Source organism: Notolepis coatsorum, assembly GCF_963971535.1.
Source record: "Notolepis coatsorum genome assembly, chromosome: 15".
NCBI lineage: Eukaryota > Metazoa > Chordata > Actinopteri > Aulopiformes > Paralepididae > Notolepis > Notolepis coatsorum.
The window spans coordinates 2,738,157-2,864,317 of record NC_140179.1 but is presented as its reverse complement, the minus strand read 5'-3'; the positions used below and the strand labels follow the sequence as shown (position 1 = coordinate 2,864,317).

The window sequence follows — 126,161 nt, the reverse complement described above, 5'->3', positions numbered from 1 at the left end:
CTTAGCACTGACTGCACTTAGCACTGACTGAGAAAGTACACATTACAGTTCTACTTTTGTTTTGATGTGAAAAGTGATGCTGCACTTAGCACTGACTGAGAAAGTACACATTACAGTTCTACTTTATAAAATGCTAATTGTAAATATGTTTGTCAATGTTAATAATATGAGAAAGTCCACATTACAGTTCTACTTTTGTTCTGATGTGAAAAGTGATGCTGCACTTAGCACTGACTGCACTTAGCACTGACTGAGAAAGTACACATTACAGTTCTACTTTATAAAATGCTAATTGTAAATATGTTTGTCAATGTTAATAATATGAGAAAGTCCACATTACAGTTCTACTTTTGTTTTGATCTGAAAAGTGATGCTGCATAAGATGACTGCACTTAGCACTGACTGAGAAAGTACATAATAGTTCTACTTTGACGTTTTAATGTTGGACCAAAGCATTGCATGTAATTAGAATACAGGCAAATAAAAGTAATTTAGTTTAAAGTACAATCTTGGCTGTCTTTTTCTCTCAACGCTTCAATACAGTAGGTAGATCTTGCCTTCACCAAAAAAAAAAAAAAAAAAAATGATCTTGGGCTTAAAAAGGTTGGTGACCACTGCCTAACAGTTGATACTTCAACATTTTGGTTGTAAAGGCTTCTAGACTGTAGTCAAACATACAGCCAACTTCTAGGATTCTTCACACACACACACACACACACACACACTCACACACACACACACACACACACACACACACACACACACACACACACACACACACACACACACACACACACACACACACACACACACACACACACACACACACACACACACACACACACACACACACAGGGGTGTAGCTCCAGATTCTGGGCCCCATGAAAGAAATTGTTTTGGCCATTTTTTTATTGATGAAAACGCATAATATGGTTTTTACGTATACATTCGGATCAGCAGTTCAGCACCTGCACTGTTGGTGGGTGAGCCTAGTAAAGGATGTCGCATTGCGTTCATCTTCAATGAATGGACCAATGCAATAGTCTACCAAAGCCCCCCCTCTCTCTCTATATATCTCACACACACACACACACTTCAGAAACAAACATAGTATCAATGAGAGCATCAATAATACACCTGAGTGATGTCTAGTAAAACATTTTTTTTTTTTTTTTTTGGGCCCCCCCCCCCCCAGTGCTGGGCCCTTGGAATCATCCTAAGCTACCCCCCCCCCCCCCCCAGCTACGCCCCTGCCCACGGGACAATGCATTGGTAACTTGTTTCAAATGACAATATATACCCCTGTGATTAGGGATGGGAATTGATACAATTTTGTGAATATTATTGCACGGATCGGAATACGGGCGCGCGCGTGGGAGCGTCCGCAATGATATTTTGCAGCAGGTTGACAGTGATATAAGAGTGCTCCCGACTGCGTGCGTTTCCCCGTGCGTGCGGTCGGGAGTGTGTGTGGGGTGCTCCGTGTCCCTCTCTCTCTCCCTCTCTGTCTCTCTCTCCCTCTCTCTCGCTCGCTCGTTCTCTGCTCTCTCTGTCGGCACCCGTGCCACGTCAACCTGTTTGAGGAAGTGTCAGTATTTCCACTCGCTCAATTGTTGATTGTGGGCGGTGACTGACTACAACCAGTGCCTTATTCATGTCAGCAAAACAGTCAAATCAGAATGGCTTAGTTCAGTGAGGGAGGATCTCGTGAACTCGAGACTGGACTGATGAGCCAAAATGAGAATTAGAGACACAGACCCCATTGATACAACCCCACATTGCTAGAAAACAATGCTAAACACTGGAAAAGGCTATTTATAAGACATGGGACCTTTAAATGATGTGCTTATTCCACGTAATTGAACATGGAATGTGTGGTTATAGAGCGGAGCGTCCCTGCGTGACCAACACCCAACAGCAGTTTTGGAGATGTGAGGCCTAGAGCCAAGTAGTGTAGAACATTCTGCTGGACTGTGAAGATGTGTACGTGGGTGATTCTCATGAAATCTTGATTTCAAAATTTCAAACACACTTTTTTTTTAACAAACTTGCATCAACACATTTCCTTTCCAAGCACTATAAGCCTGGGCCCTATTCCCCGTACCTGGTTCAACTAAGTCGATCGAGAGTCCCATTATCCAGATTCAGTTAACGAGATGATTGAAGCCAGGCTATTCATGTTCCTCGAAGGCCGATTGACTCTCGTTAACTCAAACCAGACTTGACTACTCTGGATAATTGCGCGCTGCCGCGTCACCTTAAAAGGCATCAGAGGTCGAGTGCAGAAATGCAGATGTCAGAGCGAAAATGGCGAAATCAAGAGCAAATTTCTTCCACCCCGCTGAGCAAGAATTGCTCATGAGAACATTTGAAGACTATAAGAGCATAATAATGTTAAAGTCAAACACCGCCACCGCTGCGAGGGCAAGGCAGAGTGCGTGGCAACACATCGCTGACAAGTTAAATGCGTAAGTGTTGGGCAAATGTATATTATTCATTATCACAACTTTCAGAATAAGTAGATACAAAAGCCCAAAGCGTATTCATATAATTGATATGGATTAATAGATACGTATATGAGGATATGTATTAGGTCAGACATTCAATACATTGAAGCAGTGAAATGAAATTGCGTGTGATCCTCTCTATTCTTACATTATTCATGAGTCCACCTTAATCATTTCCTACAATAATGATATGCTATGGTGTACTACCAACACTGTCATATAATTATGAGTGCTTTCAACCCCCATGTATAGAAACAACCCAGAGTCCAAAAGGACATGGGAGCAAGTTAAAACCAAGCACAAAAATATCATTCAGAATGGTGAGTGAGTGAATTAATACAATTTGTGCCATGGTATTGTATTGAACAGCTTGTCAATGTCGTATGATCCTTCATATTCCAGCAAACAAAAAGAGGGCCGACATGGCCAAGACGGGGGGGGGCCGAAGACCCCTGACTTCACTCCTGCGGAGGAGCTGGCCCTCCAGCACAACAGGGGAAGACCCATAATGGAGGGTGTAGCTGGGGGCAGCTCCTCCGGAGAGGAGAGTAATCCTTGGAGCCCTCATCCCAAAGGTATAGGTGCACTTCATTCTATGAGTCTCTTTCATGATTATTCATTTAGTTAACCATCGTCACATTTTGCAGTGTCTGGACCTGCTGCTGGAGAGGAGACCACTGATGTAAGTTGATATTGCTGCATCATTGTGTAATGGTTCTATTTTAGCAATAAAGAAATCAATAATCAGAAGATCATTGAAAAATATCCCAAACCATTGCAATATCATCTACTGAATTATGTCGGTGTTTTTGGTAAATAATGTAATGTAAAAAGGGTATATAGCAATTATAAGCCTCTGCTTCAGCCTACACGTTGTCGGTCATTTTCTCTCTTTCATAAAAGGTTCTACTACTTTGCTTTGTAGAATACCGAAATAAAACCATCAATACATGTTCATTGTGTGTGTCCTTTAAAAAACCAAAGACAATTCTCCAAAGTTCCTAATAATTCCTAATTCACTAACTGACGGACAGTCCAGACGATGGCGAGGACACCTTAACTGCCTGTTCCGGCGATGTGGTAAAAACAAGTTGTGGAAACTAATACCCCTATCCAACTCACCCGCTGTGAGTGGTATTTGGACTAAATCAATGCATTCCTTTAGCCAGGTACTGAACCACGGCCGGAGCCTGCAGGCCCCTCTCACTCAGCCGGGGATGGGGAGGTGAGTTATCATTTAATACACTCACATTGTGAGGGGAGGTCTGAGTTCAGTTGCCATCTGACCACCACACATTAATTTCCCTTTCTTTTAATTTAGAGTGTCCAGTCACTGTATAAGAGAAAGTTGAGGCTGGATATCCAGTATGTGGAGTCTGGCCTTGAGCTCCGCAGGCTCAAGATCACCAGACTCCGGCAGCTGATTGTAAGTTGTGAAGCTTTGCCTAAAGTATTTGTGAGCTTTGGCATGAAATGCAACTTAACTGAAATTCTTTTTTGTGTGCACTTTCATTTACAGGCGGACAGTCAAAATCAATAAAGGCTTTATTGTACAACATATGGATCTCTTCTTCTTCTTGTACATGTTCCTCTATGAATGGGTATAACTTGAAAGCAAAGAGGGTGGCAAAGCCTATAACCATATAAATTGAACATGCAAACATGAAAAGAGGAATACGTAAAATGAGTCCAACATTAACCTAAATTAACTCAACACCTAACCAAAATGATGGTGGGCAATTCTGTTCCTTGCAGCCCGTCCGGTCTGCTCGTCCAAGTGGACTGGCTGTAGGTCATCCTCAGGATGGTCCAGGATGACTGGGACCCTCTCCTTCCTCAGTGTTGCCACATTGTGGAGCACTGCACAGGCCACAGTGATGTCACATGCCCTGTCTGGTGCCACCCGCAGCCCGCGCAGACACGTGAATCTGGCCTTCAGTTGGCCGAAGGTCATTTCTATCCGGGTTCTCGTCCGAGCATGAGCCCCGTTGAAACGGGCTTCAGGCCCTGGTGCTGGCTCTGGATAGGGGGTCATGAAGTAGGGCTTGCATGCATAACCCCTGTCTCCAATTAGGAGTCCATCGTAATGACCTATAGTAGATAATATACAATGTTAGATCACCTCTACATGAAATAAGCATTTATAGATGACATGATATTTGCTATACCTTGCTCGAAGCTGTTGCACAGTGCAGACTCTCTGAATACTCTGGAGTCGTGGACGGAGCCCGGCCACTTGGCCTCAACATTGGTGATGAGGCAGGTGGAGTCACAGATCATCTAAGATGAATTGCGGTCAAGTCATGGTTATTGTACAGTACATGGGTAGCCATACAGCAGGCAATTGCAAGGTCCATGATGACCCCTATGTTAAAACAAATATGATTGTTTTTATAGCAATGTAATTTGAGGGGAATTGTCATAAGTAGGCCTACCTGCACATTAATGCTGTGAAAGCCTTTTCGATTCACAAAATCACCCTCGTTTGGGCCAGAGGGTGCTTTGAGTTTGATGTGCGTGCAGTCCACTGCGCCAATGACATTTGGAAACTCTGCATAATAATAATGAGCTCCGTAAGGAATAGTGATATATAAATGCACTTTAATTAAATGGTGGAATATTGAATAACTCAATTACCCGCAATTCCATAGAAGCCCTCTTTGATACATTCACTTGGACACGGCCAGGGAATGTAATGTAGTCATCCATGAACGTCTTCAAGGCCAAATATACTTTGCGAACAGCACGGCATGCAGCGGCTTTGCTGATGTTCTCCGCATCGCCTACGGTGTACAGAAAGGTACCACTGGCAAAGAAACGCAAGGCAATGCAGAGGGTCTGGGTGACACTCAACGCTCTGCTGCGGCGTGTTTGATTAACAAGGTGTGGCCCGAGAAGGTCTTGGAGGAAAATGATTCCTTGTCTGCTAAATCTATAGCGCTCGTACAGGAACTCATTAGTATGAGCTAACGGATCTTGGCGATCCCTAAGCACTCTCTCTCTATGAAATGCTAATCGGACTATGATTGCTTCTTCGTCAATTGGATCTCTGAGGAAGGGACATGCCATTATTTGCGAGGGTGTGGCCACAATCCACGCATAACGTTTCAATTTATGCTTGAATGAAACAGAATCCAGGCGCTCCTCTCCTTCCTCGCTCCTCATCCACAGCGGAGAATATGAAGGGAATCCGAGCCGAATGAGCGATAGGTTTCAATCATTAAGGATATCCCAGCGGGATTCACATTTGCAATGCTGCGCGTTGTTAAAATAACCACATAATGTGTACATCGCACCGAGCGAGCGCCACGGTATATATAACGTGCATTATTTAGGACAAAGTGAATTTAGTATCAGCATTTTGGGTCTATTTTACATTTCAAAAGCCCCCTCTGGAAGAATGGAGCACAAAAGCGTAATTCAGAATGGTATAATGCAGATCGTAGACTGTGGGAATAATTTCAGGAAACAAGCTGTCACTTCTTTGCGGGGGCGTGGCTATGGTTCATCCGGCTAACTTGAACTTAACCCTGCTCTCGACCAGGCTCAAACTTTTTGATCTGTTGTCATGGTGATTTAGACAATCCAGCTTCGGGGAATGGGAAAGTCCGGCTTAAGTCAGACTTGACCGAAAGTTATCCGGCTAACTCAGTTATCCAGGTACGGGGAACGGGGCCCTGGAGGTCTGGAGTATATGTGAATAATAATTAGAAAATATTTATTTACAATTTAACACCTTTTTGAACACATTTTCCAAAATAAGTCCTTCAAATTCTCCTTACACTGTAAATAATGTGACTAGTGTTTACTTAAAAAAAATTAAGGCAACAAAGGGACACGTCATATAATTGAATAGATTTTAATCACATAAATTTGATTAAAATGTATTGAATTGAAGTGAACTAAATTTAAACCAAAAACTTAATACAAAATGATTAAACTTTCTTTTAACAAATATAAACAACCCTTGGCTAAGGGACCTATAGGTCTTAGTACGGCTGTGTCTCGCTTCCAAGCCGGTCATTACTTCTCCCCGAGAGGAGCCTCCATCCCTGGCTTTATGCTGGAAGCTCCTCCTACAGGGACAAACCAAAAACAAACAATCAATTAATCAATACAGACATCAATTTACACATCCAATAACTCTGGACAACATGGATACATTACTCCATGTTCTATCATCACCAAACACTAAACAGTGTTTAGGGCGCTTCATAAACCTATTCCCCTCTCGTTATGAAACCCCCCCCCCCCCTGTACTCTACCACACTTGGTTCCTTCCAAATCTCCCCTCCAGAAAAGGCCCTGGCCTCTCCCAGTTCTGGTTGGGCAGCCAGAGATCCTACAAGGAACCAAGTGGGAGCACAGACAAACGGTATTTATCAACAAATGCATGTACTTTAATTCTACATAACATGTTATGCTTTAAACCAATGTGTCTGTATTACAAAACAACATAACAAAACAAACTAGGCCGAAGGCCTAAACTAAATGTTTGGCCGCATGACCACATGTGGGAACAGGTCAAACCACTTAAGGCCCATGTGCATCCCTATACTTACAGGCAGTGGCGAATCCTTATGGAAGCCAACGGAAGCCATGCCTCCCTATTAAAATATGAATTAATATCAAATATGAAATATGAAAAAAATATATATATATATATAATTTTTTTTTAATATAGTTTACATTCTTTTTCATCGGTGCATCTGTGTTATATATATATATATTTTTTTTTAAATGTCTCCCTCTTCTCCTTCTCACTCCCTCTAACACACTGTCAGACTCACTGTGCTCACTGCAGCTATAGAGGAGAGGAGGCAGGGGGTAGGTCTCTTTCTCCAGCCTCAACCATGTGATTCATGTATCTAGAGTCCAAATCAGATCCTAGCCAATCAGATTCGAGCTGACTGCCACACCATAAAAGTTTAAAACGGGGCTGTGAGAAGAATCCTGAGTGTGGCCTCCCCTCTGCACACCTCCCCTCTGCACTCTGAACATTGTATTAAACCGTGACTGCTCCCACGGGCCGAATATTGCCCCGATCCTCGCGAGATTAAATCCACGGGTACCTCTCGGCGTGCCGAAGCTTTTCCTAAATCACTTCCATCATCGAAAACGAGGGGAAAAGGTCGGCTCGCGACCCTGAAAATGTCGCGTGATTTTAAAAACGCTGTATTAAGTGAGCCTATTATGGGATCCACGCGAGCTTTCTATCGTGGAAACATCTGGGCGTCCCGCAACTTTTACTCATTCACATGTAGCCCCGAAAATGCTTAGAAAAGGAAAACCGAAAGCGTGGAATAAACGCGCCGAAACGGAAAAGTGTCCCATGGGCGCGCCGTGATTCCGATCCGCGTGAAAATATTCACGGCCATAGAGGAGACCGTGGGACACCTTTTTGCAACCGAATATGTGTCTCGAATTTGCTCCCACGCGGCGCGCAAAATCGTGCAAGGAAAGATCTGACAAAATGAACCAATGCTCCAGCAGTATTAATGACCCTGATGGAAACGAGACAAACGTCTGAATGAATGAATGAATGAAAACTTTATTTAACAGATTGCAGAATGGGTACAATACAGTACGGCTCAATACATACAATTGTTAAGGGGATGCAGACCTGAGAAAGACGTTTGTCTTGTTTCCATCAGGGTCCCCCATTTTCAATTCATAATAGACATTTATGACATACACAACATACATGACATTTATGGCATAGGGACATGTAGGTATTTAGTACTGATACATTTGTGACATAAGCGGTATTCAAATATACAGTACTGTTACCCCTAGATCCTGACAGAGTATATACATATGATGGGGAGGGGACTGTACATTAGGAGGGGGTGGGTGGGTGGGAGGGAAATATACATACGGCGGGGAGGGAATATATACATGCTGTGGGGAGGAGACTGTCTATTAGGAGGTGGTGGGGGTTTTGAATGTGGGCAGAGATTCACATTCCTTTACAGCTTTGGGTAGGGCGTTCCACATTGTTGTGGCATAATTGCGAAACGTGTTTAGTCCCTTGTTTGAGCCGAATCTGGGTTTAACATGATTTGTTGAGCTTCCTCTGGTGTAGTGGTTGTGGTATTCACTGACCTTTGGGAAGTATTTTGACATGTACATGGGCACCCCGGTCGTATAGTGTATCTTGTAGACCAGGCCCATTGCAAGTTGCTGTACTCTGTCGTCTACTCTAAGCCATCCTAGGTTGGCAAAGTGGGCAGGGGTGAGGTGGGTTCTGGGGTTCAGGTCAAGTAGTAGTCTGACCAGTTTGTTTTGTGATGTTTGTAATTTTGTTTTAAGCGCCTTTGAGGTGCTTTGGTACCATGAGGTGCACGCATAGTCTTTCTCTGGTCTGCATCCCCAATACAATTGTGTGTATTGAGCCGTACTGTATTGTACCCATTCTGCAATCTGTTAAATAAATAAAAAGAAAGTTTGACTGGCCGCCGAGCCATACTGTAGTGTACATGGTGACTGCTTGACTTAAAAAAAAAGAAAAAAAAAATATTAATAAAAATATTTAATAATCTTTTTTTTAATAATTTTTTTTGGCTTCCCCTGTTATTTTACCCACGCGACGCCACTGCTTACAGGGCATGGGATAGCCCCATGACAAGCATGTTGCATGAATAAAAACATAGTGGTACTGCATTAACTTGAGAACAGGCAACAGATTAAATGTACTCACCTGAGGTCCGTGTGCATACCACCTGGCCCCTGCACCACATCGCTCTCTTTGGATATATAATGGCATGATCCTTGCATGTGATTGGCCGCATCATCCACGTGGTGTCAAAATAAAGTTGCGAAAGTGCCAGGTGATTAAAACCAAAGACCTCCTAATGAGTAAAATCTATCAATTTTCTGCATCTCTGACATTGCTGATAAAATATAATAAAATTCGACTCAATGTATCACAGCTAATTTTATTCAACTAAAATTGTGTAAAATGCAATTAATAAATTGTTCAAATTCGTTGAATTCAGCCCAATTTTATTGCATACAGCACATAGTCTTTTTTATTATGTATAAGTTACTAATAATTATTTAATAAATATTAATTAACCCCAATCCCAGTTTTTTGAGTGTATCTATATAGCACCCTTCACACATGGACTGCAGCCCAAAGTGCCTCACAGCAAGTAGCACAAAATGAAGATAGCATAAAATCAGCATACAGTCAACAGAATAAAAACAATGTATAAAATGCAGACATACGAATATGTATAAAACAAGTACAATAAGTACAGTGTTGCCCGAAGGCATGTGAACCCCCCCCCCCGGAACAGCCAGTCCCTCAAACACCCAACACATCAATCTCCACCACATCCCCATCCGAGACACACCCCCTGATAAAGCATGTCATGACTGAAGAAGAACACAAACAACCCATGTGCCACTCTCACCGCCATGCATGGTGACGAGGATGCCACCCCCACACACCCCCACACACACACACACACACACACACACACACACACACACACACACCCAGGGGCGGACCTTCCTACAGGCGATATAGGCGGTCGCCTAGAGGTGGCGCCAAAAAAAAAATTATTTTAATTTTTTTTATTTTTAATTTTTAATATTTTTTTCTCTGTGCAGTTTTGGCGCCCACCTCTATATCGGCAACCATTATTTTTACATTAAAAAAATTCTAACATAAGGGAAAATGAGCCAAAAATCTAAAACGGTCGGTCGGTCTGAGCCTCAGCTTTAGGTGTTCACAGTCAGAACATGCTAGAGCGCTGTGCATTGATGGGTATCGGTCAAGTGTTTATAGAATTGAACGTTGAGGAAAGAAAGACTAACGTTAGAGAACTATGAAGAAAAAAGCCAGTGGTGAATCTCGCCTAGGGCGCCAAATGGGCTAGGTCCGCCCCCACACACGCCCCCACACACACACACACGCACACGCACACGCACACGCACACGCACACACACACCTAATCTCAGTGGGTGTGGAGGAGTTTCATTCTGGCTGAGAACTGCAGTGAGGATCCCATTCTGCCTGAAATGCTCTGAGAGACCGAGACGCACAAGATGATGAGACCAGGTAAAACAAATTTTTATTTGTGTGGTTGGGTGTGTTAGTCTAGTGGTGAGAGCAGTTTGTCTATTCTACGAGACACTTTGCCAGATAAACAACCAAACCTTTCTCCATTCAGTTTGGAAGGTAAAATAATGTGTCTGGTAAAGTGAAGAAAAAAACACACACACACATAAACACACACACACACACACACACATGACTGTGTAGAGTTACCTTGTAATATTGAAGTGCCTGCTAGCCAGTAGTTTGAGTTGTGATAGCTCCAGACACTTTCTGTTGTCAATCTTCAACAGCTGGAAGTGTATAATGTGTATAGGCCTATAGTATTAATTCATGGTGAATATCATCACACGTTTGACTTTTAGCACTCTAGGTTTTTGGATTTCGGAGAGAGTTGCTAATTTTCACTAATATGTTTATAGTGTCTTAGACCAGAGGAATAACACGTATGAATTCTGAAATTGGGTGTAGTTCGCTTTTAAATTCTAATTCATAGCCTTAGACATATAGTAGTGATACATTTGATTGAATAAGCTCTAATTAGTTGAAACTATATATTATCACAAGTTGGTCTGTACTGTTCAGTAACTTGCTAAATCTATAGAGGAGCAAAGTGACAAATATATATATATATATTTTTTTTATTGATATTTTTTGCACAAATCTCTCCAATATTCAAAACATCTCTTTCCACATCATCATATGCAATTTCCAGGATTTGCCTTTTTCTTTTTTGTAAGAACATACAAAACATGTAAAGGACTCATACAAATACATTAACAACTGACATGGAAAATAAAAAAAGACTTACGAAAAAAGAAACATACTATACTATACATTATGCGTATACATCCCTGATATATATATTTTGCATGTAGACCGAACTACCTTCGAGCAGGTATGTGCTGCATCCTCTTATCGGGATGCCACCCTTCTCCATATTGCATGTGAGAGAAAGCGCCCCAGACACATGCAGTTGTGCATGATAACATGCATGCACGCATGTCTCCAACACATGTATGTGGGTACGTGTATCACGTAAGCATGTGTACATGCCTCATATGTGTGTGTGTGCATCTTCCTGGTATGTGACTGTACTCCTATCTCTTGTGTGTGTCTCGTATCCATGTGTGCCTCTGCCCCCTATGTGAGTGTATATCTCAGACGTGTATATATATGTGCGTCTCAGCTACGTATGTGTGTGTCTCCTATATACATGTGTATCCCCCATATGTGTCAGTGAAAGCCTATACTTCAACTATGTGTATATGTAGGTGTGTGTATGCCTATTTCCTATAAGTGAGTATGTGCATGTATGTGTGCCCCTGACGTGTATAACTTATCCTTGTGTATATGAGTGTGTGTAAACCTATTATGTACACATATGAATATGTGTATCCTAGATACTTGTATGCGGCTATACCTGCGCACATGTGAGTGTAGTGACAAATATTGTGATGCATCGTGAAAATGTGTAGACACTTTGGTCATATTGCCCACATCTACAGACACAAGCACACATATTTTGTGCATAGCTCCTGGTTTTGCTGTCAATTCGCTCCAGACACTTTCCGTTTTCAATCTTCAACAGCTGTAAGTGTATAATGTGTGTATAGTATTGACTCGTGATGAAGACGCCACACAGTATTGCCGCACCTTTTTAGATTACTTTCTGACGAGTGTTTCTCTTCATGAGATTAGATGCGAGGCGGCTCAGTGGTTTGAATGATGATGATGATGATGATGATGATGATGATGAATGATTTTATTTCAGTCTTCTTTTACAAAGCATAGTAGTAGAATATTAAAATAAAAATAAAAAATGACCGAAAAGGTGTAGGCTGAAGCCGAGCTTATAATTGCCTATCCTTTTTTACATTACATTATTTACACACAAAAAATAATACAAAAAAGAAACATAATTCAGTAAATCATTTTGCAAAAACAAAAGGTTACAAAAGTTTCATAGTTTTATGTACAAAACATATACACACTTTATTTATATATATATATGTATTATATATCTCTTTTTTTCTTTTTCTCCTATTGTGCATACTGCTTAGTATACATACATACATGATATTCCTATTGTAGATATAGCTAACTGTTTTGGAACCTGTTCCTTCTTCTTTTCATGTCTATTGTCAGCTTAAACTGAACAGTGGTTTCTCTCCTGTATGAGTTCTCATGTGTGTCTTCAGATTTACACACACACAACACACCGATAGACATATTGTGTAAAACCAAACAGAATATACCCATTTTGCAAAAAAAATATATAATATGAGGAACGCTAACGTGCCTTTTTTTTTACCTAAGTAGAAAGTCAAACGCAAAATATTTCCCCATATATATAAGTGACAAATGAGGGGAGTCCGTGCTTTCAGACGTGATGACAGTGTTTTCTCTTATCTGACCGTGGCTCTCTTCCAGTGGCGGTTGGAATGCCCCACGGGCCCCGAGGCGAGATTGACAGCTCGGGCCCCCCCCCCCCCCCGATATTTATTGTATTATTAAAAAAAAAAAAAAAAAATCCAACATGAAACAAAACATATCACAATACAATAATAATACGTCAAATGTATATACTCTCTTTTCTGGACTCTTTTCGTATCACAAACAGTACTGTATTTGCAAATCTGGTATGTCATGTATAGATGTAGCACTACTGTCTATCTGTATGTCATTATGTTATAATGAATTGAAAATGGGGGACCCTGATGTAAACAAGACGAAAGTGTTTCTCTGGTCTGCATCCCCTTAACAATTGTATGTATTGAGCTGTACTGTATTGTACCCATTCTGCAATCTGTTAAATAAAGTTTTCATTCATTCACCATGACATGTTTAGGTATTTGGCCAGATCCAGCTTGTCTGTGATGAGAGTGTTTTCTGTCTTTATGATTGACTATCATCATTAGATATTTCAGTTTCGTTATTACAGTAGCTGGCTAACAGTACGTTAGTTGACTAATACCAGAGTCAGAATTGGGTAATATGCCGACTACTGGCAGTGATGCGACCTATGTTACCACATAACTTTTGTCATCTCTGGTACTATGCAGTGCACTATGCAAAACGGCAAAGAGATAGGTAACGTTCGTTAAGTGCCAAATTACCATCATCATGATACACCCTCACATAATTCACAAAGTGTTCACATGCGCCACCCATGTGGTAACCTAGAAATACCATAGATTGTGGCTAGGTGGTAACGTATATGTTTTCTATGATCACTATGAATTGAAAATGGGGGACCCTGATGTAAACAAGACAAACGTCTTTCTCTGGTCTGCATCCCCTTAACGAGCCGTACTGTATTGTACCCATTCTGCAATCTGTTAAATAAAGTTTTCATTCATTCATTCACATTACGTTAGTTAGCATCCAAGCTAGCGTGATAACGTTAGTAGTACTAGGTAGCTTACCTGCAATAATGTTGTCATCGTCCTGGACAGATAAGACTTGTTAAATCATAATATATCCACACTTTGTGCTGGTAAATGTCCCCTTTAGCTGCTCGGCGTCGTCGGATTTTAATACACCACGGTGGTGATGTGGGGGACCCTGATGTAAACAAGACGAAAGTCTTTCTCTGGTCTGCATCCCCTTAACAATTGTATGTATTGAGCTGTACTGTACTGTACCCATTCTGCAATCTGTTAATAAAGTTTTCATTCATTCATGTTTCAGGTGACTTATTATGTTGTGTTTCTCTGATGTCGCGTTCACGTTACGTGGGAAGAAGCGGAAGAACCAGAGGACATCTCGTTGCTACAACTAGGAAGCCTTCACGCATTGACTCGATCAAAACGCCCACATCCATACTTCCGCAATTCGTGACGCGAAGTGGGAGATATCGGGGTCTATAAAAAATCCCATATGTCCTAGTAGGAATTACAACTAGGAGGCTGACGTGAATGGTTTTTCCCAGTCGGAAGCTGATTCTTCCGATTCTTCCCACGTAACGTGAACGCGACATCAGAGAAAAATATCACCTCCGCTTTACGTGGCTACGTCACAGCCAAGGAAAGGGAGCGCTGGATTTGTGCAAAACGCCCTGTTCCTAAACCACACGCTATCAGTCGTACTCGTACCACAGTACTGGCAAAACGGGAGGAGCCTAGAATCAAAACAAATGCACCAGTCCCAGTTGCCGTTACCACCAGTTGTGTTCGATCCAGTCCCACACGCGAACGGCAACTCCAAACCGGGCCCCCCCTCCCGCCAGACGGTGGGCGGGCCCTAAGGCCGCTGCCTCCCCTGCCGCGCCTATAGCTCCGCCCCTGCTCTCTTCTTGTTCTCAAAAGTAGCGGAGGATCCGGTCAACTCCCACTGAGGTGGGGGGGGGGGGGGGGGGTCTTTCAGCATCTCCATCTCTCTTTGCGCCACGTAACACTTCTGCTCCAGGGTCAACTGCTTCTCTCTCGCACGCACGCACGCACGCACGCACGCACGCACGCACGCACGCACGCACGCACGCACGCACGCACGCACGCACACAGGGGCGGGTGATATGGTGGTCTTATATCGTCTTCACTCCAGTCTCAATGATATTGTGGGGATTGTGATATATTCTTGCACAATCCATGCTTAAAGGGGAACATCACTCAAATAAAACACTTCAATATGTTATTTTCATGGCCTAAGACAGTTCAATCAATATTTGGGAACATGAGCTACTCTCTCCCAAACCCAGAGAAGTAAGACTCAAACTTGTGATGTCATCAAGTATCAAATCTGGAGCTGCTCCACTGACAATGGGAGACTGATTTTATGGATCCACAGAATGTTTGTTTTCTTTTTATATAAAGATGAGCTTCATTCTATAGTTTCGGATGTTAATGTCGCTCAGTTTTGGAGATATGGGGTTTTAAAAACTGCAGTAACTACAAAATCACACTCAAAACCCAGGCAGACCGCAGTAACTTCCAAACAGTGAAACTGAGAAGAATGGCTTAAAGTTTTTTGACTTGCCATCCAAAATGTGTTATAGGTAGATAGATGATAGTACCCAAATTTAACATGTATTAATGAAGTAATCTTTAGGCATACAAAAATATGACGTAATTATTTTAATTAACCCCAAAAAATCCGATACTGCACGATTTCCTTAAATAATTATACAGGTAAAGTACAGGCAAAGTGCAGTAACTTCAAATACAATGTTGTTTTCCCTCCAGCTTTCATAACTTAACCTATCCATTTTATTTGGATCATCATCATTCCAATATATTCAGGTGTTAAATTTCATTTTCAAAATGGCTAGGTTAAGTTAGCTAGGTTATCCTTACCTAAATTGCAACTAAGGCATTTGCATATCCTCTCAATCAAATTAAGAAAAAAATGCATTTGTTCAGCTCAACTCACAACTTTATTCTGTTTAACAACATTTAAACAACATGTTTAAAAATACAATAAGATGCAATCAATATACAGAATAATAACAAAAACAAATAAAACCTTTTCCATAGAACAATCATTGGTTCAGGTCATATACTTCAAAAAATTACTCAAACAATCACACACATCATTATAGGCCTGATAACGCAAAATGTGCAACTCTGAACCTTGCTTAAATAATACAATCCATATAGGCCTAAGATAAATGTGTATATTCTGGTTAAAAACAAGCAGGCCTGTACAAAATGAAATAAAAAACAAGGACACAATCATGACAAAATGGTTGTCATGTATAAAACATGCTTAGACCTGTAGAACCCCCCCACCCCACAACACGCATTTACACACACCAGTGTTTTAGACACACTTCTTTGTGTATTTAGCCCAGGTCTCAGCTGAAACACTAAAATTACGTGCAGATCTGTTAAGTCAATCTATTGTGTTCAATCAATCAATTAATCAATCAAACTTGTTCAACCTCATGTCACATTGACTTACCTGTTGAATCTTCATAGTCCCGGGCACTGTATTCAGGGATGGAGGAATCAAATCCTGGGCCGAAATGATCTCATCCTCTGTTACCATGTATAGCCTTACAGATGAGTGTGTTGCCAGTTGCTCATGCAGTGTGTTGGTGTCTGGGATGCTAGTTCCATAAGCAACAAGCCGGTCTGCTAGGTTCTTGAGTGCACCCCCTACCCCATCAGGGGCACCCCCTACCCCATCAGGGGCACCCTTGCCATGAGATGCCTCTGAGAAGTTCCAGGTGACATATTCAAACCCTCTCATGAAAGGCCCTGTCGAGGCCAGATAGAACGCTGTCTTGTTGCGGTACTGGGAGGTGGGTCCATCTGAAATAAAATGGATGTGCTTCACTTCTGGATGTTCCTCCCGGATGGACTTGAGCACTGGATTAAGATGAGCCCACGTTGCAACAGCATCATGCTTTAGGGACGCTGACAGAGAGGCAAAAGACTCCACACGTCCCCCACTCAGGTATTTGACCCCAGTATGAAGCGTCACTTGCTGGTTCCTGCCACCAAAGTGGGTGTCTTTCACTTCCCTGGTGTACTTACAGCTATAGTTAGTGTGGGTGACTATTGTAATCTATACTATTTATTTATTATTTATTCCGCCGATTTTTGTCCAGTAACTCCTGCCAGAGCCTTTTTTGGTCCAACTCGAGTTGCTATTACTTTTTGGAAAGTTTCACCGCAGCCTTTATCAACTATGCCCCAAAACTATGGAACAAACTACCCCAAAACATCAGGGAAGCCAACTCGCTAGACATCTTTAAAAGACAGCTTAAAACCTATCTCTTTGCTCAGGCATTTCACTGATAGGTATCTGCTACCACCTAGTGGCAAGAGGAAACATCAGGGATATCCTGACACAACTTGTATTTACCTGCACTATTCTTACCCTGCCTACTCTTATACACTGCCTATCAAATTCATGTGTCGGTTATTGCACTTTTTACTTCTTACTGATGACTATTTTTAAACTGACTCATTTTAAACTATTTTTATTATTTGCTAGATCCTAATGTGAAACACTGTGATTTGCCATATCTTGCTATGCTCGCTCATGCCTGTATTTTTTATGTCCGTTCTATTTTATAATTTTTTTACTATTTTTAAACTGAATCATTTTAAACTATTTTTACTATTTGTGTTACTGAAAACTGTAAGCGGAGAGCCTATTGGGATGCTAGATCCTAATGTGAAACACTGTGATTCTACCTGTCTATCTTTTTATGCTCGCTTATGCCTGTATTTTTTACTGTTGTGAACTTTGAACTGCAAACTCTGTATGAAAAGTGCTATACAAATAAAGTTATTATTATTATTATTATTATTTAAAAAATACTGTAGTCTTAACAGGAAGGTGAAAACTGTTGCGGAGAATGAGGACTGCATCCATGGACATTATGTTTTCCACAAAAAAATCATTAATTTGTACATTTAATTGTATAATCCATCAGAATTTCCTTGATGACACAAATAAATAAACAATATTAATAAAGTTTTAGAGAAACATTTTGAGTTTTGAATGCCACCATCCACTCCAATGTTAACTTAATATCGCCTAATCTATGTTTTAAATTATGGCTATGTGTCTAATCTGCCTGTCGCTTATCAAAGACTCATTTTCCAGTCAACATTGTCAAGGCAGATTGTTTTTTTATCGCTTCATTTCCGTTTGTTAGCATTTTGAAAATCACTAGTTTTCGCGGAAAAAACAACCCATTCTATGATAATCGTCTTTTACTGGAATATTCCAGAACGTTGTCATTTGTCGGCCTATTTATTAATCGTTTTCAAATAAACGCTAGATGATCGATAGCGCGTGCTGATAATCGCTGATATATCCGTGAAAACGAGTCTGATTATCCTAAGACTGATACCATAGATTCCTTACCTGAGGTCAGATGGTATCCAAATGGTTTATTCCAATTTCCGATCGTCATTCGAAAAAATCGCTCATTTGATTGATCCATCGTGTATACAGTAAAACACATATTCGCCGCGGCACCAAGGCTCCAGAATGAACTCTGGTAGACCCCGGTTACATCAGTGAGAAGTAAAATGTGGAGTCAGAAATCCTTTCTCCCATTCACTTTCATTGAGTCCAATCCAAAAGGGTGATTTACCATCTGGGAGACGATAGGGGGCGCTTTTTTCACATCTGAGCGCCGGCGGTGCCTGGATCTCCAACGGTAGACTCGCTTGATGCAATATGATTTCAGATCGCAAAAAAAAAAAAAAAAAAAAAAACGCGTATTCTCGTGACGTGGCATTCAACGGTCGGGGGGTAAACCTGAGAAAAACCGTGAGTGGCATTCAAAGTGTTAAATATAAAATTAAGTCAATGGTCCATAGAAATCAATGCGCTAATGAGAATTTAAGCACAAAATGTACTAAAATATTAAAATAATTAAGGCGAGACACTGCAGGTGAATAGGCAAATATACTTTTTTTGTTGTTTTTGAGATTATGTTATATTTTGCTTCCTAAACATGTCTTCTATGAAACTAGTGACAATAAAACGTCAATAACACACATTTAGTTGTTTATTTTACTTCATTTTGCCTTATTGCATCCATAAATGTGGACATATTTAATGGGGAAGTGCCTCATTTGCATATATAAACATAAATTTCAGAAAACTTGCAATATATTTTTTCTTAGTTTATATGTACATACCAAACTGGCAAAGTTTCATAGTGATATCTATTCAAATATTTTTTGCCTATTAGGGGGTACTACACTGTACTACACTGTTTGTAGCCTGTGTGTAGTTCTGTTCAGTTCAATAACATCATTATTATTATTATTCAGTTATCAGGCATGTGTTTAGGTTGTCTATTACTAATGGTTTGATTAGGTTTTGTGTTTGTAAATATCTGTTTAAAAAAAAAAGTATGGCATTTTACAATACAGAACTTTGAAGGCGTTTTCCCAAAAATGAGTTTTAAGAGTTTTTCCTCATACTCTGAGCCAGAAATCTCCACTGCAGTAGCACTCACATACACCAAACCTTCCAGTTCTATTCATATCTATGTTCTGAAGGTATTTACAGAAGGGTTTGTTGATATCTGTTAGGGTTTGAAACCGACCTCAACAGCACGGCACAGACAGGTAGTTCAGAGTTAGCCAAACACTAGGGCGTATTTATTACAGAATCAAAAAGAGCCAAATAACAAATCAGAATAAACAAAAAGGAGAATGCCTTCGGCAGAGTTGTCTGCGGCTCTGCAGATCCTCCCGGTGTTAGAGGTGGGGAATCAGCGTAGGCGCCGCTGCGGCTCTGCAGATACTCCCAGATCCAACTCGGAGTGGAAACGGAGAGAGAGAGATCAACAACAGTCCAACAGTACACAGAGGCAGTGCAGTTCAGTCCTCCTTTAGCTGAGTCCAGTATGAAATACAAGTGACTTGATCTTCGGTGTAAACTACACACAAGTTAGCTGAGTCCAGTACAAAACAAAACGGTACTACTTCAGTGTTATCCAAACACACAACTTAGCAGAGTCCAGTACAAAACAAAACGGTACTTCTTCAGTGTTATCCAAACACACAATTTAGCTGAGTCCAGTACAAAACAAAAACGGTATTTCTTCAGTGTTATCCAAACACACAAAAACAGATAATCCAAAAAGGTACGTTTCCAAAAACTCACCAAAGCGCAAACGCGTAAAGCGGGCAACGAGGCACAGCTCCAAACGGATGATCAAGATATTCACCAGCGGCGATCCAAAGATGTCCTGGAGGGAAAGTAGACGAGGCACAACAACGGGGGGAGACAGGCAGTAGCAGTAGTAATCAAAACGACCCGACAACGATTGAAAGAAGGTCCGAGTATATGAAGCCTCTGGAGCGCTAATCACAAACTACGACAGGTGCATGATGGAATTGGTAATCGCTCCTGAAGCGTGTGGCGGGGAATGCACCAATCAACACAGTACCTTGAAGAAGCGTGTGGCGGGGAACGAGCCAATCCTCACAATATCGCATTCATACCCTGATTTATATCACATTTCATTCCTAAAAACATGGCGAAATATGGAATTTTACCATAAAAATTGACTGAATGGAGTATTTTCTGATTTATGGAGTGATAAAAAGAGATATCCAAAATCCCCCCTGTAATAACTAGGGATGCCCATCGGCCGATAATCAGTATAAATATGCGATCGGGGAATTCCGATAATTAGTCATATTCGCCGATCGCGGAAACTGATCAAGTGGATATCTCACTCGCTTGTCTCAGACGCACAGGACCTGCAAACTGCTCCTCCTCCCTAGCCCCGCCCGTACCCGTGTAGAGTTTGTAAACACAGAGGAGGCGGACCTCCTCTGCTGAGTCTAGATAGTGCATTCGACCTGAGCTAACGTTAGCTACCTAGCTATCGTTACTGTTTAAACAAAATTACCCAGTCAACTATTCACTTTTAGTAGGCATTGTCTAACGGTATTTAGCCGGCTAGCTACTGATAGCTCCGGATATCAACAAATGCCCCAGAAGTCTAGTGGTCCATGTTGATATCTCCGTTAGCTTGCGTTAGCTGACGTTAGGCCACCGTTCAAAACTAAATGTCCGATTGAACTAAATAGTTGTCTTAACGTCATCTAGCCGGCTAGCAGTAGCTACAGATAGCTCCTGATATCAATGTCTTATATCAATGTCTTATCAATGTCTTATAACATCTAGTCGGCCAGCTACCGATAGCTCCTGACATCAACAAACGCTCCACAAAGTCTAGTAGAGATGTGTATGCTACCTGTTAGCTCACGTTAGCGCAAGTTAGTTCACCGTTCAAAACGAAATGTCCCATTGAACTAAATAATTCACTGAGGCGTTGTATTAACGTTATATATCCGGCTAGCAGTAGCTACAGATAGCTCCTGATATCAATGTCTTATAACACTGATTCGATGCGTATTCGAGCTGAGGGCTTGCTGAGCACAGTTAAGTAACGTTATGCCAATAGGGTCCAGGTGCAGCGCTGGAGAATCCTGGCCGTAGCTCTGCTCGAGGCTACTCGAGTATAGGTCCAGGTGCAGCTCCGGAGAATCCTGGCCGTAGCTGGAGGCTACTAGAGTACACACAGACAGTGGAGCTTGTTGCGTGGTGGCGATGTCTCGCAGATAATACAAGTACAAGTCTAATTATATAATATATATATTTTATAAAAAAAAAAAAAAAAAAACTTTTTATATAAAATAAGTTTTAATTTCTTTTTAATCAAAAACGATCGGTATCGGATCGGTATCGGCCGATATGGCTCACGACGATCGGTGATCGGTATCGGTGGCAAAAAACGTGATCGGGGCATCCCTAGTAATAACCTTTGGCTCTAATATGTCAACAAAATGAAACTATAATTTTGAAAATGGCTTTATCCAATGTTCAGATTTCTGTCCTGGAATTATATGCAAATTAGTGCATATTTAAGTAGATAATGCCTCATTTGCATATTTAAACATACAATTTCAGAAAACTTGTAATACAAAACAGTCTTGTCTTAATATAAGTAATCAACTGGGGAAGTTTCATTGTGATATCTATTAGTTAATTATTTTACCCTATTCACCTGTAGTGTCTCCCCTTAATTGTTATGAGTAAACAACTCATTGTAAGAGAGAGAGCACATTTTTATCTTTAATATTATGTTTTGTTTACTTGAATAAATGCTAACCTTTATTTAGAAAAGATCACGGCCATGGTAAATCATTGATTTCATGAGAATGACCCACGGTATGTCTCCATTTAGATTCCAAAGACCATCCCGCTGATTGCCAGACTCCTGGATTGATACCACATAGAGGTTTCAACTTGATCAAGGGGTTCCACAATCCTGATGAAGTGGATCTGATCCAGAGCTGTGAGATCCGAGACTCTGACATATTTGCCGTCACGTATCCCAAGTCAGGTGAGGTGAAAGATAGTGGTTTTCGTCACGTCTGTTGTGTCATATTTAACCTTTTAGCTTCTGTGTGTGACTTAATGTACAGTAGGTGTAATTATCCAACACAGTCTCATCAGAAAGCGTAATGAGTACTAATCGACCACAGGAAAAGAGGTACATAATGTATGTTATGTTATAGCCATAAGTAATATCTTTACGTATTTCGGGCGAGTTTTAACGGTTATGGTTAAGATATAAAGTTATGGTTATGGTTAGGTTTTCTGAAAAGATAATTGAATATGTAATATAGTATTATTTTTAATACGTACACAGGTTACATTTTCGATACAATACGTAAATATATTACTTATGGCTATAACATAGCGTACATTATGTACCTTTTTTCCTGTGGTAGATTACTACATATTCCAAGCAATATCGGACTGAAATATCAGATGCGGTGAGGAAATCCAACAGTGTTTGTGTTGGGAACCTGAGATGTTCTCAGACTGAGGAGCCTATTTTAGGCTAAGGGGGGGGGGGGGGGGGGGCTGAGCCCCAGCACCAGTTATAGGAGTGTAAAGGGGCAGTGTTTCCAGCAAGTCTCAAGTAGCCAATATACTAGGCAGCTACACACAACCAATATGCACGTGCCACACTCTTGCAATATATATAAATAATATACATATAAAAATACAGCAGAATAAACACATTCACAGCCAATAAGAGTGTGTGCATTATAATAAAAATCAGGCCGCGTGAACACTTTAGGCAACCAACATGCGCTTCTGCGTTTCTCTGATTGGCCGAGCGCCAGCGCGGTCCCCCTTAAGCTCCAGGAGAGAGGAGAGAGGAGAGAGGCTGAAAACCCGCAGTTCTTGCCCGACTGATGGGAGCCGAATCCCGGATCCGATTTTTCTGATGAATACCCCCAAAACATGGAGGTCCCGAACGCATGGAAGTATTGATTGCGCCGTAACGAATCATTAAAAAAATATACTGCTAACTGGAATATGTTGTGCCTTTACACATATGTTGGATTATGTAATTGGTTTGTCATGACAAACTACCACCGAAACTACCACCAACCAACTACCACCGAAACTACCACCGAAACTGCACAATGTGAGAACACAATATAGGCCAACACTTCAGACAGCCGCTGTCTGTCCCTCTCCTCATCCGAAGAGAGAAGAGGAAAAGAAGTCAACACAGTCTTCAGAACGGTGATTATCAGACACAGCGGTGCCGGCACAAATCCCTCATGGGCTGCAGCCGACTTGAGCGTGGAGATATTCTTATAACGAAACACCAAACCCACCTCCCTCACGCCGGGTAACTTTCATCTTGAAAGGCGGGGCCCGCACGGTGACAGAGAGTATCCGTTTGTCCAGAGATCCGGGGGATTGAACCGCAGATTCGGATACGGTCCCAGGCAACAAAGCTCCCGATGAGGAGCTCATGTAACGCGGGCGTCAAACCAGAACCCTCTCCACGCCGCTAAGAGGCAGCAAAAAAGGGTACCAGCCTGGAGCCGGCTTTCGTAAGTCGTGCAGCCATTCCCCCCATAGCAACACAACTGGTGCTTGCATCTCAAAACCATCACCCGCCCGGAGAGGCAGCTGGCCCTCACACAGCCGAGCGCCTCTCAAGCAAAGTCCAACTGCAGAGCGGAGGTAATACCTGTCCAACTGCAGAGCTGGAGGAATGCCGGTGGGGATTAGGCCAGCGACGCGAGCCCCTAATACGAAAATGCCGGTGGAGGTCAGAATGATCATCATCTTCTAGACACCCCGGTGGCGAAGACATTATCGCTGTATTTCCTCGAAAATAGTGAGAGAGAAAATAAAGATATAATGTCAACGCAGCTCCTTCATCGCAGCTCCTCTTCAACATTTCACTAATCTCAAAGTGGTGTATACAGACACTCGCCGTGGTGAAAACAAGGAAGGAGCTGTTAGTATGGCCACACCCCTGCTTATGTAGAGGAGCGGATGGGGGTGTGGCCAGGCGGATGGGTGTGTAAAGGTGCATGTGAACTGATATGGAAGTGTATTCCAGTAGACGCAGAGCGGAGCTACACGACTTATAACCATGTATTCTCAATTATAGCACTAACTGAAACATGGCTTACAGAGGAAATTACTTCGCTATTTGAAATCACCGACTATACAGCCACACATAGGTGTAGAGAAGGCAGAGGTGGTGGAGTTTCTCTCTATGTTCAAAAGGGTCTGGAATTTAAACAGAGATCTGACCTTGAAGTGAAGTTTCATGACTGCAACTGTGAATCTGTTTTTCTAGAGGTTCAATCTATTGCTCTGAATGAGAATAAAAGAATGATTGTAGGTTGTATATATCGTCCTAATACAGACATCAACAAGTTCAAAGTAGGTGTGAGGATTGGTTCGTTCCCCGCCACACGCTCCTTTAAGGTACTGTGTTGATTGGTGCATTCCCCGCCACACGCTTCTGGAGCAAGTATCAATTCCAGCACGCACCTGTCATAGTTTGTGATTAGCGCCCCAGAGGCTTCTTATACTGGGACCTTCTTTCAATCGATGTCGAGTCGTTTTGAACATTACGACCCGACCATGTCGACCTCAGCCGACACAGACAGAGTCAGAACCGCGTTGGCGGTCCAGATTGAATTAACCAACGACCACAGCATACAGTTAGGTGCGGCTGCGGCTGCTGTACAGGAGCTCCGAGCCCAGGTCCTGCCTATTCAGGAGTCCCTTGGCTCTCTGGCTACCCTGCAGACAGCCCAGGGTAATCAGCAGGCTGATATTCTTCACCAATTGCGAACTCTGAGTGACTCATTTAACGCCCTGCTTGTAACCCCACCTGCTTCAGGAGTCTCGGCCAGAGCACCACCCGCAGCCGTGGCAGGCCCCGCGCCTCCCGATCCCGCACCTCGGGAGCCCCGTCTCTCCGAACCACGGTTGTTCAATGGTAACTTCGAGGATTGTGCCACATTCATCATGCAATGCGAGTTGGTTTTTCGTCATCAACCCAGCCGATTCACTTCAGAGGGAGCCCGAGTGGCTTACATGACTAACCTGCTCTCAGGCCGGGCAGCACAGTGGGTTACTGCCTCCTGGGCAATGGGGGCTGATTTCTGTTTTTCCTACCCAGACTTCGTGGCAGAGCTCCGCAGGGTTTTCCACCACCCAGCCCGTGGCCAGGACCCAGGAGCTCGGTTGGGCACCTTCCGGCAGGGCAGTGGCGGGGTCACTGACTACGTGCTGGAGTTCAGACTGGCGGCAACGGAGAGCGGTTGGAACGACCAATCGCTTCGTCTCACCTTCATGAGGGGGCTCAACGACGCTGTAAGGGACCAGCTCGCGACCCGTGAGGAACCGGAGTCCCTCGAGGACCTATTCAGCCTCGCCATTCGCATCGACGGACGCCTCCGGGAGAGAAGGCGTGAGAGAGCCCGACTGGGACCTCCAGAGGTTCCCCAGACCCCCCGCACTCGTGACGGTACTGCGGCCCGTCCTGCTTCCACCACAACTGGTGGTCCCTTCCCCTCCCGTTCGGTGCCCGAGGAGGAACCCATGCAGCTGGGACGCTCTCACCTTAGCCCGGCTGAATTAGAGGCCAGGTTCAGGTCCGGCCTTTGCCTCTACTGCGGCCGGGATGGGCACCGTATCTCCAACTGCCCCACCCGGCCAAAAGACCAGGCTCGCCGGGACCCCGGGAGATCCTGGTGAGCCGTTTTTCTCGTTCCCAGAACCGTGCACCACCTAGTCGTCTGATGAGCGTCACCTTGGCCTGGGCGGACCAACGGGCGACGGTGGAGGCACTCATCAACTCGGGTGCTGACGAGAGTTTCCTGGATTTCGAGTTTGCTACCCAGGCCAACATTCCGCTAGAGGACCTCGTGAGACCCTTGGAGGTGTTCGCGTTGGACCAACACCGCCTGGCTGACATCACTCAACGCACCTGTCCAGTCCTTCTCACCATTGCTGGTAACCACGTTGAGAGACTCCAGTTTTTCATCACCAGCTCTCCTCTTGTCCCAGTAGTCCTGGGCAGGCCCTGGCTCGCGCTGCATGAGCCCCACATCGCCTGGTCCTCCGGTACCATCAGGGGGTGGAGCTCCGCCTGTCATGCCCAGTGTCTTCAGGCGGCGTCCTGTCCCTCGCCTCGGAGCCCCCTTTGTGAGCCGCCTCCGGACCTCTCGACGATACCCCCCGAGTACCACGACCTCGAGGAGGTTTTCAGTAAGTCCCGGGCTCAGGCCCTTCCGCCTCACCGGCCTTACGACTGTGCCATCGACCTTCGCTCAGGGGCTCCCCTTCCCGGCCTCTACAGTCTGACCATCCCTGAGAAGGCAGCGATGGATCGATATATCTCTGAGTCCTTGGAAGCAGGTCTCATTCGGCCTTCCTTTCTTCTTTGTTGGGAAGAAGGACGGACACCTTCGACCCTGCATCGACTATCGCCAGCTCAACGAGATCACCATTAAGAACAAGTACCCTCTTCCTCTCATGAACTCCACCTTCGAGCCCCTCACCCAGGCTACCGTCTTTACCAAGCTGGACCTCCGGAGTGCCTACCATCTGGTCCGTATCCGAGAGGGCGATGAGTGGAAGACCGCCTTCAAGACTCCCAGGGGCCACTACGAGTACCTGGTAATGCCGTTCGGCCTCACCAACGCTCCGGCGGTATTCCAGGCGCTCATGAACGACGTCCTTCGTGACATGCTGGAGGAGTTTGTGGTGGTATACCTAGATGACATCCTCATCTTCTCTAAGACCCTCGAGGAACACATCCAGCATGTCCGACGTGTGCTGGAGCGCCTCCTCCACAATCGGCTCTTCGTCAAGGCAGAGAAGTGCCGATTTCACTCCGACTCCGTCGATTACCTGGGCTTCATCGTGGAGAGAGGCTTGACCCGGGCTGACCCTCGCAAGATCCGGGCCGTGGAGGAGTGGCCGGAACCCACCTCTCGGAAGGAGTTACAGAGCTTCCTCGGGTTCGCCAACTTCTACCGAAGATTCATCCCGAACTACAGCCAGGTGGCGGAACCACTTACCAGGCTAACCTCTCCCGCCCTGCCGTTCGACTGGTCCCCAGCGGCGGGTGCTGCGTTCCGCTCCCTCAAGAGCCTATCCATTATAGGTTTAAGAGCCGAGGTCGCTTATAAGCCCTTGGGTTTTTTGACCTTTCCTGCAAATTTTTAACTGTTCTGCTTTTACTTATTTTATTCCAGAATGTATGTTTGTAAGTGCAAATAACAATAAACAAAACAAAACCTGGCAACCTGGTCCCCAAGTGGGAATCGAACCCTGAATTCTGTTGTAAAGATGCAATGTGATAATCTGATGTAAACATACCATGTGTCTCAAGAGCTTGTCCGTACCGGCCCTACATGCCCCGCCCCACCCCCTTCAGCTATAATGGTTCCAACACCCATGGCCCTATATGTTCATCTTCTTCTTATTGGCAGGTACTATCTGGATGCAGCAGATTCTCAGGCTTGTAGAGACCAAGGGTGACGTCGCGGCCACAGCACATGAGGCGAACTTTAGCAGTGTTCCTTGGATCGAGCAGATCGGCGGTGGGCAGGGGTTTGCCTCGGCAGAGTCGCCCAGGCTACGGGTCTCCCACCTACCGTACAAGTTCATGCCCCTCGCTCTGAGTCAGAAGAAGGGCAAGGTTAGTTCACCGACTGTTTTTTGCTCATATGGTGAGGAGTAGAAGCGTGCACAGCTTCAAACCTGGAACACTGCATCTGGTGCACTGGTTGTAGTGAGGATCAAAACAAACAGAATACCGGCACTGAAAGCCATCATCAGTGTTAACCCTTTCACTACCACACTACAGAAGGTTAACCTTTCACTACCACACTACAGACTGTTAACCGTCTGTAGTGTGGTAGTGAAAGGGTTAACCCTTTGTCGTGTGGCAGTGAAAGGGTTAACCTTCTGTATTGTCGCAGTGAAAGTGTTAACAAAACCTACAGAAATGACAATTGATAGAAAACAGGTGAGGACCAAACGCCAGTCGGATAAGTCTGTGAATGAACCGCTCACATGTGGTGTTTCATAATTATTAGGGATGAGAGGAATACAGTACGAGCGGTTTATCTATTTCCTTCTACATTTTCCTTCCTTTCATTCACCTTTTGTGTGGGCTGGTTTTCAAAAGAAATAATGGGTGTTAAGCTGTTGATAACTGTGGATAATAACGCATGTGTACACTGGGAGCCGGAACTAATCACCAGTAAAGGTCAGCTGGTGTTTCCAGAGGACGGTGAAGTGTGGCACACACAGTGGCAACGCAAGGGGCGTGATTGCGAAACCTAGCCGCATTTCTCGGAGACGCTCTCTGATTGGCACTGACTGACGCTCTCTGATTGGCCACTGACGCGTTTGCCCAATCGTGTGACGAGCTGTGTCTTTGCCCATTTCCACGTCAAACAGCTTGCAAACTACCTGGCATTCTATCGCCATGCTCTAAGACAAACTCTAACCTTAACCAACTTCGAACGAGTGCCTAAGCTTAACCAGTGTAGAAACAGGCGTCGGCCAATCAGAGAGCGTCTCCGGGAAATGCGGCTAGGTTTCGAAATCACGCACGCAAGGGGCGTGCTTTTTTTCCTTAGCCTCTGTGAGCGAAGACGCTCTTTGATTTCAGCGAAGAAGAAAAAGATGCTCTCCGATTGGCTAACCCTAACCCTAACTCTAAGCATAACCACGTTTTTGCACTATATAGTATTGTATATTAGTACACTGCATAGTATTGTATATTATATGCAGGGGTGTAAAAAGTACCCAGAAATTATACTTAAGTGAAAGTATGGGTACTGTCTCAAAATCTGACTCAAGTAAAAGTCAGAGTATCTGGCTAAAAACACACTTGAGTAAAAGTCAAAAAGTCCTACCTTTAAATGTACTTAAGTACTAAAAAGTAAAAGTAATTTTTTTTTTTTTTTTTAAAGGATTCCATCATCGGCCAAGTTTTCATTTTAACTATACATTGCACCAGGTGAGTTAGTTGAAGAGGTGAGCCAATTAGTGAAATCATCAGCTGGTGTTTAGGCAAGGCTGGAATGAAACCAAGCATACACTCTGCCCACAATGGAATGTGTTCTGCTGAAATGAAAGAACAGAGGACATTTAATTTAATAATGTCATTTATCAGCTATCTGTGAGAAGAATCACATATTAGTTGTTTCTCATGAGTGGGATTCATCCAAAAACTGAGATAAGAGTGTTCTTCATTACTGGAAAAGATTCACTCTGAGGCGCTTTAACAATGGATCACTAGAAGGCTTGCCAGGGGCAAGGTCATCTCTTTAGACTGAGGAATTTAACAGTCAGTTTTCCAAACACCCCACCCCACACATCAATCCCCACCACATCCCCATCCAAGACACACACCCTGTCTTGTCAGTCACTGACTCTATTCTTCTGATAGCAGGTGTTTAATCAAAGATCCCCACTTTCTAGTCTTGCACAAGGACCAATCAGCATGGGTATGGGCAGGTTCATTTTCCATTGATGGGGATTTGATTGGCTGTTTACCTGCGGTCGCAGGATTAATAACGTTAGTTTGACCAGATAAACAATTCAAAAATACTCATTAAAATGGTTGGACCTGCAAGATTTGTACTTTGTTCTTTGTAGGTCTGCATTTTAAATGTAAGGAGTAAAAAGTATGTTTTTTTTTCTCTGAAATGTAATGGAGTAAAAGTACAAAGTATACAAACCTAATAATACTTGAGTAAAGTACAAATCCCCCAAAACAGTACTTAAGTATTGTAACGAAGTACAATTACTCAAGTACTTTACACCCCTGATTATATGGTAACTCAGTTACGTCTATTCTGCATCGAACATTGTACATATGTCTATACTGAACACTGTGACCTCATTTTCTACTTCTAATTTACATGCTATACTATGTTATTTGATACTTATCTTGTCTAGCACAGTCTCTGGAGCGTAACAGTAAGAAGCATTTTGTATGAAAGTATTCTGTACTTCTGTATGACAACTATTAAAGAAACTTGAAACTTGAAACTTGAAAGAGGGCCTAAGCATAACCAGTTCGAAAGAATGCCTAAGCATAACCAGTTCGAAAGAATGCCCAAGCAAAACCACTTCGTAAGAATGCCTAAGCATAGCCACTTCGAAGTAGAGAATATATGTACAAGGCGGAAGAGACCCTTCGGAGCTAAACCAGTCAGAGAGGGTCTTTTCTTCTTCGCTGTACGCGGCCTAGCCAATCAGAGAGCGTCTTCGCAAACAGAGGCTACGGAAATAATTCACGCACGCAAGCGAGTTAGATGAGATCTCGGCCATCTTGGTCACAAGACTGAACCCTACTCACCGTGAAGTGCCTGTGGACTTTTTTTTATTTAGAAAAGCAGTATTTGTTTTGTCATTAGACCGCTAACTAAAGAAATCAGCAGCCGCTCAGGAAGGGGCATCAGACGGAACTGACCCCAGGCCTGTGATCTTGTGTACAGATTTGGTAAGCTAACCCCTACCATTATTCATCTGTCTTCTTTGAAAACCAGACCAATTGGAATATTTTTTTTGGATTACTCCCGACCACAGGTAAGGGCGATTTGACGTACATTTTTGCTTGGTCCTGCAATGCTTTCATACTGATCGGGCTGATAACCGTTTTTTGTGTTCAATGCGAATGACAATCAAATAATCAGAAACGACCCCCCCCCCCCTTTCATGCATTCATGATGGAACATAATACCTATAATGTGGATTTGATTCCAAAAACAATAGCAGGTTCAGGAAGGAAACGGCAATGTCTACAATGTAATCAAGCATTTCATGAATTACCGCTCTAAAACCATACTTATATTCACCACGGTATAATATATTTTATGGATGGAAAAATTATCTCTTTTTTGCATCTTGACCGGAAGAAACTCAATGTCAAATGACTATAGTATTGCATCCATGGCTATATATAGAGAATATAGATTTAGCTCTACAAACAAGGTGACTAACTCCCATCGTTTACAGCTTGGCAGTAGCTACCACAGGATAAGGATAATAGCTGGCAGCCAATGAGTTAAGATTCAAGAGGTTTATTTGTCACATACATACCAGGGCATACAGTGAAATGTTGGTGGCCATGCCCGCTTTGATTGTGAAATAATACTAAATAATAAAATAGACATAATAAACAGATCATAAAATAGACATAAAATAGACATGATAAAATAGACATGTTAAAGTCCTGAGATAATGCAATACAATGTTAGCTACGAATTAAGGCACTGGGTCCTATACACTACTATACAATATACAGTTTTTACTCTATATCCTTATGCTATACTTGCTATTTCTAAACTATACTATACAAGATTATGTATTTAGATTGTGTGGATGTAAAGAATTCAATGACATTTTACTATGCTCTCTGAAAAAATTCTAACTATTTAACAGGGTCATATAGCTCTTAATAAATTGTAACTATTTAACAGGGTCATATAGCTTATAACTCTTAATTAATTTCCTTTTATATGCTATTTGTCCCCATTATAGACTAATAAAAGAGATGTATCTTTATATTAACAGAGTTGTCTGAGCTCTCATTTACATATAGCATTTATTAGTGCATTTGTCAGTTTTGAGCATAGACACATTTGATTATGAAATAAAAAAAAATCCTCAATCAAGGTCAATGTATGTATAGTATGTATTATGTCTTTATAATGGTGTTTTGCATCTTCATTTATTTAACTGGACCGTATGGCTCTTAATAATATATCTTTTCGATTCTTCTGCTACGTTTCCGGTCTTTGCTGATTACAGTTTGGACCTCACTTGTTTTCTATTAATTGCCATTTCTGTTGGTTCCAATTACGCTGATGATGGCCTTTAGCTGAAATGCGTTCCTTGTTACCCACAATAAATAGGAAGACTATTGATCTGCAAGTACTGGTATTCTATTTATTTTGTATTTTTCTCGACCTTCGAACAACTTTGCTATGCAACGGTATATCCAGTGATGAATCTTAAAGGTGCTTAGATAACATTCAGCCACTAGATGTCAGACTAGAGCACCAACATATCATTTATCCAATCAGGTATATTCCACGTGGGGAAATGGAAAGTAGGGAGGGGATACATGCACGCAACATGTAAACAACAACATTCATTTTATTAAATGTTTGATTAATTAATTATAATTCATGAATCAAGTTATTTCGGGGAGGGGAAGCTTTTTAATTATTACTCTACATAAAAATGTTATCCATAGCACCTTTAAATTACAATTGGCAATCAACATCAAAATACAAATCAATAAAAATATAAATTCTAAAATGTTGTCTATTGTTTATTCAAGGTAATATACGTGAGCAGAAACCCCAAGGATGTTCTTGTGTCCTATTTCCACTTCCACAAGTTTGCAGCCATGCTGGAGACGCCAACGGATTTCAATGACTTCCTTGAAAGGTTCATGAAAGGGAACGGTGAGACCAGTGTTGAGCACAACATGGAGAGCTGACTCTAGTCAACTCTGGTTCATAATCATTAATGCTGACAGTCTGCCTCTGCACATGTGATCATGACATTGGTTCATAATAATGAATGCTGATAGTGACAGTCTGCCTCTGCACATGGGATCATGACATTCTTGCTTTTTGTCATTGCAGTGTTTGCGAGCTGCTGGTTTGAGCACATTAAGACTTGGTACTCTCACAAGGACGACATAAACATCATCTTCATCACTTACGAAGAGATGATTCAAGTACGAACTCATGTGATTTAGTCATTTTAGTGGATCCGTGTCGCCCCCATAGGCTGGGTCATATTCTGTTCAGTATGTGGGTAACTATCGATAATTATACAAAGTGTTTGTGAAAAGCAGTCTGGTTTATCTCTGTCTGTTTGCTGTGCGTGTGCGTGTGTGTGTGTGTGTGTGTGTGTGTGTGCGTGCAGGACCTGAGGTCAGTGGTGGAGAGGCTCGCTGTGTTCCTGGGTAAGGAGCTGTCTGATGATCAGCTGGCCAGCGTGGTGAAACACAGTACCTTCGCAAACATGAAGCACATCCCACAGGCCAACTACGAGAGTGTGCCTGACGATATGGTGAACCACAACCATGGGAAACACATGAGGAAAGGTGAAGTATGCTGTTATATACTTTTACAAATATATATATGTGGCAATCATTTCAGATAAAGCAATTCCCCTGTTGTCCTGAGTTTCATAACCACGTTTTGGCCTCACTTTCCATGGTCTTGTTCTTCTGCAATGCTGGGGTGTCTAGCACTGTCCTGTGGCGTCTACTAAATCAAATCAAATCACATTTATTTGTAAGGCCCGACAACACACGTTAATGTCCCCGTGGGCCGTACACGTCTTCTTTAAACAAGTCAAGAAGAAACATCACAATAAGTCAAGAACAAAACAAGAACACCATAAGGTAATTTTTTTTTTAAATAAATGCAAAATAAATTCAACACTTTTTTACGGGACACTATAGGTTTTGAGGCGAGCAGATCTGCTAGCGATTGCTTTGGAAGAGCTCCTCCCCCTCAGAGCAAGTCTCGATAGTCCGGTTCATTCATTGACCCATTTCTTTCAGAGTTCAAAAGGTAGGCGATACTGCCACCTGGTGATATTCAATCGGCATTGCAATTCCAACGTAGGTAGATGAATCATAGACACAGAGGGCTCCGGGTGACCGTATATAGAACGTGGATCAAAGGAAAAGATCAAAACCCGAGTATACTCGGGTTTCTGGCGCTCAACGCATGGCGAGATAACCTGACTATGGCCGTGAAAGAGTTAAAGAAGACTTGTCCAGCCCATGAGGACATTACCTTGTGATTTCGGGGTTTACAAATACATTTGATTTGATCTGTAAAACTACCCGATACATGCTGTGTTGTTTATGTTTAAGATTAAAAGATCTCTCTCTCTCCCTCCATTACCAGGCACCATTGGTGACTGGAAGAACCACTTCACCGTTGCTCAGAGTGAGAGGTTTGACCAGGTCTTCCAGAGGGAGATGAAGGACTTCCCCCTCAACTTTACATGGGACATCAATGACATCGTACCTGTGTGATGTCATCAGTGTAATGCCATCAGCAGTCACACACTGAGGCTGGAATTACAAGAGGGTGGGTGGGTCAGTGTTGTCATAGAAACGTTCTGCGAGAACGCTAGGGGGCGCAACCTCATCCTCTTCTTATTATTCTACTACCAAGGAAGGAAATAGATGTTGTCTTTATGGCAGCGGTAATACGCATACGTCTGTCTCAAAGAGTCCTGCATGTATAACAAATGCGCATGTTGGTGAATTTATGACTGTGTGCCATTATTACTATCAATGTAATAATTGTGGAATATTTTTCTTTTATATTTTTTATTATTATTGCAAAACAAAAATTATTAAAAGTCAGTACTCAACACATAATGCATAATGAAATTAACAGTCAAGGTGGTTAAAGTTACATGCAAGTACAGAAACGAGACAAAAAAAAGGTCTATAATAACATTTTAGCCGTATACAGTGTATATCCAGCGAAATTAACAATTATATAAATGTTATATACTGTAGGACATACCCCTAATACCTATTTTCTAAAACCCTACACACATATGCTCTAGCTCGAACCCCCCCCTCCCGGACCCCTCCTTGGATAGTACCTCCATTATCCCTCACTCCTAACCAGACACTACCATTATAAGCTAGCTTTTATTCTCTCCACCACTTCTACCCACATTGACATTTTGGATTCGTTGAGACCCAGAATTCTTGCTGTAGATATTTCTTGATATATCACATCGAGATATGTAAGAGACCAAACTTTCCGGCAAATTTTTTCCGGTTGAAACCAGCGTGATGCGATCAGTTTTTTAGCTACTGTGATACCCGATAAGACCAATCTCTTTAGCTGTGGATTTACTGCAAACTCAAAAACATCATTTAAAAGCAATACAGAGGGGTGTACTGGTATATTCCAAAATACGAGTTTTGATAATTGATGGGTCACATCTTTCCAGAATGCCTTAACTGGTGGGCAGTCCCAATACATGTGCATAAATGTCCCTTCGTCTCCATTTGTACATTGGGAGCATTTTGAGTCCTGTTTCAGGCCCATTCTGTTCAGTCTTATAGGAGTCAAGTATGTCCTGTGAATATAGTTAAGATTGATTTGTTGATGGTCCGGGTTCCTTGATGTAAGACGGACATTTGCCCATACTTCTTGCCAATCAAAGTCACTTTCCAGGTCTGGAATATCCCTCCTCCAGACAGTGTCTAGTTGAAGGGTTTCATACGAGGACGTTAGTAATTGATAATAAAAACCTGATACAAAACCTCCCAATGTTTCTCTTTCATAGAAAAATTTGTGGTATCTGTGGTGTTCAACTGGTATGTGTAATGGAACACTGTGAGACCTCAAACATAGGCGTAACTGTATGTAAAAAAGCCATGTGGACTCGGTGAGGTTAAACTTTGTGCATATTTCTCCATAACTACAGAAGCCCTGGTTATAAAAAATATCCCCCCATAATTGTGGAATATTACTATAATGAGCTGTATGTGTATGAACCAAGCATCCTTTGTGAAGCACTTTGTTTGACAAGTGTCATGTTTAAATGTGCTATATAAATAAATTTGATTGATTGATTGATTTATGGTTACCGATTTCATGGTATTGTATAATTTTCTTATGAACTCATTCTCAAATGAAGTTGCGGCAAATTATGCATCAATGAAAACAAGTGTGCACCTCACTGCTGGACTGGAATTAAAACATGAAAAAGAATTGATCAGTATGAACAAAAAAAGATTACAATGTATTTCACTAGTCGCCTGCGATGCATCGACTGCACTAACATTGCGCAATGTTTAATGCAAGAATGAATTGCTAATGTTGTACTTTTATAAATGCGTGTATACATTTATAGTACTGGCTATTGGCTGCGATTAAATCTACCAAAATCTGAGAGTGCTGGTCCAAGCGTATTGCTTTCTTTCTATTACATTTATAGTACTACAATTGTTTGTTTATATTAATTCATCTGAATCAAGGGTCTTAACACGGAGGGTAATTCATTTAACGTTGAATATCAAGCTTGTATTGCCACATTTAGATGATGAATAAAACGTTGAAGCTTGTAAAGGCCTGCACTGGGCTGTTTCTCCCCTCATCCCCTCACTACAGGGGTCCCTGAAACAAAACCATGAATGAATGATGTTTGTCATTACAATAGGCTGAAAATGTTCATCGTTTTCTTGTTCGCCTAATAATGTTAACCAATGGAAAGACACACACACCAACGTTCTTCCGCGATAATTTCCCCCCACAGCTGTCAAGAAAGAAAGAAAATAAAAAACGCTAACGTACTTTTGCTGATCTGGATTGGTCCTCTGAGCTCCTCTCCAGTCGAGCTGGGTGTTTAAATCCAAAATATTGATAAATCCTCTGCCATTGTTGTGTAACATGGCATCTCTTCTCTATAGTCTTCTTTCTCTGCTTCACGTCAAGTTAAATCTACGACTAGAAGTGAAACTGAAATGAATATATTAATTATGAATAATTATTTTTCTGTTGTACCGAACTCGTACCGTACCGTGACCCCAAAACCGAGGTACGTACCGAACCGTGGCTTCTGTGTACCGTTACACCCCTACTCTACATACAAATTGTATCTATAGCACCTTTAAGTGAATGAAACTGATCCCAGTCTACGCGCTGGTGGTTGTTCATTTCCGCATCGGTGACCAAATCCCTGTTGTGTAGAAACCCTGATCTGAATGTGTTCTGCTTTTACATCTCCATGGAAACAGAACTGATTGTTACAACGGGATAAGAAGGATCTTTATTATTGTACGGGAAGTGAAACTTGTCAAGGATGCGTCTACAAAAACTAGGCACATAGCGTGTCTTGTAGTGAGCCGGTTTAAGGATATTTAACTGCCATGAAGAGGAAGGGAAGCATCTAGGGTTATCAGATTAGACATGAAATTAGAAGGAAAAAAATTATTCCAGGTTACAAAATACTGTCAATACCAGTCGGAACAGAAAACTAACATTTACACACACTGACAGTGGCCGAACTTTAGAATAGAAGAGAATCTGGTCGTGTACCTGTCAACATGTCTGGTGGAATAGCCAAACTAACCTGCCACAGACTAAATCTGGTAGTTTACCTGTCAATGTGTCTGGTGGAGTAGCCAAACTAACCTGCCACAGACTAAATCTGGTAGTTTACCTGTCAATGTGTCTGGTGGAGTAGCCAAACTAACCTGCCACAGACTAAATCTGGTAGTTTACCTGTCAATGTGTCTGGTGGAGTAGCCAAACTAACCTGCCACAGACTAAATCTGGTAGTTTACCTGTCAATGTGTCTGGTGGAGTAGCCAAACTAACCTGCCAGATTAAATGGATCAGTATTTGGACTGGTGGTAGTTTCCCACCCTGACTGCAGTAGAAGACAGCGGTTCTCAACTTGGGGAGTTGGGAGCCCTCAGGGGGTCATCATGTTTATCATCTTTGGCACAGATGCTTTCTTCTTGAGAAAATAAGGAATATTTAAAGTCTAAAGTCCTCCTCAAGGTATTAATCAAGTTAAATAGCCTGAAAGGGAAAATAAAAGAATTTTTTTTGATGCCAAGTTCACCATTCTGTCTATGCTTGAGTATGTAGGGGGGGTCACTAATAGGAATCCTTCTATTCTTAGGAGTCGTGAACCAAAAAGGTTGAGAACCACTGGTAGGATAGTGTTAACTCACTGCTGCCCTCGGGTGGACAGCCATGGTTTTTCTCCAACTGTAATCTTAAGGCCAGGGAGTTGTTTCAAGTCATGCATTACATCAATTCAGCAACAGACGCAAGTTTAACATACATCTGTTGATTTAATCGCTCCCAAGGTATAAATGAATAATCAAGGCTGTGTAAATGCCCCTTTCGACTCACAACCCAACCATCACTTAAGAGTCTTTATCCCTAGAAAATAAACATGGGGGTTGGTTGGTCTTGGTCAGATGGCAATATATTCCATCTGGTGACGAGGGGGTTAGTCTTGTCTTAATGACGAGAGTCCTCGCTCTTATTCCTGCCTCAGTCCTTATCTCTGCCCATCGCTAAAGGGTCAAAGTCCAGGTCGTCCTCATCCAGGTCCAAGTCGTCGATGTCCTGGAACAGAGACTCGTCCACCTCAACGCTGTTCCCGCCTGGAGCAGAGGCAATGAGACACGAATTTTATGAATCACTTAAAACGGAACATTTTCCTCATCTCTAAGGCCTCCCATATATGAAGTGGATTCTTGTATACATTTTTTTTACTGCAAACATTTTTACATTTTTAAAATGAAAATTTGATACACCCCAAAACTAAACAAAGAGCTCAAATAAAGCCTGGCCATATGGGAGTTGAGGCATATGAACTCACTTAAATTAATAACACAAGCTTGGGATATACCTCTACATTGATTGATTGATTGATTGATTGATTGATTGATTGATTGATTGATTGATTGAAAACAGATTGCAGAATGGGTACAATACAGTACGGCTCAATACACACAATTGTTAACCCTTTCACTGCCACACGACAGAAGATTAACCCTTTACTATCACACAACCGACGGTCGCCGTGAAAGGGTTAACCGGTTAGGTAGTGCAGCAGCGAAAGGGTTAAGGGGATGCAGACCAGAGAAAGACTTTCGTCTTGTTTACATCAGGGTCCCCCATTTTCAATTCACAAGGACATTTATGACATACACAACATACAGATATACAGATATATATCATGACATTTATGACATACAGGTATACAGTACTGTTACATTTGTGACATACAAGATATGTAAATATACAGTACTGTTAAACAGAGATCCTAACAGAAAATATATACATACGCGGGGGAGGAAACTGTACATTTACGGGGGCCAGTTTCGAGTTGCAGCCTCCCGTAGCTGTTTTTAGAGAGCGGTTTTGAAGGTGGGTAGTTTTTTTTACGGCTGTGGGTAGGGCGTTCCACATTGATGTGGCATAATTGCGAAACGTGTTTAGGCCCTTGTTTGTACCGAATCTGGGTTTAACATGATTTGTGGAGCTCCCTCTGGTGTTGTGGTCGTGGTATTCACTGACCTTTGGGAAGTATTTCGACATGTACATGGGTAGCTTAGTGGTGTAGTGTATCTTGTAGACCAGGCCCATTGCAAGTTGCTGTACTCTGTCGTCTACTCTAAGCCATCCTAGGTTGTTAATGGTCAGGGGTGAGGTGGGTTCTAGGAGTAAGGTCAAGCAGTAGTCTGACCAGTTTGTTTTGTGATGTTTGTAATCTTGTTTTTAGTGCCTTTGAGGAGCATAGTCGTAGTACGTATTGAGCCGTACTGTATTGTACCCATTCTGCAATCTGTTAAATAAAGTTTTCAAGTCAAGTCAAGTCAAGTCAAGAGTTTTAATTGTCACGGCATACAGGTATACAATGAAATGCGGCTGGTCTTGCCCGCGACGATGTGCAATACAGTGGTACAACATATAATAGAATCCAATAAAAATACAGTGGTACAACATATAATAGAATCCAATAAAAACAACAGTGCAATAAACAGGTACATGGTGTGCCATCTCGGTATCTGTACATGATGCAAGAGCCCATGTATTGTATTTATTATTTTTATGTCTTTTAATCTACTTTCATCCTGATTTAATTACTGGACTGACATTATTGTTATTATTATTTCTGTTATTGTCCTGTGATTTATCGTTGATTATTACTGTTACTGTATAGTTTGTCCTGTTTCATGTTCAAAAAAGGGAAAATAAAAAACATTTGTTCAAAAAAATAAAGAAATAGGGCGTGACCAACAGTGAGTGCAGATACCAACCACCAGGTGAAATAACTCGAATGACAGTGGGGTTCCTAAGACAAGAACCCCGAACGTTACATACTCCAGTATTCTGCCTTTAATATTGTGATATTATTCAGGGTACTCCAGTATTCGGTCTTTAATATTGTGATATTATTCAGGGTACTCCAGTATTCTGCCTTTGATATTGTGATATTATTCAGGATAATCCAGTATGCTGTGGTTAATATTGTGATATTATTCATGATACACCATTCTGTTTTTAATATTGTCATATTATTCAGGATACTACAGTATTCGGTCTTTAATATTGTGATGTTATTCATGCTGTGATGTGAATGCCGTCCATGTTAGTTTACCTTCAATGGAGAAGTGCATTAAATAACTTTAATGCAAAATAAAAATGGATTGTCTATCGCAGAACACATTCCATTGTGGGCAGAGTGTATGCTTGGTTTCATTCCAGCCTTGCCTAAACACCAGCTGATGATTTCACTAATTGGCTCACCTCTTCAACTAACTCACCTGGTGCAATGTATAGTTAAAATGAAAACTTGGCCGATGATGGAATCCTTTAAAAAAAAATTACTTTTACTTTTTAGTACTTAAGTACATTTAAAAGTAGGACTTTTTGACTTTTACTCAAGTGTGTTTTTAGCCAGATACTCTGACTTTTACTTGAGTCAGATTTTGAGACAGTACCCATACTTTCACTTAAGTATCATTTCTGGGTACTTTTTACACCCCTATATGTTATGATGAATTGAAAATGGGGGACCCTGATGTAAACAAGACAAAAGTCTTTCTCTGGTCTGCAGCACTTTAACAATTGTATGTAGTGAACTGTACTGTACCCATTCTGCAATCTGTTAATAATGTTTTCAATCAATCAATCAATCAATCAATGAGACCACTGCTGTAACAATTGGTAGCCTAATTATCATGCCAATACCACATTTCCTATAAGCCCCTTTGCTTCTTGTTGCAAAGGAGACACTGCCAAGGAGAGCTTGAACAGCCCTTGCTTACTGTAAATGTGAAGTTGTTTTTTGTTGATAAAGCAAGTTTTGTATTGAAAAGTCTTCCTTTGCACCTTAACGCAGTTCAGCAGAAATCCCGTGGATCCAACCCGGTCACACACTATTAGATGAAGACAATACTGAGGCTACCAATGGATGGTCACGGTGTTGTACGTGGATGTGTCTATGTGGGCCTCGTTACAATAAATCATACAGAAACGTACATATATCAGCTCTAACATATATCAGCGTGTTGTCTTTCAACACACTAGTATCTGTTTTGCCCATCTTCTTACAGGGGTGGACCGGCTGTTCCTGGAGAGACAGGCGATAGTTGTCTCTGGGGGGGGGGTTAGGCCTGGGGATGCTTAATGGTTGGGGAAAGTCGACTTCCCTGGGAACTTCAAAGGCATCAATACATCTTTGAATGTTCAAAGCTTATTCAAATGTTCAAAGCTTAAAGAGCTTTCTTTTCTTAAGATAAGAGATAAGGCTATATATCCAACGTCCATTGTTTACAAAAACTCATCGATAGGACTGCAGCCCTTTGTGGGAACGCCCCAAGCGCCATCTCAATACATTGTGAATTTGAAACACTTAAAGGAGCACTTCACTGATTTCCCACCTTAATCCTATAGTTCTGTTGCGAGGAGGTCGTTGGTCGGAACACGTAACTCACCAAAGTGTTCTGTGTCTCGACGAGCTCAGCATCGGTGCCCCGAGAAATTCCTCCGGGTGACGTCACCGAGAGGAGAGAGCAGACCTCTAGCGAACCGCAGACACTATTTTCTCATCTACTGTATTTTCAACTGTAGGCCCTGCTCAAGTAAAGTTGAAGAAACGGTTGAGGAAATAGTGTCTGCAGTTCTCTAGAGGTCTGCTCTCCTCTCGGTGACATCACTCAGAGGAATGCCGATGGGTAAATGTAAATGTTATTCATTTGTTTTCTTTTCATTTATGAGCTCCGTTCGAGAACAAGAAAAACAACGAGTGTGTTGAATCCCGAGGACGAGCAGCGAGGAACAGTTGGCGGATCGAGTGCTGACTCATCCCTTGCCGAGGACGTCTTCCCTGGGCTGGACCGGCACCATCTGTCCCAACAGCCTTCAGTCTTCAACGCCAGAGGCCTTGGCACGTTCACTTCACGCCACACACAATACAACGGCAACCGCAGCAAAACTTCGCCCGCTGTACTTTTAAACGCGTACATCGTGAATCGTGTATCCGTCTCAGATTTTCATCTTACTCGTGGCTCGTGCCTTTTCAGCATATGTCACCCCCCCCCCCCCCCCCTGCGCTGAGTCTGGGTAGTTCTTTCCCTTCCAACATGGCCGTCTGTAACCATATAGGTGACCACTTTCAGGAGATAATGCCTATTTTCTGTGCAGTGATATTACTGTTTGACTGTAACATGTTTATAAGATACATAAGACACCACTTTCTAACATTGGTGTTGGTATAGTAGTATATTATAGTAGATAGATATTACTGTTCCACTGCAACTTTAATAAAATCCAGTAATAAGACACAAATTTCTAATATTTTAGTTGGTATATTTCTTATACAGTATATCAACACATAGCAACTGTTGCTCTTCACATACCAAACTTCTAAACATTTTGTGCAAGGCCTCTATTAAGATTTTATGAGAGTTTTCCCTTACATCTTTAATGAGGGTCATTGTCGTGATGTAATGTAATGTAGGGCCTCTGAAGCCCTTCGAGACATGTAGCCAGGGGTGTAGCTGGAGATTCTGGGCCCCATGAAATAATCTTATTTGTGGGCCCCCCCAATCCATGCGAGACAGTGCGCGTTTTGGGGCATTTATTTATTGCTGAAAACGCATAATATTCGTTTTTACCTATTTTTTTTTATTTTTATAATACAGGCAATTATACTTTTGAGTCATCTACATTAACATACTTTAGGATAATAATAAAACCATATTAATAAAAATATAATAATAGTGTTCTCTATATATATAAGTGACAAATGAGGGGAGTCCATGCTTTCAGACGCGCTAAATGCTATGTGATGACAGTGTTTTCTCTTATCTGACCTTGGCTCTCTTCTTGTTCTCAAAAGTAGCGGAGGATCCGGTCAACTCCCACTGCTCCTTTCTTCTCGCGCAGAGGTGGGGGGGGGGGGGGGGGGGGCACAAATGACGCACACAGGCATGGATGGAGTTAGTGGATTTGCTTGTCGCATGCTGTTGGTGTGTGTGCATGTCGTGTGTGTATGTGTGTGTGTGTGTGTGTCTGTATTTGTGTTTTGCTACCTTGTTGTTCTCCTGTGTTCTCTTAATCTTTTCCAGGTCTTTCAGCGTCTCCTCCATCTCTCTTTGCGCCACGTAACACTTCTGCTCCAGGGTCAACTGCTTCTCTCTCACACACACGCACGCACGCACGCACACACACACACACACACACACGCGCACGCACACACGCACGGTCCCCCATGTTCAATGAATCATAACATGACATACAGATAGACAATACTGCTACATCTATACATTTATGACATACCAGATCTACAAATATACAGCACTGTTTGTGATACAAAAATAGTCTAAAAAGAGAGTATATAAATTTGAGGGGGAAGAAACTGTACATTGGAAGAGGTTGGGTAGGTGGGGTGGGGGGTGGGGTTGGGTAGGTGGGGAAAACTGTACATTGGAGGGGGTTGGGTTTGGTCATTTAAGTTTGTGACATACAAGATATGCAAATATGGTTAGAGTTACATTGATGGAGAGACACATGTTAATTAACTGGTTAGAGTTACATCAGAATCAGTAAATAAGAGGTTGAATAAAATTATATGGGATATAAACTCAATTAAATATAGCACATATATAAAAATAAAATAGGAATAGGCCAGGGCTGTACAACTGGGCAGATGTGGTCAATTATATACACTAATTAGAATGAGTAACAATGCAGTGGGCAAGTATATAGTCCAGTAGGGTGTGTTAATGTAACACAGTGGGGGGTGTCAGTGAGGGTCCCGAGCCTTGTTGATGAGGCTCACTGCAGAGGGGAAGAAACTGTTCTTGTGGGGTGAGGTTTTGGCCCTGATGGACCACAGCCTCCTGCCAGAGGGGAGTGACTCAAACAGGTTGTGACCGGGGTGGTAGGGGTCAGAGGGGAGTGACTCAAACAGGTTGTGACCGGGGTGGTAGGGGTCAGAGGGGAGTGACTCAAACAGGTTGTGACCGGGGTGGTAGGGGTCAGAGGGGAGTGACTCAAACAGGTTGTGACCGGGGTGGTAGGGGTCAGAGGGGAGTGACTCAAACAGGTTGTGACCGGGGTGGTAGGGGTCAGAGGGGAGTGACTCAAACAGGTTGTGACCGGGGTGGTAGGGGTCGGCCACAATCTTACCTGCACGCTTCAGAGTTCTGGAGGCGTACAGGTCCTGGAGAGATGGCAGATTGCAGCCGATCACCTTCACTTGCCCACTGCATTGTTACTCATTCTAATTAGTCTATATAATTGACCACATCTGCCCAGTTGTACAGCCCTTGCCTATTTTATTTTTTATATATGTGCTATATTTAATTTAGTTTATATCCCATATAATTATATTCAACCTCTTATTTACTGATTCTGATACATCAATGTAACTCTAACCATATTTGCATATCTTGTATGTCACAAACTTAAATGTCCAAACCCAACCCCCTCCAATGCACAGTCCCCCCCACCCAACCCCCTCCAATGCACAGTCCCCCCCACCCAACCCCCTCCAATGTACAGTCCCCCCCACCCAACCCCCTCCAATGCACAGTCCCCCCCACCCAACCCCCTCCAATGTACAGTTTTCCCCACCTACCCAACCCCACCCCACCTACCCAACCTCTTCCAATGTACAGTTTCTTTCCCCTCAAATGTATATACTATACACACACACACACACACACACACACACACACACACACACACACACACACACACACACACACACACACACACACACACACACACACACACACACACACACACACACACACACACACATACACATACACATACACATACACATACACATACACATACACATACACACACACATTTAGAATCTTTATTTATGTCCACATAAAGACAATGTTTAAAGGACACAAATCAGTGCACTTGTACATTGTGGGTTATTCTGATACATTCGTGCCCAAATTGAAAATGGCAACCAAAGTTACACACACACATGGATGATGAACCTGACAGCTCATGGATACAGATAGCAGCGTCTTCTCCAAATTGCGCGGCTGCCAATAATAGCTGACACTGAGCAATATCTTGCTAACTGTTTGGCTCTTCTCTTCGGAAGACCGGCCATCTGAAGGCCTCTAACACCCAACTTATGAACATGACCCAGGCTTCCAAATATGAAGACCAAAAGTTTACAGTTGTAGCCCAGTTGTGATATGGTATGCTCTAACACAGTGGTCACCAACCTGTCGATCTTGATCGACTGGTCGATCTTTGAGACTGTCCCTGTAGATCTTTCCATGAAAATTAAAAATATATATATATATATATATTTTTAGATCTTACCCTGAGAGTCCACATTACAGTTCTACCTTTGTTTTGATGTGAAAAGTGATGCTTCACTTAGCACTGACTGAGAAAGTACACATACAGTTCTACTTTTGTTTTGATGTGAAAATGATGCTGCACTTAGCACTGACTGCACTTAGCACTGACTGAGAAAGTACACATTACAGTTCTACTTTTGTTTTGATGTGAAAAGTGATGCTGCACTTAGCACTGACTGAGAAAGTACACATTACAGTTCTACTTTATAAAATGCTAATTGTAAATATGTTTGTCAATGTTAATAATATGAGAAAGTCCACATTACAGTTCTACTTTTGTTCTGATGTGAAAAGTGATGCTGCACTTAGCACTGACTGCACTTAGCACTGACTGAGAAAGTACACATTACAGTTCTACTTTATAAAATGCTAATTGTAAATATGTTTGTCAATGTTAATAATATGAGAAAGTCCACATTACAGTTCTACTTTTGTTTTGATCTGAAAAGTGATGCTGCATAAGATGACTGCACTTAGCACTGACTGAGAAAGTACATAATAGTTCTACTTTGACGTTTTAATGTTGGACCAAAGCATTGCATGTAATTAGAATACAGGCAAATAAAAGTAATTTAGTTTAAAGTACAATCTTGGCTGTCTTTTTCTCTCAACGCTTCAATACAGTAGGTAGATCTTGCCTTCACCAAAAAAAAAAAAAAAAAGGGTGATCTTGGGCTTAAAAAGGTTGGTGACCACTGCTCTAACAGTTGATACTTCAACATTTTGGTTGTAAAGGCTTCTAGACTGTAGTCAAACGTACAGCCAACTTATAGGATTCTTCACACACACACACACACACACACACACACACACACACACACACACACACACACTCACACACACACACACACACACACACACACACACACACACACACACACACACACACACACACACACACACACACACACACACACACACACACACACACACACACACACACACACACACACACACACACACACACACACACACACACACACACACACACACACAGGGGTGTAGCTCCAGATTCTGGGCCCCATGAAAGAAATAGTTTTGGCCATTTTTTTATTGATGAAAACGCATAATATGGTTTTTACCTATACATTCGGATCAGCAGTTCAGCACCTGCACTGTTGGTGGGTGAGCCTAGTAAAGGATGTCGCATTGCGTTCATCTTCAATGAATGGACCAATGCAATAGTCTACCAAAGCCCCCCCTCTCTCTCTATATATCTCACACACACACTTCAGAAACAAACATAGTATCAATGAGAGCATCAATAATACACCTGAGTGATGTTTAGTAAAAAAAAAATTTTTTTTTTTGAGCCCCCCCCCCAGTGCTGGGCCCTTGGAATCATCCTAAGCTACCCCCCCCCCCAGCTACGCCCCTGCCCACGGGACAATGCATTGGTAACTTGTTTCAAATGACAATATATACCCCTGTGATTAGGGATGGGAATTGATACAATTTTGTGAATATTATTGCACGGATCGGAATACGGGCGCGCGCGTGGGAGCGTCCGCAATGATATTTTGCAGCAGGTTGACAGTGATATAAGATAATATAATATATAATAGTATAGTATTATAGTATAGTATTATATAGTGATATAATATAATATATATAAGAGTGCTCCCGACTGCGTGCGTTTCCCCGTGCGTGCGGTCGGGAGTGTGTGTGGGGTGCTCCGTGTCCCTCTCTCTCTCCCTCTCTGTCTCTCTCTCCCTCTCTCTCGCTCGCTCGTTCTCTGCTCTCTCTGTCGGCACCCGTGCCACGTCAACCTGTTTGAGGAAGTGTCAGTATTTCCACTCGCTCTGTTGTTGAGCGAATTGTTGATTGTGGGCGGTGACTACAACCAGTGCCTTATTCATGTCAGCAAAACAGTCAAATCAGAATGGCTTAGTTCAGTGAGGGAGGATCTCGTGAACTCGAGACTGGACTGATGAGCCAAAATGAGAATTAGAGACACAGACCCCATTGATACAACCCCACATTGCTAGAAAACAATGCTAAACACTGGAAAAGGCTATTTATAAGACATGGGACCTTTAAATGATGTGCTTATTCCACGTAATTGAACATGGAATGTGTGGTTATAGAGCGGAGCGTCCCTGCGTGACCAACACCCAACAGCAGTTTTGGAGATGTGAGGCCATAGAGCCAAGTAGTGTAGAACATTCTGCTGGACTGTGAAGATGTGTACGTGGGTGATTCTCATGAAATCTTGATTTAAAAATTTCAAACACACTTTTTTTTTTAACAAACTTGCATCAACACATTTCCTTTCCAAGCACTATAAGCCTGGGCCCTATTCCCCGTACCTGGTTCAACTAAGTCGATCGAGAGTCCCATTATCCAGATTCAGTTAACGAGATGATTGAAGCCAGGCTATTCATGTTCCTCGAAGGCCGATTGACTCTCGTTAACTCAAACCAGACTTGACTACTCTGGATAATTGCGCGCGGCCGCGTCACCTTAAAAGGCATCAGAGGTCGAGTGCAGAAATGCAGATGTCAGAGCGAAAATGGCGAAATCAAGAGCAAATTTCTTCCACCCCGCTGAGCAAGAATTGCTCATGAGAACATTTGAAGACTATAAGAGCATAATAATGTTAAAGTCAAACACCGCCACCGCTGCGAGGGCAAGGCAGAGTGCGTGGCAACACATCGCTGACAAGTTAAATGCGTAAGTGTTGGGCAAATGTATATTATTCATTATCACAACTTTCAGAATAAGTAGATACAAAAGCCCAAAGCGTATTCATATAATTGATATGGATTAATAGATACGTATATGAGGATATGTATTAGGTCAGACATTCAATACATTGAAGCAGTGAAATGAAATTGCGTGTGATCCTCTCTATTCTTACATTATTCATGAGTCCACCTTAATCATTTCCTACAATAATGATATGCTATGGTGTACTACCAACACTGTCATATAATTATGAGTGCTTTCAACCCCCATGTATAGAAACAACCCAGAGTCCAAAAGGACATGGGAGCAAGTTAAAACCAAGCACAAAAATATCATTCAGAATGGTGAGTGAGTGAATTAATACAATTTGTGCCATGGTATTGTATTGAACAGCTTGTCAATGTCGTATGATCCTTCATATTCCAGCAAACAAAAAGAGGGCCGACATGGCCAAGACGGGGGGGGGGCCGAAGACCCCTGACTTCACTCCTGCGGAGGAGCTGGCCCTCCAGCACAACAGGGGAAGACCCATAATGGAGGGTGTAGCTGGGGGCAGCTCCTCCGGAGAGGGGAGTAATCCTTGGAGCCCTCATCCCAAAGGTATAGGTGCACTTCATTCTATGAGTCTCTTTCATGATTATTCATTTAGTTAACCATCGTCACATTTTGCAGTGTCTGGACCTGCTGCTGGAGAGGAGACCACTGATGTAAGTTGATATTGCTGCATCATTGTGTAATGGTTCTATTTTAGCAATAAAGAAATCAATAATCAGAAGATCATTGAAAAATATCCCAAACCATTGCAATATCATCTACTGAATTATGTTGGTGTTTTTGGTAAATAATCTAATGTAAAAAGGGTATATAGCAATTATAAGCCTCTGCTTCAGCCTACACGTTGTCGGTCATTTTCTCTCTTTCATAAAAGGTTCTACTACTTTGCTTTGTAGAATACCAAAATAAAACCATCAATACATGTTCATTGTGTGTGTCCTTTAAAAAACCAAAGACAATTCTCCAAAGTTCCTAATAATTCCTAATTCACTAACAGACGGACAGTCCAGACGATGGCGAGGACACCTTAACTGCCTGTTCCGGCGATGTGGTAAAAACAATTTGTGGAAACTAATACCCCTATCCAACTCACCCGCTGTGAGTGGTATTTGGACTAAATCAATGCATTCCTTTAGCCAGGTACTGAACCACGGCCGGAGCCTGCAGGCCCCTCTCACTCAGCCGGGGATGGGGAGGTGAGTTATCATTTAATACCCTCACATTGTGAGGGGAGGTCTGAGTTCAGTTGCCATCTGACCACCACACATTAATTTCCCTTTCTTTTAATTTAGAGTGTCCAGTCACTGTATAAGAGAAAGTTGAGGCTGGATATCCAGTATGTGGAGTATGGCCTTGAGCTCCGCAGGCTCAAGATCACCAGACTCCGGCAGCTGATTGTAAGTTGTGAAGCTTTGCCTAAAGTATTTGTGAGCTTTGGCATGAAATGCAACTTAACTGAAATTCTTTTTTGTGTGCACTTTCATTTACAGGCGGACAGTCAAAATCAATAAAGGCTTTATTGTACAACATATGGATCTCTTCTTCTTCTTGTACATGTTCCTCTATGAATGGGTATAACTTGAAAGCAAAGAGGGTGGCAAAGCCTATAACCATATAAATTGAACATGCAAACATGAAAAGAGGAATACGTAAAATGAGTCCAACATTAACCTAAATTAACTCAACACCTAACCAAAATGATGGTGGGCAATTCTGTTCCTTGCAGCCTGTCCGGTCTGCTCGTCCAAGTGGACTGGCTGTAGGTCATCCTCAGGATGGTCCAGGATGACTGGGACCCTCTCCTTCCTCAGTGTTGCCACATTGTGGAGCACTGCACAGGCCACAGTGATGTCACATGCCCTGTCTGGTGCCACCCGCAGCCCGCGCAGACACGTGAATCTGGCCTTCAGTTGGCCGAAGGTCATTTCTATCCGGGCTCTCGTCCGAGCATGAGCCCCGTTGAAACGGGCTTCAGGCCCTGGTGCTGGCTCTGGATAGGGGGTCATGAAGTAGGGCTTGCATGCATAACCCCTGTCTCCAATTAGGAGTCCATCGTAATGACCTATAGTATATAATATACAATGTTAGATCACCTCTACATGAAATAAGCATTTATAGATGACATGATATTTGCTATACCTTGCTCGAAGCTGTTGCACAGTGCAGACTCTCTGAATACTCTGGAGTCGTGGACGGAGCCCGGCCACTTGGCCTCAACATTGGTGATGAGGCAGGTGGAGTCACAGATCATCTAAGATGAATTGCGGTCAAGTCATGGTTATTGTACAGTACATGGGTAGCCATACAGCAGGCAATTGCAAGGTCCATGATGACCCCTATGTTAAAACAAATATGATTGTTTTTATAGCAATGTAATTTGAGGGGAATTGTCATAAGTTGGCCTACCTGCACATTAATGCTGTGAAAGCCTTTTCGATTCACAAAATCACCCTCGTTTGGGCCAGAGGGTGCTTTGAGTTTGATGTGCGTGCAGTCCACTGCGCCAATGACATTTGGAAACTCTGCATAATAATAATGAGCTCCGTAAGGAATAGTGATAAATAAATGCACTTTAATTAAATGGTGGAATATTGAATAACTCAATTACCCGCAATTCCATAGAAGCCCTCTTTGATTACATTCACTTGGACACGGCCAGGGAATGTAATGTAGTCATCCATGAACGTCTTCAAGGCCAAATATACTTTGCGAACAGCACGGCATGCAGCGGCTTTGCTGATGTTCTCCGCATCGCCTACGGTGTACAGAAAGGTACCACTGGCAAAGAAACGCAAGGCAATGCAGAGGGTCTGGGTGACACTCAACGCTCTGCTGCGGCGTGTTTGATTAACAAGGTGTGGCCCGAGAAGGTCTTGGAGGAAAATGATTCCTTGTCTGCTAAATCTATAGCGCTCGTACAGGAACTCATTAGTATGAGCTAACGGATCTTGGCGATCCCTAAGCACTCTCTCTCTATGAAATGCTAATCGGACTATGATTGCTTCTTCGTCAATCGGATCTCTGAGGAAGGGACATGCCATTATTTGCGAGGGTGTGGCCACAATCCACGCATAACGTTTCAATTTATGCTTGAATGAAACAGAATCCAGGCGCTCCTCTCCTTCCTCGCTCCTCATCCACAGCGGAGAATATGAAGGGAATCCGAGCCGAACGAGCGATAGGTTTCAATCATTAAGGATATCCCAGCGGGATTCACATTTGCAATGCTGCGCGTTGTTAAAATAACCACATAATGTGTACATCGCACCGAGCGAGCGCCACGGTATATATAACGTGCATTATTTAGGACAAAGTGAATTTAGTATCAGCATTTTGGGTCTATTTTACATTTCAAAAGCCCCCTCTGGAAGAATGGAGCACAAAAACGTAATTCAGAATGGTATAATGCAGATCGTAGACTGTGGGAATAATTTCAGGAAACAAGCTGTCACTTCTTTGCGGGGGCGTGGCTATGGTTCATCCGGCTAACTTGAACTTAACCCTGCTCTCGACCAGGCTCAAATTTTTGATCTGTTGTCATGGTGATTTAGACAATCCAGCTTCAGGGAATGGGAAAGTCCGGCTTAAGTCAGACTTGACCGAAAGTTATCCGGCTAACTCAGTTATCCAGGTACGGGGAACGGGGCCCTGGAGGTCTGGAGTATATGTGAATAATAATTAGAAAATATTTATTTACAATTTAACACCTTTTTGAACACATTTTCCAAAATAAGTCCTTCAAATTCTCCTTACACTGTAAATAATGTGACTAGTGTTTACTTAAAAAAAATTAAGGCAACAAAGGGACACGTCATATAATTGAATAGATTTTAATCACATAAATTTGATTAAAATGTATTGAATTGAAGTGAACTAAATTTAAACCAAAAACTTAAGTGCATGTTAATAATAATAACAGTTAAAATGTGTTGGATTTAGTAATAACATGCCAAATCATGAGTTAGTATAGCCCAACATTTTAAAGTAAATTTAAATCAATTTCCCTTGTGAAATTGAGTTGTACTTGCAAAATTAAATTGGGCTATATTAACTCATGATCCCACTTCTGACACCAATTGTGAGGAGGCGGCCATGCGAAGGAAAAATGCAGTCCGAGTCAGGTTGCCATCACCCAGTGGTTGGTTTTTTATTCTATTTGTTCTTTTGCTCCCCAGTGGGAAAAAACGGGAAAAAACATATTTAACATAAATACAAAAATAATACAAAATGATTAAACTTTCTTCTAACAAATATAAACAACCCTTGGCTAAGGGACCTATAGGTCTTAGTACGGCTGTGTCTCGCTTCCAAGCCGGTCATTACTTCTCCCCGAGAGGAGCCTCCATCCCTGGCTTTATGCTGGAAGCTCCTCCTACAGGGACAAACCAAAAACAAACAATCAATTAATCAATACAGACATCAATTTACACATCCAATAACTCTGGACAACATGGATACATTACTCCATGTTCTATCATCACCAAACACTAAACAGTGTTTAGGGCGCTTCATAAACCTATTCCCCTCTCGTTATGAAACCCCCCCCCCTGTACTCTACCACACTTGGTTCCTTCCAAATCTCCCCTCCAGAAAAGGCCCTGGCCTCTCCCAGTTCTGGTTGGGCAGCCAGAGATCCTACAAGGAACCAAGTGGGAGCACAGACAAACGGTATTTATCAACAAATGCATGTACTTTAATTCTACATAACATGTTATGCTTTAAACCAATGTGTCTGTATTACAAAACAACATAACAAAACAAACTAGGCCGAAGGCCTAAACTAAATGTTTGGCCGCATGACCACATGTGGGAACAGGTCAAACCACTTAAGGCCCATGTGCATCCCTACTTACAGGCAGTGGCGAATCCTTATGGAAGCCAACGGAAGCCATGCCTCCCTATTAAAATATGAATTAATATCAAATATGAAATATGAAAAAAATAATATATATATATATAATTTTTTTTTAATATAGTTTACATTCTTTTTCATCTGTGCATCTGTGTTATATATATATATATATATATATATATATATATATATATTTTTTTTAAATGTCTCCCTCTTCTCCTTCTCACTCCCTCTAACACACTGTCAGACTCACTATGCTCACTGCAGCTATAGAGGAGAGGAGGCAGGGGGTAGGTCTCTTTCTCCAGCCTCAACCATGTGATTCATGTATCTAGAGTCCAAATCCGATCCTAGCCAATCAGATTCGAGCTGACTGCAACACCCTAAACGTTTAAAACGGGGCTGTGAGAAGAATCCTGAGTGTGGCCTCCCCTCTGCACACCTCCCCTCTGCACTCTGAACATTGTATTAACCCGTGACTGCTCCCACGGGCCGAATATTGCCCCGATCCTCGCGAGATTAAATCCACGGGTACCTCTCGGCGTGCCGAAGCTTTTCCTAAATCACTTCCATCATCGAAAACGAGGGGAAAAGGTCGGCTCGCGACCCTGAAAATGTCGCGTGATTTTAAAAACGCTGTATTAAGTGAGCCTATTATGGGATCCACGCGAGCTTTCTATCGTGGAAACATCTGGGCGTCCCGCAACCTTTACTCATTCACATGTAGCCCCGAAAATGCTTAGAAAAGGAAAACCGAAAGCGTGGAATAAACGCGCCGAAACGGAAAAGTGTCCCATGGGCGCGCCGTGATTCCGATCCGCGTGAAAATATTCACGGCCATAGAGGGGACCGTGGGACACCTTTTTGCAACCGAATATGTGTCTCGAATTTGCTCCCACGCGGCGCGCAAAATCGTGCAAGGAAAGATCTGACAAAATGAACCAATGCTCCAGCAGTATTAATGACCCTGATGGAAACGAGACAAACGTCTGAATGAATGAATGAATGAAAACTTTATTTAACAGATTGCAGAATGGGTACAATACAGTACGGCTCAATACATACAATTGTTAAGGGGATGCAGACCTGAGAAAGACGTTTGTCTTGTTTCCATCAGGGTCCCCCATTTTCAATTCATATAGACATTTATGACATACACAACATACATGACATTTATGGCATAGGGACATGTAGGTATTTAGTACTGATACATTTGTGACATAAGCGGTATTCAAATATACAGTACTGTTACCCCTAGATCCTGACAGAGTATATACATATGATGGGGAGGGGACTGTACATTAGGAGGGGGTGGGTGGGTGGGAGGGAAATATACATACGGCGGGGAGGGAATATATACATGCTGTGGGGAGGAGACTGTCTATTAGGAGGTGGTGGGGGTTTTGGGCATTTACGGTGGCCAGTTTCGAATTGCAGCCTCCCGTAGGTGCTCTTTAAGAGCGGTTTTGAATGTGGGCAGGGATTCACATTCCTTTACAGCTTTGGGTAGGGCGTTCCACATTGTTGTGGCATAATTGCGAAACGTGTTTAGTCCCTTGTTTGAGCCGAATCTGGGTTTAACATGATTTGTTGAGCTTCCTCTGGTGTAGTGGTTGTGGTATTCACTGACCTTTGGGAAGTATTTTGACATGTACATGGGCACCCCGGTCGTATAGTGTATCTTGTAGACCAGGCCCATTGCAAGTTGCTGTACTCTGTCGTCTACTCTAAGCCATCCTAGGTTGGCAAAGTGGGCAGGGGTGAGGTGGGTTCTGGGGTTCAGGTCAAGTAGTAGTCTGACCAGTTTGTTTTGTGATGTTTGTAATTTTGTTTTAAGCGCCTTTGAGGTGCTTTGGTACCATGAGGTGCACGCATAGTCTTTCTCTGGTCTGCATCCCCAATACAATTGTGTGTATTGAGCCGTACTGTATTGTACCCATTCTGCAATCTGTTAAATAAATAAAAAGAAAGTTTGACTGGCCGCCGAGCCATACTGTAGTGTACATGGTGACTGCTTGACTTAAAAAAAAAGAAAAAAAAAATATTAATAAAAATATTTAATAATCTTTTTTTTAATAATTTTTTTTGGCTTCCCCTGTTATTTTACCCACGCGACGCCACTGCTTACAGGGCATGGGATAGCCCCATGACAAGCATGTTGCATGAATAAAAACATAGTGGTACTGCATTAACTTGAGAACAGGCAACAGATTAAATGTACTCACCTGAGGTCCGTGTGCATACCACCTGGCCCCTGCACCACATCGCTCTCTTTGGATATATAATGGCATGATCCTTGCATGTGATTGGCCGCATCATCCACGTGGTGTCAAAATAAAGTTGCGAAAGTGCCAGGTGATTAAAACCAAAGACCTCCTAATGAGTAAAATCTATCAATTTTCTGCATCTCTGACATTGCTGATAAAATATAATAAAATTCGACTCAATGTATCACAGCTAATTTTATTCAACTAAAATTGTGTAAAATGCAATTAATAAATTGTTCAAATTCGTTGAATTCAGCCCAATTTTATTGCATACAGCACATAGTCTTTTTTATTATGTATAAGTTACTAATAATTATTTAATAAATATTAATTAACCCCAATCCCAGTTTTTTGAGTGTATCTATATAGCACCCTTCACACATGGACTGCAGCCCAAAGTGCCTCACAGCAAGTAGCACAAAATGAAGATAGCATAAAATCAGCATACAGTCAACAGAATAAAAACAAGTCAACAGAATAAAAACAATGTATAAAATGCAGACATACGAATATGTATAAAACAAGTACAATAAGTACAGTGTTGCCCGAAGGCATGTGAACCCCCCCCCCCCCCCCCCCCCGAACAGCCAGTCCCCAAACAACCCACACCTCAATCTCCACCACATCCCCATCCAAGACACACCCCCTGATAAAGCACGCCATGACCAGGGGCGGACCTTCCTACAGGCGATATAGGCGGTCGCCTAGAGCGCCACCCAGAGGGGGGCGCCAAAAAAAGTTTTTTTTTTTTTTATTTCTTTTTTTTTTTAATTTTTTTTTAATTTTTTTTTTGCAGTTTTGGCGCCCCCCTCTATATCTGCAACCATTATTTTTACATTAAAAAAATTCTAACATAAGGGAAAATGAGCCAAAAATCTAAAACGGTCGGTCGGTCTGAGCCTCAGCTTTAGGTGTTCACAGTCAGAACATGCTAGAGCGCTGTGCATTGATGGGTATCGGTCAAGTGTTTATAGAATTGAACGTTGAGGAAAGAAAGACTAACGTTAGAGAACTATGAAGAAAAAAGCAAAAAAAAATAATAATAATTACAAAAAAAAGAAGAAATCTCGGGCAGTGGTGAATCTCGCCTAGGGCGCCAAATGGGCTAAGTCCGCCCCTGGCCATGACCATGGTGATGCCATGAGGAGAACACGAACAACTGCATGTGCCACTCTCACCGCCATTGCATGGTGACGAGGATGCCACCCCCACACACACACGCCCCCCACACACACACACACACACACACACACACACACACACACACACACACACACACACACACACACACACACACACACACACACACACACACCTCTAATCTCAGTGGGTGTGGAGGAGTTTCATTCTGGCTATAACAGAACTGCAGTGAGGAATCCCATTCTGCCTGAACTCATGCTCTGAGAGACCGGAGACGCACCAATATGATGAGACCAGGTAGGCCTATATTCCAACTAAGGAAAAACTAATTTTTATTTGTGTGGTTGGGTGTGTTAGTCTAGTGGTGAGAGCAGTTTGTCTATTCTACGAGACACTTTGCCAGATAAACAACCAAACCTTTCTCCATTCAGTTTGGAAGGTAAAAGAATGTGTCTGGTAAAGTGAAGAAAAAAACACACACACACATAAACACACACACACACACACACACACACACACACACACACACACACACACACACACACACACACACACACATGACTGTGTAGAGTTACCTTGTAATATTGAAGTGCCTGCTAGCCAGTAGTTTGAGTTGTGATAGCTCCAGACACTTTCTGTTTTCAATCTTCAACAGCTGGAAGTGTATAATGTGTATAGGCCTATAGTATTAATTCATGGTGAATATCATCACACGTTTAACTTTTAGCACTCTAGGTTTTTGGATTTGGGAGAGAGTTGCTAATTTTCACTAATATGTTTATAGTGTCTTAGACCAGAGGAATAACACGTATGCATTCTGAAATTGGGTGTAGTTCGCTTTTAAATTCTAATTCATAGCCTTAGACATATAGTAGTGATACATTTGATTGAATAAGCTCTAATTAGTTGAAACTATATATTATCACAAGTTGGTCTGTACTGTTCAGTAACTTGCTAAATCTATAGAGGAGCAAAGTGACAAAATATTGTGATGCATCGTGAAAATGTGTAGACACTTTGGTCATATTGCCCACATCTAGGTCATGCTGGACCTACAAAAGGCCTTTGACACGGTCAATCACTCCATTCTGATTGACAAGCTAAAAGCAATTGGTTTTGATAGTCTATCAGTGAGCTGGATGCAATCCTACCTTGAGGGGAGGGAACAGATGGTGGAGGTAAACGGTACCCTATCCCCCCCCCCTCACAGTGAGCTGTGGTGTTCCACAAGGAAGCATACTAGGACCGCTACTGTTCCTAATTTATGCAAATGACATGTCGTCAGCTTGTGACTGCAACTTGTTCCTGTTTGCGGACGACTCAGCCCTGCTGGTCTCTGACAAGAACAAGTTACAGGTTGAAAAAACCCTCAGCTCGGAACTAGGCAGAATCTGCATATGGCTCGCTGATAACAAACTATCATTACACATGGGCAAAACAGAGTCCATTCTCTTCGGTTCAAATAACAAACTCAGCAAGACCGACGGCTTCTCAGTTACAGTGGGTGACAATATTGTCACAAGGAAAGATGAAATTACCTACCTGGGGTCCATCCTAGAGGCTAATCTCTCCTGTGACAAAATGGCATCCAATGTAATAAAAAAAGTCAACCAACGAACTCGATTCTTGTACCGGATCTCCTCTCTGGTAAACAAGAACACCCTGAAGACTCTGGCAGGAGCACTCATTCAGGGGTACTACGACTATGCTTGCACCTCATGGTACCAAAGCACCTCAAAGGCGCTAAAAACAAAATTACAAACATCTCAAAACAAACTGGTCAGACTACTGCTTGACCTTACTCCTAGAACCCACCTCACCCCTGCCCACTTCGACAACCTAGGATGGCTTAGAGTAGACGACAGAGTACAACAACTTGCAATGGGCCTGGTCTACAAGATACACTACACGACCAAGGTACCCATGTACATGTCAAAATACTTCCCAAAGGTCAGTGAATACCACGATCACAACACCAGAGGGAGCTCCACAAATCATGTCAAACCCAGATTCGGCTCAAATAAGGGACTAAACACGTTTCGCAATTATGCCACATCAATGTGGAACGCCCTACCCAAAGCTGTAAAGGAATGTGGATCACTACCCACTTTCAAAACCTCTCTCAAGGGACACCTACGGGAGACTGCAATTCACCACTGGCCCCTGTAAATATCCTAACCCAATCATTCCAACCCCCTCCAATGTACAGTCATTTACCTAGTATGGTTTTGTCAATAGTTCAATGTACAATTGTGTTTGTTTGTACAGTGTCTCCTCCCCCCCCCCCCTCAATGTACAGTGTTACTTGTTTATACAGTGTGCCCCCCGCCCCCCCCCCCCCCCAACCACCTCCAATGTAAATTACCCAGTATGGTTGTCAATATCCCAATGTACCCAACCCCCCCCACCCAACCTCCAATGTACAGTTTCTACGTCAAATGTATATACTCCCTTTTCTTGACTCCTTCTGTATCACAAACAGTACTGTATTTGCAAATCTGGTATGTCATAAATGTATAGATGTAGCAGTACTGACTATCTGTATGTCATGTATGTCATATATGTCTATATGAATTGAAAATGGGGGACCCTGATGGAAACAAGACAAACGTCTTTCTCAGGTCTGCATCCCCTTAACAATTGTATGTATTGAGCCGTACTGTATTGTACCCATTCTGCAATCTGTTAAATAAAGTTTTCATTCATTCATTCATTCATCTACAGACACAAGCACACATATTTTGTGCATAGCTCCTGGTTTTGCTGTCAATTCGCTCCAGACACTTTCCGTTTTCAATCTTCAACAGCTGTAAGTGTATAATGTGTGTATAGTATTGACTCGTGATGAAGACGCCACCCAGTATTGCCTCATGATACATCGAACCTCCGAGATGGAATGTAGAATTTGTTCTCTCCAGCACAATTCATCGTGTCAACCTCATATTGATCATCCACAATCTGTAAAGGACATATAGGTAAAAGAAAAAGTACAAAACAGGACTCAGGATTTACCATTAACAAGTAACCTAGTGTCCACATCTAAAACTATTCTACATATACCTGTGTGATGGTGCCAGGGAACAACTCTGCATCATACTCCACAAGGACCCACTTTCCCACTTCCAAAACGGGTCCTGGCTCTGCATTCTCCGTATCTGACTCCACATTCGCTCCTATGAAGGAGCACTCTTTTGGGAGAAAGCATCCGCATGCACTGCCACAAAAGCAGGATACGTCCCGGGTCTGGATTACCCCTGGTTTTGTAGATGTCAGCTATAAGCAGAAATTAAATAATAAATGTATTAAAAACTGCATATGAATCAATCAAGTTAAGCCAACTTATGACAATTCATTCATTAATTAAAACACTCTTAACAGGAGCACTCATTCAAGGGTACTACGATTATGCTTGCATCTCATGGTACCAAAGCACCTCAAAGGCACTAAAAACAAGACTACAAACATCACAAAACAAACTGGTCAGACTACTGCTTGATCTGACTCCTAGAACCCACCTCACCCCTGCCCACTTTGACAACCTAGGATGGCTTAGAGTAGACGACAGAGTACAGCAACTTGCAATGGGCCTGGTCTACAAGATACACTACACCACTAAGGTACCCATGTACATGTCAAAATACTTCCGAAAGGTCAGTGAATACCACGACCACAACACCAGAGGGAGCTCCACAAATCATGTAAAACCCAGATTCGGCTCAAACAAGGGACTAAACACGTTTCGCAATTATGCCACATCAATGTGGAACGCCCTACCCACAGCCGTAAAAAAAATTGAATCCCTACCCACCTTCAAAACCGTTCTCAAAGAGCACCTACAGGAGGCTGCAATTTGAAACTGGCCCCCGTAAATGTCCAAACCCTCCCATCCCATCCCCTCCCCCCCACCCACCACCTCCCAATGTACAGTCTCCTCCCCCTCGTATGTATATATTTTCTGTTAGGATCTTTGTTTAACAGTACTGTATATTTGCATATCGTGTATGTCACAATTGTAACAGTACTGTATATCTGTATGTCATGTATGTTATAAATGCCATGATATATCTGTATATCTGTATGTTGTGTATGTCATAAATGTCATTATGAATTGAAAATGGGGGACCCTGATGTAAACAAGACGAAAGTCTTTCTCTGGTCTGCATCCCCTTAACAATTGTGTGTATTGAGCTGTACTGTATTGTACCCATTCTGCAATCTGTTAAGTCAATCTATTGTGTTCAATCAATCAATTAATCAATCAAACTTGTTCAACCTCATGTCACATTGACTTACCTGGTGAATCTTCATAGTCCCGGGCACTGTATTCAGGGATGGAGGAATCAAATCCTGGGCCGAAATGATCTCATCCTCTGTTACCATGTATAGCCTTACAGATGAGTGTGTTGCCAGTTGCTGATGCAGTGTGTTGGTGTCTGGGATGCTAGTTCCATAAGCAACAAGCCGGTCTGCTAGGTTCTTGAGTGCACCCCCTACCCCATCAGGGGCACCCTTGCCATGAGATGCCTCTGAGAAGTCCCAGGTGACATATTCAAACCCTCTCATGAAAGGCCCTGTCGAGGCCAGATAGAACGCTGTCTTGTTGCGGTACTGGGAGGTGGGTCCATCCAAGGCCAGATTAAGACTTCAGAGGCCCCTGGGCCAGATTCTTGTGGAGGCCCCCCCACACACACGTGCACGCACGCACAGTGGCGTTTTTATATGTCACTTTAAAAAATATATAGAATACCGTAATTCCTCTAATAGTAACCCCGGCTTGTATTTGTTTCAACTGTATTGGATACCAGGCTTGTATAAGGAGGAGGCATGTATAAGAGAGAGGCCTATATTTCAAATTTTCAAGCAGATCATAATGAATAAATCAACATTTTGTGTCAGTTTGAACCTCTTCTCTGTCGCTAGCGTCAATAATAATAACAACGTTAGCATTCTTGTCCTCTCTGCCCGCGGCGCCTGGCTCAGCCTCTTTAACGTTGCTGCTACTAGTGCTAGCCAGGCTAGCCTTACCTGACGGGGTGAAAAAAGTAGCGATAGTTGGTATGCTTTGCCGAAGTAACGCGCTCTTTCTGTCCCTTTCCTGTTTAGACTTTAACTTAGCAGCTCCGCTTTCCCACCGTTTAACTTTTTTATCCATGTTTTTTGAGTGTCACTCACAGTCTCAATTGATCATACAGTACTACTCGAGACGAGTCTTAGCCTACTTGATCAACTTGCAAGTGCAATTCTCGCGATCAGTGGTCACCTGACCTGACCTGACAGTGACCCCTGGACCTGGACGTCAGTGTCACATAGACTCAACGTCTCTCACCCCTCATTATCAAACAATCAATCATATTTTTATTTGCAATACAAAAAATGTAATAAAAATATATAGAGAAGAGATAAGATGATACTAGTAGTCACTATAGATGCTGTGAAAGTAAACGCTGGATGAGGATCTGATTATATATATATTTTTTTTCGTATCTCTTTTATTTTTTTTACTGAATGAATGAATGAATGAATGAATGAATGAATGAATGAATGAATGAATGAATGAATGAATGAAAACTGTATTTAACAGATTGCAGAATGGGTACAATACAGTACGGTTCAATACACACAATTGTTAAGGGGATGCAGAGAAAGATGTTTGTCTTGTTTACATCAGGGTCCCCCATTTTCAATTCATATAGACATTTATGACATACACAACATACATGATATTTATGGCATAGGGACATATAGGTATTTAGTACTAGTACTAGTGTGTAGTGTGGAGGCCCCTAGTCGCGTTATTTCTAAACCTAGCCGCATTTCTGGCAAGACGCTCTCTGATTGGCCGATGCCTGTTTCTACACTGGTTAAGCTTAGGCACTCTTTCGAAGTTGGTTAAGGTTAGAGTTTGTCTTAGAGCGTGACGGGCTGATGGCAAGTTCTTTCGACGGTTAAGCTTAGGCACTCTTTCGAAGTTGGTTAAGGTTAGAGTTTGTCTTAGAGCATGGTGATAGAACGCCAGGTAGTTTGCAGGCTGTTTGACGAGGAAATGGGCAAAGACACAGCTCGTCACGCGATTGGGCAAACATGTCAGTGGCCAATCAGAGAGCGTCAGTCAGTGCCAATCATTCAGTGTCACAGTATGACATCGATCTCCAAAATAATAAGAAAAAAAAATTTGGGGCCTCTAGTGACGAGGGGCCTCCAAAAATGTTTAAAATAAAAGTTAAACAAAAAAAAATAATAATTGGGGCCTCTAGTGACGAGGGGCCTCCAAAAGAAAAGAAAATAAAAGTAAAAAAAAAAATAATAATAATTTGGGGCCTCTAGTGACGAGGGGCCTCCAAAAGGCCTCGAGTGACGAGGGGCATCAAAAATAAAATAAAAAAATAATTAAATTAAAATTTTTTTTTTTTTTTGGAGGCCCCTCATCACTCGAGGCCCACGGGCCGCGGCCCGGTCGGCCCGGTCGTTAATCCGGCCCTGGGTCCATCTGAAATAAAATGGATGTGCTTCACTTCTGGATGTTCCTCCCGGATGGACTTGAGCACTGGATTAAGATGAGCCCACGTTGCAACAGCATCATGCTTTAGGGACGCTGACAGAGAGGCTAAAGACTCCACACGTCCCCCACTCAGGTATTTGACCCCAGTATGAAACGTCACTTGCTGGTTCCTGCCACCAAAGTGGGTGTCTTTCATTTCCCTGGTGACCACCCACACTATTGTAATCTATACTATTTATTTATTATTTATTCCGCCGATTTTTGTCCAGTAACTCCTGCCAGAGCCTTTTTTGGTCCAACTCGAGTTGCTATTACTTTTTGGAAAGTTTCACCGCAGCCTTTATCAACTATGCCCCAAAACTATGGAACAAACTACCCCAAAACATCAGGGAAGCCAACTCGCTAGACATCTTTAAAAGACAGCTTAAAACCTATCTCTTTGCTCAGGCATTTCACTGATAGATATCTGCTACCACCTAGTGGCAAGAGGAAACATCAGGGATATCCTGACACAACTTGTATTTACCTGCACTATTCTTACCCTGCCTACTCTTATACACTGCCTATCAAATTCATGTGTCGGTTATTGCACTTTTTACTTCTTACTGATGACTATTTTTAAACTGACTCATTTTAAACTATTTTTATTATTTGCTAGATCCTAATGTGAAACACTGTGATTTGCCATATCTTGCTATGCTCGCTCATGCCTGTATTTTTTATGTCCGTTCTATTTTATAATTTTTTTACTATTTTTAAACTGAATCATTTTAAACTATTTTTACTATTTGTGTTACTGAAAACTGTAAGCGGAGAGCCTATTGGGATGCTAGATCCTAATGTGAAACACTGTGATTCTACCTGTCTATCTTTTTATGCTCGCTTATGCCTGTATTTTTTACTGTTGTGAACTTTGAACTGCAAACTCTGTATGAAAAGTGCTATACAAATAAAGTTATTATTATTATTATTATTATTTAAAAAATACTGTAGTCTTAACAGGAAGGTGAAAACTGTTGCGGAGAATGAGGACTGCATCCATGGACATTATGTTTTCCACAAAAAAATCATTAATTTGTACATTTAATTGTATAATCCATCAGAATTTCCTTGATGACACAAATAAATAAACAATATTAATAAAGTTTTAGAGAAACATTTTGAGTTTTGAATGCCACCATCCACTCCAATGTTAACTTAATATCGCCTAATCTATGTTTTAAATTATGGCTATGTGTCTAATCTGCCTGTCGCTTATCAAAGACTCATTTTCCAGTCAACATTGTCAAGGCAGATTGTTTTTTTATCGCTTCATTTCCGTTTGTTAGCATTTTGAAAATCACTAGTTTTCGCGGAAAAAACAACCCATTCTATGATAATCGTCTTTTACTGGAATATTCCAGAACGTTGTCATTTGTCGGCCTATTTATTAATCGTTTTCAAATAAACGCTAGATGATCGATAGCGCGTGCTGATAATCGCTGATATATCCGTGAAAACGAGTCTGATTATCCTAAGACTGATACCATAGATTCCTTACCTGAGGTCAGATGTTATCCAAATGGTTTATTCCAATTTCCGATCGTCATTCGAAAAAATCGCTCATTTGATTGATCCATCGTGTATACAGTAAAACACATTCGCCGCGGCACCAAGGCTCCAGAATGAACTCTGGTAGACCCCGGTTACATCAGTGAGAAGTAAAATGTGGAGTCAGAAATCCTTTCTCCCATTCACTTTCATTGAGTCCAATCCAAAAGGGTGATTTACCATCTGGGAGACGATAGGGGGCGCTTTTTTCACATCTGAGCGCCGGCGGTGCCTGGATCTCCAACGGTAGGCTCGCTTGATGCAATATGATTTCAGATTGCGAATAAAAAAAAAAAAAAAAAAAAAAACGAGTATTCTCGTGACGTGGCATTCAACGGTCGGGGGGTAAACCTGAGAAAAACCGTGAGTGGCATTCAAAGTGTTAAATATAAAATTAAGTCAATGGTCCATAGAAATCAATGCGCTAATGAGAATTTAAGCACAAAATGTACTAAAATATTAAAATAATTAAGGCGAGACACTGCAGGTGAATAGGCAAATATACTTTTTTTGTTGTTTTTGAGATTATGTTATATTTTGCTTCCTAAACATGTCTTCTATGAAACTAGTGACAATAAAACGTCAATAACACACATTTAGTTGTTTATTTTACTTCATTTTGCCTTATTGCATCCATAAATGTGGACATATTTAATGGGGAAGTGCCTCATTTGCATATATAAACATAAATTTCAGAAAACTTGCAATATATTTTTTCTTAGTTTATATGTACATACCAAACTGGCAAAGTTTCATAGTGATATCTATTCAAATATTTTTTGCCTATTAGGGGGTACTACACTGTACTACACTGTTTGTAGCCTGTGTGTAGTTCTGTTCAGTTCAATAACATCATTATTATTATTATTCAGTTATCAGGCATGTGTTTAGGTTGTCTATTACTAATGGTTTGATTAGGTTTTGTGTTTGTAAATATCTGTTTAAAAAAATGGCATTTTACAATACAGAACTTTGAAGGCGTTTTCCCAAAAATGAGTTTTAAGAGTTTTTCCTCATACTCTGAGCCAGAAATCTCCACTGCAGTAGCACTCACATACACCAAACCTTCCAGTTCTATTCATATCTATGTTCTGAAGGTATTTACAGAAGGGTTTGTTGATATCTGTTAGGGTTTGAAACCGACCTCAACAGCACGGCACAGACAGGTAGTTCAGAGTTAGCCAAACACTAGGGCGTATTTATTACAGAATCAAAAAGAGCCAAATAACAAATCAGAATAAACAAAAAGGAGAATGCCTTCGGCAGAGTTGTCTGCGGCTCTGCAGATCCTCCCGGTGTTAGAGGTGGGGAATCAGCGTAGGCGCCGCTGCGGCTCTGCAGATACTCCCAGATCCAACTCGGAGTGGAAACGGAGAGAGAGAGAGAGATCAACAACAGTCCAACAGTACACAGAGGCAGTGCAGTTCAGTCCTCCTTTAGCTGAGTCCAGTATGAAATACAAGTGACTTGATCTTCGGTGTAAACTACACACAAGTTAGCTGAGTCCAGTACAAAACAAAACGGTACTACTTCAGTGTTATCCAAACACACAACTTAGCAGAGTCCAGTACAAAACAAAACGGTACTTCTTCAGTGTTATCCAAACACACAATTTAGCTGAGTCCAGTACAAAACAAAAACGGTATTTCTTCAGTGTTATCCAAACACACAAAAACAGATAATCCAAAAAGGTATGTTTCCAAAAACTCACCAAAGCGCAAACGCGTAAAGCGGGCAACGAGGCACAGCTCCAAACGGATGATCAAGATATTCACCAGCGGCGATCCAAAGATGTCCTGGAGGGAAAGTAGACGAGGCACAACAACGGGGGGAGACAGGCAGTAGCAGTAGTAATCAAAACGACCCGACAACGATTGAAAGAAGGTCCGAGTATATGAAGCCTCTGGAGCGCTAATCACAAACTACGACAGGTGCATGATGGAATTGGTAATCGCTCCTGAAGCGTGTGGCGGGGAATGCACCAATCAACACAGTACCTTGAAGAAGCGTGTGGCGGGGAACGAGCCAATCCCCACAATATCGCATTCATACCCTGATTTATATCACATTTCATTCCTAAAAACATGGCGAAATATGGAATTTTACCATAAAAATTGACTGAATGGAGTATTTTCTGATTTATGGAGTGATAAAAAGAGATATCCAAAATACCCTCTGTAATAACTAGGGATGCCCATCGGCCGATAATCAGTATAAATATGCGATCGGGGAATTCCGATAATTAGTCATATTCGCCGATCGCGGAAACTGATCAAGTGGATATCTCACTCGCTTGTCTCAGACGCACAGGACCTGCAAACTGCTCCTCCTCCCTAGCCCCGCCCGTACCCGTGTAGAGTTTGTAAACACAGAGGAGGCGGACCTCCTCTGCTGAGTCTAGATAGTGCATTCGACCTGAGCTAACGTTAGCTACCTAGCTATCGTTACTGTTTAAACAAAATTACCCAGTCAACTATTCACTTTTAGTAGGCATTGTCTAACGGTATTTAGCCGGCTAGCTACTGATAGCTCCGGATATCAACAAATGCCCCAGAAGTCTAGTGGTCCATGTTGATATCTCCGTTAGCTTGCGTTAGCTGACGTTAGGCCACCGTTCAAAACTAAATGTCCGATTGAACTAAATAGTTGTCTTAACGTCATCTAGCCGGCTAGCAGTAGCTACAGATAGCTCCTGATATCAATGTCTTATATCAATGTCTTATCAATGTCTTATAACATCTAGTCGGCCAGCTACCGATAGCTCCTGACATCAACAAAACGCTCCACAAAGTCTAGTAGAGATGTGTATGCTACCTGTTAGCTCACGTTAGCGCAAGTTAGTTCACCGTTCAAAACGAAATGTCCCATTGAACTAAATAATTCACTGAGGCGTTGTATTAACGTTATATATCCGGCTAGCAGTAGCTACAGATAGCTCCTGATATCAATGTCTTATAACACTGATTCGATGCGTATTCGAGCTGAGGGCTTGCTGAGCACAGTTAAGTAACGTTATGCCAATAGGGTCCAGGTGCAGCGCTGGAGAATCCTGGCCGTAGCTCTGCTCGAGGCTACTCGAGTATAGGTCCAGGTGCAGCTCCGGAGAATCCTGGCCGTAGCTGGAGGCTACTAGAGTACACACAGACAGTGGAGCTTGTTGCGTGGTGGCGATGTCTCGCAGATAATACAAGTACAAGTCTAATTATATAATATATATATTTTATAAAAAAAAAAAAAAAAAAAACGTTTTATATAAAATAATTTTTAATTTCTTTTTAATCAAAAACGATCGGTATCGGATCGGTATCGGCCGATATGGCTCACGACGATCGGTGATCAGTATCGGTGGCAAAAAACGTGATCGGGGCATCCCTAGTAATAACCTTTGGCTCTAATATGTCAACAAAATGAAACTATAATTTTGAAAATGGCTTTATCCAATGTTCAGATTTCTGTCCTGGAATTATATGCAAATTAGTGCATATTTAAGTAGATAATGCCTCATTTGCATATTTAAACATACAATTTCAGAAAACTTGTAATACAAAACAGTCTTGTCTTAATATAAGTAATCAACTGGGGAAGTTTCATTGTGATATCTATTAGTTAATTATTTTACCCTATTCACCTGTAGTGTCTCCCCTTAATTGTTATGAGTAAACAACTCATTGTAAGAGAGAGAGCACATTTTTATCTTTAATATTATGTTTTGTTTACTTGAATAAATGCTAACCTTTATTTAGAAAAGATCACGGCCATGGTAAATCATTGATTTCATGAGAATGACCCACGGTATGTCTCCATTTAGATTCCAAAGACCATCCCGCTGATTGCCAGACTCCTGGATTGATACCACATAGAGGTTTCAACTTGATCAAGGGGTTCCACAATCCTGATGAAGTGGATCAGATCCAGAGCTGTGAGATCCGAGACTCTGACATATTTGCCGTCACGTATCCCAAGTCAGGTGAGGTGAAAGATAGTGGTTTTCGTCACGTCTGTTGTGTCATATTTAACCTTTTAGCTTCTGTGTGTGACTTAATGTACAGTAGGTGTAATTATCCAACACAGTCTCATCAGAAAGCGTAATGAGTACTAATCGACCACAGGAAAAGAGGTACATAATGTATGTTATGTTATAGCCATAAGTAATATCTTTACATATTTCGAGTTTTAACGGTTATGGTTAAGATATAAAGTTATGGTTATGGTTAGGTTTTCTGAAAAGATAATTGAATATGTAATATAGTATTATTTTTAATACGTACACAGGTTACATTTTCGATACAATACGTAAATATATTACTTATGGCTATAACATAGCGTACATTATGTACCTTTTTTCCTGTGGTAGATTACTACATATTCCAAGCAATATCGGACTGAAATATCAGATGCGGTGAGGAAATCCAACAGTGTTTGTGTTGGGAACCTGAGATGTTCTCAGACTGAGGAGCCTATTTTAGGCTAAGGGGGGGGGGGGGGGGGGGGCTGAGCCCCAGCACCAGTTATAGGAGCGTAAAGGGGCAGTGTTTCCAGCAAGTCTCAAGTAGCCAATATACTAGGCAGCTACACACAACCAATATGCACGTGCCACACTCTTGCAATATATATAAATAATATACATATAAAAATACAGCAGAATAAACACATTCACAGCCAATAAGAGTGTGTGCATTATAATAAAAATCAGGCCGCGTGAACACTTTAGGCAACCAACATGCGCTTCTGCGTTTCTCTGATTGGCCGAGCGCCAGCGCGGTCCCCCTTAAGCTCCAGGAGAGAGGAGAGAGGAGAGAGGCTGAAAACCCGCAGTTCTTGCCCGACTGATGGGAGCCGAATCCCGGATCCGATTTTTCTGATGAATACCCCCAAAACATGGAGGTCCCGAACGCATGGAAGTATTGATTGCGCCGTAACGAATCATTAAAAAAATATACTACTAACTGGAATATGTTGTGCCTTTACACATATGTTGGATTATGTAATTGGTTTGTCATGACAAACTACCACCGAAACTACCACCAACCAACTACCACCGAAACTACCACCGAAACTGCACAATGTGAGAACACAATATAGGCCAACACTTCAGACAGCCGCTGTCTGTCCCTCTCCTCATCCGAAGAGAGAAGAGGAAAAGAAGTCAACACAGTCTTCAGAACGGTGATTATCAGACACAGCGGTGCCGGCACAAATCCCTCATGGGCTGCAGCCGACTTGAGCGTGGAGATATTCCTATAACGAAACACCAAACCCACCTCCCTCACGCCGGGTAACTTTCATCTTGAAAGGCGGGGCCAGCACGGTGACAGAGAGTATCCGTTTGTCCAGAGATCCGGGGGATTGAACCGCAGATTCGGATACGGTCCCAGGCAACAAAGCTCCCGATGAGGAGCTCATGTAACGCGGGCGTCAAACCAGAACCCTCTCCACGCCGCTAAGAGGCAGCAAAAAAGGGTACCAGCCTGGAGCCGGCTTTCGTAAGTCGTGCAGCCATTCCCCCCATAGCAACACAACTGGTGCTTGCATCTCAAAACCATCACCCGCCCGGAGAGGCAGCTGGCCCTCACACAGCCGAGCGCCTCTCAAGCAAAGTCCAACTGCAGAGCGGAGGTAATACCTGTCCAACTGCAGAGCTGGAGGAATGCCGGTGGGGATTAGGCCAGCGACGCAAGCCCCTAATACGAAAATGCCGGTGGAGGTCAGAATGATCATCATCTTCTAGACACCCCGGTGGCGAAGACATTATCGCTGTATTTCCTCGAAAATAGTGAGAGAGAAAATAAAGATATAATGTCAACGCAGCTCCTTCATCGCAGCTCCTCTTCAACATTTCACTAATCTCAAAGTGGTGTATACAGACACTCGCCGTGGTGAAAACAAGGAAGGAGCTGTTAGTATGGCCACACCCCTGCTTATGTAGAGGAGCGGATGGGGGTGTGGCCAGGCGGATGGGTGTGTAAAGGTGCATGTGAACTGATATGGAAGTGTATTCCAGTAGACGCAGAGCGGAGCTACACGACTTATAACCATGTATTCTCAATTAACGGAACGTAAACCAATCCCGGTCACCCTCTTTATCTGGGAACGCCCAAACCCAACTTCGGTCACGCCCCATCTTGCGCGGCATTCTGGATCTTTCCTCACAGCCCCACCAGATTTTCACGTCGAAAGGTAGGTGATATGAAATCATACTTATTTTAGAGTATATATATCAAATTTCATGAGTATTCATCTATATTTAGTCATCTAAAGACTACTAGATGTGAACGTTTGTACCACTGCAACGTTATAATTGTTCGAATGTGTTCGGGGCGACGCTGATTTCCAAGTAAAAGTAGCTTCCTGTTCCTTAAACACGAACTCCCACTCGCCCCAAGATGAAGTCAGATTGTTTGGTTATGTTGCTAGCATATATAGCCAGTGTTTTGTCCGACGAAATGTGTTGTACATTTGTAATCTTAATAAGAGATCTAAGTTTGTCTGAACGAGTGATGAACTGAGGTTGCGCGAAAATAATCGAAGGGAGAACAATAATTTTCGCGGGGAAAATAATGAACTGGTTTTCTCTCTCTCTCTCTCTCAATCTCTGTATAAAAAAACATCTGAAGCAGTGACAAAGTCAGACAGCAGACACGGTAGGTTTGTGTGTGCTTGTTTGTTTCTCTACAGGTGAATGGAGGTGTGTGTGTGTGTGTGTGAGGCTGCCATGCTGAACTGGGTGAAGGTAAGGTTGTGTGTGTGTTTGCATGTCTGGTAATATTTCAGCATAATCATTTTGGTTTCATGCTCATTCATATTCAAGTTCATTAACAAAAGGCAAGATGTTCTTGATACCTTCCATTGTTCTGCATCTTTTCATCAGAATTTCACTCATATCCAACAAACCATAGCAATAAACTAAATTCATCATTGAGGTCAACAACCTCCTTATCCATATTCAAAAAAACAATTCAAATCTAATTTAATTTCATCATAAATCACTCACATAAGTTCCCTCCTAGCACTGTTTTTTTTAAATAATGTGCTAAATAAATCAAATAAAATAAACTCGTCAGTCGTACAATAATAATAAAGTTCATATTATTTTACTTTCTTGTTTAAAATATTTGTGTGTGTTTGCAGAGCATGCCTAATATCCGGCAAATGCGGAAGAGGGAGAGGAAGGTGCGTCTGTGGACCCAGGAGGCCATGGATCAGGCCATTGCAGAGGTCAGAGCAGGCAGGTGGAGTGCGAGGCGGGCAGCCACGTTGTTCGAGGTCCCTAAGTCCAGCCTGATCGACCGACTCAGCGGAAAGGTGTCTCTGGCCTGCAACATCGGCCGGGGCACCTATCTGACCCCTGAAGATGAGAGTTCCCTGGTGGAGTACTGCTTGTACTCTGCCAGTTATGGGTTTCCGCTGACGAGGTCGCAGGTCCTGGCCCACGCCCTGGCCATCTATAACCTCCGTCACCCAGGGAACCTAAAAACATCCCTTGGCCAGGGGTGGTGGATCAATTTTAGGGAGAGGCAACACCATCGCCTCACGATCCGGATCCCGGACACCATTGACCGTGGGAGGGCAGCCTGCGCTAAGAGGGGGGCCATAGAAGAATACTTCAAGCTCCTCACCAGCACCATGGAGGAGCACGGGCTGAGGGAGAAACCCCGTCATATTTACAACTGTGACGAGACGGGGTTTCAGATGGACTCCAACCGGAGGAAGGTCGTTGTGCCCCGTGGGACGAAGCACGCCTACAGGCAGGCCCAGGGAACCAGGGAACACATCACGGTCCTGGCCTGCCTCAACGCGGCTGGGGAGGACGTCCCCCCTTTTATTATTTATAAGGGGGGCTACCCAGGAGGGCCCTACAATAGGGAGGGAGTCCCCAATGCCCTCTACGGGAAGTCGCCAGCGGGGTACATTGACTCAGAGCTTTTTAGGAAGTGGTTCACCGACCACTTCCTGAAGTATGCCACGGAGGAGCGCCCGCTGCTGCTTGTGATGGACGGTCACCAGTCCCACCTGGATCCAGAGCTGGTCCGGACGGCACAGAGGGAGAGGGTCATTCTCCTGTGCCTACCGCCACACACCTCTCACATCCTTCAGCCTCTGGATGTGAGTTTCTTTGCACCCTTGAAGGCAGATTTCTCCGGGCTTGTGGGAGATCTGTCGGCAGTTAGCCACTCCTTCATGATTTCTAAAAAGGAGTTTTCAAGGGTGTTCAGAGACACCTACCAGAGGCAGAAAGATCGGAGGGTGGTGGTGGCTGGCTTCAGGAGGTGTGGCCTCTACCCTCTGGACCCTGCGGCTATTGATTGGTCGAGGGTCATGCCGTCTGCCCCTCCCCCTGCATCTCCTGGTGCCAACCCTGCTGTTACCCCCCAGCCCAGCCCCCCACCCAGCCCCCGTGCTCCTAGCCCCCCACCCAGCCCCCGTGCTCCTAGCCCCCCTCCCAGCCCCCCACCCAGCCCCCGTGCTCTAGTCCAGGACTCACCCCCCAACCCCTACCTCAACCACCCCCTTGTAACAGCAGGGAGGATCACAGCGGACCTGGGACAACTCCTGGCCCAGATAGAGTTCACAAGAAGATCTGGAAAGGTCAGGAGGAACACCACCAAGGCCCGCCTGCTCACCGCCCAGGAGATGACGGATGCCATCGATGAGACAGAGGACCGCGCCGCCCGCGCCGAGGCAGGAGCTCTGGCCAGGGCAGACCGACAGCGGCAGCGGGCTGAAACTTTAAGGACTCCCACAACCTCCTCCCGTACCCCGCGTGGTGGCTCTCTCCCCAGCCGCAGAAGAGGAGTGTCCCCCGGGGCCGCTCCCACCACCAGCTCCGGTCTTTCCATCGCCGGTCCCTCAGCCTCAGCCTCCATGCCCCCCTCTTCTGCCTCCCACAGTCTGCTGCCCGCCTCTAGCCTCCACACCAGCACTCGCCTGCCTGCTTTGAGAGGGGAAGATCACCACCCCTCCACCTCTTCCTCCCCAACAGCCATAATGGATGGTATTTATTTATTTGTTTTCTTTTAACAGTTATTTGGGAGACAACATTCTCAGTTAGCAAAAAAGTATAAATTTTTTTATGAATAAATAATCATGTTTTATTGTTTCTTAACCATTTTCTCAGAGCCGGCAGTCCCACCGCAGTCCCACCGGGTGTCCCAGCCAACTTCCTCTCCCTCCCACCGTAAGCTTTTTCAAACAACTGTGAAAAAAACACGATCTACAAATGTCCATGGCCAAAAGGAACAGGAAGAAAAACTCTTATTGTACCTGCCCCTACGGCCTACACACACACACAGTACACTGATAGACTGTTCATAGCGCAATATTTACCAAACCAAACAAAATAATTTTTTTGAGTGGTGCTCCCTTTTTGTGTCTGCAGCCTCCTGTATTCCTGGACCAACAGGAGCATCGACATCCTCCTCCTCCTCCCACGCCAGACCCACGACACCCATCGGCATGTTACTTATGTTTTTTGAGTTTGTCAGGGCAAACTTATGAATTGTTATTTATTTTGTAAAAAATTTGCTGATTTTATACAAATTGCTGTGGGGCACTTTGAACTGTGGTCCATGTGTGAAAAGTACTATATAGATAGTTATTCATATTTATTACATGGCGTTTTCACATTCGCCGAAATGCTTGCTTGTGATTGGTCAATAGCCCGTGTCAGAGGTCCGTTATCACACAATAATGACCGCTGTGGGACAATAATGACCGCTGTGCGCAGCTGTTCGCAATCAAGCCCACTACAACACTGTATCAGTGCTGCTCAGCATATGCACAGCTGCACTCAGTCATGCAATCAGACCAGAGACCTGCCGGCTGCCGATAATAATAATCACTTTATTTGGGCTGACAGAGCCACAGAACAACTGCGTCTTCATTTGATCTAGTCTTGTCGATGAATTAGGTATATTGTTAGTAAGTTAGCCATGTAATAAGCGGGATAATGTATAGCTTTACTCGATCATTGTCGCAAAATAATTGACCTTCACTGACGTTTAAAACACCTCAGCGCTGCGCCTCGGTATTTTAAACTCCGTGTCGGTCAGTTATTTTGCGACAATGACCTCGTAGCTATACATTATCCCTTACTTATTATTGGACCTTGGTATATTGTAATCAAGCAGCGTCATAATAATAAATTTCTTTTTAACTGCAGGTCACACCACCAAGAGGCAGAAGCTGGGGATCTGGCGGTGTGGCCGGTGTAAAAAGGCGAACCCCCCTGTGGACTCTGAGGGTTTGGTGTCGTGGGTCCAGTGTGACAACTGTCACAAATGGTTCCACACCATGTGTGTCCAGTGGGAGGAGGAGGAGGACGAAGATGCTAGTTTCTGGTGTTACTGGTGTTTGGATGAATGAGTGTATGAATGAGTGAGCGAATGAAAAAATTTATAAATATGTATGGTGTGCTGTAAATAGTTATTGTTCTAAGTTATGTTTATTGTATTTTTTATATAATGTTTATAAAATTTTATGAAGTGCTGGCTGTTGTGTTAAATTTGTCATATTTTTGTTGAAAACACATGTACTCACAAATGTTAATGTGACAAGTGATTGTGATTAATATTTTGTTTGTTAGACAAATAAAATGGGGATGTTGTTTGCTCCTGAGATGAGATGGTAGACAAACGACACTACCTTCCAGCTGACAGTAGATGGCAGCATTGATTTTAAAGGATGAAAACAGGTTCAAACAAAAGAACTCCATTTTCCAAGACCTTTTTTCACAGTTCACAGGTCAGCAGGTCGGTAAAAGTTGATGAAAATGCGATCTGAACACAGGAGCGTTAAACTATGAATGCGCCCTCACGTCACCTCAGTACAGTGACCGTGAATGGCCACCTAATTATCATAATTAAAGTGCATCATTAGCATTATGTTTGTTGTCTAAAGGGAACTAAAATGGTAAAATTTAAGTTTTTAAATGATATCCGCATATATAGGACAAATAAAACAGCGTTGTTTTGTAAAAAACTCCAATGAAAACGGCGCAAGGTACGTAATATTCGCTATTGTTATGCAAATGTGATAGAATCCTATAAAAAGGTGGACGCACTTGGGCACTGTGACGTTATAGCACTAACTGAAACATGGCTTACAGAGGAAATTACTTCGCTATTTGAAATCACCGACTATACAGCCACACATAGGTGTAGAGAAGGCAGAGGTGGTGGAGTTTCTCTCTATGTTCAAAAGGGTCTGGAATTTAAACAGAGATCTGACCTTGAAGTGAAGTTTCATGACTGCAACTGTGAATCTGTTTTTCTAGAGGTTCAATCTATTGCTCTGAATGAGAATAAAAGAATGATTGTAGGTTGTATATATCGTCCTAATACAGACATCAACAAGTTCAAAGTAGGTGTGAGGATTGGTTCGTTCCCCGCCACACGCTCCTTTAAGGTACTGTGTTGATTGGTGCATTCCCCGCCACACGCTTCTGGAGCAAGTATCAATTCCAGCACGCACCTGTCATAGTTTGTGATTAGCGCCCCAGAGGCTTCTTATACTGGGACCTTCTTTCAATCGATGTCGAGTCGTTTTGAACATTACGACCCGACCATGTCGACCTCAGCCGACACAGACAGAGTCAGAACCGCGTTGGCGGTCCAGATTGAATTAACCAACGACCACAGCATACAGTTAGGTGCGGCTGCGGCTGCTGTACAGGAGCTCCGAGCCCAGGTCCTGCCTATTCAGGAGTCCCTTGGCTCTCTGGCTACCCTGCAGACAGCCCAGGGTAATCAGCAGGCTGATATTCTTCACCAATTGCGAACTCTGAGTGACTCATTTAACGCCCTGCTTGTAACCCCACCTGCTTCAGGAGTCTCGGCCAGAGCACCACCCGCAGCCGTGGCAGGCCCCGCGCCTCCCGATCCCGCACCTCGGGAGCCCCGTCTCTCCGAACCACGGTTGTTCAATGGTAACTTCGAGGATTGTGCCACATTCATCATGCAATGCGAGTTGGTTTTTCGTCATCAACCCAGCCGATTCACTTCAGAGGGAGCCCGAGTGGCTTACATGACTAACCTGCTCTCAGGCCGGGCAGCACAGTGGGTTACTGCCTCCTGGGCAATGGGGGCTGATTTCTGTTTTTCCTACCCAGACTTCGTGGCAGAGCTCCGCAGGGTTTTCCACCACCCAGCCCGTGGCCAGGACCCAGGAGCTCGGTTGGGCACCTTCCGGCAGGGCAGTGGCGGGGTCACTGACTACGTGCTGGAGTTCAGACTGGCGGCAACGGAGAGCGGTTGGAACGACCAAGCGCTTCGTCTCACCTTCATGAGGGGGCTCAACGACGCTGTAAGGGACCAGCTCGCGACCCGTGAGGAACCGGAGTCCCTCGAGGACCTATTCAGCCTCGCCATTCGCATCGACGGACGCCTCCGGGAGAGAAGGCGTGAGAGAGCCCGACTGGGACCTCCAGAGGTTCCCCAGACCCCCCGCACTCGTGACGGTACTGCGGCCCGTCCTGCTTCCACCACAACTGGTGGTCCCTTCCCCTCCCGTTCGGTGCCCGAGGAGGAACCCATGCAGCTGGGACGCTCTCACCTTAGCCCGGCTGAACGAGAGGCCAGGTTCAGGTCCGGCCTTTGCCTCTACTGCGGCCGGGATGGGCACCGTATCTCCAACTGCCCCACCCGGCCAAAAGACCAGGCTCGCCGGGACCCCGGGAGATCCTGGTGAGCCGTTTTTCTCGTTCCCAGAACCGTGCACCACCTAGTCGTCTGATGAGCGTCACCTTGGCCTGGGCGGACCAACGGGCGACGGTGGAGGCACTCATCAACTCGGGTGCTGACGAGAGTTTCCTGGATTTCGAGTTTGCTACCCAGGCCAACATTCCGCTAGAGGACCTCGTGAGACCCTTGGAGGTGTTCGCGTTGGACCAACACCGCCTGGCTGACATCACTCAACGCACCTGTCCAGTCCTTCTCACCATTGCTGGTAACCACGTTGAGAGACTCCAGTTTTTCATCACCAGCTCTCCTCTTGTCCCAGTAGTCCTGGGCAGGCCCTGGCTCGCGCTGCATGAGCCCCACATCGCCTGGTCCTCCGGTACCATCAGGGGGTGGAGCTCCGCCTGTCATGCCCAGTGTCTTCAGGCGGCGTCCTGTCCCTCGCCTCGGAGCCCCCTTTGTGAGCCGCCTCCGGACCTCTCGACGATACCCCCCGAGTACCACGACCTCGAGGAGGTTTTCAGTAAGTCCCGGGCTCAGGCCCTTCCGCCTCACCGGCCTTACGACTGTGCCATCGACCTTCGCTCAGGGGCTCCCCTTCCCGGCCTCTACAGTCTGACCATCCCTGAGAAGGCAGCGATGGATCGATATATCTCTGAGTCCTTGGAAGCAGGTCTCATTCGGCCTTCCTTTCTTCTTTGTTGGGAAGAAGGACGGACACCTTCGACCCTGCATCGACTATCGCCAGCTCAACGAGATCACCATTAAGAACAAGTACCCTCTTCCTCTCATGAACTCCACCTTCGAGCCCCTCACCCAGGCTACCGTCTTTACCAAGCTGGACCTCCGGAGTGCCTACCATCTGGTCCGTATCCGAGAGGGCGATGAGTGGAAGACCGCCTTCAAGACTCCCAGGGGCCACTACGAGTACCTGGTAATGCCGTTCGGCCTCACCAACGCTCCGGCGGTATTCCAGGCGCTCATGAACGACGTCCTTCGTGACATGCTGGAGGAGTTTGTGGTGGTATACCTAGATGACATCCTCATCTTCTCTAAGACCCTCGAGGAACACATCCAGCATGTCCGACGTGTGCTGGAGCGCCTCCTCCACAATCGGCTCTTCGTCAAGGCAGAGAAGTGCCGATTTCACTCCGACTCCGTCGATTACCTGGGCTTCATCGTGGAGAGAGGCTTGACCCGGGCTGACCCTCGCAAGATCCGGGCCGTGGAGGAGTGGCCGGAACCCACCTCTCGGAAGGAGTTACAGAGCTTCCTCGGGTTCGCCAACTTCTACCGAAGATTCATCCCGAACTACAGCCAGGTGGCGGAACCACTTACCAGGCTAACCTCTCCCGCCCTGCCGTTCGACTGGTCCCCAGCGGCGGGTGCTGCGTTCCGCTCCCTCAAGAGCCTATCCATTATAGGTTTAAGAGCCGAGGTCGCTTATAAGCCCTTGGGTTTTTTGACCTTTCCTGCAAATTTTTAACTGTTCTGCTTTTACTTATTTTATTCCAGAATGTATGTTTGTAAGTGCAAATAACAATAAACAAAACAAAACCTGGCAACCTGGTCCCCAAGTGGGAATCGAACCCTGAATTCTGTTGTAAAGATGCAATGTGATAATCTGATGTAAACATACCATGTGTCTCAAGAGCTTGTCCGTACCGGCCCTACATGCCCCGCCCCACCCCCTTCAGCTATAATGGTTCCAACACCCATGGCCCTATATGTTCATCTTCTTCTTATTGGCAGGTACTATCTGGATGCAGCAGATTCTCAGGCTTGTAGAGACCAAGGGTGACGTCGCGGCCACAGCACATGAGGCGAACTTTAGCAGTGTTCCTTGGATCGAGCAGATCGGCGGTGGGCAGGGGTTTGCCTCGGCAGAGTCGCCCAGGCTACGGGTCTCCCACCTACCGTACAAGTTCATGCCCCTCGCTCTGAGTCAGAAGAAGGGCAAGGTTAGTTCACCGACTGTTTTTTGCTCATATGGTGAGGAGTAGAAGCGTGCACAGCTTCAAACCTGGAACACTGCATCTGGTGCACTGGTTGTAGTGAGGATCAAAACAAACAGAATACCGGCACTGAAAGCCATCATCAGTGTTAACCCTTTCACTACCACACTACAGAAGGTTAACCTTTCACTACCACACTACAGACTGTTAACCGTCTGTAGTGTGGTAGTGAAAGGGTTAACCCTTTGTCGTGTGGCAGTGAAAGGGTTAACCTTCTGTATTGTCGCAGTGAAAGTGTTAACAAAACCTACAGAAATGACAATTGATAGAAAACAGGTGAGGACCAAACGCCAGTCGGATAAGTCTGTGAATGAACCGCTCACATGTGGTGTTTCATAATTATTAGGGATGAGAGGAATACAGTACGAGCGGTTTATCTATTTCCTTCTACATTTTCCTTCCTTTCATTCACCTTTTGTGTGGGCTGGTTTTCAAAAGAAATAATGGGTGTTAAGCTGTTGATAACTGTGGATAATAACGCATGTGTACACTGGGAGCCGGAACTAATCACCAGTAAAGGTCAGCTGGTGTTTCCAGAGGACGGTGAAGTGTGGCACACACAGTGGCAACGCAAGGGGCGTGATTGCGAAACCTAGCCGCATTTCTCGGAGACGCTCTCTGATTGGCACTGACTGACGCTCTCTGATTGGCCACTGACGCGTTTGCCCAATCGTGTGACGAGCTGTGTCTTTGCCCATTTCCACGTCAAACAGCTTGCAAACTACCTGGCATTCTATCGCCATGCTCTAAGACAAACTCTAACCTTAACCAACTTCGAACGAGTGCCTAAGCTTAACCAGTGTAGAAACAGGCGTCGGCCAATCAGAGAGCGTCTCCGGGAAATGCGGCTAGGTTTCGAAATCACGCACGCAAGGGGCGTGCTTTTTTTCCTTAGCCTCTGTGAGCGAAGACGCTCTTTGATTTCAGCGAAGAAGAAAAAGATGCTCTCCGATTGGCTAACCCTAACCCTAACTCTAAGCATAACCACGTTTTTGCACTATATAGTATTGTATATTAGTACACTGCATAGTATTGTATATTATATGCAGGGGTGTAAAAAGTACCCAGAAATTATACTTAAGTGAAAGTATGGGTACTGTCTCAAAATCTGACTCAAGTAAAAGTCAGAGTATCTGGCTAAAAACACACTTGAGTAAAAGTCAAAAAGTCCTACCTTTAAATGTACTTAAGTACTAAAAAGTAAAAGTAATTTTTTTTTTTTTTTTAAAGGATTCCATCATCGGCCAAGTTTTCATTTTAACTATACATTGCACCAGGTGAGTTAGTTGAAGAGGTGAGCCAATTAGTGAAATCATCAGCTGGTGTTTAGGCAAGGCTGGAATGAAACCAAGCATACACTCTGCCCACAATGGAATGTGTTCTGCTGAAATGAAAGAACAGAGGACATTTAATTTAATAATGTCATTTATCAGCTATCTGTGAGAAGAATCACATATTAGTTGTTTCTCATGAGTGGGATTCATCCAAAAACTGAGATAAGAGTGTTCTTCATTACTGGAAAAGATTCACTCTGAGGCGCTTTAACAATGGATCACTAGAAGGCTTGCCAGGGGCAAGGTCATCTCTTTAGACTGAGGAATTTAACAGTCAGTTTTCCAAACACCCCACCCCACACATCAATCCCCACCACATCCCCATCCAAGACACACACCCTGTCTTGTCAGTCACTGACTCTATTCTTCTGATAGCAGGTGTTTAATCAAAGATCCCCACTTTCTAGTCTTGCACAAGGACCAATCAGCATGGGTATGGGCGGGTTCATTTTCCATTGATGGGGATTTGATTGGCTGTTTACCTGCGGTCGCAGGATTAATAACGTTAGTTTGACCAGATAAACAATTCAAAAATACTCATTAAAATGGTTGGACCTGCAAGATTTGTACTTTGTTCTTTGTAGGTCTGCATTTTAAATGTAAGGAGTAAAAAGTATGTTTTTTTTTCTCTGAAATGTAATGGAGTAAAAGTACAAAGTATACAAACCTAATAATACTTGAGTAAAGTACAAATCCCCCAAAACAGTACTTAAGTATTGTAACGAAGTACAATTACTCAAGTACTTTACACCCCTGATTATATGGTAACTCAGTTACGTCTATTCTGCATCGAACATTGTACATATGTCTATACTGAACACTGTGACCTCATTTTCTACTTCTAATTTACATGCTATACTATGTTATTTGATACTTATCTTGTCTAGCACAGTCTCTGGAGCGTAACAGTAAGAAGCATTTTGTATGAAAGTATTCTGTACTTCTGTATGACAACTATTAAAGAAACTTGAAACTTGAAACTTGAAAGAGGGCCTAAGCATAACCAGTTCGAAAGAATGCCTAAGCATAACCAGTTCGAAAGAATGCCCAAGCAAAACCACTTCGTAAGAATGCCTAAGCATAGCCACTTCGAAGTAGAGAATATATGTACAAGGCGGAAGAGACCCTTCGGAGCTAAACCAGTCAGAGAGGGTCTTTTCTTCTTCGCTGTACGCGGCCTAGCCAATCAGAGAGCGTCTTCGCAAACAGAGGCTACGGAAATAATTCACGCACGCAAGCGAGTTAGATGAGATCTCGGCCATCTTGGTCACAAGACTGAACCCTACTCACCGTGAAGTGCCTGTGGACTTTTTTTTATTTAGAAAAGCAGTATTTGTTTTGTCATTAGACCGCTAACTAAAGAAATCAGCAGCCGCTCAGGAAGGGGCATCAGACGGAACTGACCCCAGGCCTGTGATCTTGTGTACAGATTTGGTAAGCTAACCCCTACCATTATTCATCTGTCTTCTTTGAAAACCAGACCAATTGGAATATTTTTTTTGGATTACTCCCGACCACAGGTAAGGGCGATTTGACGTACATTTTTGCTTGGTCCTGCAATGCTTTCATACTGATCGGGCTGATAACCGTTTTTTGTGTTCAATGCGAATGACAATCAAATAATCAGAAACGACCCCCCCCCCCCTTTCATGCATTCATGATGGAACATAATACCTATAATGTGGATTTGATTCCAAAAACAATAGCAGGTTCAGGAAGGAAACGGCAATGTCTACAATGTAATCAAGCATTTCATGAATTACCGCTCTAAAACCATACTTATATTCACCACGGTATAATATATTTTATGGATGGAAAAATTATCTCTTTTTTGCATCTTGACCGGAAGAAACTCAATGTCAAATGACTATAGTATTGCATCCATGGCTATATATAGAGAATATAGATTTAGCTCTACAAACAAGGTGACTAACTCCCATCGTTTACAGCTTGGCAGTAGCTACCACAGGATAAGGATAATAGCTGGCAGCCAATGAGTTAAGATTCAAGAGGTTTATTTGTCACATACATACCAGGGCATACAGTGAAATGTGGGTGGCCATGCCCGCTTTGATTGTGAAATAATACTAAATAATAAAATAGACATAATAAACAGATCATAAAATAGACATAAAATAGACATGATAAAATAGACATGTTAAAGTCCTGAGATAATGCAATACAATGTTAGCTACGAATTAAGGCACTGGGTCCTATACACTACTATACAATATACAGTTTTTACTCTATATCCTTATGCTATACTTGCTATTTCTAAACTATACTATACAAGATTATGTATTTAGATTGTGTGGATGTAAAGAATTCAATGACATTTTACTATGCTCTCTGAAAAAATTCTAACTATTTAACAGGGTCATATAGCTCTTAATAAATTGTAACTATTTAACAGGGTCATATAGCTTATAACTCTTAATTAATTTCCTTTTATATGCTATTTGTCCCCATTATAGACTAATAAAAGAGATGTATCTTTATATTAACAGAGTTGTCTGAGCTCTCATTTACATATAGCATTTATTAGTGCATTTGTCAGTTTTGAGCATAGACACATTTGATTATGAAATAAAAAAAAATCCTCAATCAAGGTCAATGTATGTATAGTATGTATTATGTCTTTATAATGGTGTTTTGCATCTTCATTTATTTAACTGGACCGTATGGCTCTTAATAATATATCTTTTCGATTCTTCTGCTACGTTTCCGGTCTTTGCTGATTACAGTTTGGACCTCACTTGTTTTCTATTAATTGCCATTTCTGTTGGTTCCAATTACGCTGATGATGGCCTTTAGCTGAAATGCGTTCCTTGTTACCCACAATAAATAGGAAGACTATTGATCTGCAAGTACTGGTATTCTATTTATTTTGTATTTTTCTCGACCTTCCAACAACTTTGCTATGCAACGGTATATCCAGTGATGAATCTTAAAGGTGCTTAGATAACATTCAGCCACTAGATGTCAGACTAGAGCACCAACATATCATTTATCCAATCAGGTATATTCCACGTGGGGAAATGGAAAGTAGGGAGGGGATACATGCACGCAACATGTAAACAACAACATTCATTTTATTAAATGTTTGATTAATTAATTATAATTCATGAATCAAGTTATTTCGGGGAGGGGAAGCTTTTTAATTATTACTCTACATAAAAATGTTATCCATAGCACCTTTAAATTACAATTGGCAATCAACATCAAAATACAAATCAATAAAAATATAAATTCTAAAATGATGTCTATTGTTTATTCAAGGTAATATACGTGAGCAGAAACCCCAAGGATGTTCTTGTGTCCTATTTCCACTTCCACAAGTTTGCAGCCATGCTGGAGACGCCAACGGATTTCAATGACTTCCTTGAAAGGTTCATGAAAGGGAACGGTGAGACCAGTGTTGAGCACAACATGGAGAGCTGACTCTAGTCAACTCTGGTTCATAATCATTAATGCTGACAGTCTGCCTCTGCACATGTGATCATGACATTGGTTCATAATAATGAATGCTGATAGTGACAGTCTGCCTCTGCACATGGGATCATGACATTCTTGCTTTTTGTCATTGCAGTGTTTGCGAGCTGCTGGTTTGAGCACATTAAGACTTGGTACTCTCACAAGGACGACATAAACATCATCTTCATCACTTACGAAGAGATGATTCAAGTACGAACTCATGTGATTTAGTCATTTTAGTGGATCCGTGTCGCCCCCATAGGCTGGGTCATATTCTGTTCAGTATGTGGGTAACTATCGATAATTATACAAAGTGTTTGTGAAAAGCAGTCTGGTTTATCTCTGTCTGTTTGCTGTGCGTGTGCGTGTGTGTGTGTGTGTGTGTGTGTGTGTGCGTGCAGGACCTGAGGTCAGTGGTGGAGAGGCTCGCTGTGTTCCTGGGTAAGGAGCTGTCTGATGATCAGCTGGCCAGCGTGGTGAAACACAGTACCTTCGCAAACATGAAGCACATCCCACAGGCCAACTACGAGAGTGTGCCTGACGATATGGTGAACCACAACCATGGGAAACACATGAGGAAAGGTGAAGTATGCTGTTATATACTTTTACAAATATATATATGTGGCAATCATTTCAGATAAAGCAATTCCCCTGTTGTCCTGAGTTTCATAACCACGTTTTGGCCTCACTTTCCATGGTCTTGTTCTTCTGCAATGCTGGGGTGTCTAGCACTGTCCTGTGGCGTCTACTAAATCAAATCAAATCACATTTATTTGTAAGGCCCGACAACACACGTTAATGTCCCCGTGGGCCGTACACGTCTTCTTTAAACAAGTCAAGAAGAAACATCACAATAAGTCAAGAACAAAACAAGAACACCATAAGGTAATTTTTTTTTTAAATAAATGCAAAATAAATTCAACACTTTTTTACGGGACACTATAGGTTTTGAGGCGAGCAGATCTGCTAGCGATTGCTTTGGAAGAGCTCCTCCCCCTCAGAGCAAGTCTCGATAGTCCGGTTCATTCATTGACCCATTTCTTTCAGAGTTCAAAAGGTAGGCGATACTGCCACCTGGTGATATTCAATCGGCATTGCAATTCCAACGTAGGTAGATGAATCATAGACACAGAGGGCTCCGGGTGACCGTATATAGAACGTGGATCAAAGGAAAAGATCAAAACCCGAGTATACTCGGGTTTCTGGCGCTCAACGCATGGCGAGATAACCTGACTATGGCCGTGAAAGAGTTAAAGAAGACTTGTCCAGCCCATGAGGACATTACCTTGTGATTTCGGGGTTTACAAATACATTTGATTTGATCTGTAAAACTACCCGATACATGCTGTGTTGTTTATGTTTAAGATTAAAAGATCTCTCTCTCTCCCTCCATTACCAGGCACCATTGGTGACTGGAAGAACCACTTCACCGTTGCTCAGAGTGAGAGGTTTGACCAGGTCTTCCAGAGGGAGATGAAGGACTTCCCCCTCAACTTTACATGGGACATCAATGACATCGTACCTGTGTGATGTCATCAGTGTAATGCCATCAGCAGTCACACACTGAGGCTGGAATTACAAGAGGGTGGGTGGGTCAGTGTTGTCATAGAAACGTTCTGCGAGAACGCTAGGGGGCGCAACCTCATCCTCTTCTTATTATTCTACTACCAAGGAAGGAAATAGATGTTGTCTTTATGGCAGCGGTAATACGCATACGTCTGTCTCAAAGAGTCCTGCATGTATAACAAATGCGCATGTTGGTGAATTTATGACTGTGTGCCATTATTACTATCAATGTAATAATTGTGGAATATTTTTCTTTTATATTTTTTATTATTATTGCAAAACAAAAATTATTAAAAGTCAGTACTCAACACATAATGCATAATGAAATTAACAGTCAAGGTGGTTAAAGTTACATGCAAGTACAGAAACGAGACAAAAAAAAAGTCTATAATAACATTTTAGCCGTATACAGTGTATATCCAGCGAAATTAACAATTATATAAATGTTATATACTGTAGGACATACCCCTAATACCTATTTTCTAAAACCCTACACACATATGCTCTAGCTCGAACCCCCCCCTCCCGGACCCCTCCTTGGATAGTACCTCCATTATCCCTCACTCCTAACCAGACACTACCATTATAAGCTAGCTTTTATTCTCTCCACCACTTCTACCCACATTGACATTTTGGATTCGTTGAGACCCAGAATTCTTGCTGTAGATATTTCTTGATATATCACATCGAGATATGTAAGAGACCAAACTTTCCGGCAAATTTTTTCCGGTTGAAACCAGCGTGATGCGATCAGTTTTTTAGCTACTGTGATACCCGATAAGACCAATCTCTTTAGCTGTGGATTTACTGCAAACTCAAAAACATCATTTAAAAGCAATACAGAGGGGTGTACTGGTATATTCCAAGATACGAGTTTTGATAATTGATGGGTCACATCTTTCCAGAATGCCTTAACTGGTGGGCAGTCCCAATACATGTGCATAAATGTCCCTTCGTCTCCATTTGTACATTGGGAGCATTTTGAGTCCTGTTTCAGGCCCATTCTGTTCAGTCTTATAGGAGTCAAGTATGTCCTGTGAATATAGTTAAGATTGATTTGTTGATGGTCCGGGTTCCTTGATGTAAGACGGACATTTGCCCATACTTCTTGCCAATCAAAGTCACTTTCCAGGTCTGGAATATCCCTCCTCCAGACAGTGTCTAGTTGAAGGGTTTCATACGAGGACGTTAGTAATTGATAATAAAAACCTGATACAAAACCTCCCAATGTTTCTCTTTCATAGAAAAATTTGTGGTATCTGTGGTGTTCAACTGGTATGTGTAATGGAACACTGTGAGACCTCAAACATAGGCGTAACTGTATGTAAAAAAGCCATGTGGACTCGGTGAGGTTAAACTTTGTGCATATTTCTCCATAACTACAGAAGCCCTGGTTATAAAAAATATCCCCCCATAATTGTGGAATATTACTATAATGAGCTGTATGTGTATGAACCAAGCATCCTTTGTGAAGCACTTTGTTTGACAAGTGTCATGTTTAAATGTGCTATATAAATAAATTTGATTGATTGATTGATTTATGGTTACCGATTTCATGGTATTGTATAATTTTCTTATGAACTCATTCTCAAATGAAGTTGCGGCAAATTATGCATCAATGAAAACAAGTGTGCACCTCACTGCTGGACTGGAATTAAAACATGAAAAAGAATTGATCAGTATGAACAAAAAAAGATTACAATGTATTTCACTAGTCGCCTGCGATGCATCGACTGCACTAACATTGCGCAATGTTTAATGCAAGAATGAATTGCTAATGTTGTACTTTTATAAATGCGTGTATACATTTATAGTACTGGCTATTGGCTGCGATTAAATCTACCAAAATCTGAGAGTGCTGGTCCAAGCGTATTGCTTTCTTTCTATTACATTTATAGTACTACAATTGTTTGTTTATATTAATTCATCTGAATCAAGGGTCTTAACACGGAGGGTAATTCATTTAACGTTGAATATCAAGCTTGTATTGCCACATTTAGATGATGAATAAAACGTTGAAGCTTGTAAAGGCCTGCACTGGGCTGTTTCTCCCCTCATCCCCTCACTACAGGGGTCCCTGAAACAAAACCATGAATGAATGATGTTTGTCATTACAATAGGCTGAAAATGTTCATCGTTTTCTTGTTCGCCTAATAATGTTAACCAATGAAAAGACACACACACCAACGTTCTTCCGCGATAATTTCCCCCCACAGCTGTCAAGAAAGAAAGAAAATAAAAAACGCTAACGTACTTTTGCTGATCTGGATTGGTCCTCTGAGCTCCTCTCCAGTCGAGCTGGGTGTTTAAATCCAAAATATTGATAAATCCTCTGCCATTGTTGTGTAACATGGCATCTCTTCTCTATAGTCTTCTTTCTCTGCTTCACGTCAAGTTAAATCTACGACTAGAAGTGAAACTGAAATGAATATATTAATTATGAATAATTATTTTTCTGTTGTACCGAACTCGTACCGTACCGTGACCCCAAAACCGAGGTACGTACCGAACCGTGGCTTCTGTGTACCGTTACACCCCTACTCTACATACAAATTGTATCTATAGCACCTTTAAGTGAATGAAACTGATCCCAGTCTACGCGCTGGTGGTTGTTCATTTCCGCATCGGTGACCAAATCCCTGTTGTGTAGAAACCCTGATCTGAATGTGTTCTGCTTTTACATCTCCATGGAAACAGAACTGATTGTTACAACGGGATAAGAAGGATCTTTATTATTGTACGGGAAGTGAAACTTGTCAAGGATGCGTCTACAAAAACTAGGCACATAGCGTGTCTTGTAGTGAGCCGGTTTAAGGATATTTAACTGCCATGAAGAGGAAGGGAAGCATCTAGGGTTATCAGATTAGACATGAAATTAGAAGGAAAAAAATTATTCCAGGTTACAAAATACTGTCAATACCAGTCGGAACAGAAAACTAACATTTACACACACTGACAGTGGCCGAACTTTAGAATAGAAGAGAATCTGGTCGTGTACCTGTCAACATGTCTGGTGGAATAGCCAAACTAACCTGCCACAGACTAAATCTGGTAGTTTACCTGTCAATGTGTCTGGTGGAGTAGCCAAACTAACCTGCCACAGACTAAATCTGGTAGTTTACCTGTCAATGTGTCTGGTGGAGTAGCCAAACTAACCTGCCACAGACTAAATCTGGTAGTTTACCTGTCAATGTGTCTGGTGGAGTAGCCAAACTAACCTGCCACAGACTAAATCTGGTAGTTTACCTGTCAATGTGTCTGGTGGAGTAGCCAAACTAACCTGCCAGATTAAATGGATCAGTATTTGGACTGGTGGTAGTTTCCCACCCTGACTGCAGTAGAAGACAGCGGTTCTCAACTTGGGGAGTTGGGAGCCCTCAGGGGGTCATCATGTTTATCATCTTTGGCACAGATGCTTTCTTCTTGAGAAAATAAGGAATATTTAAAGTCTAAAGTCCTCCTCAAGGTATTAATCAAGTTAAATAGCCTGAAAGGGAAAATAAAAGAATTTTTTTTGATGCCAAGTTCACCATTCTGTCTATGCTTGAGTATGTAGGGGGGGTCACTAATAGGAATCCTTCTATTCTTAGGAGTCGTGAACCAAAAAGGTTGAGAACCACTGGTAGGATAGTGTTAACTCACTGCTGCCCTCGGGTGGACAGCCATGGTTTTTCTCCAACTGTAATCTTAAGGCCAGGGAGTTGTTTCAAGTCATGCATTACATCAATTCAGCAACAGACGCAAGTTTAACATACATCTGTTGATTTAATCGCTCCCAAGGTATAAATGAATAATCAAGGCTGTGTAAATGCCCCTTTCGACTCACAACCCAACCATCACTTAAGAGTCTTTATCCCTAGAAAATAAACATGGGGGTTGGTTGGTCTTGGTCAGATGGCAATATATTCCATCTGGTGACGAGGGGGTTAGTCTTGTCTTAATGACGAGAGTCCTCGCTCTTATTCCTGCCTCAGTCCTTATCTCTGCCCATCGCTAAAGGGTCAAAGTCCAGGTCGTCCTCATCCAGGTCCAAGTCGTCGATGTCCTGGAACAGAGACTCGTCCACCTCAACGCTGTTCCCGCCTGGAGCAGAGGCAATGAGACACGAATTTTATGAATCACTTAAAACGGAACATTTTCCTCATCTCTAAGGCCTCCCATATATGAAGTGGATTCTTGTATACATTTTTTTTACTGCAAACATTTTTACATTTTTAAAATGAAAATTTGATACACCCCAAAACTAAACAAAGAGCTCAAATAAAGCCTGGCCATATGGGAGTTGAGGCATATGAACTCACTTAAATTAATAACACAAGCTTGGGATATACCTCTACATTGATTGATTGATTGATTGATTGATTGATTGATTGATTGATTGATTGATTGATTGAAAACAGATTGCAGAATGGGTACAATACAGTACGGCTCAATACACACAATTGTTAACCCTTTCACTGCCACACGACAGAAGATTAACCCTTTACTATCACACAACCGACGGTCGCCGTGAAAGGGTTAACCGGTTAGGTAGTGCAGCAGCGAAAGGGTTAAGGGGATGCAGACCAGAGAAAGACTTTCGTCTTGTTTACATCAGGGTCCCCCATTTTCAATTCACAAGGACATTTATGACATACACAACATACAGATATACAGATATATATCATGACATTTATGACATACAGGTATACAGTACTGTTACATTTGTGACATACAAGATATGTAAATATACAGTACTGTTAAACAGAGATCCTAACAGAAAATATATACATACGCGGGGGAGGAAACTGTACATTTACGGGGGCCAGTTTCGAGTTGCAGCCTCCCGTAGCTGTTTTTAGAGAGCGGTTTTGAAGGTGGGTAGTTTTTTTTACGGCTGTGGGTAGGGCGTTCCACATTGATGTGGCATAATTGCGAAACGTGTTTAGGCCCTTGTTTGTACCGAATCTGGGTTTAACATGATTTGTGGAGCTCCCTCTGGTGTTGTGGTCGTGGTATTCACTGACCTTTGGGAAGTATTTCGACATGTACATGGGTAGCTTAGTGGTGTAGTGTATCTTGTAGACCAGGCCCATTGCAAGTTGCTGTACTCTGTCGTCTACTCTAAGCCATCCTAGGTTGTTAATGGTCAGGGGTGAGGTGGGTTCTAGGAGTAAGGTCAAGCAGTAGTCTGACCAGTTTGTTTTGTGATGTTTGTAATCTTGTTTTTAGTGCCTTTGAGGAGCATAGTCGTAGTACGTATTGAGCCGTACTGTATTGTACCCATTCTGCAATCTGTTAAATAAAGTTTTCAAGTCAAGTCAAGTCAAGTCAAGAGTTTTAATTGTCACGGCATACAGGTATACAATGAAATGCGGCTGGTCTTGCCCGCGACGATGTGCAATACAGTGGTACAACATATAATAGAATCCAATAAAAATACAGTGGTACAACATATAATAGAATCCAATAAAAACAACAGTGCAATAAACAGGTACATGGTGTGCCATCTCGGTATCTGTACATGATGCAAGAGCCCATGTATTGTATTTATTATTTTTATGTCTTTTAATCTACTTTCATCCTGATTTAATTACTGGACTGACATTATTGTTATTATTATTTCTGTTATTGTCCTGTGATTTATCGTTGATTATTACTGTTACTGTATAGTTTGTCCTGTTTCATGTTCAAAAAAGGGAAAATAAAAAACATTTGTTCAAAAAAATAAAGAAATAGGGCGTGACCAACAGTGAGTGCAGATACCAACCACCAGGTGAAATAACTCGAATGACAGTGGGGTTCCTAAGACAAGAACCCCGAACGTTACATACTCCAGTATTCTGCCTTTAATATTGTGATATTATTCAGGGTACTCCAGTATTCGGTCTTTAATATTGTGATATTATTCAGGGTACTCCAGTATTCTGCCTTTGATATTGTGATATTATTCAGGATAATCCAGTATGCTGTGGTTAATATTGTGATATTATTCATGATACACCATTCTGTTTTTAATATTGTCATATTATTCAGGATACTACAGTATTCGGTCTTTAATATTGTGATGTTATTCATGCTGTGATGTGAATGCCGTCCATGTTAGTTTACCTTCAATGGAGAAGTGCATTAAATAACTTTAATGCAAAATAAAAATGGATTGTCTATCGCAGAACACATTCCATTGTGGGCAGAGTGTATGCTTGGTTTCATTCCAGCCTTGCCTAAACACCAGCTGATGATTTCACTAATTGGCTCACCTCTTCAACTAACTCACCTGGTGCAATGTATAGTTAAAATGAAAACTTGGCCGATGATGGAATCCTTTAAAAAAAAATTACTTTTACTTTTTAGTACTTAAGTACATTTAAAAGTAGGACTTTTTGACTTTTACTCAAGTGTGTTTTTAGCCAGATACTCTGACTTTTACTTGAGTCAGATTTTGAGACAGTACCCATACTTTCACTTAAGTATCATTTCTGGGTACTTTTTACACCCCTATATGTTATGATGAATTGAAAATGGGGGACCCTGATGTAAACAAGACAAAAGTCTTTCTCTGGTCTGCAGCACTTTAACAATTGTATGTAGTGAACTGTACTGTACCCATTCTGCAATCTGTTAATAATGTTTTCAATCAATCAATCAATCAATGAGACCACTGCTGTAACAATTGGTAGCCTAATTATCATGCCAATACCACATTTCCTATAAGCCCCTTTGCTTCTTGTTGCAAAGGAGACACTGCCAAGGAGAGCTTGAACAGCCCTTGCTTACTGTAAATGTGAAGTTGTTTTTTGTTGATAAAGCAAGTTTTGTATTGAAAAGTCTTCCTTTGCACCTTAACGCAGTTCAGCAGAAATCCCGTGGATCCAACCCGGTCACACACTATTAGATGAAGACAATACTGAGGCTACCAATGGATGGTCACGGTGTTGTACGTGGATGTGTCTATGTGGGCCTCGTTACAATAAATCATACAGAAACGTACATATATCAGCTCTAACATATATCAGCGTGTTGTCTTTCAACACACTAGTATCTGTTTTGCCCATCTTCTTACAGGGGTGGACCGGCTGTTCCTGGAGAGACAGGCGATAGTTGTCTCTGGGGGGGGGGTTAGGCCTGGGGATGCTTAATGGTTGGGGAAAGTCGACTTCCCTGGGAACTTCAAAGGCATCAATACATCTTTGAATGTTCAAAGCTTATTCAAATGTTCAAAGCTTAAAGAGCTTTCTTTTCTTAAGATAAGAGATAAGGCTATATATCCAACGTCCATTGTTTACAAAAACTCATCGATAGGACTGCAGCCCTTTGTGGGAACGCCCCAAGCGCCATCTCAATACATTGTGAATTTGAAACACTTAAAGGAGCACTTCACTGATTTCCCACCTTAATCCTATAGTTCTGTTGCGAGGAGGTCGTTGGTCGGAACACGTAACTCACCAAAGTGTTCTGTGTCTCGACGAGCTCAGCATCGGTGCCCCGAGAAATTCCTCCGGGTGACGTCACCGAGAGGAGAGAGCAGACCTCTAGCGAACCGCAGACACTATTTTCTCATCTACTGTATTTTCAACTGTAGGCCCTGCTCAAGTAAAGTTGAAGAAACGGTTGAGGAAATAGTGTCTGCAGTTCTCTAGAGGTCTGCTCTCCTCTCGGTGACATCACTCAGAGGAATGCCGATGGGTAAATGTAAATGTTATTCATTTGTTTTCTTTTCATTTATGAGCTCCGTTCGAGAACAAGAAAAACAACGAGTGTGTTGAATCCCGAGGACGAGCAGCGAGGAACAGTTGGCGGATCGAGTGCTGACTCATCCCTTGCCGAGGACGTCTTCCCTGGGCTGGACCGGCACCATCTGTCCCAACAGCCTTCAGTCTTCAACGCCAGAGGCCTTGGCACGTTCACTTCACGCCACACACAATACAACGGCAACCGCAGCAAAACTTCGCCCGCTGTACTTTTAAACGCGTACATCGTGAATCGTGTATCCGTCTCAGATTTTCATCTTACTCGTGGCTCGTGCCTTTTCAGCATATGTCACCCCCCCCCCCCCTGCGCTGAGTCTGGGTAGTTCTTTCCCTTCCAACATGGCCGTCTGTAACCATATAGGTGACCACTTTCAGGAGATAATGCCTATTTTCTGTGCAGTGATATTACTGTTTGACTGTAACATGTTTATAAGATACATAAGACACCACTTTCTAACATTGGTGTTGGTATAGTAGTATATTATAGTAGATAGATATTACTGTTCCACTGCAACTTTAATAAAATCCAGTAATAAGACACAAATTTCTAATATTTTAGTTGGTATATTTCTTATACAGTATATCAACACATAGCAACTGTTGCTCTTCACATACCAAACTTCTAAACATTTTGTGCAAGGCCTCTATTAAGATTTTATGAGAGTTTTCCCTTACATCTTTAATGAGGGTCATTGTCGTGATGTAATGTAATGTAGGGCCTCTGAAGCCCTTCGAGACATGTAGCCAGGGGTGTAGCTGGAGATTCTGGGCCCCATGAAAGAATCTTATTTGTGGGCCCCCCCAATCCATGCGAGACAGTGCGCGTTTTGGGGCATTTATTTATTGCTGAAAACGCATAATATTCGTTTTTACCTATTTTTTTTTATTTTTATAATACAGGCAATTATACTTTTGAGTCATCTACATTAACATACTTTAGGATAATAATAAAACCATATTAATAAAAATATAATAATAGTGTTCTCTATATATATAAGTGACAAATGAGGGGAGTCCATGCTTTCAGACGCGCTAAATGCTATGTGATGACAGTGTTTTCTCTTATCTGACCTTGGCTCTCTTCTTGTTCTCAAAAGTAGCGGAGGATCCGGTCAACTCCCACTGCTCCTTTCTTCTCGCGCAGAGGTGGGGGGGGGGGGGGGGGGGCACAAATGACGCACACAGGCATGGATGGAGTTAGTGGATTTGCTTGTCGCATGCTGTTGGTGTGTGTGCATGTCGTGTGTGTATGTGTGTGTGTGTGTGTGTCTGTATTTGTGTTTTGCTACCTTGATGTTCTCCTGTGTTCTCTTAATCTTTTCCAGGTCTTTCAGCGTCTCCTCCATCTCTCTTTGCGCCACGTAACACTTCTGCTCCAGGGTCAACTGCTTCTCTCTCACACACACGCACGCACGCACGCACACACACACACACACACACGCGCACGCACACACGCACGGTCCCCCATGTTCAATGAATCATAACATGACATACAGATAGACAATACTGCTACATCTATACATTTATGACATACCAGATCTACAAATATACAGCACTGTTTGTGATACAAAAATAGTCTAAAAAGAGAGTATATAAATTTGAGGGGGAAGAAACTGTACATTGGAAGAGGTTGGGTAGGTGGGGTGGGGGGTGGGGTTGGGTAGGTGGGGAAAACTGTACATTGGAGGGGGTTGGGTTTGGTCATTTAAGTTTGTGACATACAAGATATGCAAATATGGTTAGAGTTACATTGATGGAGAGACACATGTTAATTAACTGGTTAGAGTTACATCAGAATCAGTAAATAAGAGGTTGAATAAAATTATATGGGATATAAACTCAATTAAATATAGCACATATATAAAAATAAAATAGGAATAGGCCAGGGCTGTACAACTGGGCAGATGTGGTCAATTATATACACTAATTAGAATGAGTAACAATGCAGTGGGCAAGTATATAGTCCAGTAGGGTGTGTTAATGTAACACAGTGGGGGGTGTCAGTGAGGGTCCCGAGCCTTGTTGATGAGGCTCACTGCAGAGGGGAAGAAACTGTTCTTGTGGGGTGAGGTTTTGGCCCTGATGGACCACAGCCTCCTGCCAGAGGGGAGTGACTCAAACAGGTTGTGACCGGGGTGGTAGGGGTCAGAGGGGAGTGACTCAAACAGGTTGTGACCGGGGTGGTAGGGGTCAGAGGGGAGTGACTCAAACAGGTTGTGACCGGGGTGGTAGGGGTCAGAGGGGAGTGACTCAAACAGGTTGTGACCGGGGTGGTAGGGGTCAGAGGGGAGTGACTCAAACAGGTTGTGACCGGGGTGGTAGGGGTCAGAGGGGAGTGACTCAAACAGGTTGTGACCGGGGTGGTAGGGGTCGGCCACAATCTTACCTGCACGCTTCAGAGTTCTGGAGGCGTACAGGTCCTGGAGAGATGGCAGATTGCAGCCGATCACCTTCACTTGCCCACTGCATTGTTACTCATTCTAATTAGTCTATATAATTGACCACATCTGCCCAGTTGTACAGCCCTTGCCTATTTTATTTTTTATATATGTGCTATATTTAATTTAGTTTATATCCCATATAATTATATTCAACCTCTTATTTACTGATTCTGATACATCAATGTAACTCTAACCATATTTGCATATCTTGTATGTCACAAACTTAAATGTCCAAACCCAACCCCCTCCAATGCACAGTCCCCCCCACCCAACCCCCTCCAATGCACAGTCCCCCCCACCCAACCCCCTCCAATGTACAGTCCCCCCCACCCAACCCCCTCCAATGCACAGTCCCCCCCACCCAACCCCCTCCAATGTACAGTTTTCCCCACCTACCCAACCCCACCCCACCTACCCAACCTCTTCCAATGTACAGTTTCTTTCCCCTCAAATGTATATACTATACACACACACACACACACACACACACACACACACACACACACACACACACACACACACACACACACACACACACACACACACACACACACACACACACACACACACACACACACACACATACACATACACATACACATACACATACACATACACATTTAGAATCTTTATTTATGTCCACATAAAGACAATGTTTAAAGGACACAAATCAGTGCACTTGTACATTGTGGGTTATTCTGATACATTCGTGCCCAAATTGAAAATGGCAACCAAAGTTACACACACACATGGATGATGAACCTGACAGCTCATGGATACAGATAGCAGCGTCTTCTCCAAATTGCGCGGCTGCCACAATAATAGCTGACACTGAGCAATATCTTGCTAACTGTTTGGCTCTTCTCTTCGGAAGACCGGCCATCTGAAGGCCTCTAACACCCAACTTATGAACATGACCCAGGCTTCCAAATATGAAGACCAAAAGTTTACAGTTGTAGCCCAGTTGTGATATGGTATGCTCTAACACAGTGGTCACCAACCTGTCGATCTTGATCGACTGGTCGATCTTTGAGACTGTCCCTGTAGATCTTTCCATGAAAATTAAAAATATATATATATATATATATTTTTAGATCTTACCCTGAGAGTCCACATTACAGTTCTACCTTTGTTTTGATGTGAAAAGTGATGCTTCACTTAGCACTGACTGAGAAAGTACACATACAGTTCTACTTTTGTTTTGATGTGAAAATGATGCTGCACTTAGCACTGACTGCACTTAGCACTGACTGAGAAAGTACACATTACAGTTCTACTTTTGTTTTGATGTGAAAAGTGATGCTGCACTTAGCACTGACTGAGAAAGTACACATTACAGTTCTACTTTATAAAATGCTAATTGTAAATATGTTTGTCAATGTTAATAATATGAGAAAGTCCACATTACAGTTCTACTTTTGTTTTGATCTGAAAAGTGATGCTGCATAAGATGACTGCACTTAGCACTGACTGAGAAAGTACATAATAGTTCTACTTTGACGTTTTAATGTTGGACCAAAGCATTGCATGTAATTAGAATACAGGCAAATAAAAGTAATTTAGTTTAAAGTACAATCTTGGCTGTCTTTTTCTCTCAACGCTTCAATACAGTAGGTAGATCTTGCCTTCACCAAAAAAAAAAAAAAAAGGGTGATCTTGGGCTTAAAAAGGTTGGTGACCACTGCTCTAACAGTTGATACTTCAACATTTTGGTTGTAAAGGCTTCTAGACTGTAGTCAAACGTACAGCCAACTTATAGGATTCTTCACACACACACACACACACACACACACACACACACACACACACACACACTCACACACACACACACACACACACACACACACACACACACACACACACACACACACACACACACACACACACACACACACACACACACACACACACACACACACACACACACACACACACACACACACACACACACACACACACACACACACACAGGGGTGTAGCTCCAGATTCTGGGCCCCCTTGAAAGAAATTGTTTTGGCCATTTTTTTATTGATGAAAACGCATAATATGGTTTTTACCTATACATTCGGATCAGCAGTTCAGCACCTGCACTGTTGGTGGGTGAGCCTAGTAAAGGATGTCGCATTGCGTTCATCTTCAATGAATGGACCAATGCAATAGTCTACCAAAGCCCCCCCTCTCTCTCTATATATCTCACACACACACTTCAGAAACAAACATAGTATCAATGAGAGCATCAATAATACACCTGAGTGATGTTTAGTAAAAAAAAAAAAAAATTTTTTTGAGCCCCCCCCCCAGTGCTGGGCCCTTGGAATCATCCTAAGCTACCCCCCCCCCCCCCAGCTACGCCCCTGCCCACGGGACAATGCATTGGTAACTTGTTTCAAATGACAATATATACCCCTGTGATTAGGGATGGGAATTGATACAATTTTGTGAATATTATTGCACGGATCGGAATACGGGCGCGCGCGTGGGAGCGTCCGCAATGATATTTTGCAGCAGGTTGACAGTGATATAAGATAATATAATATATAATAGTATAGTATTATAGTATAGTATTATATAGTGATATAATATAATATATATAAGAGTGCTCCCGACTGCGTGCGTTTCCCCGTGCGTGCGGTCGGGAGTGTGTGTGGGGTGCTCCGTGTCCCTCTCTCTCTCCCTCTCTGTCTCTCTCTCCCTCTCTCTCGCTCGCTCGTTCTCTGCTCTCTCTGTCGGCACCCGTGCCACGTCAACCTGTTTGAGGAAGTGTCAGTATTTCCACTCGCTCTGTTGTTGAGCGAATTGTTGATTGTGGGCGGTGACTACAACCAGTGCCTTATTCATGTCAGCAAAACAGTCAAATCAGAATGGCTTAGTTCAGTGAGGGAGGATCTCGTGAACTCGAGACTGGACTGATGAGCCAAAATGAGAATTAGAGACACAGACCCCATTGATACAACCCCACATTGCTAGAAAACAATGCTAAACACTGGAAAAGGCTATTTATAAGACATGGGACCTTTAAATGATGTGCTTATTCCACGTAATTGAACATGGAATGTGTGGTTATAGAGCGGAGCGTCCCTGCGTGACCAACACCCAACAGCAGTTTTGGAGATGTGAGGCCATAGAGCCAAGTAGTGTAGAACATTCTGCTGGACTGTGAAGATGTGTACGTGGGTGATTCTCATGAAATCTTGATTTAAAAATTTCAAACACACTTTTTTTTTAACAAACTTGCATCAACACATTTCCTTTCCAAGCACTATAAGCCTGGGCCCTATTCCCCGTACCTGGTTCAACTAAGTCGATCGAGAGTCCCATTATCCAGATTCAGTTAACGAGATGATTGAAGCCAGGCTATTCATGTTCCTCGAAGGCCGATTGACTCTCGTTAACTCAAACCAGACTTGACTACTCTGGATAATTGCGCGCGGCCGCGTCACCTTAAAAGGCATCAGAGGTCGAGTGCAGAAATGCAGATGTCAGAGCGAAAATGGCGAAATCAAGAGCAAATTTCTTCCACCCCGCTGAGCAAGAATTGCTCATGAGAACATTTGAAGACTATAAGAGCATAATAATGTTAAAGTCAAACACCGCCACCGCTGCGAGGGCAAGGCAGAGTGCGTGGCAACACATCGCTGACAAGTTAAATGCGTAAGTGTTGGGCAAATGTATATTATTCATTATCACAACTTTCAGAATAAGTAGATACAAAAGCCCAAAGCGTATTCATATAATTGATATGGATTAATAGATACGTATATGAGGATATGTATTAGGTCAGACATTCAATACATTGAAGCAGTGAAATGAAATTGCGTGTGATCCTCTCTATTCTTACATTATTCATGAGTCCACCTTAATCATTTCCTACAATAATGATATGCTATGGTGTACTACCAACACTGTCATATAATTATGAGTGCTTTCAACCCCCATGTATAGAAACAACCCAGAGTCCAAAAGGACATGGGAGCAAGTTAAAACCAAGCACAAAAATATCATTCAGAATGGTGAGTGAGTGAATTAATACAATTTGTGCCATGGTATTGTATTGAACAGCTTGTCAATGTCGTATGATCCTTCATATTCCAGCAAACAAAAAGAGGGCCGACATGGCCAAGACGGGGGGGGGGCCGAAGACCCCTGACTTCACTCCTGCGGAGGAGCTGGCCCTCCAGCACAACAGGGGAAGACCCATAATGGAGGGTGTAGCTGGGGGCAGCTCCTCCGGAGAGGGGAGTAATCCTTGGAGCCCTCATCCCAAAGGTATAGGTGCACTTCATTCTATGAGTCTCTTTCATGATTATTCATTTAGTTAACCATCGTCACATTTTGCAGTGTCTGGACCTGCTGCTGGAGAGGAGACCACTGATGTAAGTTGATATTGCTGCATCATTGTGTAATGGTTCTATTTTAGCAATAAAGAAATCAATAATCAGAAGATCATTGAAAAATATCCCAAACCATTGCAATATCATCTACTGAATTATGTTGGTGTTTTTGGTAAATAATCTAATGTAAAAAGGGTATATAGCAATTATAAGCCTCTGCTTCAGCCTACACGTTGTCGGTCATTTTCTCTCTTTCATAAAAGGTTCTACTACTTTGCTTTGTAGAATACCAAAATAAAACCATCAATACATGTTCATTGTGTGTGTCCTTTAAAAAACCAAAGACAATTCTCCAAAGTTCCTAATAATTCCTAATTCACTAACAGACGGACAGTCCAGACGATGGCGAGGACACCTTAACTGCCTGTTCCGGCGATGTGGTAAAAACAATTTGTGGAAACTAATACCCCTATCCAACTCACCCGCTGTGAGTGGTATTTGGACTAAATCAATGCATTCCTTTAGCCAGGTACTGAACCACGGCCGGAGCCTGCAGGCCCCTCTCACTCAGCCGGGGATGGGGAGGTGAGTTATCATTTAATACCCTCACATTGTGAGGGGAGGTCTGAGTTCAGTTGCCATCTGACCACCACACATTAATTTCCCTTTCTTTTAATTTAGAGTGTCCAGTCACTGTATAAGAGAAAGTTGAGGCTGGATATCCAGTATGTGGAGTATGGCCTTGAGCTCCGCAGGCTCAAGATCACCAGACTCCGGCAGCTGATTGTAAGTTGTGAAGCTTTGCCTAAAGTATTTGTGAGCTTTGGCATGAAATGCAACTTAACTGAAATTCTTTTTTGTGTGCACTTTCATTTACAGGCGGACAGTCAAAATCAATAAAGGCTTTATTGTACAACATATGGATCTCTTCTTCTTCTTGTACATGTTCCTCTATGAATGGGTATAACTTGAAAGCAAAGAGGGTGGCAAAGCCTATAACCATATAAATTGAACATGCAAACATGAAAAGAGGAATACGTAAAATGAGTCCAACATTAACCTAAATTAACTCAACACCTAACCAAAATGATGGTGGGCAATTCTGTTCCTTGCAGCCTGTCCGGTCTGCTCGTCCAAGTGGACTGGCTGTAGGTCATCCTCAGGATGGTCCAGGATGACTGGGACCCTCTCCTTCCTCAGTGTTGCCACATTGTGGAGCACTGCACAGGCCACAGTGATGTCACATGCCCTGTCTGGTGCCACCCGCAGCCCGCGCAGACACGTGAATCTGGCCTTCAGTTGGCCGAAGGTCATTTCTATCCGGGCTCTCGTCCGAGCATGAGCCCCGTTGAAACGGGCTTCAGGCCCTGGTGCTGGCTCTGGATAGGGGGTCATGAAGTAGGGCTTGCATGCATAACCCCTGTCTCCAATTAGGAGTCCATCGTAATGACCTATAGTATATAATATACAATGTTAGATCACCTCTACATGAAATAAGCATTTATAGATGACATGATATTTGCTATACCTTGCTCGAAGCTGTTGCACAGTGCAGACTCTCTGAATACTCTGGAGTCGTGGACGGAGCCCGGCCACTTGGCCTCAACATTGGTGATGAGGCAGGTGGAGTCACAGATCATCTAAGATGAATTGCGGTCAAGTCATGGTTATTGTACAGTACATGGGTAGCCATACAGCAGGCAATTGCAAGGTCCATGATGACCCCTATGTTAAAACAAATATGATTGTTTTTATAGCAATGTAATTTGAGGGGAATTGTCATAAGTTGGCCTACCTGCACATTAATGCTGTGAAAGCCTTTTCGATTCACAAAATCACCCTCGTTTGGGCCAGAGGGTGCTTTGAGTTTGATGTGCGTGCAGTCCACTGCGCCAATGACATTTGGAAACTCTGCATAATAATAATGAGCTCCGTAAGGAATAGTGATAAATAAATGCACTTTAATTAAATGGTGGAATATTGAATAACTCAATTACCCGCAATTCCATAGAAGCCCTCTTTGATTACATTCACTTGGACACGGCCAGGGAATGTAATGTAGTCATCCATGAACGTCTTCAAGGCCAAATATACTTTGCGAACAGCACGGCATGCAGCGGCTTTGCTGATGTTCTCCGCATCGCCTACGGTGTACAGAAAGGTACCACTGGCAAAGAAACGCAAGGCAATGCAGAGGGTCTGGGTGACACTCAACGCTCTGCTGCGGCGTGTTTGATTAACAAGGTGTGGCCCGAGAAGGTCTTGGAGGAAAATGATTCCTTGTCTGCTAAATCTATAGCGCTCGTACAGGAACTCATTAGTATGAGCTAACGGATCTTGGCGATCCCTAAGCACTCTCTCTCTATGAAATGCTAATCGGACTATGATTGCTTCTTCGTCAATCGGATCTCTGAGGAAGGGACATGCCATTATTTGCGAGGGTGTGGCCACAATCCACGCATAACGTTTCAATTTATGCTTGAATGAAACAGAATCCAGGCGCTCCTCTCCTTCCTCGCTCCTCATCCACAGCGGAGAATATGAAGGGAATCCGAGCCGAACGAGCGATAGGTTTCAATCATTAAGGATATCCCAGCGGGATTCACATTTGCAATGCTGCGCGTTGTTAAAATAACCACATAATGTGTACATCGCACCGAGCGAGCGCCACGGTATATATAACGTGCATTATTTAGGACAAAGTGAATTTAGTATCAGCATTTTGGGTCTATTTTACATTTCAAAAGCCCCCTCTGGAAGAATGGAGCACAAAAACGTAATTCAGAATGGTATAATGCAGATCGTAGACTGTGGGAATAATTTCAGGAAACAAGCTGTCACTTCTTTGCGGGGGCGTGGCTATGGTTCATCCGGCTAACTTGAACTGAACCCTGCTCTCGACCAGGCTCAAATTTTTGATCTGTTGTCATGGTGATTTAGACAATCCAGCTTCAGGGAATGGGAAAGTCCGGCTTAAGTCAGACTTGACCGAAAGTTATCCGGCTAACTCATTTATCCAGGTACGGGGAACGGGGCCCTGGAGGTCTGGAGTATATGTGAATAATAATTAGAAAATATTTATTTACAATTTAACACCTTTTTGAACACATTTTCCAAAATAAGTCCTTCAAATTCTCCTTACACTGTAAATAATGTGACTAGTGTTTACTTAAAAAAAATTAAGGCAACAAAGGGACACGTCATATAATTGAATAGATTTTAATCACATAAATTTGATTAAAATGTATTGAATTGAAGTGAACTAAATTTAAACCAAAAACTTAAGTGCATGTTAATAATAATAACAGTTAAAATGTGTTGGATTTAGTAATAACATGCCAAATCATGAGTTAGTATAGCCCAACATTTTAAAGTAAATTTAAATCAATTTCCCTTGTGAAATTGAGTTGTACTTGCAAAATTAAATTGGGCTATATTAACTCATGATCCCACTTCTGACACCAATTGTGAGGAGGCGGCCATGCGAAGGAAAAATGCAGTCCGAGTCAGGTTGCCATCACCCAGTGGTTGGTTTTTTATTCTATTTGTTCTTTTGCTCCCCAGTGGGAAAAAACGGGAAAAAACATATTTAACATAAATACAAAAATAATACAAAATGATTAAACTTTCTTCTAACAAATATAAACAACCCTTGGCTAAGGGACCTATAGGTCTTAGTACGGCTGTGTCTCGCTTCCAAGCCGGTCATTACTTCTCCCCGAGAGGAGCCTCCATCCCTGGCTTTATGCTGGAAGCTCCTCCTACAGGGACAAACCAAAAACAAACAATCAATTAATCAATACAGACATCAATTTACACATCCAATAACTCTGGACAACATGGATACATTACTCCATGTTCTATCATCACCAAACACTAAACAGTGTTTAGGGCGCTTCATAAACCTATTCCCCTCTCGTTATGAAACCCCCCCCCCTGTACTCTACCACACTTGGTTCCTTCCAAATCTCCCCTCCAGAAAAGGCCCTGGCCTCTCCCAGTTCTGGTTGGGCAGCCAGAGATCCTACAAGGAACCAAGTGGGAGCACAGACAAACGGTATTTATCAACAAATGCATGTACTTTAATTCTACATAACATGTTATGCTTTAAACCAATGTGTCTGTATTACAAAACAACATAACAAAACAAACTAGGCCGAAGGCCTAAACTAAATGTTTGGCCGCATGACCACATGTGGGAACAGGTCAAACCACTTAAGGCCCATGTGCATCCCTACTTACAGGCAGTGGCGAATCCTTATGGAAGCCAACGGAAGCCATGCCTCCCTATTAAAATATGAATTAATATCAAATATGAAATATGAAAAAAATAATATATATATATATAATTTTTTTTTAATATAGTTTACATTCTTTTTCATCTGTGCATCTGTGTTATATATATATATATATATATATATATATTTTTTTTTTTTTAAATGTCTCCCTCTTCTCCTTCTCACTCCCTCTAACACACTGTCAGACTCACTATGCTCACTGCAGCTATAGAGGAGAGGAGGCAGGGGGTAGGTCTCTTTCTCCAGCCTCAACCATGTGATTCATGTATCTAGAGTCCAAATCCGATCCTAGCCAATCAGATTCGAGCTGACTGCAACACCCTAAACGTTTAAAACGGGGCTGTGAGAAGAATCCTGAGTGTGGCCTCCCCTCTGCACACCTCCCCTCTGCACTCTGAACATTGTATTAACCCGTGACTGCTCCCACGGGCCGAATATTGCCCCGATCCTCGCGAGATTAAATCCACGGGTACCTCTCGGCGTGCCGAAGCTTTTCCTAAATCACTTCCATCATCGAAAACGAGGGGAAAAGGTCGGCTCGCGACCCTGAAAATGTCGCGTGATTTTAAAAACGCTGTATTAAGTGAGCCTATTATGGGATCCACGCGAGCTTTCTATCGTGGAAACATCTGGGCGTCCCGCAACCTTTACTCATTCACATGTAGCCCCGAAAATGCTTAGAAAAGGAAAACCGAAAGCGTGGAATAAACGCGCCGAAACGGAAAAGTGTCCCATGGGCGCGCCGTGATTCCGATCCGCGTGAAAATATTCACGGCCATAGAGGGGACCGTGGGACACCTTTTTGCAACCGAATATGTGTCTCGAATTTGCTCCCACGCGGCGCGCAAAATCGTGCAAGGAAAGATCTGACAAAATGAACCAATGCTCCAGCAGTATTAATGACCCTGATGGAAACGAGACAAACGTCTGAATGAATGAATGAATGAAAACTTTATTTAACAGATTGCAGAATGGGTACAATACAGTACGGCTCAATACATACAATTGTTAAGGGGATGCAGACCTGAGAAAGACGTTTGTCTTGTTTCCATCAGGGTCCCCCATTTTCAATTCATATAGACATTTATGACATACACAACATACATGACATTTATGGCATAGGGACATGTAGGTATTTAGTACTGATACATTTGTGACATAAGCGGTATTCAAATATACAGTACTGTTACCCCTAGATCCTGACAGAGTATATACATATGATGGGGAGGGGACTGTACATTAGGAGGGGGTGGGTGGGTGGGAGGGAAATATACATACGGCGGGGAGGGAATATATACATGCTGTGGGGAGGAGACTGTCTATTAGGAGGTGGTGGGGGTTTTGGGCATTTACGGTGGCCAGTTTCGAATTGCAGCCTCCCGTAGGTGCTCTTTAAGAGCGGTTTTGAATGTGGGCAGGGATTCACATTCCTTTACAGCTTTGGGTAGGGCGTTCCACATTGTTGTGGCATAATTGCGAAACGTGTTTAGTCCCTTGTTTGAGCCGAATCTGGGTTTAACATGATTTGTTGAGCTTCCTCTGGTGTAGTGGTTGTGGTATTCACTGACCTTTGGGAAGTATTTTGACATGTACATGGGCACCCCGGTCGTATAGTGTATCTTGTAGACCAGGCCCATTGCAAGTTGCTGTACTCTGTCGTCTACTCTAAGCCATCCTAGGTTGGCAAAGTGGGCAGGGGTGAGGTGGGTTCTGGGGTTCAGGTCAAGTAGTAGTCTGACCAGTTTGTTTTGTGATGTTTGTAATTTTGTTTTAAGCGCCTTTGAGGTGCTTTGGTACCATGAGGTGCACGCATAGTCTTTCTCTGGTCTGCATCCCCAATACAATTGTGTGTATTGAGCCGTACTGTATTGTACCCATTCTGCAATCTGTTAAATAAATAAAAAGAAAGTTTGACTGGCCGCCGAGCCATACTGTAGTGTACATGGTGACTGCTTGACTTAAAAAAAAAGAAAAAAAAAATATTAATAAAAATATTTAATAATCTTTTTTTTAATAATTTTTTTTGGCTTCCCCTGTTATTTTACCCACGCGACGCCACTGCTTACAGGGCATGGGATAGCCCCATGACAAGCATGTTGCATGAATAAAAACATAGTGGTACTGCATTAACTTGAGAACAGGCAACAGATTAAATGTACTCACCTGAGGTCCGTGTGCATACCACCTGGCCCCTGCACCACATCGCTCTCTTTGGATATATAATGGCATGATCCTTGCATGTGATTGGCCGCATCATCCACGTGGTGTCAAAATAAAGTTGCGAAAGTGCCAGGTGATTAAAACCAAAGACCTCCTAATGAGTAAAATCTATCAATTTTCTGCATCTCTGACATTGCTGATAAAATATAATAAAATTCGACTCAATGTATCACAGCTAATTTTATTCAACTAAAATTGTGTAAAATGCAATTAATAAATTGTTCAAATTCGTTGAATTCAGCCCAATTTTATTGCATACAGCACATAGTCTTTTTTATTATGTATAAGTTACTAATAATTATTTAATAAATATTAATTAACCCCAATCCCAGTTTTTTGAGTGTATCTATATAGCACCCTTCACACATGGACTGCAGCCCAAAGTGCCTCACAGCAAGTAGCACAAAATGAAGATAGCATAAAATCAGCATACAGTCAACAGAATAAAAACAAGTCAACAGAATAAAAACAATGTATAAAATGCAGACATACGAATATGTATAAAACAAGTACAATAAGTACAGTGTTGCCCGAAGGCATGTGAACCCCCCCCCCCCCCCCCCCCCCCGAACAGCCAGTCCCCAAACAACCCACACCTCAATCTCCACCACATCCCCATCCAAGACACACCCCCTGATAAAGCACGCCATGACCAGGGGCGGACCTTCCTACAGGCGATATAGGCGGTCGCCTAGAGCGCCACCCAGAGGGGGGCGCCAAAAAAAGTTTTTTTTTTTTAATTTCTTTTTTTTTTTAATTTTTTTTTAATTTTTTTTTTGCAGTTTTGGCGCCCCCCTCTATATCTGCAACCATTATTTTTACATTAAAAAAATTCTAACATAAGGGAAAATGAGCCAAAAATCTAAAACGGTCGGTCGGTCTGAGCCTCAGCTTTAGGTGTTCACAGTCAGAACATGCTAGAGCGCTGTGCATTGATGGGTATCGGTCAAGTGTTTATAGAATTGAACGTTGAGGAAAGAAAGACTAACGTTAGAGAACTATGAAGAAAAAAGCAAAAAAAAATAATAATAATTACAAAAAAAAGAAGAAATCTCGGGCAGTGGTGAATCTCGCCTAGGGCGCCAAATGGGCTAAGTCCGCCCCTGGCCATGACCATGGTGATGCCATGAGGAGAACACGAACAACTGCATGTGCCACTCTCACCGCCATTGCATGGTGACGAGGATGCCACCCCCACACACACACGCCCCCCCACACACACACACACACACACACACACACACACACACACACACACACACACACACACACACACACACACACACACACACACACACACACACACACCTCTAATCTCAGTGGGTGTGGAGGAGTTTCATTCTGGCTATAACAGAACTGCAGTGAGGAATCCCATTCTGCCTGAACTCATGCTCTGAGAGACCGGAGACGCACCAATATGATGAGACCAGGTAGGCCTATATTCCAACTAAGGAAAAACTAATTTTTATTTGTGTGGTTGGGTGTGTTAGTCTAGTGGTGAGAGCAGTTTGTCTATTCTACGAGACACTTTGCCAGATAAACAACCAAACCTTTCTCCATTCAGTTTGGAAGGTAAAAGAATGTGTCTGGTAAAGTGAAGAAAAAAACACACACACACATAAACACACACACACACACACACACACACACACACACACACACACACACACACACACATGACTGTGTAGAGTTACCTTGTAATATTGAAGTGCCTGCTAGCCAGTAGTTTGAGTTGTGATAGCTCCAGACACTTTCTGTTTTCAATCTTCAACAGCTGGAAGTGTATAATGTGTATAGGCCTATAGTATTAATTCATGGTGAATATCATCACACGTTTAACTTTTAGCACTCTAGGTTTTTGGATTTGGGAGAGAGTTGCTAATTTTCACGAATATGTTTATAGTGTCTTAGACCAGAGGAATAACACGTATGCATTCTGAAATTGGGTGTAGTTCGCTTTTAAATTCTAATTCATAGCCTTAGACATATAGTAGTGATACATTTGATTGAATAAGCTCTAATTAGTTGAAACTATATATTATCACAAGTTGGTCTGTACTGTTCAGTAACTTGCTAAATCTATAGAGGAGCAAAGTGACAAAATATTGTGATGCATCGTGAAAATGTGTAGACACTTTGGTCATATTGCCCACATCTACAGACACAAGCACACATATTTTGTGCATAGCTCCTGGTTTTGCTGTCAATTCGCTCCAGACACTTTCCGTTTTCAATCTTCAACAGCTGTAAGTGTATAATGTGTGTATAGTATTGACTCGTGATGAAGACGCCACCCAGTATTGCCTCATGATACATCGAACCTCCGAGATGGAATGTAGAATTTGTTCTCTCCAGCACAATTCATCGTGTCAACCTCATATTGATCATCCACAATCTGTAAAGGACATATAGGTAAAAGAAAAAGTACAAAACAGGACTCAGGATTTACCATTAACAAGTAACCTAGTGTCCACATCTAAAACTATTCTACATATACCTGTGTGATGGTGCCAGGGAACAACTCTGCATCATACTCCACAAGGACCCACTTTCCCACTTCCAAAACGGGTCCTGGCTCTGCATTCTCCGTATCTGACTCCACATTCGCTCCTATGAAGGAGCACTCTTTTGGGAGAAAGCATCCGCATGCACTGCCACAAAAGCAGGATACGTCCCGGGTCTGGATTACCCCTGGTTTTGTAGATGTCAGCTATAAGCAGAAATTAAATAATAAATGTATTAAAAACTGCATATGAATCAATCAAGTTAAGCCAACTTATGACAATTCATTCATTAATTAAAACACTCTTAACAGGAGCACTCATTCAAGGGTACTACGATTATGCTTGCACCTCATGGTACCAAAGCACCTCAAAGGCACTAAAAACAAGACTACAAACATCACAAAACAAACTGGTCAGACTACTGCTTGATCTGACTCCTAGAACCCACCTCACCCCTGCCCACTTTGACAACCTAGGATGGCTTAGAGTAGACGACAGAGTACAGCAACTTGCAATGGGCCTGGTCTACAAGATACACTACACCACTAAGGTACCCATGTACATGTCAAAATACTTCCGAAAGGTCAGTGAATACCACGACCACAACACCAGAGGGAGCTCCACAAATCATGTAAAACCCAGATTCGGCTCAAACAAGGGACTAAACACGTTTCGCAATTATGCCACATCAATGTGGAACGCCCTACCCACAGCCGTAAAAAAAATTGAATCCCTACCCACCTTCAAAACCGTTCTCAAAGAGCACCTACAGGAGGCTGCAATTTGAAACTGGCCCCCGTAAATGTCCAAACCCTCCCATCCCATCCCCTCCCCCCCACCCACCACCTCCCAATGTACAGTCTCCTCCCCCTCGTATGTATATATTTTCTGTTAGGATCTTTGTTTAACAGTACTGTATATTTGCATATCGTGTATGTCACAATTGTAACAGTACTGTATATCTGTATGTCATGTATGTTATAAATGCCATGATATATCTGTATATCTGTATGTTGTGTATGTCATAAATGTCATTATGAATTGAAAATGGGGGACCCTGATGTAAACAAGACGAAAGTCTTTCTCTGGTCTGCATCCCCTTAACAATTGTGTGTATTGAGCTGTACTGTATTGTACCCATTCTGCAATCTGTTAAGTCAATCTATTGTGTTCAATCAATCAATTAATCAATCAAACTTGTTCAACCTCATGTCACATTGACTTACCTGGTGAATCTTCATAGTCCCGGGCACTGTATTCAGGGATGGAGGAATCAAATCCTGGGCCGAAATGATCTCATCCTCTGTTACCATGTATAGCCTTACAGATGAGTGTGTTGCCAGTTGCTGATGCAGTGTGTTGGTGTCTGGGATGCTAGTTCCATAAGCAACAAGCCGGTCTGCTAGGTTCTTGAGTGCACCCCCTACCCCATCAGGGGCACCCTTGCCATGAGATGCCTCTGAGAAGTCCCAGGTGACATATTCAAACCCTCTCATGAAAGGCCCTGTCGAGGCCAGATAGAACGCTGTCTTGTTGCGGTACTGGGAGGTGGGTCCATCCAAGGCCAGATTAAGACTTCAGAGGCCCCTGGGCCAGATTCTTGTGGAGGCCCCCCCACACACACGTGCACGCACGCACAGTGGCGTTTTTATATGTCACTTTAAAAAATATATAGAATACCGTAATTCCTCTAATAGTAACCCCGGCTTGTATTTGTTTCAACTGTATTGGATACCAGGCTTGTATAAGGAGGAGGCATGTATAAGAGAGAGGCCTATATTTCAAATTTTCAAGCAGATCATAATGAATAAATCAACATTTTGTGTCAGTTTGAACCTCTTCTCTGTCGCTAGCGTCAATAATAATAACAACGTTAGCATTCTTGTCCTCTCTGCCCGCGGCGCCTGGCTCAGCCTCTTTAACGTTGCTGCTACTAGTGCTAGCCAGGCTAGCCTTACCTGACGGGGTGAAAAAAGTAGCGATAGTTGGTATGCTTTGCCGAAGTAACGCGCTCTTTCTGTCCCTTTCCTGTTTAGACTTTAACTTAGCAGCTCCGCTTTCCCACCGTTTAACTTTTTTATCCATGTTTTTTGAGTGTCACTCACAGTCTCAATTGATCATACAGTACTACTCGAGACGAGTCTTAGCCTACTTGATCAACTTGCAAGTGCAATTCTCGCGATCAGTGGTCACCTGACCTGACCTGACAGTGACCCCTGGACCTGGACGTCAGTGTCACATAGACTCAACGTCTCTCACCCCTCATTATCAAACAATCAATCATATTTTTATTTGCAATACAAAAAATGTAATAAAAATATATAGAGAAGAGATAAGATGATACTAGTAGTCACTATAGATGCTGTGAAAGTAAACGCTGGATGAGGATCTGATTATATATATATTTTTTTTCGTATCTCTTTTATTTTTTTTACTGAATGAATGAATGAATGAATGAATGAATGAATGAATGAATGAATGAATGAATGAATGAATGAAAACTGTATTTAACAGATTGCAGAATGGGTACAATACAGTACGGTTCAATACACACAATTGTTAAGGGGATGCAGAGAAAGATGTTTGTCTTGTTTACATCAGGGTCCCCCATTTTCAATTCATATAGACATTTATGACATACACAACATACATGATATTTATGGCATAGGGACATATAGGTATTTAGTACTAGTACTAGTGTGTAGTGTGGAGGCCCCTAGTCGCGTTATTTCTAAACCTAGCCGCATTTCTGGCAAGACGCTCTCTGATTGGCCGATGCCTGTTTCTACACTGGTTAAGCTTAGGCACTCTTTCGAAGTTGGTTAAGGTTAGAGTTTGTCTTAGAGCGTGACGGGCTGATGGCAAGTTCTTTCGACGGTTAAGCTTAGGCACTCTTTCGAAGTTGGTTAAGGTTAGAGTTTGTCTTAGAGCATGGTGATAGAACGCCAGGTAGTTTGCAGGCTGTTTGACGAGGAAATGGGCAAAGACACAGCTCGTCACGCGATTGGGCAAACATGTCAGTGGCCAATCAGAGAGCGTCAGTCAGTGCCAATCATTCAGTGTCACAGTATGACATCGATCTCCAAAATAATAAGAAAAAAAAATGTGGGGCCTCTAGTGACGAGGGGCCTCCAAAAATGTTTAAAATAAAAGTTAAAAAAAAAATAATAATAATTGGGGCCTCTAGTGACGAGGGGCCTCCAAAAGAAAAGAAAATAAAAGTAAAAAAAAAATAATAATAATTTGGGGCCTCTAGTGACGAGGGGCCTCCAAAAGGCCTCGAGTGACGAGGGGCATCAAAAATAAAATAAAAAAATAATTAAATTAAATTTTTTTTTTTTTTTTGGAGGCCCCTCATCACTCGAGGCCCACGGGCCGCGGCCCGGTCGGCCCGGTCGTTAATCCGGCCCTGGGTCCATCTGAAATAAAATGGATGTGCTTCACTTCTGGATGTTCCTCCCGGATGGACTTGAGCACTGGATTAAGATGAGCCCACGTTGCAACAGCATCATGCTTTAGGGACGCTGACAGAGAGGCTAAAGACTCCACACGTCCCCCACTCAGGTATTTGACCCCAGTATGAAACGTCACTTGCTGGTTCCTGCCACCAAAGTGGGTGTCTTTCATTTCCCTGGTGACCACCCACACTATTGTAATCTATACTATTTATTTATTATTTATTCCGCCGATTTTTGTCCAGTAACTCCTGCCAGAGCCTTTTTTGGTCCAACTCGAGTTGCTATTACTTTTTGGAAAGTTTCACCGCAGCCTTTATCAACTATGCCCCAAAACTATGGAACAAACGACCCCAAAACATCAGGGAAGCCAACTCGCTAGACATCTTTAAAAGACAGCTTAAAACCTATCTCTTTGCTCAGGCATTTCACTGATAGATATCTGCTACCACCTAGTGGCAAGAGGAAACATCAGGGATATCCTGACACAACTTGTATTTACCTGCACTATTCTTACCCTGCCTACTCTTATACACTGCCTATCAAATTCATGTGTCGGTTATTGCACTTTTTACTTCTTACTGATGACTATTTTTAAACTGACTCATTTTAAACTATTTTTATTATTTGCTAGATCCTAATGTGAAACAAACACTGTGATTTGCCATATCTTGCTATGCTCGCTCATGCCTGTATTTTTTATGTCCGTTCTATTTTATAATTTTTTTACTATTTTTAAACTGAATCATTTTAAACTATTTTTACTATTTGTGTTACTGAAAACTGTAAGCGGAGAGCCTATTGGGATGCTAGATCCTAATGTGAAACACTGTGATTCTACCTGTCTATCTTTTTATGCTCGCTTATGCCTGTATTTTTTACTGTTGTGAACTTTGAACTGCAAACTCTGTATGAAAAGTGCTATACAAATAAAGTTATTATTATTATTATTATTTAAAAAATACTGTAGTCTTAACAGGAAGGTGAAAACTGTTGCGGAGAATGAGGACTGCATCCATGGACATTATGTTTTCCACAAAAAAATCATTAATTTGTACATTTAATTGTATAATCCATCAGAATGTCCTTGATGACACAAATAAATAAACAATATTAATAAAGTTTTAGAGAAACATTTTGAGTTTTGAATGCCACCATCCACTCCAATGTTAACTTAATATCGCCTAATCTATGTTTTAAATTATGGCTATGTGTCTAATCTGCCTGTCGCTTATCAAAGACTCATTTTCCAGTCAACATTGTCAAGGCAGATTGTTTTTTTATCGCTTCATTTCCGTTTGTTAGCATTTTGAAAATCACTCGTTTTCGCGGAAAAAACAACCCATTCTATGATAATCGTCTTTTACTGGAATATTCCAGAACGTTGTCATTTGTCGGCCTATTTATTAATCGTTTTCAAATAAACGCTAGATGATCGATAGCGCGTGCTGATAATCGCTGATATATCCGTGAAAACGAGTCTGATTATCCTAAGACTGATACCATAGATTCCTTACCTGAGGTCAGATGTTATCCAAATGGTTTATTCCAATTTCCGATCGTCATTCGAAAAAATCGCTCATTTGATTGATCCATCGTGTATACAGTAAAACACATATTCGCCGCGGCACCAAGGCTCCAGAATGAACTCTGGTAGACCCCGGTTACATCAGTGAGAAGTAAAATGTGGAGTCAGAAATCCTTTCTCCCATTCACTTTCATTGAGTCCAATCCAAAAGGGTGATTTACCATCTGGGAGACGATAGGGGGCGCTTTTTTCACATCTGAGCGCCGGCGGTGCCTGGATCTCCAACGGTAGGCTCGCTTGATGCAATATGATTTCAGATCGCGAATAAAATAATAAAAAAAAAAAAAAAACGAGTATTCTCGTGACGTGGCATTCAACGGTCGGGGGGTAAACCTGAGAAAAACCGTGAGTGGCATTCAAAGTGTTAAATATAAAATTAAGTCAATGGTCCATAGAAATCAATGCGCTAATGAGAATTTAAGCACAAAATGTACTAAAATATTAAAATAATTAAGGCGAGACACTGCAGGTGAATAGGCAAATATACTTTTTTTGTTGTTTTTGAGATTATGTTATATTTTGCTTCCTAAACATGTCTTCTATGAAACTAGTGACAATAAAACGTCAATAACACACATTTAGTTGTTTATTTTACTTCATTTTGCCTTATTGCATCCATAAATGTGGACATATTTAATGGGGAAGTGCCTAATTTGCATATATAAACATAAATTTCAGAAAACTTGCAATATATTTTTTCTTAGTTTATATGTACATACCAAACTGGCAAAGTTTCATAGTGATATCTATTCAAATATTTTTTGCCTATTAGGGGGTACTACACTGTACTACACTGTTTGTAGCCTGTGTGTAGTTCTGTTCAGTTCAATAACATCATTATTATTATTATTCAGTTATCAGGCATGTGTTTAGGTTGTCTATTACTAATGGTTTGATTAGGTTTTGTGTTTGTAAATATCTGTTTAAAAAAAAAAGTATGGCATTTTACAATACAGAACTTTGAAGGCGTTTTCCCAAAAATGAGTTTTAAGAGTTTTTCCTCATACTCTGAGCCAGAAATCTCCACTGCAGTAGCACTCACATACACCAAACCTTCCAGTTCTATTCATATCTATGTTCTGAAGGTATTTACAGAAGGGTTTGTTGATATCTGTTAGGGTTTGAAACCGACCTCAACAGCACGGCACAGACAGGTAGTTCAGAGTTAGCCAAACACTAGGGCGTATTTATTACAGAATCAAAAAGAGCCAAATAACAAATCAGAATAAACAAAAAGGAGAATGCCTTCGGCAGAGTTGTCTGCGGCTCTGCAGATCCTCCCGGTGTTAGAGGTGGGGAATCAGCGTAGGCGCCGCTGCGGCTCTGCAGATACTCCCAGATCCAACTCGGAGTGGAAACGGAGAGAGAGAGAGAGATCAACAACAGTCCAACAGTACACAGAGGCAGTGCAGTTCAGTCCTCCTTTAGCTGAGTCCAGTATGAAATACAAGTGACTTGATCTTCGGTGTAAACTACACACAAGTTAGCTGAGTCCAGTACAAAACAAAACGGTACTACTTCAGTGTTATCCAAACACACAACTTAGCAGAGTCCAGTACAAAACAAAACGGTACTTCTTCAGTGTTATCCAAACACACAATTTAGCTGAGTCCAGTACAAAACAAAAACGGTATTTCTTCAGTGTTATCCAAACACACAAAAACAGATAATCCAAAAAGGTATGTTTCCAAAAACTCACCAAAGCGCAAACGCGTAAAGCGGGCAACGAGGCACAGCTCCAAACGGATGATCAAGATATTCACCAGCGGCGATCCAAAGATGTCCTGGAGGGAAAGTAGACGAGGCACAACAACGGGGGGAGACAGGCAGTAGCAGTAGTAATCAAAACGACCCGACAACGATTGAAAGAAGGTCCGAGTATATGAAGCCTCTGGAGCGCTAATCACAAACTACGACAGGTGCATGATGGAATTGGTAATCGCTCCTGAAGCGTGTGGCGGGGAATGCACCAATCAACACAGTACCTTGAAGAAGCGTGTGGCGGGGAACGAGCCAATCCTCACAATATCGCATTCATACCCTGATTTATATCACATTTCATTCCTAAAAACATGGCGAAATATGGAATTTTACCATAAAAATTGACTGAATGGAGTATTTTCTGATTTATGGAGTGATAAAAAGAGATATCCAAAATACCCTCTGTAATAACTAGGGATGCCCATCGGCCGATAATCAGTATAAATATGCGATCGGGGAATTCCGATAATTAGTCATATTCGCCGATCGCGGAAACTGATCAAGTGGATATCTCACTCGCTTGTCTCAGACGCACAGGACCTGCAAACTGCTCCTCCTCCCTAGCCCCGCCCGTACCCGTGTAGAGTTTGTAAACACAGAGGAGGCGGACCTCCTCTGCTGAGTCTAGATAGTGCATTCGACCTGAGCTAACGTTAGCTACCTAGCTATCGTTACTGTTTAAACAAAATTACCCAGTCAACTATTCACTTTTAGTAGGCATTGTCTAACGGTATTTAGCCGGCTAGCTACTGATAGCTCCGGATATCAACAAATGCCCCAGAAGTCTAGTGGTCCATGTTGATATCTCCGTTAGCTTGCGTTAGCTGACGTTAGGCCACCGTTCAAAACTAAATGTCCGATTGAACTAAATAGTTGTCTTAACGTCATCTAGCCGGCTAGCAGTAGCTACAGATAGCTCCTGATATCAATGTCTTATATCAATGTCTTATCAATGTCTTATAACATCTAGTCGGCCAGCTACCGATAGCTCCTGACATCAACAAACGCTCCACAAAGTCTAGTAGAGATGTGTATGCTACCTGTTAGCTCACGTTAGCGCAAGTTAGTTCACCGTTCAAAACGAAATGTCCCATTGAACTAAATAATTCACTGAGGCGTTGTATTAACGTTATATATCCGGCTAGCAGTAGCTACAGATAGCTCCTGATATCAATGTCTTATAACACTGATTCGATGCGTATTCGAGCTGAGGGCTTGCTGAGCACAGTTAAGTAACGTTATGCCAATAGGGTCCAGGTGCAGCGCTGGAGAATCCTGGCCGTAGCTCTGCTCGAGGCTACTCGAGTATAGGTCCAGGTGCAGCTCCGGAGAATCCTGGCCGTAGCTGGAGGCTACTAGAGTACACACAGACAGTGGAGCTTGTTGCGTGGTGGCGATGTCTCGCAGATAATACAAGTACAAGTCTAATTATATAATATATATATTTTATAAAAAAAAAAAAAAAAAAAACGTTTTATATAAAATAATTTTTAATTTCTTTTTAATCAAAAACGATCGGTATCGGATCGGTATCGGCCGATATGGCTCACGACGATCGGTGATCAGTATCGGTGGCAAAAAACGTGATCGGGGCATCCCTAGTAATAACCTTTGGCTCTAATATGTCAACAAAATGAAACTATAATTTTGAAAATGGCTTTATCCAATGTTCAGATTTCTGTCCTGGAATTATATGCAAATTAGTGCATATTTAAGTAGATAATGCCTCATTTGCATATTTAAACATACAATTTCAGAAAACTTGTAATACAAAACAGTCTTGTCTTAATATAAGTAATCAACTGGGGAAGTTTCATTGTGATATCTATTAGTTAATTATTTTACCCTATTCACCTGTAGTGTCTCCCCTTAATTGTTATGAGTAAACAACTCATTGTAAGAGAGAGAGCACATTTTTATCTTTAATATTATGTTTTGTTTACTTGAATAAATGCTAACCTTTATTTAGAAAAGATCACGGCCATGGTAAATCATTGATTTCATGAGAATGACCCACGGTATGTCTCCATTTAGATTCCAAAGACCATCCCGCTGATTGCCAGACTCCTGGATTGATACCACATAGAGGTTTCAACTTGATCAAGGGGTTCCACAATCCTGATGAAGTGGATCAGATCCAGAGCTGTGAGATCCGAGACTCTGACATATTTGCCGTCACGTATCCCAAGTCAGGTGAGGTGAAAGATAGTGGTTTTCGTCACGTCTGTTGTGTCATATTTAACCTTTTAGCTTCTGTGTGTGACTTAATGTACAGTAGGTGTAATTATCCAACACAGTCTCATCAGAAAGCGTAATGAGTACTAATCGACCACAGGAAAAGAGGTACATAATGTATGTTATGTTATAGCCATAAGTAATATCTTTACGTATTTCGGGCGAGTTTTAACGGTTATGGTTAAGATATAAAGTTATGGTTATGGTTAGGTTTTCTGAAAAGATAATTGAATATGTAATATAGTATTATTTTTAATACGTACACAGGTTACATTTTCGATACAATACGTAAATATATTACTTATGGCTATAACATAGCGTACATTATGTACCTTTTTTCCTGTGGTAGATTACTACATATTCCAAGCAATATCGGACTGAAATATCAGATGCGGTGAGGAAATCCAACAGTGTTTGTGTTGGGAACCTGAGATGTTCTCAGACTGAGGAGCCTATTTTAGGCTAAGGGGGGGGGGGGGGGGGGGGGGGGCTGAGCCCCAGCACCAGTTATAGGAGCGTAAAGGGGCAGTGTTTCCAGCAAGTCTCAAGTAGCCAATATACTAGGCAGCTACACACAACCAATATGCACGTGCCACACTCTTGCAATATATATAAATAATATACATATAAAAATACAGCAGAATAAACACATTCACAGCCAATAAGAGTGTGTGCATTATAATAAAAATCAGGCCGCGTGAACACTTTAGGCAACCAACATGCGCTTCTGCGTTTCTCTGATTGGCCGAGCGCCAGCGCGGTCCCCCTTAAGCTCCAGGAGAGAGGAGAGAGGAGAGAGGCTGAAAACCCGCAGTTCTTGCCCGACTGATGGGAGCCGAATCCCGGATCCGATTTTTCTGATGAATACCCCCAAAACATGGAGGTCCCGAACGCATGGAAGTATTGATTGCGCCGTAACGAATCATTAAAAAAATATACTGCTAACTGGAATATGTTGTGCCTTTACACATATGTTGGATTATGTAATTGGTTTGTCATGACAAACTACCACCGAAACTACCACCAACCAACTACCACCGAAACTACCACCGAAACTGCACAATGTGAGAACACAATATAGGCCAACACTTCAGACAGCCGCTGTCTGTCCCTCTCCTCATCCGAAGAGAGAAGAGGAAAAGAAGTCAACACAGTCTTCAGAACGGTGATTATCAGACACAGCGGTGCCGGCACAAATCCCTCATGGGCTGCAGCCGACTTGAGCGTGGAGATATTCCTATAACGAAACACCAAACCCACCTCCCTCACGCCGGGTAACTTTCATCTTGAAAGGCGGGGCCCGCACGGTGACAGAGAGTATCCGTTTGTCCAGAGATCCGGGGGATTGAACCGCAGATTCGGATACGGTCCCAGGCAACAAAGCTCCCGATGAGGAGCTCATGTAACGCGGGCGTCAAACCAGAACCCTCTCCACGCCGCTAAGAGGCAGCAAAAAAGGGTACCAGCCTGGAGCCGGCTTTCGTAAGTCGTGCAGCCATTCCCCCCATAGCAACACAACTGGTGCTTGCATCTCAAAACCATCACCCGCCCGGAGAGGCAGCTGGCCCTCACACAGCCGAGCGCCTCTCAAGCAAAGTCCAACTGCAGAGCGGAGGTAATACCTGTCCAACTGCAGAGCTGGAGGAATGCCGGTGGGGATTAGGCCAGCGACGCAAGCCCCTAATACGAAAATGCCGGTGGAGGTCAGAATGATCATCATCTTCTAGACACCCCGGTGGCGAAGACATTATCGCTGTATTTCCTCGAAAATAGTGAGAGAGAAAATAAAGATATAATGTCAACGCAGCTCCTTCATCGCAGCTCCTCTTCAACATTTCACTAATCTCAAAGTGGTGTATACAGACACTCGCCGTGGTGAAAACAAGGAAGGAGCTGTTAGTATGGCCACACCCCTGCTTATGTAGAGGAGCGGATGGGGGTGTGGCCAGGCGGATGGGTGTGTAAAGGTGCATGTGAACTGATATGGAAGTGTATTCCAGTAGACGCAGAGCGGAGCTACACGACTTATAACCATGTATTCTCAATTATAGCACTAACTGAAACATGGCTTACAGAGGAAATTACTTCGCTATTTGAAATCACCGACTATACAGCCACACATAGGTGTAGAGAAGGCAGAGGTGGTGGAGTTTCTCTCTATGTTCAAAAGGGTCTGGAATTTAAACAGAGATCTGACCTTGAAGTGAAGTTTCATGACTGCAACTGTGAATCTGTTTTTCTAGAGGTTCAATCTATTGCTCTGAATGAGAATAAAAGAATGATTGTAGGTTGTATATATCGTCCTAATACAGACATCAACAAGTTCAAAGTAGGTGTGAGGATTGGTTCGTTCCCCGCCACACGCTCCTTTAAGGTACTGTGTTGATTGGTGCATTCCCCGCCACACGCTTCTGGAGCAAGTATCAATTCCAGCACGCACCTGTCATAGTTTGTGATTAGCGCCCCAGAGGCTTCTTATACTGGGACCTTCTTTCAATCGATGTCGAGTCGTTTTGAACATTACGACCCGACCATGTCGACCTCAGCCGACACAGACAGAGTCAGAACCGCGTTGGCGGTCCAGATTGAATTAACCAACGACCACAGCATACAGTTAGGTGCGGCTGCGGCTGCTGTACAGGAGCTCCGAGCCCAGGTCCTGCCTATTCAGGAGTCCCTTGGCTCTCTGGCTACCCTGCAGACAGCCCAGGGTAATCAGCAGGCTGATATTCTTCACCAATTGCGAACTCTGAGTGACTCATTTAACGCCCTGCTTGTAACCCCACCTGCTTCAGGAGTCTCGGCCAGAGCACCACCCGCAGCCGTGGCAGGCCCCGCGCCTCCCGATCCCGCACCTCGGGAGCCCCGTCTCTCCGAACCACGGTTGTTCAATGGTAACTTCGAGGATTGTGCCACATTCATCATGCAATGCGAGTTGGTTTTTCGTCATCAACCCAGCCGATTCACTTCAGAGGGAGCCCGAGTGGCTTACATGACTAACCTGCTCTCAGGCCGGGCAGCACAGTGGGTTACTGCCTCCTGGGCAATGGGGGCTGATTTCTGTTTTTCCTACCCAGACTTCGTGGCAGAGCTCCGCAGGGTTTTCCACCACCCAGCCCGTGGCCAGGACCCAGGAGCTCGGTTGGGCACCTTCCGGCAGGGCAGTGGCGGGGTCACTGACTACGTGCTGGAGTTCAGACTGGCGGCAACGGAGAGCGGTTGGAACGACCAAGCGCTTCGTCTCACCTTCATGAGGGGGCTCAACGACGCTGTAAGGGACCAGCTCGTGACCCGTGAGGAACCGGAGTCCCTCGAGGACCTATTCAGCCTCGCCATTCGCATTGACGGACGCCTCCGGGAGAGAAGGCGTGAGAGAGCCCGACTGGGACCTCCAGAGGTTCCCCAGACCCCCCGCACTCGTGACGGTACTGCGGCCCGTCCTGCTTCCACCACAACTGGTGGTCCCTTCCCCTCCCGTTCGGTGCCCGAGGAGGAACCCATGCAGCTGGGACGCTCTCACCTTAGCCCGGCTGAACGAGAGGCCAGGTTCAGGTCCGGCCTTTGCCTCTACTGCGGCCGGGATGGGCACCGTATCTCCAACTGCCCCACCCGGCCAAAAGACCAGGCTCGCCGGGACCCCGGGAGATCCTGGTGAGCCGTTTTTCTCGTTCCCAGAACCGTGCACCACCTAGTCGTCTGATGAGCGTCACCTTGGCCTGGGCGGACCAACGGGCGACGGTGGAGGCACTCATCAACTCGGGTGCTGACGAGAGTTTCCTGGATTTCGAGTTTGCTACCCAGGCCAACATTCCGCTAGAGGACCTCGTGAGACCCTTGGAGGTGTTCGCGTTGGACCAACACCGCCTGGCTGACATCACTCAACGCACCTGTCCAGTCCTTCTCACCATTGCTGGTAACCACGTTTTCATCACCAGCTCTCCTCTTGTCCCAGTAGTCCTGGGCAGGCCCTGGCTCGCGCTGCATGAGCCCCACATCGCCTGGTCCTCCGGTACCATCAGGGGGTGGAGCTCCGCCTGTCATGCCCAGTGTCTTCAGGCGGCGTCCTGTCCCTCGCCTCGGAGCCCCCTTTGTGAGCCGCCTCCGGACCTCTCGACGATACCCCCCGAGTACCACGACCTCGAGGAGGTTTTCAGTAAGTCCCGGGCTCAGGCCCTTCCGCCTCACCGGCCTTACGACTGTGCCATCGACCTTCGCTCAGGGGCTCCCCTTCCCGGCCTCTACAGTCTGACCATCCCTGAGAAGGCAGCGATGGATCGATATATCTCTGAGTCCTTGGAAGCAGGTCTCATTCGGCCTTCCTTTCTTCTTTGTTGGGAAGAAGGACGGACACCTTCGACCCTGCATCGACTATCGCCAGCTCAACGAGATCACCATTAAGAACAAGTACCCTCTTCCTCTCATGAACTCCACCTTCGAGCCCCTCACCCAGGCTACCGTCTTTACCAAGCTGGACCTCCGGAGTGCCTACCATCTGGTCCGTATCCGAGAGGGCGATGAGTGGAAGACCGCCTTCAAGACTCCCAGGGGCCACTACGAGTACCTGGTAATGCCGTTCGGCCTCACCAACGCTCCGGCGGTATTCCAGGCGCTCATGAACGACGTCCTTCGTGACATGCTGGAGGAGTTTGTGGTGGTATACCTAGATGACATCCTCATCTTCTCTAAGACCCTCGAGGAACACATCCAGCATGTCCGACGTGTGCTGGAGCGCCTCCTCCACAATCGGCTCTTCGTCAAGGCAGAGAAGTGCCGATTTCACTCCGACTCCGTCGATTACCTGGGCTTCATCGTGGAGAGAGGCTTGACCCGGGCTGACCCTCGCAAGATCCGGGCCGTGGAGGAGTGGCCGGAACCCACCTCTCGGAAGGAGTTACAGAGCTTCCTCGGGTTCGCCAACTTCTACCGAAGATTCATCCCGAACTACAGCCAGGTGGCGGAACCACTTACCAGGCTAACCTCTCCCGCCCTGCCGTTCGACTGGTCCCCAGCGGCGGGTGCTGCGTTCCGCTCCCTCAAGAGCCTATCCATTATAGGTTTAAGAGCCGAGGTCGCTTATAAGCCCTTGGGTTTTTTGACCTTTCCTGCACATTTTTAACTGTTCTGCTTTTACTTATTTTATTCCAGAATGTATGTTTGTAAGTGCAAATAACAATAAACAAAACAAAACCTGGCAACCTGGTCCCCAAGTGGGAATCGAACCCTGAATTCTGTTGTAAAGATGCAATGTGATAATCTGATGTAAACATACCATGTGTCTCAAGAGCTTGTCCGTACCGGCCCTACATGCCCCGCCCCACCCCCTTCAGCTATAATGGTTCCAACACCCATGGCCCTATATGTTCATCTTCTTCTTATTGGCAGGTACTATCTGGATGCAGCAGATTCTCAGGCTTGTAGAGACCAAGGGTGACGTCGCGGCCACAGCACATGAGGCGAACTTTAGCAGTGTTCCTTGGATCGAGCAGATCGGCGGTGGGCAGGGGTTTGCCTCGGCAGAGTCGCCCAGGCTACGGGTCTCCCACCTACCGTACAAGTTCATGCCCCTCGCTCTGAGTCAGAAGAAGGGCAAGGTTAGTTCACCGACTGTTTTTTGCTCATATGGTGAGGAGTAGAAGCGTGCACAGCTTCAAACCTGGAACACTGCATCTGGTGCACTGGTTGTAGTGAGGATCAAAACAAACAGAATACCGGCACTGAAAGCCATCATCAGTGTTAACCCTTTCACTACCACACTACAGAAGGTTAACCTTTCACTACCACACTACAGACTGTTAACCGTCTGTAGTGTGGTAGTGAAAGGGTTAACCCTTTGTCGTGTGGCAGTGAAAGGGTTAACCTTCTGTATTGTCGCAGTGAAAGTGTTAACAAAACCTACAGAAATGACAATTGATAGAAAACAGGTGAGGACCAAACGCCAGTCGGATAAGTCTGTGAATGAACCGCTCACATGTGGTGTTTCATAATTATTAGGGATGAGAGGAATACAGTACGAGCGGTTTATCTATTTCCTTCTACATTTTCCTTCCTTTCATTCACCTTTTGTGTGGGCTGGTTTTCAAAAGAAATAATGGGTGTTAAGCTGTTGATAACTGTGGATAATAACGCATGTGTACACTGGGAGCCGGAACTAATCACCAGTAAAGGTCAGCTGGTGTTTCCAGAGGACGGTGAAGTGTGGCACACACAGTGGCAACGCAAGGGGCGTGATTGCGAAACCTAGCCGCATTTCTCGGAGACGCTCTCTGATTGGCACTGACTGACGCTCTCTGATTGGCCACTGACGCGTTTGCCCAATCGTGTGACGAGCTGTGTCTTTGCCCATTTCCACGTCAAACAGCTTGCAAACTACCTGGCATTCTATCGCCATGCTCTAAGACAAACTCTAACCTTAACCAACTTCGAACGAGTGCCTAAGCTTAACCAGTGTAGAAACAGGCGTCGGCCAATCAGAGAGCGTCTCCGGGAAATGCGGCTAGGTTTCGAAATCACGCACGCAAGGGGCGTGCTTTTTTTTCCTTAGCCTCTGTGAGCGAAGACGCTCTTTGATTTCAGCGAAGAAGAAAAAGATGCTCTCCGATTGGCTAACCCTAACCCTAACTCTAAGCATAACCACGTTTTTGCACTATATAGTATTGTATATTAGTACACTGCATAGTATTGTATATTATATGCAGGGGTGTAAAAAGTACCCAGAAATTATACTTAAGTGAAAGTATGGGTACTGTCTCAAAATCTGACTCAAGTAAAAGTCAGAGTATCTGGCTAAAAACACACTTGAGTAAAAGTCAAAAAGTCCTACCTTTAAATGTACTTAAGTACTAAAAAGTAAAAGTAATTTTTTTTTTTTTTTTAAAGGATTCCATCATCGGCCAAGTTTTCATTTTAACTATACATTGCACCAGGTGAGTTAGTTGAAGAGGTGAGCCAATTAGTGAAATCATCAGCTGGTGTTTAGGCAAGGCTGGAATGAAACCAAGCATACACTCTGCCCACAATGGAATGTGTTCTGCTGAAATGAAAGAACAGAGGACATTTAATTTAATAATGTCATTTATCAGCTATCTGTGAGAAGAATCACATATTAGTTGTTTCTCATGAGTGGGATTCATCCAAAAACTGAGATAAGAGTGTTCTTCATTACTGGAAAAGATTCACTCTGAGGCGCTTTAACAATGGATCACTAGAAGGCTTGCCAGGGGCAAGGTCATCTCTTTAGACTGAGGAATTTAACAGTCAGTTTTCCAAACACCCCACCCCACACATCAATCCCCACCACATCCCCATCCAAGACACACACCCTGTCTTGTCAGTCACTGACTCTATTCTTCTGATAGCAGGTGTTTAATCAAAGATCCCCACTTTCTAGTCTTGCACAAGGACCAATCAGCATGGGTATGGGCGGGTTCATTTTCCATTGATGGGGATTTGATTGGCTGTTTACCTGCGGTCGCAGGATTAATAACGTTAGTTTGACCAGATAAACAATTCAAAAATACTCATTAAAATGGTTGGACCTGCAAGATTTGTACTTTGTTCTTTGTAGGTCTGCATTTTAAATGTAAGGAGTAAAAAGTATGTTTTTTTTTCTCTGAAATGTAATGGAGTAA

General features: G+C 43.0%; 4 protein-coding genes across 5 annotated transcripts in view; all 4 read left to right on the top strand.

The window, feature by feature from the left end:
- Nucleotides 1–5,529: 5,529 nt before the first annotated feature.
- On the top strand, nt 5,530–34,447 carry LOC311241630 (amine sulfotransferase-like; the record flags this gene model as incomplete). Its single annotated transcript, XM_084330506.1, has 7 exons — nt 5,530–5,587; nt 22,253–22,411; nt 27,846–28,054; nt 32,723–32,849; nt 33,033–33,127; nt 33,319–33,499; nt 34,317–34,447. 7 exons carry the CDS (start codon nt 5,530–5,532, stop codon nt 34,445–34,447), a joined length of 960 nt encoding a protein of 319 aa, XP_084186632.1.
- A 17,106-nt stretch (nt 34,448–51,553) lies between these two features.
- LOC311241629 (amine sulfotransferase-like) lies at nt 51,554–85,934 on the top strand (the record flags this gene model as incomplete). Its single annotated transcript, XM_084330505.1, has 7 exons — nt 51,554–51,611; nt 68,716–68,874; nt 79,334–79,542; nt 84,210–84,336; nt 84,520–84,614; nt 84,806–84,986; nt 85,804–85,934. 7 exons carry the CDS (start codon nt 51,554–51,556, stop codon nt 85,932–85,934), a joined length of 960 nt encoding a protein of 319 aa, XP_084186631.1.
- LOC311241538 (uncharacterized protein) lies at nt 70,958–75,391 on the top strand. Of its 2 annotated transcripts, none has more exons than XM_084330387.1 (6): nt 70,958–71,084; nt 71,522–71,548; nt 72,036–73,899; nt 74,023–74,082; nt 74,284–74,358; nt 75,067–75,391. In XM_084330387.1, the coding sequence occupies exons 3-6, from the start codon at nt 72,039–72,041 to the stop codon at nt 75,267–75,269; spliced, it is 2,199 nt and encodes a 732-aa protein (XP_084186513.1). In that variant the 5' UTR covers nt 70,958–71,084; nt 71,522–71,548; nt 72,036–72,038; the 3' UTR covers nt 75,270–75,391. The 2 variants fall into 2 exon arrangements, with proteins under 2 accessions (XP_084186513.1, XP_084186514.1); XM_084330388.1 differs by having other exon boundaries at nt 71,043–71,084; nt 71,525–71,548.
- A 16,921-nt stretch (nt 85,935–102,855) lies between the features above and the next one.
- LOC311241628 (amine sulfotransferase-like) overlaps nt 102,856–126,161 on the top strand; it is a gene marked incomplete at both ends in the record, with an annotated part of 39,175 nt that continues 15,869 nt past the window's right edge. The window contains 3 exons of the mRNA XM_084330504.1: nt 102,856–102,913; nt 118,333–118,491; nt 123,916–124,124. Of these exons, the coding sequence (XP_084186630.1) occupies nt 102,856–102,913; nt 118,333–118,491; nt 123,916–124,124 (426 nt within the window). The remainder of the gene's footprint in view (nt 102,914–118,332; nt 118,492–123,915; nt 124,125–126,161) is intronic.

What these genes read in the sequence shown, in the direction of transcription:
- LOC311241538 (XM_084330387.1), top strand. Translation starts at nt 72,039, where the DNA reads ATGCCTAATATCCGGCAAATGCGGAAGAGGGAGAGGAAGGTGCGTCTG. An exon ending in CCCAACAGCCATAATGGATG is followed by an intron (nt 73,900 to 74,022) that starts GTATTTATTTAT and finishes CCATTTTCTCAG; the next exon opens with AGCCGGCAGTCCCACCGCAG. An exon ending in AACTTCCTCTCCCTCCCACC is followed by an intron (nt 74,083 to 74,283) that starts GTAAGCTTTTTC and finishes TTGTGTCTGCAG; the next exon opens with CCTCCTGTATTCCTGGACCA.